Genomic DNA, 121,896 nt, shown 5'->3' on the forward strand with positions numbered 1-121,896 from the left:
CAAAAGTTTGTATTAAATAAACTTTCTTAGTAATTATACAATTTATAATATTAAATATTTTAAGGAAAACAAATAATAAAAAATAGATTAATGATTAATTTTACATAATCAATTGTTTTGGACATATTTTTTATACAGAATAGATCTCTAAAAGAATTAATTGATTGTATTTATATACTTAATTTGCTTCACGTGACGATGTGTATATCCGTGGCATCCCGAATTTCCTGATCTAAATAATCCGCGTGGACACAGCTGAGCTGACATGAATAATCCACGCGGACTCGGATCGATAGCCAATAAATCACAGTTGCTCGATTCTCGATCCAATAGAGAACGCGAATTTCGTCGACCCGCGAAACATCTCGTGTCTTATTGGCGTTTCGGACTTTCCTCTCGCATCCTTCTCTCATTCTCGTCGCATCCTTCTCGCGCTATCTCATCTCTAATATCAAAAAAAGGCACGCTCGAGCGAGCATCGCTCGACTTTGCCGAGATCGGTAAGCAGATAAAAACTGAAGCAAAAAAAGTGCCGACACACTTTTTTTTCACAGCTGTCAGCCGTTTAGGTGTCGCGCATCGCGCCGAAGGTGTGAAAAAACATGTTTGTTTACACGTTCATCTGTCATCGACTTTCTTATCGCGTCCGAGTGATTTATGTGTCGATTTAGTCACCCACACATATCTGTTTCGCACATTTTAGTTACACACACATTCGCGATTGTAATGTCTCGGTGTAGCTCCGAGTGTTTTCTTGAAAGTCAGTTTATTGAAAGAGCGTTTAACACGTATATTGCGATTAAAGCAATCAACATCGTTTATATAAAAGAATAAATGCTCGCACATTATTTATATTCTTTTAATTCTAAATTGTAAAGTAATATTACAATTAATGTATATTAATTCATTGATGATTTTCCTATTCATTTAAAGCGAACATATTATTTAAAACATATTTTATTTAACTATGTCTTGGAACAAAATTTTTTTAATTATTTGAAGATTTTAAAGACATATTTATATCTCTCTTTATATAAATAATTTGCAAATAACGTTACAACATTTGAAATTCAAAACTCTCTTAAATGAAATCAGCGTGTGATCTGAAAATTTGTGTCACTGTTTTAATCAGTGATATTTTCACTGATTTCAATTTAAGACAGCATGTTTTATGTTTAGACATATTTTTTATTCAGGCCATTCTTATCTTTCGGTATACGTTTTATTTTGCGTGCATGTAGGAGTGGAAATAAACTATAAAAAAAAAAGAGTTAACAGCAGTTGTTGCATTAACATCATGTGCACGATGCATATTAGCCCTTGTTGAAGAACATCTTCTTACAATGATATATATTCATAGCATGAGAGCGTGGCTTTACACGTGTATTTTTCTTTCGTTTGCATAAAACTTCTAATTATTTATGCGCGTTGCATTGCATGCATAAAGCAATGCTTGTCGCAAACAGCATTCATGCATATGTAGAAATACATATGTTCACCTGCAGCGAATCGTGTAAGATGCTGCTTCCTTAACGTCATTCTTCCGTTTGAATCTACTTGATGTATTTTCACTTCTAAGATATTCCGTAGCTGTCAATATATATATTTTTTTTTTAATTTTATAATTTTTTTTAAAGCAGAATTGCATAATTGGGGTATCCGAGAAAAAATTTTATTGCATTTGTATCATTAAATGTTTTCTTAAAATATGAAATTTTAACGATAATAGTTATTTCTAATTTGTTTATTTTTGTCAGGAATTTTTTATTTAAAAACCGTCGCCAATTTCGTCGACAGAGGAAACGGAATCATCAGATGCCATAATTCGAGAATACGACGCACGATTTGTTGCGTGTACTTTCACTCAAAGTGACATTTCTGAGAATTGATGAAAGAGACACGTGGAAGACATGAGCGAGAGACCACCCATATTTTTTAATAAATTGTATGCAAGCGTCTCGATGTGAAGTATTAGTAAGATTTATAAAATCAATTTATAATTTTAAAAAAATCCTTTTCTTTAAATAATAAAATTTATCATTAAACTATATTAATTAATTCAATATTAATTATAATAACATAATTATTTAGATATTTCATATATAAAAATTGAAATGATTTTTAATGTGTTTGACACACTTTAATCTATAAAATATTAAAAATATATATCATTCACATATAAAAATCGGAATGTGTATTTGCTATAAATTCTCTCTTGCTTTAAAAATATGTATACATCTATAATATATATGAAAATATTTTTTTTTTAATTTTTACGAGATAAATTTTTGTTAAACCAATTTACATTCTTGCTTCTGGAAGTTGACGTACACAAAATTTCCACACATGAAGCGCATTTCTTCTCCTTAGAATGTAATTTGTACAACTTAATCGGACAAGAGCGGACATATCAGCGTCCTTTCTCCGGAAAGGTCGACGTGACTCAAAAAGACCATTGCAAGCAGAAACAAAAGATTCGTCCCTTAACCTTAACTATAGTTCTCCTCCTCCTCGCTCTCCTTTTCTACAGATTTTTCTCTGTTTCTCCCTCTCTGTTCTTCACTCCGTTCGCCGCGCGCGCGCGCGCGCTCGGAACGGAAATTAAATTAAGGCTTCCGAAAATAAACCCGGGGACATTCAATTGTTTCTCGTGCTCAGGCCGAAACGACGACGACGACGGCGGCGATGTCGAACCTCGTAAAAGATGAGAAACGATCTTAGCAAAATGGGCGCGACCTGACGATGCCTCGAGTACGCAGCCTGATGACGATCGCGTCAAGTAAGGGCAGTTAAGAGAGCCGTTCAGCGCCAAGGATCCGCGTTACGTGAGCGGAAAAAAAAAATAATCGAGAAGAAAGAGGTCCAGCGGGAGGGATTTGACAAGCGAATCTCTTTAACCGACTCGCCTCCCGCTGCAAAAATTTTTTTGAAGGTAGCTGCAGCGAGTGTCATCATTTGTTGCTATTTGGATTTTTTTTATTTTTATTTTTGTTGCGAAAATAAAAAAAATGTGTTTAATTGTTTTTATTATAAATATTATATGACATTATATTTAAATATATTATTATTAATTTTTAAATTTTTATTAATAATATATTAATTTTTTTTTTATTATAACGATTATATTTAAATATATTATAATATTATATATAAATATATTATATTTTCTGTAATAAAAAAAGAAGCAAAAATTGTCATATAGGAGAAAAGAAAAATATATATGAAAATATATCGAGTAAAGACTTTGATTGGGATGAAATGAATTTTATGTGTGATTAATAGATAGAGAAGAAAAAATGTAAATGCGCTTTTGGGAAAGATTGCCGGATACAAGCGGTGGATGAATAATTTCTATACAAACGCGTTACAGTTTTATTTCATTCACGGCATTGCGCCCGTGACACGAAACGCGGTCTCATTGTGCGCGCACACGGCGGCAACTTATGTAATCTCGCGCCCGACAGGAAAAGGCAGCGGGAAACGTGAAAGGGGGATGGGCGCTTACGCCACTGCGGCGATGCTCTTTCCACGTCTTCGTCGCTTATCGCGTGTACAGTCCGATTCGCCTCGCGGTCTCCATGGAAACCCGCGGAAAAACCTATCGATTCTCTCTTTGGAGAGACTCCTCTGAAAGAGAACTCTTTCAAGAATCCCTCGGTCCCTTTTCCGCTCCTCTCTTATCCACAGCCGAATCTCTCCCGCGTCTTCGCCTCGAGGGAGCGAGAGGAGAGGCCTTTTCCACTTCCGCCGGCGCGTCTCTCGCGGCCGGAAGAGAGCGAGGGGAGACGGTGCGGATGAGGGGGGAGAGGAGAGAGGCCGAGCGTGGCGACGTCGTTAAAAGAGGTTTATTTCGCTAATAAGACTGGACCTGTGTGCCGTGCTTATTGAAACAATAAAGAATCACCCTCTCCGCACAGGTGGAGGGTGAGAAAACCCTTCAAGATGGCGCGCCTTCCTGGTCACGCCAAGTGGATATGCCAAGAATACGTGCACTGGCTGCAGAGTGTCGCCTGATCAACTCCCGATGGATTTATCGCTGTGATATTGCGGTCCTCTCTCCCTTAGCTTCTCTCTCTCTCTCTCTCTCTCTCTCTTGTGTAGTTTCCCACAATCTACCTCTAAAATCCCAGATCGACGTCCTCTTGTTATGAACAACCGCTCGAAATTACATATACAGGGATGATGAATACGAGCTTCGAAAAATGTATTACGTTTTAAATTTTTTTATTTTAATGACGTATATATATTTTTATATTTATATAATATAAATTATGTTTATCGGATCGTTTATCATTACTTCTTCATGGAAGGTGGAAATTAAAAAGCTGACGAAAACATTGTGATAATTTATTAATGACACGGATATATTTATATAATGGACGCGATATTCTCCTTAAAAAAAAAATTAAGGAATTAAAAAATAACGGATGGCCAATTTGCGACATTAACTTTGCGGTATTTGAGTGCCTCATGTAGTAGAGAGAAATTTATTGGTTATCGGTTACTCTCGCGGCTCTCCTTCGCGGCTCACCGATAGTTTTATTTCACGTCCACTTCTCCCTCACTCTTTTCCGTCATTTCCGTAGATTATTTGATACGCCGCCTTCTTTCTTTTTGACATTGGATCTATAGTTAAGAAACTTTCTCGTATAAAAATTTTTTCTTTCATAAAAACATTTTCTCACTCCGTGAAATGTCAAATATATCGCAAGATAATGCATCGGAGTCTTCTTACAAAATTTCCACTAAAGACAAAATTTAATAAATTTTCATCGAATTAATCTGGATAATCTGAAGGTTTACAAGATGCCTATAATAGATGCCTGGAAGAGACGTTCCTGTTGTCTATTAAATTTCACATCTTGTCAAGGTTCTAATCATTCTTCCTTCTCTACAGCTTACGTCACGTAATTATTCAGCCCCCGAAAAGCGTGGAAACCCTTCGGCTATGCTACCCGCAACAACGAAAACTTCTCCGTACAGATGAGTTTTATACTCTGGGATCCCGCACGAGATATGCTCGGAGGATGGTGTGTGTCTGGTTGAGAATCGATAGAGCTCCTACCGAGACTACCCCGCGAGACACGAATTCCCGGATTCCATGTCGCCACCCCTAAAAACCCCATCTACTACTGAGCGCAATCCCCTCCTCCCCCTCCCCCCTTCCACCCGATCCACCCCTTCGGTGCTTCTCGAGGCACCGTATTACCTCTGGACGAGAGGACTCCGAGCATGGAAAGAGAGGACGACCGAGAGAGGAGACGGAGAGGAGCGAAGGGTTCATATAAAGAGCCGAGAGAGAGAGAGAGAGAGAAAGAAAATAGATGAAGAAACGAAGGCGAGAGAGAGAAAGAAGGGACGGCAACGAGCCAGGGGGACGAGAGAGGGGAAGGGAAAGGGCTGGAGAGCAGCGGTGAGGGCCGAGCACAATGGACCGCCTCGGAGATTCGGAAATGTCGAGACCCACGACCCTGAATGGGAGACGGATGAGGACCTTGCCCCAGCTGGATCGCAGGACAATGCATCCTGGAAGACGAATGTTAACGCTGGCGATAACGCGGTTTAATGTAGGAATGGATGGTTTCTCGGGGTTTCTTCTGTCAGTATCCAGTGCCTATCGTCAGTCGTCACTCTATCGTCCCTCAACTTTTGTTCATCAACGATAATCTTGCTGAAAAGAAGATTCTGAAAAGACAATTTTTGCATAGAAATGCAGATCGAGTCAAAAATAGATCGAAAATATAGTCTTATAAAAAAAATTTAAACGTGTTAAAATAGTTTCTACAAACGCTAAGAGAAACAATGATGGAAACTGTTAAGCGTCGAACTGTCAAACGATAATCTTCATGTCGGAAGAATACGCTTAATGGAAAGACACAGTAATGATGCAATTTGTCATAAAAGGGATACCACCCTTATTTGTCTTCTTATTTTATCGTCACGGCCAAATGCGACGTGGGAGGCTACTCGGTAATGGTGTTTGAATAAGTATCATCGTTTCGAGCAAGAGCGGATGAGTCTCTTTTGCGGCACGTGTAGACGCCCCTAACACCCTAATAAACTTACCAGACTTGTAACTTACGACATATAATTGTACGTAATAATAGTATACCGTCACACAAACATATATCTATAATTCTATCCACCGTACGGTAAATATGATACACAATCATTACCGATATCGTTATTACCAAATAACTAGTTTCTCGAAATTACGCTTTATATTTGGATTAATTAGATTTTTCAAATTATAAAAAAAATAATTTTATGATATTTGCAATATTTTTATGTGTATAGAAATAAATATATATATATATATATACATTTGCAACATTAAAAATTGAGTTAAAATTAAAATTAAAATTGACTTAAAATTAAAATTAAAATAATTAAAATTGAAATTAAAATTGAATTAAAATTAAAATTAAAATTGACAGAACCTTGTTGATCATCATCGACTAAAAAGGCCATATTAACAATTTAAATACCCCAAGAGAGAGACACGTGAAAAATAATAATATCCTCGTACTTTTATACTCTGTCGTGGTCGAAGGTAATTGGGCTTAAGACGTAACTTATATCTGATCGTCTCTAAGTCATCCGAAATTACCTTCGGCCTCCATCGATCCTTAAATTCACGATTCACGATTCGAGGCGCCTCTCGGCAATCTCGGTGCGGGCATACGCCGCGATATTATAGGGCGAAAACGGTAAATGGCTCTAATAATGCGAAATCTCGACGGCCATAAATACGAGCGGGCGATATCGGGCCGGTGAGATCTCTCGGTGGCATGTCCAGTAGCCGTGCGTTGCCGTGTCTCACGGCGTTGATAACCGTACCTGTGCGGTTGCCCTCTACACGATACCCCGCGTGAGTACCGCGGAGTACTCACGGCAAGTATGTGAACCCCGCTTATCATACCGCTCTCGCGAGTGACCGGTATACGGTCTTCCTGCTCTTTATATAATTATGTGGCGGTATCGATGTATCCCGAATGTGAAACACGAATGGATTCAATCAGACGACATGCCTTTGATATTTATTAACATTTTTTTTTTATTTATTAGCTTTCTATTCATGTATTTTAACTATTTTATTATTTTAGTTATTATTACGTATTATATTATTAATATTCATATATAAATAATTATGTATATTTAGATATAAATAAAATATGAATAATATACTATTCTTTATATCTCATATTTTTATATAATCTTTGTTATCAATTACAATAATATAAGTTTTATTCAAAAACATTTTTATTTAAAAAAATATTGTTTCTAATATTTTTATTTGAACAATACTTACGTATTTACAATAATGTTATAAATATTTCTAAAAATTGAAAATAATTTAAATTATATTTATCAAAGCCGGTACAACAAAAACATCAAGATATCAAAAAATAAGAAATAATTAAAAATAAAATATTAGTTTAGAATTAATAATAATTTCTAGGGATACTTTTTTATTTAAACCTTATTTCTATTTCTTAAGATTTTATTTAACATCATTGCTAAATTTCTATATCCTTTTTGGACTTTCCTAAAACATACATTATAACATATGTGTTCTCTTACATTTGATGAAACATTAAAGGCTTATGTGACACGTTATTTTTTACCGTCACTTTTTATGGTATTATTGCAACTTTTGCCATAGATAAAAAACGCGTGATTACCGCTGAGACCGTGACGAGGTGCACGCGGCTCTCCATTGTCGTGAAGACGATGAGAAACGAATATATTAACTTGTGCTTGAGGGGAGCTGAGGTTGACGAAGAGGCGGAAGGGAAACATGAGGTAGACACACGATGTGAGACAGGAAGAAGTCGCGTGTCCGTCGCGCGTACAATCTCACACGCATCGCACATGCCTGCAGGAACCTTCGACAAGACATTACGACGCGTGAGCGCATGACCCTACGAGGGGTTGGAAAGTAGCCCCGAGATATGCATTTTGTTTTCTCGACGGCGTCTACCTCCGTACAACAAACCTCCGTATCTTCTTAGAAAGCGTGCTAGTTTTCAGAAATGTAATTTTGTAGAAATACATTAAAAGAGTTGTCAAATTAAAAGTGCAATTTTTGTGATAAAAATTTTTCAACATATTCTTGTAAATTTAAGAAAAGTGTATTATAATTTTTTCTATTTTTTTTTTAAGTAATATTAATTTCGCATAAAAAAAAGTTACCCATAATATAATGTAAATATTAATTTCTTTAATATTTTTATAAAATAAGGCTTAACAATTTTTTTTTAATGTAAAGTCAGTAAATGAGATAGCTATTAATAATTAGAGAATATTAGATAGTTTATCGGGGGATTGAAAACAGTGAGATTCTAATAATCTTAATGTTACTCTTCTAATTATTTATTAGAAGATAAAATATGTAAACACTCACCGTAAAGAACTTTTTTATTTTATTTTTATTACTTTAATAGCCAAAACATCACAAGGCATAGTTCAAACCCTTAATTCAAGCCAATTAATATGCCAATCCTCCTTAACGTATCACGATTCTTATTTGGCCTACATGATAATTTGTCAGCTTGTCCGTTTGCTTTGCAAATCGCGTATGTACGCGATGCCGTTAAGCAACATTAAACGCGACGTTATTTACGAGCGGCTGGCCGGTATTCCTCTTCGTGAGGGACTGCGTTTCTTGCGTGTCAAGGCAATTCTTTCCGCGACCCCGTGGTAAAAGTGTATATATACGCGCGCGTACGGTTCTTTCGCGTCCACCCCCTGCTCGAAGACAATCTCGGAAGGCGTCTCGGAAAGCGGCGGGATGGCGTGTCGCGGTGGACATCATTCGGTTGGGGGTTAAAGGGGGGGGGAGGGGGAAGAAAGGAAGAAAGCTGTGTAGCGTGTCCGGTATCTCGTCGTGGGATCGCGAGAGACATTTCGCCCCCTCCCCCTGCCACCTCAAGCCTCTCCATCCCCAACACCCCCCTCCCCTTTGTCCGGGAGCTAAAGGCCTCAGCTCCCACAAATGACCATCGCCGCGACCAGGTCGCTCTGCGAACACGAAGTCAACCCCACCCGCTGTTCCCATCATCCCTTTACTCTCTCCCCTTCCTCTCTCCCGCCCCTCCCGCCCTCCTCCCCTTTCCCCTTTCCCTGGGCCATCAACCACCTCTCCCGTCGCTCTCTGTATCTTACAGCCACGTAATGCCACGTTCACGCAGATGGAACGATAAACGAATTTATTATAGCCGGACGGGGGGAAACAGGGAGGAGGGGGGAGGGGGAGGGGGACGGACTTGTTTTCCTGAATGTTAACTTTAAGCCGTTTTAGATGCGATACACAGCGATTAGCTGATGAAGTTGCCGATGATGCGATATCAAAGTGAAAGGAGGATGACGCGAGTTAAAATCTGGGCAGGGGTTGTGTGTGTGTGATTTTCACTGAGCTGTCTACATGATATTGATGTACGATTTGTTAAATCGGTCATTGCGAAGGACGACCTTCTGGAAATCCGACTGGGACGATCGAGTTTTTTTGTGGAGTGGTGCGGCAAGGAGAGAGGGACGAGAAAACTGAGACGTAAGGGGAAGACTTTAACACAAAGAGCTCTCTCGTGGCGCGAGATGTTATGTCTGAGGGACCCCTGGAGGTTCTCCGGTTCGATTACGTTTCGATACCTAAACAGCATTGACAAACACACCCCGCGTGCTTCATTTCGTCAGCCGAGTCAACCAATACCAAACCGCACTCATAATGCAAAATTAATTCAGCATCTTTAATTTTCACGTGACAGAATATTAATAATATTGATTTACGGTATGATGGTTGTGATGGTTTTTGTCTTATTTCTTAATTTTTCTAAATATTCTTGTGTAGGCATAAACTTTATTGATGTGAACTTTAGTTCAAATCCTTCCAAATTAAATGGTTTTTATTTTAGAGAAATTTTTAATATGATATAATATGCAAAAATATATACATATATATGTATAAATAAAATTATAAAGAATTATAAAAGTTAATATTAATTTGAATGATGCAATTGTACATAAAATACGTTTAATATAATATTTTATATTAAAATCATGTATAAACTCATTTATATACTTTTGCATATTATTTAAAATTTTTTAAATAAAAATTACTTTATTTAAAACAATTTATAGGATAATTTAATTAATAAGGTTTGTCGTAATTACACAAGAATATAAAAAAATTTAACTAATGAAACTGTCAAGACACTAAATAAACTTCGTTTATTTTATTGCGTGGAATATAAGAGTGCAATAAATGTGTGTGTGTGTGCGCTGTTACATAAAATGCACAATTGCAAATGTAAAGAAACTAACAATTGGCGGCATCTGTTAAATGCGATATGTATTAGCAATGAAAATGATAATAATTATTTTTATAATGAACAGAATTTATTAATTATATATCACAGATTCTTGCTGACATATTTTATTTTATTTTATTCATACAATATTTGAAAGATGGAAAAATTAAGTATTGAATTTTCAAAAGTATCAAAAGTCGGTATATTATCCATTGTAATATATTATCCTCTGCAAGAAATTTATCAGAGCAATATATCACTGAAGAATAAAATAAAGAAAATCAGCAAAAGTAAATTTTTATCACGGTCACGTAGACTCAATGAGCGACAATTTAAAAACGAAGGCATTATCAATCTTTCTTAATTGAACCAAATATAAGAAAAACGCAAACATTTTATTATTTCAAAACATTATTTTATTATCAATAATGAAAAATTTTACATATTGATAGTAAAAGCTGTAAAAATATATTAACAAAAAAATAATAAAGCTATAAAAAATAATAAAATAATGATAAAATTATAAATATTACACAAAATAAAATATAAAATGAAAAGATTTAAATTTAATAAAATATATTGTATGTATTATTTATATTTATGCATTGTCATTCTTTAGTTAGATGTATATGTGTATATATTTATAAGTATACTAACTCTCATCTCTCTACATGTAAAATAAAAATTATTTTTTAAACTCAATTTAATTATTAGTTTTCACGATTATCAATATCATAGATATTGAAATCGATCAACGGTTTCACGAAACACACTAGCAATTAAATTTTTATTAATACATGAAAAAAAATTTTAAACGTTTACATATAGAAATTAATGGATAACCATTATTTATGATTTTAAACACAAGCTCATTTGCAAAAATTTCTATGTCAAATTTTAAATCAGCTAATAAAGAAACTTTATTAATCAAATCAATAATCCTGCTTCTATTATGACAAATCGGATTTTGAGATTCAAAATTGAGAAAGATTTTTAATGAAATAAAAATGTAGAAAAGGCGTATATGTGTTCATACGCCAAGAATGTTGCGCTAGTAGTTTATTGTAAATTAAAGATTAATAACACATTAATAAAATAAATTACAAGCTTTAGTCAATTTTTGTAGCATTTAAAGTATTTATAACACATAATAATATAACAACATAATTTGTGTGTAATATTTATAAATATAAATATATATGTACCTATTTAAATTAATAATTATATATATATAGTATTCTTGTATATACAAACATTAATAATAACTTTATATTATAATAAAATTACGAAATATATACTATATAATATGTTATATTAGTATGTATTATTAATACACATTTACTATATATATATATATATATATATATATATATATATATATATGTATTATACATCAATATATATGCATATATTAAAATATGTATATCAACAATTAATAATTAATACAATATTAAAATACATATATTGATCTATATTATTAATAAACTTAATAAAAAATGTTAAAATAAATATATAAATATTAGAAAATAATTATAGTAATATAAATATTACAGATATAAAAAGAATAAAAATCAAAATACGATTTAAAACATGATAATACATTTTGATACATTAATATGATACAGCACGTTACATTCAGCAGACAAATTTGTTTTTATAATATTTAAAAAATATATCTACATATTAAAAAATCAGAATTTGTCATTTACATAATTAATTATATGATTTAAATATCTCAGAATTGCAGAACAATGTAAAAAACACATGCATGAAATATCTTTGTTGTTAATGTAATCGAGTATCATTAATGCACCTAATAAGTGGACAAAACTAAAATATTAAATATGCGACGTACATAAAAAAATATTTACTAAACAGAAATATTTATGCTGAGATAGTTATATATTACTATTATTAGTTTTTGTTAAATTATTAATGTATTAAGATACCTCATCTGAGTTTCGATTTGATGAGAGCGTAGATTTATTTTGATTTGGATTTGTTTATAAACTTGTATCATATAATCCTTTTCTTGCTGTTGTTGTATCGATCTAATAATCTAGAATAAATCGTTTTTATATTAATCACCAAAAAATTGTTAGAGAAAAATATATAATAATAATAATTTTTGCTTGCTTATTTAAGATACTGTAATACAATATCAAAACACATTCTATGCAAATAAAAATTAAATTAAATAAACGATTAATAAGCAATTACATTTTAGTAATTGTATTTTAAATTTACCTCAAGAATTTTCTCTACAGGCTTATCCAAATTTTCCTCTAATCTCTTTGTTAAAGCAGCTTGCAATTTCGTCAAATTTGTAATCGCAAACTCTTTTACCTACAAAACAGATTATTTTGATATTTATCAACTTTAATTTTTTTCTTGGCGCTATAAAAATTATATTTTTAAAAATTATAATTTAAAAATTATAATTTAAAAATTATTATTTAAAAATTATAATTTCAAATTGTATGTAAGCATAAAAAGTTTTTACCTTTTCAAGTTGTTCCTCAGAATATAAATGATTTAATAAAACTGTAAACATTACAGATTCATTGATTTCCCTATAAAAAGTAAAATAGCTTATATATATGTATATATAAAAAAAATATAAATTTATGAATGATATATTTATGAAAAAATTGTCCAATTACTTTGGTTTTATTTCCATAAATTTGTTTATTATAAAGTTTAATACTTTATCTTTCCTCGCGTGCTTCGCAATAGTAGAAAGAAAACAGTTAATACGATCTTGAACGCGCAAATCTTTTAGCGACGATGTTTCATTATCATTTCCTATCATATTTAAATAGTCCGTTATAAAATCTGGATGCTCAAAGCAAGCCAGATATTCTAAAATTTTAAAGTTTTCCTTTCCCATATGATATACTTTCCACCAAGTAGAGTTTTTATCATTAATAATATCAGGATAGGACGATATTTTCAAGCCATTACAATATGTCCATTCTTTCCACCACGGCAAGAGTCTAAGAGATCAAACAAAAAATATTTTGTTATAAGTATTTACATATTTTGTTTTTATATCTTTGCCAAACAATGTATTAAACATAGCATAAAATATTTACAAAAAGATTGGACTTAAAAAGACTAAATATATGAGGAAAAATACTTGAATTTTTCGGGCTCTCTCAGACTTCGTATTAAATTATGATTGGCTACTTTTTTACATTTCTGGTCATCAAAAAAACATAACCATTTTGCAGATTCTTGTTTTAAACGTTTTGCAGAATCGTCTTTTTTAATTTTGTTGTGCGGAAGTTCGTCATACACCTTACTCAAAATATTTTGCATTCTTTGCTAAAAAAGAAACAAAAAAGTAAAATATAAACTTTATAGTTTATAATTAATAAAATATATATTTAAAACTAAATAAAATTAAATAATAAAAAAATTAAATATAAAATTAAATTAAATATAAAATTAAATTTAAAAATAAAATATGTTTTTATTACTATGGAAAAAAATTTATATGGGTAAGATGACGAAGTAAATTAGAGATGGCAAATTCATATTTTTTTTATATCTAAATAGTAATTATAGGCCAATATGAAATTTATTGAAAGTTTTTAAAAATAGTAAATAATTTATTATATATTATACTCTTTTTTCTCCTCTCCTTTCATTATTATAGTTTAATTTTAATATTAACAATAATATTAACTATAATTTTAATGTTAACAATAGATAATATAATAGATAATATAATAAAAATGTATTTTGTATATCCATATGAAATTATATATAATATTTTTTCAAATAGAAATTTCTTTTGCAAGAAATTACATAATTATAATAAATATTTTTACCTTTATATAAAACTATTGTATTATATTGCTAAAAACATATATAAATATAATATACTTTTCATTTTCTCATTGCCCAATCCCTCTTTTATAAAAAAAAAATGAATAGAATAAATGATGGCATAGATTAATTGCAAGATGACAAATATTATGTGCTTGTAAGATGATAAATTATCAGTAATTGTTTCTATTTTTTTTAATTTAATGCATGTAATTATAAATAATTGTTTTTGTTTGCTTTTGTTCTGCATCTTAGATTTTAATATTTAAGATTTTATCATAAATAAAATTATTTTTTCTATCTATTCTATTTATGTTTTATGTTGATCAAACATTAAAATGTTTAAATAAAATTAATGCATATAAAATGTTTATTTTATAGTTTCCTACATTTTATATAAATTATATTAATAATTTTAATTATATTTGTTATAATTCCTAATTCAAAGATATACGCTTCAATTTTTACAAAATTATTTATACATTTAAATTGCAGCAAAGTCTTTAATTATCTGTAGACAAGCTTTTTATTTTCAATCTAAATTCAATAATATAACAAAATATACCTAAACTTTTTAATTACATTTTTCTCTGATCTTTATGTGACAATTGTTAATAGAAAACGATTATTATGTGCAAATATTATGTATGTAAATAAATATAAAATGTTTATTAATATTTACCTTGATTTTATCAGTTTCTTCATCTGAAAGTGGAAAGACACTCGACATGTATTCCAGAGCTTTGAGCATAGGATACCATGCCACAAAATCTAATTCGTGTTTTAGATATTCTGTAATTTTCCAGAACGTAGCAGATTCGAGCTGTCTCGTTATCATAAAGTGAAAAGCGTCATCGATAATTTGAGCACGATTGAGAACGTGTATTTTCGTGTAATTTATAGTGGCAAGATAATGTGCAATTTTTTTCCAATTTTTTAAATCGTAATTGACTCGATAATATCCTGCCAAGAACATATAAATTTAAAAATCAAAGATTTAATCACAATTTTCTTTCAATATATAAAATATATAAATAAAATATATATATATATATATAAAAACAAAATTAATTAATATTTACCAATTTGTTGTATGTTGAATATTACCCAATCATGATTTGTTAATATTTTATTCATTAAATAAGTCTCTTTTTGCTCTGCCCAATAATGAGGTGTTGTATTGTTAAAATCGAGCTCTTTCTGCACAGTATGTGTCAGAGGTATGTAATATTTAGTTGATGAATTTTTGATATAATTTTCTATTAATACTACCATCTTGCCAGGAAAATCATAATCTCGCTTAACACTTATAGTAGGATAATGCTTTTGCTTTGTCCATGGACCTATTATCTGAATCATGTCTAATAATTCTGATTTATTTATATTTGATACACCCATATAGTTTATCTTTTTCTTATTTTCATTGAATGTATTCAAATTGTTGTAATCTAAATAGCTAAATGCATAAAATTGTTAAATTTAACATTAATAAATGTTTTAGAGAAATTATTATTACAATGTTATTAAAATATATAAAACTGCTTTATATGAATTTAAATATACATTTTACATTTCTTGTTTATTAATTATTATCATATTTTGTATAGTATAATTTTAATAAAAATTTAATGCTATCTATTCAAAAATAGCAAAATTTAATTAATACTGTGAAAGATAAATGTATATATAAGTGGACTAAAAAAAAGTTATTAACCTTTTTTAATTAATTAAATTTGTTTAACTAATTACTACTTCTTTTTATATCTTTAATACATCATGTTAGATTTAATATATCGTTTTATTTGACTCTAATATTTAAATATTTTAATTGAAGAAACAATAATTAGTTGGACAAAATTAAGCAAATTAACAACTTTCTTTTCTAACTGAAACACAATTATATTCGAAGTAAGCGAAATTGCGTAAGATTTAAATAATATAACATAAATTAAAATAACAATAATTGTGCATTAAGCTCTCCGAATAAGGCAAGAAATAAAACAAATATTATCTGCAGAATTGTGATAAAATTTGGAATAATAAAAATAAATGCAACAAGCAAAAAAATATTTTACAAAAAATTATTTTGTTTTGTATATAAGCACAAAGATGATCAAGTGTGAGAAAAATAAAGAAAACACTATAAGCACAATATTTTATAAAACTTATAGTTATTATATTTAACAAGTTTAGTTTTTCGTCGTATATTAACTAACTATAATATTACTTACGTCTTTATTATATATGTGCGAACATAATTCCAAAACGTGTTTTCGGAAAGTGTGTTTAGTAACATCCTCAATATAATAGATACTAAAACAATTTATGTGATATATAAAAAGTCAGATTAATTATTATTTATTACACACACACACATATATATATATATATATATATATATATATATATATATATATTAATTAATTATATTTTATACAAATTAATTACTGCATTTATTTGTGAACATATTTGATTTACTGGAAAATTAATTTTATATATATATGAGTTATAAATATATGTATTTAAATATGTGTAAAGAGATACATATTTAAACACATCCATAATATACACATTTTATAATAAGAATAATATATGTATGATTATGATATTTAATTAGGTTTCTTCATTATTAGTTTTTCTCATTTTTTTATAACATTTTTGTTTTACAAAATGAGCAATTGTCAATTATTATTATTGTCATTACCTTTAATGCAACGAGGAAATTCATAAGATTTGTTGAATAAAAAGTATGTATAATAAGAATTGTCGAAATCAAGAACTTCGTGATGAGATTGTACGACAAACAGATCCATTATGTGGAGGTTTGGGACAGCCTATAGAAAAAAGTTTTGCAGTAATTATCAAATGTGAAATCGTAAAGAATGCTCACATTAGCAATATGCAGTAGCACAGCTACTTTCTATAAATAAACTATTATGTTTATGTTTATTTTTTTCAAAATCTATAATAATTATGCTTCTTTAAAATAATGTGTATAATTTTTGTATTCAAAATATTTTTGCAATTATTTTAAAATTATACCACACGCACACACACGTATATATTACAGTGTAATCCACTATAACGATATATACGCATGATTTTTTATGTAATTATTTGAATTAAAATTTTATAATAATATTTTAAAACTTTCTAATAAGATTAGCATAGTGATTTTAGCAAAATAAATAATAAACATAAAAGAAATATTTGATATTATTTTGAAAAGTATGTAGCATATTTACTTGTAAATTTTCTTTCTACGAAAAGATTATATTTTCATCAAACTCTTTTATAGAAAAAATAGTGTTTAAAAGTTTATGTTTTATATAAAAAGATTAAAATTAAATAAGGAGAATGCAATACATATATTTTAAAATATTCCTTTGCACGCGAATGAATAAGCGTTAAAAATATTTTAAAATAACCTTATCAACGGCATATGTTCCTAAAAATCTAATAAGACAATCGTTAAACCAAAATGTTGTTGAATTCCAAATTGCATCGGAAAATTGATAAAACCATTCCTGTGATATTTTATATCCTATTAGATGAGATATCTCGATTTTATGACCAACAGGTTTGAACTTTTCATCATAAATAATGTCATCCTCTCTGAAAATAATAAAAAATAGTTTCTGACAATGTTTCTGTATGTTATTGAAATCTTGCAATTTGATGCTTATATATATATATATATATATATATATATATATATATATATTGTTATATATATATATTAGATATATTAATACACAATATTTTTTCTAAAATATTAAATTCGTACACATAATCAAAAATGTAATTAATAAATATATTTTTTTAATATGTACATGCACTTACCCATAAATAACTAATCCCAAATTCATCATATTTTTATCTGAGAAATTTGGAATCGCAATATGATTCACTTTCGTACCTCTTATTTCGTGTCCACGATACCACTTTCTTTTCAAATACAATGTGGTATATTTAATAACATGGCTTGCAAATTGCATGTTCAAAGCGGAGGAATTTCTATACCATAAATTTGTATTTAGACTTGCAGTAGAATTATGACTGAAATTAGTTACTATTCCTGCTATGAGATAAGTAGACAATAAAGGTGTAGTTTGGAAATGTGTGAGCATCATGTCTTCATCATCTTCTTCCACTTTTTGTACCGGCATATTTGATAAAGCTGCGTAATCACGATGATGCTTTATAATAATGCTGAAGGTGGCTGACAAAAATTCGCTCAAGCAAGGAAACACTTGTCGGGCCCCAAGTATATCGAAATGCATTGGCATTAACCACCTATTATTATACATTACAAGAATCAAATAACAATGAATTTTCAAGTATAAAAAGAAATATTATAATGATTTTAACTGTCAATCACATTTTAATACAATATCTTATGTAACGTTTCATAAATTTTTTTTTTTTACTAAAATAAATTTAATTAGTTTTAATCTTTCAAATTTAATGTAATTAAATTTTTCATAAAATTATATATTTTAGAAAATGAAAGAAGTATTATAAAAAAAGCTTTTCATATTAATTAAAACTTTATATTAATCGATATTATCACATAATATATGATTTATTTCATATTTGCACGCATTTTGTGACAAAACCACTAATTAAAATAAGTTCTAATTTATATAATACATATAGAATTATAATCATACATAATGTTACGTACGCATATATATATATATATATATATATATATATATATATGCATATTAAAAATAATATAGCTTATGTATAATAAAGTATTTGTACGTGTGTGTAATAAATAATATTTATAATTTAATTTAATAACGTACATATATTTTTAGCATTTTCAACAGATACTCACCATTCATATTTTTGTTTTGTACAATGTTGTTACCTTTGTTTCATGATTCATAATACCATGATATTTTATATTCAAAATGTAATTTCCTGATGGTAGAAAATTTCTAAAGTAAATATCGATTCTGTCATTCACCTTGTTATATTCTATCGGATAAACAATCATGTCTTCAACGTTTCCGTAAAATCTTGGCGGATTATTAGTCAAAATTATATCATTTATACATTTAATTTTTGAAAACAATATTAGGGATTGCGTTAGTACACGAACACGAATGCTGATATTGCATTCGCCGTGAAAAATATTTGTTTCCACATCTGGTTCAAGTTGAATATTATAATGCTGTGGTATTACTACGTAAAAGATATCTCGGTGTTTTTCATATAGTTCAATATTGGTATCATTGCGAAAGGCCTTTGCAGTGATAAATGTTAAACAACTAATTAACAATAGCTTTAGAAGTACCATGTTAATTATTACCTCAGATACCTGCTGAAATATAACTTCGTTAAAACAGAACAAATAAGGAACAAAATTTAACACACAACTTTCTTCTTTGCCAAACCTTCTTATCTAATTGAGATAATATTTTTGATTTATATTTTGATATATATTTATAAAATAAAAACATACATTTAATTATAACGAAAACTTGAACAGATTATTAACTTTTGTTAATTTAAAATTTAATAGCACTTTTTAGCTTTAACGGAAGATTGCTTTGAATTCGCAACAAAGAAATTGGAGTTAAATTTCAATATAATATTTTATATACGTTTTGAAAGTTACATGTTGTATATTTTGTTTCGCCTGTCCTATATAATCGAAACAGTTTTGTTTATTTATTCTGTATTGTATACATGGACGGTCGTTACTAGTCTTGACTTATCGAAACTTTATTAAATAGATCTTCTCATAAATAAATCTAATCAAATTAATTATTCCCTACAATTATTCTTTTTATATTTATTATAATATATATTATATTTCATATATATATTATATTTTAACATTTATTATATATTTGTTGTTAATATGTATAGCTTTAAATTTAATGTATTTAAAAACTATATAGTAAATTTTAATTATAATATATGTAAAACATCCAATAGATAGCGGTTTTAATAGATAGTCAATAGATATCTTAACATTATATTTGATATTTGTGACATGAAATAAATGCAATCTAAATATATTCTAATAATATCAGTTTCTGCTGATAGTATCCTCTAATGTATCTCTAAATTAAGCATAAATTTTAAAAGATTTTGCTTAATTTTATATTTTCTAAGCTAAGATATTCAAACACGTACGAGAAAAGAAAAGAAAGATAGAGAAAAATGTTTTATTATTAATAACTCACTTTATATATTGAAATGCGTGTATCAAGCTGTATGTAGAGTATATTGCGTCTCTTTGTAATAATTAATTGTAATAAATTGACGCACTATCACTGAAGCGGCGCACGAAAAACGCGAAAGCGTTTCACGATAAATGCGAAAACGGTTAAACACCTGTTCTGATCGAACGAAGCATTGATGTTGTATGTTGAATATTACCCAATCATGATTTGTTAATATTTTATTCATTAAATAAGTCTCTTTTTGCTCTGCCCAATAATGAGGTGTTGTATTGTTAAAATTGAGCTTCCTTTCTGCACAGTATGTGTCAGAGGTATGTAATATTTAGTTGATGAATTTTTGATATAATTTTCTATTAATACTACCATCTTGCCAGGAAAATCATAATCTCGCTTAACACTTATAGTAGGATAATAGCTTTTGCTTTGTCCATGGATCTATTTATCTGAATCATGTCTAATAATTCTGATTTTATTTATATTTGATACACCCATATAGTTTATCTTTTCTTATTTTCATTGAATGTATTCAAATTGTTGTAATCTAAATAGCTAAATGCATAAAATTGTTAAATTTAACATTAATAAATGTTTTAGAGAAATTATTATTACAATGTTATTAAAATATATAAAAACTGCTTTATATGAATTTAAATATACATTTTACATTTCTTGTTTATTAATTATTATCATATTTTGTATAGTATAATTTTAATAAAAATTTAATGCTATCTATTCAAAAATAGCAAAATTTAATTAATACTGTGAAAGATAAATGTATATATAAGTGGACTAAAAAAAAGTTATTAACCTTTTTTAATTAATTAAATTTGTTTAACTAATTACTACTTCTTTTTATATCTTTAATACATCATGTTAGATTTAATATATCGTTTTATTTGACTCTAATATTTAAATATTTTAATTGAAGAAACAATAATTAGTTGGACAAAATTAAGCAAATTAACAACTTTCTTTTCTAACTGAAACACAATTATATTCGAAGTAAGCGAAATTGCGTAAGATTTAAATAATATAACATAAATTAAAATAACAATACTTGTGCATTAAGCTCTCCGAATAAGGCAAGAAATAAAACAAATATTATCTGCAGAATGTGATAAAATTTGGAATAATAAAAATAAATGCAACAAGCAAAAAAATATTTTACAAAAATTATTTTGTTTTGTATATAAGCACAAAGATGATCAAGTGTGAGGAAAAATAAAAGAAAACACTATAAGCACAATATTTTATAAAACTTATAGTTATTATATTTAACAAGTTTAGTTTTTCGTCAGTATATTAACTAACTATAATATTACTTACGTCTTTATTATATATGTGCGAACATAATTCCAAAACGTGTTTTCGGAAAGTGTGTTTAGTAACATCCTCAATATAATAGATACTAAAACAATTTATGTGATATATAAAAGTCAGATTAATTATTATTTATTACACACATCACACATATATATATATATATATATATATATATATATATATATAATTAATTAATTATATTTTATACAAATTAATTACTGCATTTATTTGTGAACATATTTGATTTACTGGAAAATTAATTTTATATATATATGAGTTATAAATATATGTATTTAAATATGTGTAAAGAGATACATATTTAAACACATCCATAATATACACATTTATAATAAGAATAATATATGTATGATTATGATATTTAATTAGGTTTCTTCATTATTAGTTTTTCTCATTTTTTTATAACATTTTTGTTTACAAAATGAGCAATTGTCAATTATTATTATTGTCATTACCTTTAATGCAACGAGGAAATTCATAAGATTTGTTGAATAAAAAGTATGTATAATAAGAATTGTCGAAATCAAGAACTTCGTGATGATATTGTACGACAAACAGATCCATTATGTGGAGGTTTGGGACAGCCTATAGAAAAAGTTTTGCAGTAATTATCAAATGTGAAATCGTAAAGAATGCTCACATTAGCAATATGCAGTAGCTACAGCTACTTTCTATAAATAAACTATTATGTTTATGTTTATTTTTTTCAAAATCTATAATAATTATGCTTCTTTAAAATAATGTGTATAATTTTTGTATTCAAAATATTTTTGCAATTATTTTAAAATTATACCACACGCACACACACGTATATATTACAGTGTAATCCACTATAACGATATATACGCATGATTTTTTATGTAATTATTTGAATTAAAATTTTATAATAATATTTTAAAACTTTCTAATAAGATTAGCATAGTGATTTTAGCAAAATAAATAATAAACATAAAAGAAATATTTGATATTATTTTGAAAAGTATGTAGCATATTTACTTGTAAATTTTCTTTCTACGAAAAGATTATTTTTTCATCAAACTCTTTTATAGAAAAATAGTGTTTAAAAGTTTATGTTTTATATAAAAGATTAAAATTAAATAAGGAGAATGCAATACATATATTTTAAAATATTCCTTTGCACTCGAATGAATAAGCGTTAAAAATATTTTAAAATAACCTTATCAACGGCATATGTTCCTAAAAATCTAATAAAGACAATCGTTAAACCAAAATGTTGTTGAATTCCAAATTGCATCGGAAAATTGATAAAACCATTCCTGTGATATTTTATATCCTATTAGATGAGATATCTCGATTTTTATGACCAACAGGTTTGAACTTTTCATCATAAATAATGTCATCCTCTCTGAAAATAATAAAAATAGTTTCTGACAATGTTTCTGTATGTTATTGAAATCTTGCAATTTGATGCTTATATATATATATATATATATATATATATATATATATATATATATGTTATATATATATATTAGATATATTAATACACAATATTTTTTCTAAAATATTAAATTCGTACACATAATCATAAATGTAATTAATAAATATATTTTTTAATATGTACATGCACTTACCCATAAATAACTAATCCCAAATTCATCATATTTTTATCTGAGAAATTTGGAATCGCAATATGATTCACTTTCGTACCTCTTATTTCGTGTCCACGATACCACTTTCTTTTCAAATACAATGTGGTATATTTAATAACATGGCTTGCAAATTGCATGTTCAAAGCGGAGGAATTTCTATACCATAAATTTGTATTTAGACTTGCAGTAGAATTATGACTGAAATTAGTTACTATTCCTGCTATGAGATAAGTAGACAATAAAGGTGTAGTTTGGAAATGTGTGAGCATCATGTCTTCATCATCTTCTTCCACTTTTGTACCGGCATATTTGATAAAGCTGCGTAATCACGATGATGCTTTATAATAATGCTGAAGGTGGCTGACAAAAATTCGCTCAAGCAAGGAAACACTTGTCGGGCCCTAAGTATATCGAAATGCATTGGCATTAACCACCTATTATTATACATTACAAGAATCAAATAACAATGAATTTTCAAGTATAAAAAGAAATATTATAATGATTTTAACTTGTCAATCACATTTTAATACAATATCTTATGTAACGTTTCATAAATTTTTTTTTTTTACTAAAATAAATTTAATTAGTTTTAATCTTTCAAATTTAATGTAATTAAATTTTTCATAAAATTATATATTTTAGAAAATGAAAGAAGTATTATAAAAAAGCTTTTCATATTAATTAAAACTTTATATTAATCGATATTATCACATAATATATGATTTATTTCATATTTGCACGCATTTTGTGACAAAACCACTAATTAAAATAAGTTCTAATTTATATAATACATATAGAATTATAATCATACATAATGTTACGTACGCATATATATATATATATATATATATATATATATTATGCATATTAAAAATAATATAGCTTATGTATAATAAAGTATTTGTACGTAGTGTGTAATAAATAATATTTATAATTTAATTTAATAACGTACATATATTTTTAGCATTTTCAACAGATACTCACCATTCATATTTTTGTTTGTACAATGTTGTTACCTTTGTTTCATGATTCATAATACCATGATATTTTATATTCAAAATGTAATTTCCTGATGGTAGAAAATTTCTAAAGTAAATATCGATTCTGTCATTCACCTTGTTATATTCTATCGGATAAACAATCATGTCTTCAACGTTTCCGTAAAATCTTGGCGGATTATTAGTCAAAATTATATCATTTATACATTTAATTTTTGAAAACAATATTAGGGATTGCGTTAGTACACGAACACGAATGCTGATATTGCATTCGCCGTGAAAAATATTTGTTTCCACATCTGGTTCAAGTTGAATATTATAATGCTGTGGTATTACTACGTAAAAGATATCTCGGTGTTTTTCATATAGTTCAATATTGGTATCATTGCGAAAGGCCTTTGCAGTGATAAATGTTAAACAGCTAATTAACAATAGCTTTAGAAGTACCATGTTAATTATTGCCTCAGATACCTGCTGAAATATAACTTCGTTAAAAACAGAACAAATAAGGGAACAAAATTTAACACACAACTTTCTTCTTTGCCAAACCTTCTTATCTAATTGAGATAATATTTTTGATTTATATTTTGATATATATTTATAAAATAAAAACATACATTTAATTATAACGAAAACTTGAACAGATTATTAACTTTTGTTAATTTAAAAATTTAATAGCACTTTTTTTAGCTTTAACGGAAGATTGCTTTGAATTCGCAACAAAGAAATTGGAGTTAAATTTCAATATAATATTTTATATACGTTTTGAAAGTTACATGTTGTATATTTTGTTTCGCCTTGTCCTATATAATCAAGAAACAGTTTTGTTTATTTATTCTGTATTGTATACATGGACGGTCGTTACTAGTCTTGACTTATCGAAACTTTATTAAATAGATCTTCTCATAAATAAATCTAATCAAATTAATTATTCCTACAATTATTCTTTTTTTATATTTATTATAATATATATTATATTTCATATATATATTATATTTTAACATTTATTATATATTTGTTGTTAATATGTATAGCTTTAAATTTAATGTATTTAAAAACTATATAGTAAATTTTAATTATAATTATGTAAAACATCCAATAGATAGCGGTTTTAATAGATAGTCAATAAATATCTTAACATTATATTTGATATTTGTGACATGAAATAAATGCAATCTTAAATATATTCTAATAATATCAGTTTCTGCTGATAGTATCTCTAATGTATCTCTAAATTAAGCATAAATTTTAAAAAGATTTTGCTTAATTTTATATTTTTCTAAGCTAAGATATTCAAACACGTACGAGAAAAAGAAAAGAAAGATAGAGAAAAATGTTTTATTATTAATAACTCACTTTATATATTGAAATGCATGTATCAAGCTGTATGTAAGTATATGCGTCTCTTTGTAATAATTAATTGTAATAAATTGACGCACTATCACTAATATCACACTGTGGTCTCCATGATTTTATCATTCCAAAAGACAATCGAGCACTAACGGTGTTCGGCACATGACATTACAATAAATACGTATGTTATATCAACAACTTCTAAGGTCGTTAATATATATCTACGAGATTAATACCCGTTATTAGCACATAATCAAATTTATATTTAAAATATAAATTTTAAATAATTTATTTCAAAATGCAAGCAAGTTATTAATAAAAATATTTTACAAAGTTTAGTTTTTTAATTTTTACATACTTACACAAATAAATAATTTTTTTTCATTGTTTTTTTTTTTTATTTCCATCATCTTCACTAAATTTGTTTAAACTATAGTTAAGAATTTGTCAAAAGCAAATAATTTTTCTTAATGACAGAAATATTTTTTAAATTTTAACATATATATTTTTATATTAATGTTAACATATGATTAAATATATTTAACGTATAAAATTTTAAACAAAAAAAGTTTATAGATTTGACAGATTTTGACTATACCTATTATAAGGATTTATGTAACAAAAGAACTCTGATATATTTGCTTTAAATATTAAAAAATTTTAATAAGTAAATATTATGATTATTAAATATATAAATAATGTAATTATATATATAATAAAAATATAAAGTTTGAATTGAAATTTTAAGTATTATATATTTGTGCTACTTAAAAAAATAACTAAAGGAAGGATTATATAAACAAGAAATATTGTTGGACATCTCAAAAGTAATATGTATTTACAAACAAAGATAAAATAATAAAATATATTGACAAAAATTAAATAAAAGTTGTAATTACAAGTTTATAGAAATAATAATATAAATTAGCGTCATACATATATTAATAAATTAAAAGCGAGATGTTAATAAAGATAACATATTCTTAATTTTATATTTATAAACATTTTTGATATTAATAATGTATATTAAAATTTAGCATTTTAATACCTATATTAATATATTTATGCTCATACACAATAATGTATTAAAATATTGTCTGTAATTGTTATTTTTTCATAAATATATAACGTCGAATTATAACGTGTAATTATCATTTTAACATTCTTTAACATTTTTGATATTTTTATAGTAATAATATTACATAAATAATTATAAAAGAAATTAATTTATATTAATATCTATACATATTTATATATTTATACAACATACATATACATATATATATATGTATGTATAGATAAGCGTTTTATTAAGACATTTTAATTATAAACTTAAAATAATAAATTTAATTAATAAATTAAAAATGTATGCCTAGTTCACAAACAAGAATTTAATTTAAAATGCATAATCACGCTCTTGAGTGTAATACTACTGATATATATATAATACTGATACATGTTTATTTTCTATAAAGATTTGATTGTAAAATTAAGAAATATTTAAGAATAATTTAAGAAATATAATTCTTTGTGTAAATAGCTGTATGATTTAAATGTTTTTTTGTTTATAAGAAAATTATTTCATTTTGAAAAATGTTCTTGTCAATGCAAGTGCATCATTAATAGGCTTTTTAATTTAATAAAATAATTCTAATGATAAAAATAATATAATAAATAATTAATAATAATAAATAAAAATAAATAAGAGCTATATAGAAAACTTTTATAATACAAATGTGATACGTGCACGCGCATGATATTACACACGTTTGCGCTCTAGTTTTCTTACTTTTTGCTAATTTCATTCATAGAGAAAAGTCTCTAAGAAGGAATGCAGATACTGGATTTGTAAACGACGTTTCTCTATCTTTCTCTGCATTTTTAATATAGTTGCTTCCTAAAACAATTTATATCAAAATTTATTTGTAATAATTAGTAAGATATGATGAAGTAATTATAAAAGTAAAAAACTTTATTATTATTGCACAGCAAATAACGATGTATATTTCCACATGAATATTGATGTAATAAGAAGCTTTTAAATTTATGCTTAAATATGTAATTCTATTGCAGTTTATATTATTATTTAGATTTCTAATATCTATATAATGGAAATTTATATATTCTATTTTATAAAAATACTTGTCAATACCAATTTACAATTTTTTTCTAATGTAGAGCAGAAATTTTGATTTAAGTAAAATCTATGCTGGATAGTGTAAGATAATTGCGAAGAAATGTCGTACTTATGTAGAAATATGAAGTATATTGTTTATATAATTTTTTAAAACCAGAATTAAAATTTATATGAACAGAATTTAATTAACGATGTTTAAACTTCTTATACGACAGAATCAAACATAACGTGTTCTCATTACATTATTTTCTTTTATAAAATTTTTAATCATTTTAAAATTGTAAAAAAATATATATACAGAATGTTTACAAAGTCTGTCCCCACTATATTTCGGAAATGGCTCAAAATTATGAAAAATTGTGAAATAATGAAAAATCGCAAAATTATGAAAATCAATTTGTCAAAAAAATTTTTTTTTTATACCCGTTAAAATCTTATACTTATACAATCTGGGGGATTCTATTTAAAATTTGCGAATTAGAATCCTTCTGGAGCACCATCTTAAGAAAACAATTTCCCTCCTTAAAAGAGCAGCCCCTCGAAATGATCGAACGTATTTCGTTTCTTCATAATTTTGAGCAGTTTTCAATATAACGAGTAAGGAAACTTTATAGACACCTTATATATATACATATATATATATAATATTTTAATTGATAAAATTTACCTCATATATTTGGCACATTGCTGGGCAATGTGGAAACACTAGCCTATCTCTCTTCATATCCTTCTTTACAAAATTTTCTAACTGAAAAAACGATTTTGATTTTTATAATAAGTAATAATTCAATAGTTTTGTTAGAATGATACACAAATAAATTCATAAATCGCTTACCTCGGTAAGTTGTTTATCAGTATATAAATTATTAATAATAACAGTTAATGTTGCAATTGTGTTGACTTGTCTATATACAGAAAAAAAAATATATATGAATATAGAGAGAAATTTTATAACACGTATATTTAAGAGTAATGTACTTTCATAAAAATAATATTATTTCTTACCTGGATATTACTTCTTCGAAATTACTTAATATGAATTCACGTACAATATTGATTTTAATTTGTTTCGTAATAAGAGTAAAATAACTATTAACAGTTTGCAGTCTTAAATTATAAGTTTTCGAACTCGAATCCATAAGTATATTTTTCATGTTTCTTAAATAGTATTTAATGAAATCAATATCTTGAACGCAATTCGAGAATTCAAAATTTATGTTTTGCAAAGTGTAGTTTTCCTTAAACGAACTCAAACCATTACAATACGTCCATTTCTTCCACCATGGCAAAATTCTATAAAATAGCAAAAAAAAAATTAAATAAATAAAATTCTTTTATAAAACTTTAACATATAATTATGTGTGTGTAATTTAATTTAATAATTTTTAATTTCAAACATTGTATGAAATATAAGAAGTTAGGTATAAAAGTACTACAAATGTAAGAAAAATAATTACTTATGATTATTTGGGTGTGCAAGATATAACGATAATTTATTGTTGGCTTCTTTCTTACACTCTTTAACATCTAATAAGCACGCCCATTTTGCAGCTTCTTGCCTTAAACATTTTTTATGTTCATCTTCGTTAGAAACTTCTGTGTAATAAATTTTCTTCAATAATTCATTTAATATAGTTCGCATTAGTACCTAAAAATTATTGTTAAATAAAGTTTTATATTTGTTTTTGTTACCAGGCATTTGTTATTATTCTTATTTTTATTCTATTTTTATAAGTCATTATCAGTCTATTAGATATAAACTATGCAATATGTTTGCAAATTTTTAAATAAGGACAAAGTAGCAGAGAGAAATAAAAATATATATATATATATCTGTGAAGAATATTATACTTTTTCTTTTTTAATTTTCTAATTTTAAAACCTAAAATATTATAGTACAATTTGATGTTTTTGTTATACATTTTCTATTTTTAAAAATTATTTGATAAAACAATTATTTTATAAGAGTAGCAATTATTTTACATGCATATCTATCTAACATCTGAAAATTTTATTGATTATAAATAGAGTGACAATTACCTTCACAGAAAGTTTTCTACCGAAAAGATCCATGCTAAAAATGCGCGACATGTATTCTAGAGCTTTGAACATAGGATACCAGGCCACATAATCTGTTTCTTGCTTTAAATAATCCGCGATATCCCAGAATCTGAAGGCACTTATTTGGTATGCCAGCATTAAGTGAAAAGCATCATCGATAATTTGGGCACGATTGAGAACGTGTATATTTACATAATTCTCAGATTTTAAATAATTTGAAATCCTTTTCCAATTTTCATTATCATAATTTACGCGATAATATCCTATAAAAAATGATAATGTTTTTAATAATTCAAATTGCAAAAGAAAATCATCTGAAATTTTAATTGTATTTTTCTCTAATTTACTATACATATATATAATATATATAATTCTATAATTTCTGTAGTTTAATACATACACATATAAATTGTTTAGCATAGCAATCGCAAATCTGTCAAAAAATATATTTGATACAATATACTTATTGGCAAGATCATGATTGTTCCTTTTAATGATTTATCTATATATTTTTATTATATATTTAACTATATGTAGTATATCTCAAAATACAAGTAAACAAAAGTAAACAAAAACTGAAATGTAAAATTTAATTACTTAGAATAAATATAGGAGAACAATATTTATTGGTCGATATTTACCAGTTTGTTGTAAATTAAATATTATCCATTGATTGCTTTCAAGATTTTTAACCTCCTGAATAAATTGTTTAGTAAATGGTATTTCATGTGATTCTTTATAGATTAGCCAATTGTTAGGTGTAGTATTATAAAAATTTGGTTGCATCTGCGTAGTATAAGTCAAAGGTATACTCAAATTTTTTGTTGCACTGTTAATTTCTATTATTACCCTCTCGACTGTAAGTGTCATTGGTTGATATATTCGCATCACTTTTATAATAGGATAACGTTTATGATTTAGCCAACTTTTCAATTGCTCTGCATTACTACTAATGACATCAAATTGTTCTTGCGTTGGTACGAGTGAATCCCATTTCTGTTCATTAATATAAGCAGTTTGCAAAGTCGACCTGTAATCATTATTATAAAATTTATACGCACACTAAAATTGAAAATTTTAACTCTGTGTTAAATAGAGAATTAAAGAAAATAAAATTATAATATTAAGAGATAAGCAAAGAATGATTGCAAAAAACAAAAAAATATTTTTTTTTAAATTTACATTATTATTGTTAATGTATTTGCTTAATTTTGTTTTATATATAATTATTTTTTATTGTAATACATTACTTATTATAGTACAATTACTTGTTATCACTTATTATTACTTATTATAGTATATTATATATATTACTTACTCAAATATGCATAATTCCATTCCCCAAATTATATGATTCCAAAAAGATTCTTCGGTAAAAGCATGTTGCAGCATACGCAATATAACGGATCCTATGCATCATGAAAAAAAAGAATATTTGATTAAGTATATTTAAAAATATATTTATTCATATTTGAAAAATTTGCGCCCCCTTGATTGAAAAATATGATGGTTAAAATTTTTATGTTACATATATAACACTTTCATATATTAATTTAACAAATTGCTATTGTATTAATTGGAAATAAAATATTAAATTATTGAAACAACTGAAAAAAGGTTTCAAAATAACATAATATGTTGATTTTATTCTATAAGAGAGTGAGAACAGATGACTGTAGATCAATAAATATCAATAACATTATAACAATATAATCCATGTAACATTTTTTTAAGTTAATTTTATTATTAAAAATATGCTACTTTTACATAAAATTTCTTTCAACTCATTAATGTTAAATATAAGAGAACAATAATAAATTTGCTATTAAACATTTTGAGCATTTAATAAATTGAATATCATTATTTTGCCTTTCAATTTTCAATCAATATTTATTAAGTCATTTAACTTATTTAACTTCAAAATTTAAATACAAAATTTAAATAATAACAACTTTCAAAAAAAGAATTTCAGAAAAAAAATTTTTAGACAAAAATTATATGAGTAATAAATTTTTTAAAGTATAATATTTAGTATTAATTAATTAAATTATCAAAAAATATGTTTTTTAAAGAACATTTATGTTTCAAATATTTTTACATGGACTATTCTTAATTCTTTTTTCATTTGTATTATCATACCTTTTAAATAAGAAATTGCTTCAGAAAAGGGGGTTTGTGATTCAAAATAACCATCCCAGAATAAAACTTCATGTTGAATTTGGACGACAAACAAATCCATCATCCGAGTCTCTGGAAAAACCTGGAAAAAAAATTTTCATGTAATTAAATCGATATAGAATTGCAAAAAAAATTTGCATTTACTAGATCGCATTGTTATCTTCTAACGTTAGAAAAAATATTTTTTTGAAAATATAATAAAATATTACTAAAATATTGTCTATTCTGTAATATTACAATAATCATTTTATTCAAAACATTTAGAAAAATTTCTTTTTTATTACAAATTTTATTTCTATATTATTTCAATTTTAGTTTAACATAAATGCCAGTTTTTAATTTACATCTTATATTTAATATATTTAATACTTTTACTTTTATATTTTAAACTTTATAAAAATATAAAAATGTCAAATATACGTAATCAGTTTTGTAATTTCGAAAAATAAATAAGTTTAAAGATAATAAAAATTTTATGTACTTGTCATATGTCAATAAATATTGTCATGTGTCAATAACTATTGAGCATACTGATTAACAATTTTAAAGATACGAAAGTAACCTTATCAACAGCGTACGTTCCCATAAATGTGGCCAAAGTTTTTTGCACCCAAGGACTAAGAGAACAGAACATATGAAAGTGAGGAAGCCATTCCTGTGATATTTTATATCCTATTAAGCGCGCTACTTCGATTTTACGCCCAGCTGGATCTGCATCTTTATTATATAAAATATCTGATTCTCTAAAAATTGTTTTAAATAAAGTACAGTTAGTTGTATTGTGTGTATATGTATAAGTTTTTTTCAGAATGTTTAATGATATTCTCTTTATATAAAATTATTGATTTAATATATACAAATGATTAAATGAATCAAAAAGTTTGAATTGATTTTTAATTAATAATCATGCTAAACTTTTTATATAATGATATTATAGTGACATTATAATGATATATTTACCTATATTAATTCGGGTATTAATAAAAATGTATACTCGCAAAAGATTCATTATCAGAAATCAAATAATTTTCATTTTTAATAAAAATATTAAATAAATTTATTATTTTTAATAAATATTGAGAATAGATTTAATAAGCTTTGCATAAATGAAAAAATACAAATTTTATCAAATAAAAATAAAAGCATTTTCTTATCACGTAATGTAATGCAAACGAATTGTTCTATGAACATGTATAATTAAATCTTGTTACTATTATTTATTGCAACTGATGTAAGTATGCAAATAATTTTAACTTTTTAGATATACTTGATTTTCAATAAAAATATATATTTTTAATTGAATTCATTGTCGGATATAAAACATGTTATTCTATAAATTTTGCTTTATATTAATTATACAAATAATAATTGTGTATTTTTTAACATATTAAGATATCTCTTTATATTTATTTCTTCACTCATATATTTACCTATAAAAAATAAGTCCTGTACTTGACGTGTCATAATCCTGATAATCTGGAATTGCGATATTATCTAGTTTCTGAATTTCTCTTAACCTTTTCCATTTAATATTGTGTATAAACGTCGTGACATTTCCCATGACACTTTGTGCATACCACAAATCAGATAAATAGTTTGGTCTACCCCATAATGTGATATAATCAATTGTATACAGTTCGTGAAATATTGATTTACTAGCCATAACTACAGCGAGCAAATAAATATACATTTCAGGAGTGGTATCAAAATGTGTCCACAACATTCCCTTTTCATTTGCTTCCTCTTCATGCTTTGGCATATTCGACAAAATCTCGTAATTTTTATGGTGCATTATAGAAATTTTAAATTTGCTTGCAAGACGCACATCATCCCAACATGAAAATATTTCTTGCCTGTCAGCTTTCAAAAAACATATTGCAGGCAGCCACTTCTCATATCTTAAGAACAGAAATTATATAAAGATAAATTGTTTTTTACAAGTATAAAAATATTAAGAACTAGAGAAAACATTGTCTTGCAAAAATGTATATGCTTTTATCTTCTATTTTTTGTAATATTATTATTATATTACACATTAACAACAATACATAATAAAAATTGCTTTTTCATATTAAAATTATTCAATGTTTGCTAATATTATTGCATCTTGTAGTTTAATATAAAATAATATTAATGTGTTATATAAAATGTTAAAATAAAATATAATTTTAAAATTAATATATATATATATATATATATATATATATATATATATATATAATTTATTTATTTACATATAATACATATTTAATATTTGATAGAGAGTTACTAACGCTATATTTTTACGTCTTTTGTAGAAAGTTTTAATTCCTCTGTTATCATGTAGAGCACCTGCGAATCTCACATTTATGATACATTCTTTCGGAAATTCTTCCATGGAATAAAGGTCGATAATATGCGAATCTTTATCATATGTATAATTTGATTCAATAATTTTAATTTTTTTATCTTTATCAATTCCTTCTAAAGATTGAATTAAAATTATATCAATTATGCATAATCTTTCTGCATATAAACTTATCTCCTGTGTTGGCTCACGAAAAAACATAGTAATATTGGATTCACCGTAGAACTTATTACTATTAATATATGTTTTAAGCTTGATGTCATAACGGCTTGGGTAATATTTCGGTAATGAATTGGCGGTAACAAAAGTTGTCGTGATGATGAATGCTAAACTGCCACTTAGTAGCATTTTTAAACATGCCATGTTTTTACTTTAGAAATCTGCAAAAATATTTTATTATTAAAAAAAATAAATAAAAAAACAAAAGCAGCGAGATATATTCTCGATCATAAACATATGAAAGAAAAAAGGAATAAGTACAAGTAACATTAAAGTTAACTTTTTTAAAAGAAATTGATTCATAGATAATTATAAAATTTCTGGTTAGAAATAGGAAGAGAGAAAGAAAGAGAGAGAGAAAGATAATAATTTAAAATATAAAAATTTAATGTATATTTAATTGATTTTGTTTTTATTGTGTAAAAAATTATTTATTTTACGCACTTTATTTTACTATATTTCTTACTTTATATTATAATTTTTACATTCAATTTATAAAGGGAGAAAAAATAAGCTTTAAATTCAAAATAAAATTTTTTAATACTTTTTTAATTCTGAAGATAAAACATGTAATATATGTAACATAGTTTAGTCGATTTCAAAGAACAAATATGTAATAAATATAATAATAAATTATGTTTTAACAAAAACGTTTTTATGATGTTACTCTTTATATAATCTAAAAATTTATTTGTTTAATTTACACTTTTTAAATAAAATTTGTGTTGCAGAAAGTATAATTTTGGACAAACATTATATCGTCAAAATTTTTTTCTAAATTAATTAATATTTCCTCATTTATAAAATAAAGCTTTACATTTAATCATAAACAAAACTAAAACTTGGTTATTTATTGTCGATTTAAAAATTTAATAGAACTCGTATATGTGTCTCTTAATTTTAACGGAAAATTGTGTTGAATTTGTAATAAGTCATATATAATAAGTAATTGCCGTTACTATCAATATTTACATATTTTTATAGGCGTTTTGAAAGTTGTACATTGTGTATATTTTGTTCAGCTTATACTTTGTCAATATGATTGATATTATTCTGTTATATATGTGTTTAACTCTCCGTTACTTACAATATTTTTTACTCAAAGTATTAGAATAGATAAATAAAGCTAAAGTGTTGATAACATAACTTAAATAAATAAAAAATAATTTTTATTTCTAAACAATTTTTATTTTAATCTGTCTTTATATTTGTACATACATTAATTGTTTAATGTTGTACTTTAATAACGTTATAAGGTATTGGATGTTACATCTAGAGAGTATTATTCGTTATTATATATAATTATTTATTTGATAAAATTAAAATAAATTAAAATTTATTCAACACTTAAATTAAATTAAATTTAATTTAATTTAATTTAATCAAACTTTATTTCTTGTAGAATTGACTCATTAACTGAATCAAGTATAAATCATGCACGATTAGTCTGTTTATATTTATTATGTTATTTTTAATAAAGTTATTTTAAGATATACATAATATAGACATTTTTATGATACGCGTTTGAATTCACTTCTTTGTTAAAACTATCAAAGTTAACTTTTAGAAAATAAAACTATGGTTGTGTCTTATTTGTATATTAGCATTATTTAAATTTTTCCTTTTATTTTTTTATATTTCGTTAATTTAACGACAGATATATAGATATATTTTATTTTTTAACTCACCCTGTATATTAACGTTGTATGCCACAGGTTTTGTTATTCAAGTATGCAATTCTCACAGAAGTTAAGTATAATAAATCTGATGATTGTTACTCTATTTATTGATTAGTAATATTTTATTAAGTAATATTCAAAATATATATAATTACAACATTTTCGAGATGTTATCATTTCGAGAAACCATCGAAGACTGACGGCACTCGGTATATAACATTTCAATAAGTACGGATGTTATGTCAACACTTTCGATCATCGAAAATATCTCCACTAACCGATAAATGCTAATAGCTTTTAAAATATAATCACATAAGAGATTGCATTAGTTTTTAACTTTAAATAATTTATTTTAAGAAAAATACGCAAAAATAGGCAATAAAGCATATTTTATTTTCATTTTTTAATTTTTTTACTTAGGTTGCCCGTAGTATAAACTGCAATTAATTAGAGCAATTTGAATACGATTCAGAGTGCCAAAAATTATATATAATAATTATTAGTTTTGACAATTATCAATGTTTTTATAAATCTCAAACTGATGAACTATTTCGCGAAACATGGAATTGAATTTTTATAAATACATAAAAATTTTAAACCTTTATATGAAATATAGAAAATAATGGATAACTATTATTTATCATGATTTGAAACACAAGACCATTTTTAAAACTTTTTTGATGGAATTTTGTCAGACATTAAACAAACCATATAAATCAAATTAATAATGGTGCAGCTGTTAGAATATGCAGAATTTTGAAATTCAAAATTAAGAAAGGTTCTTAATAAAATAAAAAGCGTGTGTGATGAAAATTCAATGTGTGCTTTATTAATTTATTAATTATAAATTTATTAATTATAATAAATAAATTAAACATTAATAATACGTTAATTAAATACATTGTAAGCAAAATTTTAATAAAATGCATAAGTAAATACATTGTAAACATTAATAAAGTACATTTCAGTTTTTATAGCATTTAAAATATCTATCACATATATTAATATAACAAAAATTTGTTAAATACGTATATATGTATGTAAATAATAATTATGTACATAGAATTATTATATATATAAACAATAATAATAATTTTATATTATAATAAAATTACAAGAGATATGCTATATAACATGTTACATTAATATGTATTATTAATACGCATTATTATAAATACGCATTATATATAAATATTATACATTATAAATATCAATATATATATATGTTAATATATCAACTAATAATTAATACAATATTAAAATATAAATATATTGATCTACATATATTAATAATAAACTTAATAAAAATGTTAAGATGGATATATAAATATTAGAGAATAATATTACTGATATGAAAAAAGTTCAAAATATAGAAAATATAATTAAAATACAATTTAAAATACGATGGTACATTTCGATACATTAATGATACACCACGTTTGCATTCTGTAGACAAATTTGTTTTTATAATATTTATAAAATATATTAATCTACATATTAAAAAATCAGAATTTGTCATTTACATAATAAAATTTAATATGATTTAAATATCGCAAAACGATAAGAAAAACCCATGCATGAAATATCTTTGATGTTAATGCAATTGAGTATCATATTATTAATGCATCTAAGTGGACATAATTAAAATATTAAATATATGGCGTACAAAAAATATTTTTCAAACAGATAGGTTGAGATTACGCTGAGATAAATATTACTATTATTAGTTTTCATTAAGCAATTAAATTGTTAAGATACTTTACATTAGATTCGATTTGTTCAGAGCATATGTCCAATTTGATTTGAATTTGTTTATGTAATTATTCTTCTTCTTTCCATTGTGTTATCAGTTTCGCAGCAATTTAGAATAAATCATTTTTATATTAATCATTAAAAAATTATTAGGGAAAAATATAAAATAATAATAATTTTTGCTGGTTTATTTAAGATACTGTAACACAATACTAAAACACATTTTATGAAAATAAAAATTAATTTAAATAAATGATTAATAAGCGAATACAGTAGTATTAAATAAAATACAATAGTTTTAGTAATTGTATTTAAAATTTACCTCGAGAATTCCATCTGAAGGCTCTTTCAAATTTTTCCGTATATTCTTTTTTATATAATTTTTCGATTCCAGCAAATGATCATTCAGAAATTCTTTTACCTACAAAACAGATTATTTTAATATTTATCAACTTTAAAAAATAGTTTCTTCACTTGCACTAAGAATCACATTTTAAGTTTATATAAGCATAGAAAATTTTCACCTCTTTGATTTGTTCCATAGAATATAAATGATTTAATAAAACTGTAAACATTACAGCTATTTTGTGTTTCCTATAAAAGAATTAATTAAGTGAGATTTATATAACATAAACATAAATTTATGAGTAATAGATTTATGAAAAAATTACTGTGGTCTTATTTCCATAAATTTGTTGAATATAAAGTTTAATATTTGATCTTTATAGTATAATATTTTATTTCTCGCGTTCGCAATATTCAAAAGAAAAGTATTATTATAATGATCGCTAAAACCTTTTAGCAATATAATCGATGTTTTATTATTAATTTTTAGAAGATTTAGAAAATTTCTTATAAAATCTGAATGCTCAAAGCAAGCCAGAAATTCTGAAACTTTAATTTTAGTTTTCTTTTTTTATATAATGTTTTGACCATTAAATAGAATTTTCATAATTAATAATATTAGAATGGGACATTAATTTTAAACCATTACAATATGTCCATTTTTTCCACCACGGCAACAATCTGCGAGATCAAACAAAAAAATACAATTTTGTTATAAATATTCAACGCATCTTGTTTTTATATCTTGGCCAAGCAATATTAACAAAATATATAAACATATTTATAAAAAAATGAGAAAAAATACTTGTATTTTTCAGACATTTTAATTATAAATTCAAAATAATAAATTTAATTAATAAATTGAAAATGTTTGCCTATTTCATAAACAAAAATTTAATATATATATTTAAAATGGATAATCAGTACGCTCTTGAGTGTAATACTACTGATACATATATAATATTGATACATGTTTGTTTTCGATAAAGATTTGACTGTAAAATTTAAGAAATATAATTCTTTATGTAAATAGCTATATGATTTAAATGTTTTTGTTTATAAGGAAATTATTTTATTTTGAAAAATGTTCTTGTCAATGCGAGAGCATCATTAATACGCTTTCTTAATAATAATAATTTAATAAAATAATTCTAATAATAAAAATAATATAATAAATAATTAATAATAATAAATAAAAATAAATAAGAGCTATGTAGAAAACTTTTATAATACAAATGTGATACATACACGCGCATGATATTATACACGTTTGCGCTCTAGTTTTCTTACTTTTTGCTAATTTCACTAATAGAGAAAAGTCTCTAAGAATAAATGCAGATCGTGGATTTGTAAACGACGTTTCTTTATCTTTTTTTGCATTTTTAATATAGTTGCTTCCTAAAACAATTTATATCAAAATTTATTTGTAATAATTAGTAAGATATGATGAAGTAATTATAAGAGTAAAAAACTTTATTATTATTGCACAGCAAACAAGGATGTATATTTCCACATGAATATTGATGTAATAAGGAACTTTTAAATTTATGCTTAAATATGTAATTCTATTGCAGTTTATATTATTATTTAGATTTCTAATATCTATATAATAGAAATTTATATATTCTCTTTTATAAAAATACTTGTCAATACCAATTTACAATTTTTTTCTAATGTAGAGCAGAAATTTTGATTTAAGTAAAATCTATGCTGGATAGTGTAAGATAATTGCGAAGAAATGTCGTACTTATGTAGAATTATGAAGTATATTGTTTATATAATTTTTTAAAACCAGAATTAAAATTTATTTAAACAGAATTTAATTAACGATGTTTAAACTTCTTGTACGATAGAATCAAACATAACTTGTTCTTATTACATTATTTTCTTTTAAAATTTTTAATCATTTCAAAATTGTAAAAAAATATATATACAGAGTGTATATTTTTACAAAGTCTGTCTCCACTCGCTATATTTAGGAAATGTTTCAAAATTATGAAAAATTTGGAAATAATGAAAAATCGTGAAAATCATTTTGTCAAAAATTTTCTTTTTTTATGCCCATTTAAATCTTATACTTATACAATCTGGGGGATTCCATTTAAAATTTGCGAATTAGAATTCTTTTGGAGCACCATCTTAAGAAAACAATTTCCCCAACCTCCTTAAAAGAGCAGCCCCTCGATCGAACGTATTTCGTGATTCTTCATAATTTTGAACAGTTTCCAATATAACGAGAAAGGAAACTTTATGGACACCTTATATATATATAAATAATTTTAATTGATAAAATTTACCTCATATATTTGGCACATTGCTGGGCAATGTGCAAACACTAGCCTATCTCTCTTCAAATCCTTCTTTACAAAATTTTCTAACTGAAAAAACAATTTTGATTTTTATAATAAGTAATAATTCAATAGTTTTGTTAGAATGATACACAGATAAATTCATAAATCGCTTACCTCGGTAAGATGATCGTCAATATATAAATTATTAATAATAACAGTTAATGTTGCAATTGTGTTGACTTGTCTATATACAGAAAAAAAATATATATAAATATAGAGAGAAATTTTATGACACGTATATTTAAGAGTAATGTACTTTCATAAAAAAGATATTATTTCTTACCTGGGTATTACTTCTTCGAAATAACTTAATATGAATTTACGTATAACATTGATTTTAATATGTTTTGTAATAAGAGTAAAATAACTATTAACAGTTTGCAGTCTTAAATTATAAGTTTTCGAACTCGAATCCATAAGTATATTTTTCATGTTTCTTAAATAGTATTTAATGAAATCAATATCTTGAACGCAAGTCAAGAATTCAAAATTTATGTTTTGGAAAATGTAGTCTTCCTTAAACAAACTCAAACCATTACAATACGTCCATTTCTTCCACCATGGCAAAATTCTATAAAATAGCAAAAAAAAAAAATAAATAAATAAATAAATAAAATTCTTTTATAAAACTTTATATAACATATAATTATGTGTGTGTAATTTAATTTAATAATTTTTAATTTCAAACATTGTATGAAATATAAGAAGTTAGGTATAAAAGTACTACAAATGTAAGAAAAATAATTACTTATATTTATTTGGCTGTGCAAGATGTAACTTTAATTTATTGTGGGCTTTTTTTTTACACTGTTTAACATCTAATAAGCACGCCCATTTTGCAGCTTCTTGTCTTAAACATTTTTTATGTTCATCTTCGTTAGGAACTTCTGTGTAATTAATTTTCTTCAATAATTCATTTAATATAGTTTGCATTTGTACCTAAAAATTATGGTTAAATAAAGTTTTATATTTGTTTTTCTTATCAGGCATTTGTTATTATCCTTATTTTTATTCTATTTTTATAAGTCATTATCAGTCTATTAGATATAAACTATGCAATATGTTTGCAAATTTTTAAATAAGGACAAAGTAGCAGAGAGAAATAAAAATATATATATATATATATATATATATATATATATATATATATCTGTGAAGAATATTATACTTTTTCTTTTTTAATTTTCTAATTTTAAAACCTAAAATATTATAATACAATTTGATGTTTTTGTTATACGTTTTCTACTTTTAGAAATTATTTGATAAAACAATTATTTTATAAGTGCAGCAATTATTTTACATGCATATCTATCTAACATCTGAAAATTTTATTGATTATAAATAGAGTGACAATTACCTTCACAGAAAGTTCTCTACCGAAAACATCCATACTAAAAATGCGCGACATGTATTCTAGAGCTTTGAACATAGGATACCAGGCCACATAATCTGTTTCTTGCTTTAAATAATCCGCGATATCCCAGAATCTGAAGATCCTTATTTGGAATCTCAGCATTAAGTGAAAAGCATCATCGATAATTTGGGCACGATTGAGAACGTGTATATTTATATAATTCTCAGATTTTAAATAATTTGAAATCAGTTTCCAATTTTCAGGATCATAATTTACGCGATAATATCCTATAAAAAATAATAATGTTTTTAATAATGTTTTTAATAATTTAAATTGCAAAAGAAAATCATCTAAAATTTTAATTGTATTTTTCTTTAATTTAATATACATATATATAATATATATAATTCTATAATTCCTGTAGTTTAATATATACACATATAAAACGTTTAGCATGGCAATCTGTCAAAAAATATATTTGATACAATATACTTATTGGCAGGATCATGATTGTTCCTTTTAATGGTTTATCTATATATTTTTATTATATATTTAATTATATATGTAGTATATCTCAAAATACAAGTAAACAAAGGTAAACAAAAACTGATGTAATGAAAAATTTAATTACTTCGAATAAATATAGGAGAATAATATTTATTGAGCGATATTTACCAGTTTGTTGTAAATTAAATATTATCCATTGATCTCTTGTAAGATTTTTAATCTCCTGAATATGGATATTATTGGTTTGATTATCATATGATTCTTGATAGACTAGCCAATTGTTAGGTGTAGTATTATAAAAATTTGGTTGCATCTGCATAGTATAAGTCAAAGGTATACTCAAATTTTTTGTTACACTGTTAATTTCTATTGTTACCCTCTCGACTGTAAATTCCATTGGGTAATATATTCGCATCACTTTTATAATAGGATAACGTTTATGATTTAGCCAACTTTTCAATTGCTCTGTACTACTACTAATGACATCAAATTGTTCTTCTGTTGGTACGAGTGAATCCCATTTCTGTTCATTAATATAAGCAGTTTGCAAAGCCAACCTGTAATCATTATTATAAAATTTATACGCACACTAAAATTGAAAATTTTAACTCTGTGTTAAATAGAGAATTAGAGAAAATAAAATTATAATATTAAGAGATAAGCAAAGAATGGTGACAAAAAACGAAGAAATATTTTTTAAAAAATTTACATTATTATTGTTAATGTATTTGCTTAATTTTGTATTATATATAATTATTTTTTATTATAATACATTACTTATTATAGTACAATTACTTGTTATCACTTATTGTTACTTATTATAGTATATTACTTACTCATACATGCATAATACCATTCCCCAAATTATATGATTCCAAAATGATTCTTCGGTAAAAGCATGTTGCAGCATACGCAATATAACGGATCCTATGCATCATGAAAAAAAAGAATATTTGATTAAGTATATTTAAAAATATATTTATTCATATTTGAAAAATTTGCGCCCCCTTGATTGAAAAATATGATGGTTAAAATTTTTATGTTACATATATAACACTTTCATATATTAATTTAACAAATTGCTATTGTATTAATTGGAAATAAAATATTAAATTATTGAAACAACTGAAAAAAGGTTTCAAAATAACATAATATGTTGATTTTATTCTATAAGAGAGTGAGAACAGATGACTGTAGATCAATAAATATCAATAACATTATAACAATATAATCCATGTAACATTTTTTTAAGTTAATTTTATTATTAAAAATATGCTACTTTTACATAAAATTTCTTTCAACTCATTAATGTTAAATATAAGAGAACAATAATAAATTTACTATTAAACATTTTGAGCATTTAATAAATTGAATATCATTATTTTGCCTTTCAATTTTCAATCAATCTTTATTAAGTCATTTAACTTATTTAACTTCAAAATTTAAATACAAAATTTAAATAATAACAACTTTCAAAAAAAGAATTTCAGAAAAAAAATTTTTAGACAAAATTTATATGAGTAATAAATTATTTAAAGTATAATATTTAGTATTAATTAATTAAATTATCAAAAAATATGTTTTTTAAAGAACATTTATGTTTCAAATATTTTTACATGGACTATTCTTAATTCTTTTTTCATTTGTATTATCATACCTTTTAAATAAGAGATTGCTTCAGAAAAGGGGGTTTGTGATTCAAAATAACCATCCCAGAATAAAACTTCATGTTGAATTTGGACGACAAACAAATCCATCATCCGAATCTCTGGAAAAACCTGGAAAAAAATTTTCATGTAATTAAATCAATATAGAATTGCAAAAAGAATTTGTATTTACTATAGAGAATGCATTGCTACCTTCTAATATTAAAAAAACTAATTTTTTTTTTAAATATAAGATATTAAAATAATGTGTATTATGTAATATTACAATAATTATTCTCTTAAAAATATTAAGAAAAATTTCCTTCGTGTTTACAAATTTTATTTGTTATTACAAATTTTATTTCTATATTATTTCAATTTAAATATAACATAACATTTAATATAACGTAAGTGCCAGTTTTTAATTTATATTTTATATTTTATATATTTAATATTTTTATGTTTATATTTTAAATTTTATAGAAACATAAAAATGTCAAATATATAATCAGTATTCTAGTTTCAAAAAATAAAAAAAGTTTAAAGATAATAAGAATATTTTGTATTATGTCAATAAATGTTGCCATGTGTCAATAACTATTTAGTGATTAACAATTTTAAAGATATAAAAATAACCTTATCAACAGTATTCACTCCCATAAATGTGGCCAAAGCTTTTTGCACCCAAGGACTAAGAGAACAGAACATATGAAAGTGAGGAAGCCATTCCTGTGATATTTTATATCCTATTAAGCGCTACTTCGATTTTACGCCCAGCTGGATCTGCATCTTTATTATATAAAATATCTGATTCTCTAAAAATTGTTTTAAATAAAGTACAGTTAGTTGTATTGTGTGTATATGTATAAGTTTTTTTCAGAATGTTTAATGATATTCTCTTTATATAAAATTATTGATTTAATATATACAAATGATTAAATGAATCAAAAAGTTTGAATTGATTTTTAATTAATAATCATGCTAAACTTTTTATATAATGATATTATAGTGACATTATAATGATATATTTACCTATATTAATTCGGGTATTAATAAAAATGTATACTCGCAAAAGATTCATTATCAGAAATCAAATAATTTTCATTTTTAATAAAAATATTAAATAAATTTATTATTTTTTAATAAATATTGAGAATAGATTTAATAAGCTTTGCATAAATGAAAAAATACAAATTTTATCAAATAAAAATAAAAGCATTTTCTTATCACGTAATGTAATGCAAACGAATTGTTCTATGAACATGTATAATTAAATCTTGTTACTATTATTTATTGCAACTGATGTAAGTATGCAAATAATTTTAACTTTTTAGATATACTTGATTTTCAATAAAAATATATATTTTTAATTGAATCCATTGTCGGATATAAAACATGTCATTCTATAAATTTTGCTTTATATTAATTATACAAATAATAATTGTGTATTTTTTAACATATTAAGATATCTCTTTATATTTATTTCTTCACTCATATATTTACCTATAAAAAATAAGTCCTGTACTTGACGTGTCATAATCCTGATAATCTGGAATTGCGATATTATCTAGTTTCTGAATTTCTCTTAACCTTTTCCATTTAATATTGTGTATAAACGTCGTGACATTTCCCATGACTCTCTGTGCATACCACAAATCAGATAAATAGTTTGGTCTACCCCATAATGTGATATAATCAATTGTATACAGTTCGTGAAATATTGATTTACTAGCCATAACTACAGCGAGCAAATAAATATACATTTCAGGAGTGGTATCAAAATGTGTCCACAACATGCCCTTTTCATTTGCTTCCTCTTCATGCTTTGGCATATTCGACAAAATCTCGTAATTTTTACGGTGCATTATAGAAATTTTAAATTTGCTTGCAAGACGCACATCATCCCAACATGGAAACATTTCTTGCGTGTCAGCTTTCAAAAGACATATTGCAGGTAGCCACTTCTCATATCTTAAGAACAGAAATTATATAAAGATAAATTGTTTTTTACAAGTATAAAAATATTAGAAACTAGAGAATACATCGTCTTGCAAAAATGTATAAAGTATAATTTTAAAATTAATAAATATATATATATATATAATTTATTTATTTACATAATACATATTTAATATTTGATAGAGAGTTACTAACGCTATATTTTTACGTCTTTTGTAGAAAGTTCTAATTCCTCTGTTATCATGTAGAGCACCTGCGAATCTCACATTTATGATACATTCTTTCAGAAGTACTTCCATGGAATAAAGGTCGATAATATGCGTATCTTTATCATATGTATAATTTGATTCAATAATTTTAATTTTTTTAGCATCTTTATCAATTCCTTCTAAAGATTGAATTAAAATTATATCAATTATGCATAATCCTTCTGCATATAAACTTATCTCCTGTGTTGGCTCACGAAAAAACATAGTAATATTGGATTCACCGTAGAACTTATTACTATTAATATATGTTTTAAGCTTGATGTCATAACGATTTGGGTAATATTTCGGTAATGAATTCGTAATGAGTATGGCGGTAACAAGAGTTGTCGTGATGATGAATGTTAAACTGCCACTTAGTAGCATTTTTAAACATGCCATGTTTTTACTTTAGAAATCTGCAAAAATATTTTATGATTAAGAAAAATAAATAAAAAGACAAAATGCAACAAGATATATTCTCGATCATAAACATATGAAAGAAAAAAAGAATAAGTACAAGTAACATTAAAGTTAACTTTTTAAAAAAAAATTGATTCATAGAAAATTATAAAATTTCTGGTTAGAAATAGGGAGACAGAAAGAAAGAGAGAGAGAGAAAGATAATAATTTAAAATATAAAAATTTAATGTATATTTAATTGATTTTGTTTTTATTGTGTAATAAGTTATTTATTTTACGCACTTTATTTTACTACATTTTTTACTTTATATTATAATTTTTATATTCAACTTATAAAGGAAGAAAAAATAAGCTTCAAACTAAAAATAAAATTTTTTAATACTTTTTTGATTCTGAAGATAAAACATGTAATATATGTAACATAGTTTAGACGATTTTAAAGAACAAATATGTAATAAATGTAATAATAAATTATTTTTTAACAAAAACGTTCTTATGATGTTACTCTTTGTATAATCTAAAAATCTATTTGTTTCATTTACACTTTTTTAAATAAAATTTGTGTTGCAGAAAGTATAATTTTGGACAAACATTATATCGTCAAAATTTTTTTCTAAATTAATTAATATTTCCTCATTTATAAAATAAAGCTTTTACATTTAATCATAAACAAAACTAAAATTGGTTATTTATTGTTGCTTTAAAAATTTAATAGAACTCGTATGTGTGTCTCTTAATTTTAACGGAAAATTGTGTTGAATTTGTAATAAGTCATATATAATAAGTAATTGCCGTTACCATGAATATTTACATATTTTTATAGGCGTTTTGAAAGTTGTACATTGTGTATATATTTTGTTCAGCTTATACTTTGTCAATATGATTGATATTATTCTGTTATATATGTGTTTAACTCTCCATTACTTACAATATTTTTTACCCAAAGTATTAGAATAGATAAATAAAGCAAAATTGTTGATAACATAAGTTAAATAAATAAAAAATAATTTTTATTTCTAAACAATTTTTATTTTAATCTGTCTTTACATTTGTACATACATTAATTGTTTAATGTTGTACTTTAATAACGTTATAAAGTATTGAATGTTACATCTAGAGAATATTATTCGTTATTATATATAATTATTTATTTGATAAAATTAAAATAAATTAAAATTTATTCAAAACTTAAATTAAATTTAATTTAATTTAATTTAATTTAATCAAACTTTATTTCTTGTAAAATTGCCTCATTAACTGAAACAAGTATAAATCATGCACGATTAGTCTGTTTATATTTATGTTTATGTTATTTTAAATAAAGTTATTTTAACGTATTCACAATTTAGACATTATTATGATATGCGTTTGAAATCACATCTTTGTTAAAACTATCAAAGTTAACTTTTAGAAAATAAAACTATGCTTGTATCGAATTTGTATATTAGCATTATTTAAATTTTTCCTTTTATTTTTTTATATTTCGTTAATTTAACGACAGATATATAAATGTATTCTATTTTTTAACTCACCCTGTATATTAACGTTGTATGCCACAGGTTTTGTTATTCAAGTATGCAATTCTCATAAAAGTTAAGTATAATAAATTTGATGATTTTTACTCTATTTATTGATTAATAATATTTTATTAAGTAATATTCAAAGTAATATTCAAAGTATATATAATTACAACATTTTCGAGATGTTACCATTTCGAGAAACCATTGAAGACTGACGGCACTCGGTATATAACATTTCAATAAGTACGGATGTTATGTCAACACTTTCGATCATCGAAAAATATCTCCACTAACCGATAAATGCTAATAGCTTTCAAAATAGAATCACATAAAGGATCGCATAGTTTTTAATTTTTAATAATTTATTTAAAAAAAAAATACGTAAAAATAGGTAATAAAGCATATTTTATTTTAATTTTTTAATTTTTTTACTCAGGTTGCCCGTAGTATAAACTGCAATTAATTAGAGCAATTTGAATACGATTTAGAGTGCCAAAAATTATATATAATAATTATTAGTTTTGACAATTATCAATGTTTTTATAAATCTCAAACTGATGAACTATTTCGCGAAACATGGAATTGAATTTTTATAAATACATAAAAATTTTAAACCTTTATATGAAATATAGAAAATAATGGATAACTATTATTTATCATGATTTGAAACACAAGACCATTTTCAAAACTTTTTTGATGGAATTTTGTCAGACATTAAACAAACCATTTAAATCAAATGAATAATGATGCAGCTGTCACAATACCCAGAATTTTGAAATTCAAAATTAAGAAATATTTTTAATAAAATAAAAAGCGTGTGTGCTGAAAATTTATTTGTTTGTGCGTTATTAATTTATTAATTAAATAAACTAAACATTAATAATACGTTAATAAAATACATTGTAAGCAAAACTTTAATAAAATACATAAGTAAATACATTGTAAACATTAATAAAATACATTTCAGTTTTTATAACATTTAAAATATCTATAACATATATTAATATAACAAAAATTTGTTAAATACATATATATGTATGTAAATAATAATTATGTACATAGTATTATTATATATATAAACATTAATAATAATTTTTTATTATAATAAAATTACAAGAGATGTGCTATATAATATGTTACATTAATATGTATTATTAATACGCATTATTATAAATACGCATTATATATAAATATTATACATTATAAATATCAATATATATATATATATGTTAATATATCAATTAATAATTAATACAATATCAAAATATATATATATATTGATCTACATATATTAATAATAAACTTAATAAAAATGTTAAGATGGATATATAAGTATTAGAGAATAATATTACAGATATGAAAAAAGTTAAAAATATAGAAAATATAATTAAAATACAATTTAAAATACGATGGTACATTTCGATACATTAATGATACATCACGTTTGCATTCTGTAGACAAATTTGTTTTTATAATATTTATAAAATATATTAATCTACATATTAAAAAATCAGAATTTGTCATTTACATAATAAAATTTAATATGATTTAAATATCGCAAAGCGATAAGAAAAACGCACGCATGAAATGATCTTTGATGCAAATGAGTATCATATTATTAATGCATCTAAGTGGACATAATTAAAATATTAAATATATGGCGTACAAAAAATATTTTTCAAACAGATATGTTGAGATTACGCTGAGATAAATATTACTATTATTAGTTTTCATTAAGCAATTAAATTGTTAAGATACTTTACATTAGATTCAATTTGTTGAGAACGTATGTCCAGTTTGATTTGAATTTGTTTATATAATTGTTCTTCTTCTTTCCATTCTATTATCATTTTCGTAGCAATCTAGAATAAAGCATTTTTATATTAATCATTAATAAATTATTAGAAAAATATAAAATAATAATTTTTGTTTGTTTATTTAAGATATTGTAACACAATACCAAAATACATTTTATGAAAATAAAAATTAAATAAAATAAACGATTAATAAGCAAATACAGTAGTATTAAATAAAATACAATAGTTTTAGTAATTGTATTTAAAATTTACCTTGAGAAGTCCACCTGAAGATTCTTTCAAATTTTTCTGTATGTTATTTATTACATAATTTTTCGATTCCAGCAAATGATTATCCAGAAATTCTTTTACCTACAAAACAGATTATTTTAATATTTATCAACTTTAAAAAATAGTTTCTTCACTTGCACTAAGAATCACATTTTAAGTTTATATAAGCATAAACAATTTTCACCTCTTTGATTTGTTCCATAGAATATAAATGATTTAATAAAACTGTAAACATTACAGCTATTTTGTGTTTCCTATAAAAGAATTAATTAAGTGAGATTTATATAACATAAACATAAATTTATGAGTAATAGATTTATGAAAAAATTGTCAAATTACTGTGGTCTTAGTTCCATAAATTTGTTGAATATAAAGTTTAACATTTGATCTTTATATTTGATCTTTAATATTTTATTTCTCGCGTAGTTCGCAATATTCAAAAGAAAAGCGTTATCATAATGATCGCTAAAATCTTTTAGCAATATAATCGATGTTTTATTATTAGTTCTTAGAAAATTTAGAAAACTTCTTATAAAAGCTGGATGCTCAAAGCAAGCCAGATATTCTAAAACTTTAATTTTAAAGTTTTCTTTTTTCATATAATGTTTTGACCACCAAGTAGAATTTTCATAATTAATAATATTAGAATGGGACATTAATTTTAAACCATTACAATATGTCCATTTTTTCCACCACGGCAACAATCTGCGAGATCAAACAAAAAATACAATTTTGTTATAAATATTCAACGTATTTTGTTTTTGTATCTTGGCCAAGCAATATTAACAAAATATATAAACATAGCAAAAAAAAAAGATATTTACAAAAAGATTGGACTAAAAAAGATTAAATATATGAAAAAAAATACTTGTATTTTTCAGGATGTTCCAGATGTCGTTTTAAAACACGATTGGCCATTTCTTGGCACTTGTAGTCATCCAAAAAACACGCCCATTTTGCAACCTCATGTATTAAACGTTTTTTAAAATCGTTATCATCAGAATTATCATTAAAAATTTCTTCGGATTTAAGTTCTTCAAATAATTTATTCAAAATAAGTCGCATTCTTTGCTACAATAAAAGAGAAACGATAAATAACTAAATTTTTTTTTTTTTTTTATAATTGATAAAATATATTTAAAATCAAATAAAATTAAATAAAAATAAAATTTAGAAATTAAACATTTTTATCATTATAAAAAAAAAATATATATTTTATGTAAAAATAAGGTGACAAAGTAAGTTAGAAACGGCAAATTGCTAATTTTTTTACATCTAAATAGTGACAACTTTGAATGTATCCATATAAAATTATGTAACCAAAATATGCTTTACACAAAAATTTCTTTTCTAAAAATTACATAATTATAATAAATACTTTTATTGTATAAAATTATTATATGAAAAATAAATTTAAAATATATGTAAATACGTATTAATATACTTTCCATTTTCTCATTGTACCTTTTTTTATAAAAAAAAATAAATAAATAAAGTAAATGATGGCATAAATTAAGATGAATGAAATGATGTCATGTACGTGCAAGATAAATCATGAATAATTATTTCTTTCTGCTTTTAATTTCCAATTTAAGAAATGTAATTATAAATAATTGTTTTTGGTTTGCCTTTTTGATTTTAATATTTAAGATTTTATTATAAATAAAATTGTTTCTTCTATCTATATTTGTATTTTACGTTGATCAAATATTCAAACGTTAATATAAAATTAATGCGTAAAAATGTTTGGTTTACAGTTTCATACAAAATTCATATAAATTATATTAATTTCATTAATTTTGTTTATATTTGTTATAATTCATACTTCACAGATATGTGTTTCAATTTTTATAAAAAGTTTATGAATTTAATTCTTTGTGAATAAATTTTTTATTAAATCCAAATTGAATAATGTAACAAAATATAATTAAACTTTTTAATTACATTTTTCTTTGACATTTGACACGTGACAATTATTAATACGAAATCAATATTATATGTTTAATGCAAATATTATGTACGCAATATATAAAAGTTTATTAATATCTACCTTGAGTCTATCACTTTTTTCTTCTGGAAGTAGAAAGATGCTCGACATGTATTCCAGAGCTTTAAACATAGGATACCATGCCACAAAATCTGTTTCTCGTTTTAGATATGCTGTAATCATCCCGAATACAAGAGGATCGAGTTGTTTCGTTATCGTAAAATGAAAAGCGTCATCGATAATTTGAGCACGATTGAGAACGTGTATATTTGTGTAATTCTCAGAATCAAGATAACGTGCAATTCTTTTCCAATTCCCTAAATCGTAATTAACTCGATAATATCCTGTAAAAAACATATTTGAAGATCAAAAATTTAATTACAATTTTCTGTCAATTTTTATTTGTTTCGAAACACATATGTCATTGCGCAAATATTATTCTATTTTACAAAGAGAGAGAGTTTGTGCCAATAAAAAGTGATTTACATATTTTACTAATAAATAATATATTTGATAATATTTATGTATATTATCAAGAAAATTAAATTGTTAACATAATTAATCATATTGTCGTTTGATATAATGTGCAGAAATAATGAGTTAATTCATGTATATGTGTCGATATAAATTTTCAATTTTACTTTAAAGAATTAAATTAATTTAAAAAAATATTATTTTTTTATGTAAAATATAAAGAAAATTACCTATAATTTTATTTTTTTTTAACGAAATAAATTATCAAATTATAACGTGTGTATTTTATATATTTATACAATATTTATAAGAAACTTTATTAATTTATTTTGATATATATATATATATATATATATATATATATATTAATATATATATATATATATATATATATATATATATATATATATATATATATATATATATATATATATATATATATATTAATAACATAATTATAATAGAATATTTTTAAAACATAATTTACAATTATATTTATATGATGAGTAGACTACTTTAAAAAATTTATCAAATGATATGAATAAAGTAAATAATATAAAATATCAATACAAAATACACAAAAAAAATATATAAAAAATAAATTAGTCAATATTTACCAAGTTGTTGTAGGTTGAATATCACCCAATCCTCTATTCTTAAATTCCAATTACTTAAATGAAATGATCTTTTCCTGTTTAACCAATAAAGACGTACTGAATCGTTAAAACTGAGATCGGACTGTATAGTATATGTCAGAGGTATGCAATAATGATATGATGAATTATAATTTTCTATTAATATTTCCATCTTGCCAGAAAGATCATAATCTCGGTTGACACTTATAGTAGGATAATGCTTTTGCTTTGTCCATGGATCTATTATTTGAACGATGTCGAATATTTCTGTTTTATATTTTCTTGACATACTCACATCTTTGTGGTTCATAACTTCATTCAAAGATCCCATCAAATTGTTGTAATTTAACTTGCTAAATGCACAAAGTTTTTAAATTTTAATAAATGTGTTTTAACATTAATATATGTGTTTTAGAGAAATTATAACGGGATATTATCAGAATATATAAAATTGCTTAATTTAAATATACTTTTTAAATTTTATGTTTATTAATTATTATCATATATCATAAAATATAATTCTTTTTTTAAATTTAATACTTTCTATTTAGAAATAACAAAATCTAATTAATACTGTAAAAGATAAATGTATATAAATGTGCACGGAGAAAAAACGTTATTAATGTTTTTTAATTAATTAAATTTGTTCAACTAATTACTATTTCCTTGTATTTCTTTAAGATAAATATAGTCATGTTAGATTTAATATGTCCTTTCATTTGACTTAAATATTTCAATATTTTAATTAAAGAAAGAAAAAGAAATATTTAGAAACAAAAAGAAGTACTTAGTTGAACAAAGTTAAGCAAATTAACAACCTTTTTTTTCTCAGTGTGCTAAAACAATTATATTTGAAGTAAGCAAAATTGCGTAAGATTTAAATACTATAACATAAATTAAAATAATAATAATTGCATTGATTAAGCTCTCCGATTAGGGCAAAAAATATAGCAAATATTATCTGCAGAATTGTGATAAAATTTGGAATAATAAAAATAAATGCAACAAGTAAAAGAATATTTTACAAAAAATTATTTTGTTTTGTATATAAGCGTGAAGATGATCAATTGTGAGAAAAATAAAATAGCACTATAAGCACTATAAAGCATAAATTATAAAATTATTATATTCAACATATTTAGTTTTCTATTGCATATTAACTATTCTAATATAATATATTACTTACTTGTTTATTATATATGAGCGCATAAATCTCCAAAATATTTGTTCAGAAAGTGCGATTTGTAACAGCCGCAGCATAATAGATACTATAATAATTTATATCATAAAAAATCAGATTAATTATTATTTACTACATATATATATATATATATATATATATATATTTATTATATTTTATATAAATAAATTATTGCATTTATTTGTGAACATATTTAATTTGCTAGAAACTTAATTTTATAAATATCAGATACAAATATATGAATTTAAATATATATAAAGGGATGCATATTTAAACACATCCATAATATAATAACATATTTTATAATAAGAATAATATATATATGATTATGATATTTAATTCGATTTTGTCAGCATTCGTTTTTCTTATTTCTTTATAACATTTATGTTCACAAAGCAAGCAATTCTCAATTATTGCTATATACCTTTAATGCAACGGGGAAATTCATAAGAACTGTTGAACGAAGGTGTATTATAAGAAGTGTCGAAATCAAGAACTTCGTGAAAAGATTGTACCATAAACAGATTCATTAAGTGGATATGTGGGAGTCCCTATTAAAAAAAAAATTTGCAGTAATTATATTAATAAAATCACAAAAAATGTGCACGTTTGCAACACGCACTAACGCTGCTACTTTCTAAACATCTAAGAAAAAATTATTGCGTTTACGTTTATGTTTTTAAAATATATAATAATTATGCTTCTTTTTAGAATAATGTACAGTATATATTTTTCATTAAAGATACTTTTGCAATAATTTTAAAATTATATTACATACATAAACATTACAGTATCTAATGTAAGTATGTATAGGTATAATTTTTTATGTACTCATCTATTCCATTATAAATTTTATAATAATATTTAAAACTTTCTAATAAAATTAGCATAAAATGATTTTAGCAAAATAAATAATCAAAATAAAAGAAATATTTGATATTGTCTCAATATACATATATTCATTGTAAAATTATTTTTTCTAAAGAAAAATTATTTTTTAGAAAATGTCAAATCTTTTTAGAAGAAATAATATGTAATGTAATATGTGATATAATGCGTGATGTTTATGTTTATAAACATGATGTATATAAAAATGTTAAAATTATGTAAAGAATATGCGACACATAAAACAATTTTAAATAAAAATACTTTAAAATAACCTTATCGACGGCATCGATTCCTAAAAATCTAATAAGACACTCGTTAAACCAAAATAATGTCGATGCCGAAATTAAATTATAAACTTTATAAAACCATTCCTGTGACATTTTATATGCTATTAGATGAGCTATCTCGATTTTATGACCAACAGGTTTTAACTTTTTATTATAAAAAATGTCTTCCTCTCTGAAAATAATAAAAAAAAGTTTCTCATAACGTTTCTCTATGTTATTAAAATCTTGCAACTTAATAATTATACATGTATATCAATATATTAGGTATATTAACTACAAAATATTTTATTTAAAATATTAAATTTGCAATCTGTAATTTGTAATAATTAAATTTTGTATAAAAATATAATTAATTAATATATTTTTTTAATCGTGTACTTACCTATAAAGAACTGCTCCCCATAAATGCACCATACCATTATCTGGAAAATTTGGAATCGCAAAATGATTCACTTTCGAAATTAGGTCTATACGTTTCCATTTTTTTTCTAAGTGCAATGCAGCATGATGAATAACTTCTTCAGCAAATGCTATGCCCAAAGCGGAAGAATTTCTATACCACACATTTGCAATTTTATTAGTAGGCTTGTTATAAAAATTAGTCACTATTCCTCCTATGAGATAAGTAGGCAGTGAAGGTGTAGTTCGGAAATGTGTGAATGTCATGCCTTCATCATCATCTTCCACTTTTTGTACCGCCATATTTGATATAGCTACGCATTTACGATAATGCTTTATAGTAATTTTAAAGGTGGCTTCCAAAAGTTCGCTCAAGCAGGGAAACACTTGTCGGGCCGCAAATATATCGGAATGCGTTGGCATTACCCACCTATTATTATACATTACAAGAATCAAATAACAATGAATTTTCAAGTATTAAAAGAAATATTATAATGATTTTAACTGTTAATCACACTTTAATACAATATCTTGTGTTTCTTTGCATAATATAAAATTTTTTTTTTTATATTATTCGAAAATAAATTGAATTATTTTTAATCTTTCAAATTTAATGTAACAAAATTTTTTATAAAATTATATATTTTAGAAAATAGAAGAAATATTATAAAGAAAGCTTTTCATATTAATTAAAACTTTATATTCATCAATATTATCATATAATATGTTAATACATGAATTATTTTATCTACATTTTCATGCATTTTATGATAAAATCAACAATTTGAGTTCTGATTTATATATACATATATACATACAGAATTGGTCATATATAACATATATGGTTACATACGCATATATATATATATATATATATATATATATATATATATATATGCATATTAAAGCTAATATAGCTTATACACAGCGTTTGTATGTGTATATTTGCGTTTATAATAAATAATGTTTACAAGTTAATGACATACATATATTTTTAGCAGTTACTCACCATTTATATTCTTGTTTGTAAAAAGTTGTCAACTTTGTATCTGGATTTATAATATCATCATATTTCATATTCAAAATATAACGTCCTGATGATAAATAATTTCTAAAGAAAATCTGGACAGTTTCATTCGTATTCTTATATAAATAATTTATCGGATAATCAATAATTTCTGTATTGTTCCAGGAAAATCTTGGCGGATTATCAGTCAAAGTTACATCATTTAAACATTTAATTTTTGAATACAGTGTTAGATATTGCGTTGGTACAAGAATCGTAATGCTAATATTACATTCGCCGTAGAAAGTATTTCGTTCCATGTCTGGTTCAAGTTGAATATTATAGTGTTCCGGTATTATTTTGTGAAAGTCACGTAAATTTTTTTCACATAGTTCAATTTGTGTATCAGTGAAAAAGACCTTTGCATTGATAAATGTTAAACAATAGCTAAATAACAATAGCTTCAGAAATATTGTCATGTTAATTGTTGCCTCAGATACCTGCTGAAACATATCTTTGTTAAAAATAGAACAAATAAGGAAACTAAATTTAACAGAACTCTCTTCCTTGCTAAACTTATCTAATTGAGATAACATTTTCGATATATATTTTGATATACATTTAAAAAATAAAAACATACATTTAATTATAACAAAAACTTAAGCAGGCTATTAACTCTTGTTAATTAAAAAATCTAATAGCACATTTTTCAGCTTTAATGGAAAATCGCTTTGAATTTACGCAATAAAGAAACTGGAGCTATGTGGTTTAATGTATTATTTTATAAGCGTTTTTCAAAGTTACACGTTGTATATTTTGTTTTGCCTGAATCTGTCCTTATGATCAATACAATTCTGTTTATTTTTTCTGTATTGTATATGTAGATGTAGGTCTTATCTATGTTTACTTATTTAGAAAGATTAGCGTTATCTAAACTATATTTAATACATCTTCTCATAAATAAATCTAATCAAATTAATTATTCTTTTAATTATTCTTTTTTCCTTTTTTCATATTTATTATAGTACGTATATATTATATTTTATATTTTTTATTTGTTGTTATTATATAACTACTTTTAATTTTAATATATTTTAAAACTATATAGTAGATTTTAATTGTAAAATATAACATTAAGTAAATAGGAGTTTCACATTTTTAATAGATAGTAAATAAATCTTTAACGTTATATTTGATATCTGTGATATAAAATAAATGTAATTTTAAATATATTGTAATAATATAATATGAATTTCTGCTGATTATATTTCTGATAAATTCTTTGATAATATCTTTGATAATCTCTCTGTAAAATAAATATAAATCTGAAAAAAGTTTTGCTTAAGAATTTTGCTAAATTTTATATTTTATTTTTGTAAGCCAAGATATTCGAACACGTACGAAAAAAAGAAAGAGAAAAAAGATAAAGTATTTTAATTTTAGTAACTTACTCTATATGTTGAAATAAGTGTACCAAATGTTTGTAATAATTAATTGTAATAAATTGATGCACTATCATTAATATCACACTGTGGTCTTCATGATTTTATCATTCCAAGAGACTATCGAACACTAATAGTGTTCGGTACATGACATTACAATAAATACGTATGTTATGTCAACAACTTCTAACATTGTCAACATTTATCTTTATGATTAATAACCGTTATTGTTAGAATAAATTTGTCTCTAAAATATAAATTTTATGTAACTTATTTTAAAATGCAAGCAAGATGTTAAAAAAAATTGTTTTACAGAGTTTATTTTTTTTAGTTTTTACATATTTATGCAAATAAATAATTTTTTTTATTGTTTTTCCTATTTTTATTATCTTTATCAAATTTATGTATAGTTAAGAATTTTTCAAAGGCAAATAATTTTTTTTAATAACAGAGATATTTCTTAAAATTTTGGCATGTGTATTTTTATATTACATATGATTGAATATATTTAATATAAAAAATTTTAAATAAAAATGCTTGTAGATATGGCAGATTTTGATTATATTATAAGCATTTATCAAGGAATTTATGTAATAAAAACAAATTCTCATATATTTTTTTAAATATTAAAAAATTGTTTAGCAAATATCATAATTATTAAATATATTAATAATATAATTTGTAACTAAATATGTAATAAAGTATAAATTTTGAATTAAAATTTAAAGTATTATATGTTTGTACTGTTTAAAAAATAACTGAAGGAAGGATTATATTAACAAGAAATATTGTTGGACATCTCAAAAGTAATATATATTTACAAACAAAAACAAAATAATAAAATACATTGACAAAAATAAAATAAAAGTCTCAATTACAAAATTATCGACAAAATAATATAAATTAGCGTTGTACATATTATAAATCAAAAGAGAGATGTTAATAAAGATAATATATTCTAAGTTTTATATTTATAAACATTTTCAATATTAATAATGTATATTAAAATTTAACATTTTATTATTAATCTATATTTATACTCATATTATAATGTATTGAAATATTGTCTGTAATTTTTTTTAATAAATATACAACGTCGAATAAATTGTAATTAACATTTTTTAACATTTTAAATATTTTTGCGTAATAATACTATATTAATAATTATAAAATAAATTAATTTATATAAATATCTGTACATATTTTTATATTTATCCAACATACATATATACATAAAATATATATATATATATATATATATATATATATATATATATATGTTTATGTATACATATGTATAGATAAACATGTTTAATAAAAATTTTAATTATATATTATATTAGTATTAAATACATTTTAATTAAAATAATAAATTTATTTAATAAATTAAAAATGTATATATACTTCAAAAACAAGAATTTAATTTAAAATTCATAATCAATACGTCCTTGAGTGTACTAATGACACATGTTTGTTTTCTGTAAAAATTTTTGACTCTAAAATTTAAGAAATATGATTTTTTGTTTGTGCAAGTAGCTATATGATTTAAATGCTTTTTTGTTTATAAGGAAATGCGTTACATTTTGTAAAGTGTTTTTGTAAATGTAAGTGCATCATTAATACGTTTTCTTAATAATAATAATAATATAATAATAAATAATCAATAACATAAATAAAAATAAATAAAAGCTATGTAGAAAACGTTTATAAATCAGATAGATACGTGCACGCCCATGTTATTACACAAGTGTCTGTGCTCTACTTTTTTAGTTTTTATTAATTTTAAGAAGAAAAGCCTGCACAAAATTATGGTGATTTTTGATTTGTATGCGACGAATTTTTATCTTATTCCGAATTTTTAATATATTTGTTGTGTATTGCTAAAACAAATTATATCAGAATTTATTTGTAATAATTAATAAGCTATAATAAAATAATTACAAGAGTAAAAAAAAAAACTTTATTATTGCGTATGCATTGGGAAAAACGATATATATTTTTACATGATTATTAATGTAATAAGAAGCTTTTAAATGTAAGCTTCAATATAAATATAATTCTATTGCAATTTATATTATTATTTAGATTTTTAATGTATAATAGATATTGTTTTACCTTATTTATATGGGACAATATTTTTGAGCTATATGTAAAATATAGTATCTTCTTCGTTATATCATCCTTCTCTCTGTTCAAATCTTCCAACACGAAATTTTCTAACTGAAAAGAATTTTGATTTTTCCGTTAATAAGTAATAATTTAATAATTTTGTAAGAATCATACATAGATAAATTTATAAAACGTTTACCTCAGTAAGATGTTTGTCTTCATATAAATGATTAATAATAACAGTTAATGTTGCAACTGTGCTGATTCGTCTATGTATAAAAAAAAAAAGAAAACAAAATATAGAGAGAAATTTCATGTTTGTATATTTAAGAGAAATGTACTTTCATAAAAAGTATTACTTCTTACCTGGGTATTATTTCCAGGTAATTCTTGAATACGTATCTACGTATAACATTTTTTCTCATATGTCTTGCAAGCATAGAAAAAAAATCGTTAATAAAGGACAATCTTAAAATATGATTTTCCGAACTCCGAGTCATAATCATATTTCTTAAGTCTTTTAAATGAGATTTGATGATAGGAATATTTTGGATGCAAGTCAAGGAGTTAGAAATTTTATGATCATTGCCTCTCACCCAAATAAGAAACATGTTTTTCCAAAGATCATCTTCATAATAAGGATCTTTCTTAGCCGAATACAAACCATAACAGTACGTCCATGCTTTCCACCATGGCAAAACTCTATGAAATACCAGAAAAAATAAAATTCTTTAATAAAACTTTAGCGTATAATAATGTGTAATTTAATTAAATAACTTTGAAACATTATGGGAAATATAAGAAGTTAAATTTAAAAATATTACAAGTGTAATAAAAATAATTACATATGCTGTCTCCAAGCATAGAGAAAATTTTGCCTTAATTTATTATTGGCATCTTTTATACAATCTCTGTCACCTAATACACATGACCATTTTACAGCTTCTTGTCTTAAACTTTTTTTATGATCATCATCGGCATCGTAAGAAAATTCTGTGTATCTAATTTCTTTCATTGTAAAATGTAATATACTTAGCATCTTTACCTAAAAATTATTGTTAAATAAAGTTTTATATATGTTTTTGTTAACAAACATTTCTTATTATCCTTATTTTTGTTCTACTTTTATAAATCATTATCAGATTATTAGATATAAATTGTGCAATATGTTTGCAAATTTTTAAATAGACAAAATAGCAGAGAAAATGTATATATATGTATGAAAAATATTATACTCTTCCTTTTTTAATTTTTTAATTTTAAAATCTAAAATATTATAATATAATTTAATGTTTGTGTTACATGTATTCTACTTTTAGAAATGATTCGATAAAACAATCATTTTACATGCATATTTATCTAATGTCTGACAATTTTATTGAATATATATAAAGTAATAATTACCCTCACATAAATGTTTTTACCATAGGTATCAATAGTAAAAACGCGCGACATGTATTCTAGAGCTTTGAACATAGGATACCAGGCCACATAATCTGTCTCTTGCTCTAAATAAGTCACGATATCCCAGAATAGGGAAGGTTCGATTTGCTGTGCCAGCATTAAGTGAAAAGCATCATCGATAATTTGAGCACGATTGAGAACGTGTATATTTATGTAATTCTTAGATTTTAAATAACGTGAAATTAATTTCCAATTCTCTTTATCATAATTTACGCGATAATATCCTATAAAAAATAATAAAATTTTTAATAATTTAAAATGTAAAAAGAATCAAATAAAATTTTAATTGAATTTTTTTCTACTTTAATACATATATAAATCGTTTAGCATGGCAATCGCGAATCTGTCAAAAAGTATATTTGATACAATATATGCTTATTGACAGGATCATGGTACTCATTTTTAAAGATTTATCTATATATCTTTTTGTTATATATTTAATTATATATGTAATATCTCAAAAAATAAAAACAAAAATGTGAACTAATTAAACTTATACTCAATTACTTAGAATAAATATGAGAGAATAATATTTATTGGTCGATGTTTACCAGTTTGCTGTAAATTAAATATTATCCATTGATCGTTTGTAAGATTTTTAATCTTCTGAATATGTTGGATATTATTGGATTGGTTATCATATGATTCTTGGTAGACTTGCTTCAACCAAATGTTAGGTGAAGTATTATTAAAATTTAATTGTATCTGCGTAGTGTAAGTCAAAGGTATAATCAAATTTTTTGTTATATTGACAATTTCTATTGTTACATCCTCGATTGTAAACTGCGATTGATCATATTTTCGTGTCACGTTTATAATAGGATAATATTTATGATTTAGCCAACTTTTCAATTGCTCTACACTATCTATGGCATCAAATTTTTCTTGCGTTCGTACGAGTAAATTCCATTTCTGTGTATTAATGTAAGCAGTTTTCAAAGCCTCCCTGTAATCATTTTAATAAAATCTATATGCACACAAAATTGAAAATTTTAATTCTAAATTAAATAAAATTAAAAAAAAATAAAATTATAATATTCAAAGATAAGCAAAGAATAGTGACAAAATACGAAGAAATATTTGTAAAAAAATCTACATTATTGTTATTAATATTTACTTAATTTTGTTTTATATATAATTATTCTATATTATAGTACATTACTTATTATAGTACAATTATTACTTATTGTAGTACATTACTTACTCATATACGCATAATATGTTTTCCTGAATTATATGTTTCCAAAATAATTCTTCGGTAAAAGCATGTAGCAGCATACGCAATATAACGGATCCTATGCATCATGAAAGAAAATAATGTGTAATTAAATATATTTAAAAGTATATTTATTTATAAAATGAAAATTTGTGCTTTTTTATTAAAAGACATACCGGTTAAAATTTTTATGTTAAATATTTAACACTTTTATGTGTAAATTTAATAAGCTATTGTATTAAATGGAATTCAATATTAAATTAAAACAACTGATAAAAAATTTGAAAATAATACAATATGTTAATTTTATTCTATAATAAGAGCGAGAATAGATGATTATAAATCAATAAATATCGATAACATTATAACAATATAATCAATAACATTTTTCCAAGATAATTTTATTTAAAATATGCTACGTTTACATAAAATTTCTTTCAACTCACTACAAAGCTTGCATTTATTTTGCATTAATAATATCTAAACATAAGAAAAAATAATAATTTTGCTATTAAATATTTTTATTTAATAAATTGAACACCATTATATTATTTTGTTTTCTAATTTACAGTAAATTCTTATTAAGTCGTCTAACTCTTTGAAATTTAAACATTTGTTACTTTTAAACAAATGATTTTAAGAAAAATTGTTTTAAACAAAAGTTTCTTCCTTTTTTAATGTAGATTATGAAAATTATTAACTTTATATAAATAATTATTTGAAACCTTTGTCCTCGGTTTTACTTAAAAGAATCGAAGAAGAGTCAATCTTAATATAGATTTAATGGCCCCTAAAATTTCTGAAGATCTTTGAAGATCAGAATGATTAAAATTGATAGCATATATAATTCTTGATATATTAATAACTCTTAACAGTGAGCCACTCTGTATGTTCAAGAATATATATATATATATATATATATATATATATATATATATATATATATATTATATTTATATTTATATGTGTAATATATTTTCTATAGTATTTAATATTAACAATTAATTAAAATACCAAAAAATGTGTTTGTTATATAATATGTTTAAAATGTTTTTACACTATTCTTAATTTTTAATTTACATTATCATACCTTTGTAATAAGAGCTTACTTCAGAAATGGCGGCATGTGACATAGAAAACTGAAAAAAATCCCAGCGTAAAATTTCATGTTGAGTATGAATGACAAATAAATCTATCATTCGAGTTTGTGGAAGAGCCTGGAGAAAAAATTTTAATATAATTAAATCGATATAGAATTGCAAAAAAAATTTGCATTTACTATAGATTGCATTGCTATATTTTAATGCTAAAAAAATATTTTTTTGAAAATATAATAAAATTTTAATAAAATAATGTGTGTTATGTAATATTACAATAATCATTCTGTTAAAAATATTTATTTTTTATTACAAATTTTATTTCTATATTTCTATATTATTTCAATTTAAGTCTAACATAACATTTAACATAAGTGCCAGTAAGCGCCAGTTTTTAATTTACATTTTATATTTAATATTTTAAATTTTATATAGAGAAATATAAAAATGTCAAATATACGTAATCAGTATTATAGTTTCAAAAATAAAAAAACGTTTAAAGATAATAAGAATATCTTGCATTACTTCATATGTCAATAAATGTTGTCATATGACATAATGCAAGATATTCTTATTATCTTTAAATATTTATCAATAACTATTTAGAGTACTAATTAACAATTTTAAAAATAAAAAAAGTAACCTTATCAGCCACATATGCTCCCATAAATGTGGCCAAAGCTTTATGCAACCACGGACTAAGAGAACATATTTGAAAATGAAGAGACATTTCTTCTGTTATTTTATATCCTATTAAGCGCGCTACTTCGACTTTACGCACAACTGAATCAGCATGCATATTATACATAATATCTGATTCTCTAAAAATTGTTTTAAATAATGTAAACAGTTAATTTATTGTGTGTATATGTATAAGTTTTTTTTAAATTTTTCATAATATTCTCTTTATAAAAAGCTATCAATTTAATACATACAAATTATTAAATCAAAAAGTTTGAATTGATTTTGAATTGATAATCATGCCAAACTTTTTATATAGTGTTTATATTATAGTGATATTATAATGATATATTATCTATATTAATTCGGATACAAATGAAAATGTATATTCGCAAAAGATTCATTATCAAAACTCAAATAATTTTTATTTTCAACAAAAACATTAAATAAATTTATTATTTTTTAATAAATATTGAGATTTAATAAACTTTGCATAAATAAAAAATACGAACTGTATTAAATAATTTATAAAAATAAAAACGTCTTCTTATCACGTGATGTAATGCAAATGAATTATTCTATGAATATGTATAATTAAATTACGTTACTATTATTTCTAAGTATACAAATAATTTTAACTTTTTAATTATATTTACTTGATTTTTAAAATATATATTTTTAATTGAATCCATTGTCCGATTTAAAACACGTCATTCTATAAATTTTGCTTAATATTAATTAGACAAATAATTGTGTATTTTCAACATATTAAGATATCTATTTATATTTATTCCTTTACTCATATATTTACCTATACATAATAAGTCCTATATTTACTACGTCATTATCCGCGTAATGTGGAATTACGATATTATCTATTTTCCAAATTTTTCTTAAAATTTTCCATTTTTCGTGTATAAACGGTATGATAATTTTCATGACATCTTGTGCAGTCCACAAATCATACTGATAGATTGCTCTAGACCATAATACGACATTTTGATAATATAATGTCACGTTATCCTCTATCATGTCGTCTTGAACTCTATATAGTAGGTGAAACTGCGGTAGCGGTAGGTGAAACTGTCGTATATGTCTCTCACCTATAACTACCACAACCAAATAAATGTATGTTTTAGGTGTGCTATCAAAATGTGTCCACATCATGCCGTTTTCGTCTGCTTTCTCTTCTTCCCTTGCCATATTCGATAAAGTCTGGAATTTTTTATGGTGCAGTATAGAAATTTTAAATGTGCTTAAAAATTGCATATTATCCCAACATGGAAGTGTTTTTTGCATGTGAGAATTCCATAAGCATACTTCAGGCAGCCACGTCTCATATCTTAAGAGCACATATTATATAAAAATAAATTTTTTTTTTAACAAATATAAAAATATTATACAGTAGAGAATACATAGCCTTGCATGCAATAAAGTATTTTATCTTTTACTTTTTCTTATATTATTATTATATTATATAATATTTAACACCAACACATGACAAATAAAATTTATTTGTTCTTTGATAACATTATTTCATGTGATAATTTATTATAAAATATTATAATAATATTAATGTGTTATATAATGTTAAAAAAAAATAAATACATATATGCTATTTATTTATTTAATGTAATACATATTTAATATTTGATAAAGAGCTACTAACACTGAATTTTTACGGCTTCTACTAAAAGTTTTAATTTCATTGTAATTATGTAGAGCAGCTTTATATTTCACATTTATAATACATTTCTCCTGTAACACTTCCGTGGAATAAATGCTGATAATATGCGTTTCATTATTATATGAATAATTTGATTTAATAATTTTAATTTTTTTATCATCTTTATCAAATCCTTCTAACGGTTGAATTAAATTTATATCAATTATGCATAAATTTTCCGCATATAAATTTATTATCTGTGTCTCCGAATAAATATCCATAGTAATATTGCATTCACTGTAGAATTTAATATTGTTAATATATGCCTTGAGCTTGATATCATAATGACGTGGATAATATTCCAGTATTGAATTGGCAGTAATAAGAGTTGTCGTGATGATGATCATTAAACTGCCACTTAGTAGCATTTTTAGACATGCCATGTTTTTACTTTAGAAATCTGCAAAAATATTTTATGATTAAGTAAAATAAATAAAAAGACAAAATGCAGCAAGGTATGATTTCTCGATCATAAACATATATGAAAGGGAATAAGCACAAGAAATATTAAAACCAACTTTTTTAAAAGAAATTGGCAAGTAGATGATTCGTAGAAGAAAATGTATGTAAAAATATGACATAATATTAATTAATAAATAAATAAATATTCTGTATTGTTAATTATATGCGTACTTTATTCTTGAGTCTAAATTATTTCTTTAGTGAACAATTAATATAATAATATAATAATATAATAATATAATAATATTATAAAATATAATAATTTAAATATAATAATTTAATGTCTATTTAATTGATTTTGTTTTTATTTGTAACAAGTCAATTTCCGTTACTATCAATATTTACATATTTTTATAGGCGTTTTGAAAGTCGTATTTTGTGTATATTTTGTTCAACTTATACCTTGTCAATATAATTGATATTATTCAGTTTTGCATATGTGTTTAACTCTCCGTTACTTACAATATTTTTATCCAAAATATTAGAATAGATAAATCAAGCTGAAGTGTCAGCAATATAGCTTAAATAAATGGAGTAATAAAAATAGTTTTTATTTCTAAACAATTTTTATTTTAATCTATCTTCACATTTGTACATATATGTTAATTGTATGCGTTAATTTAATGTTGTACATCAGTAACGTATATGTATTGGATATTGTATCTAAGGGAGAATTATTCGTTATTATATACAATTTCTTATTTATCAAAATAAAATTTACTCAAACTTTATTTCTTGTAGAATTACTTTATAAATTAAATCAAATATAAATTATACACAATTAATCTTTTTTTTATTTATTATATTATTTTAACGAAAATTATTTTAACGTATACACAATATGTACATTATTATGGTACGCATTTGAAATCGTCTCTCTATTAAAACTGTCAAAGTTAATTTTAAGAAAATAAAACTATGCTTGTATCGTGTTTATATATTAGAATTATTTAAATTCTTAATTTTATTTTTTTATATTTTGTTAATCTAACGACAGATATAGGTGTGTGTTTTATTTCTATTAACTCACCTTGCATATTAAGGTTGTATGCCACAAGTTTTGTTATTCAAGTAAGCAACTTTCATAAAATTAGGTGTAATAAATCTGATTTATCACTATTTATGTAATATTTAAATTTATATATAATCACAGCACTTTCAAGATCTTATCATTTCGAGAAGCTATCAAAGACTGACGGTTCTCGATATATGACATTTCAATAAGTACAGATGTTATGTCAACACTTTTGATCATCGAAAAATATCTCACTAGCCGATAAATAGCTTTCAAAATATAATCACATAAGAAAACGCATTATTTTCTAATTTTAAATAATTTATTTCGAGAAAAATACACAAAACGCATATTTTATTTGTATTTCTTTACCTTTTATTCAAATTTTATTCAAGCTTTTAGTATAAAATGCAATTATTTAGAGCAATTTGAATACAATTCAGAGTGCCATAAATTTAATGGTTTCCTATATTAAATAAATCATTAGTTTCAAGTAATTATAATTTAAATAAAAATCAAGATGTTGAAGGCAATTTTATCGGCATTTTATTGAAAAATAAACTTGACTTACAAGTAATCGACTTACTAAGTAATACTAAGTTTAAAAATTAGAAGCATTTTAGCCATTTCTTTTCTGTAAGGAAGATTTAATATTTTTATTACGAATATAAATCCCACCGAATGTATCGATATAATCGCCTTCTACAAAACTTCATTGTATATAATTTATATATTCAAATACAAAATATAAACTTTATAAATTTTATTTAGTTATTATTTCTAACGATTAACGATTAATTCTAATGATTAATGTTTTTATAAATCTCAAATCGATCAACTGTTTCATGAAACACACTAACAATTTTTATTACTTTCATAAATACATAAAAATTTGAAATATTTACATAAAATTTTTGAAATATTTACATAAAATTAAAAAATATTGGATAACTATTAATTATTACGATTTGGATTACTATTATCTATTACGAAAGCTTATTTTCAATTTTTTTTGATAAAATTTTCTATTAGACAATAAACAAACTATATAAATCAAATCCATAATGGTGCATCTCTTATGATACATAAAATTTTGAAATTTAAAATTATGGAAAGTTTCTAATAGAATAAAAGTATTTAGAAAGCGTGTGTATGTGTGTGTGTGAGTGTGCCGAAAATTGCGCCATTAATTTATTAAACATTATGTAAATTAAACATTAATAATACGTTAATAAAATACATTGTAAGCAAAACATAAATCAAATACATAAGTAAATATATTGTAAAGATTAATAAAATACATTATGAGTAAATACATTAATAAAATTTCAGTCTGCTTTTATAACACTTAAAACATTCATAACATATATCAATATAACAACAATTTGTTGAATATATAAATACATATATATGTATGAATAGTATATGTATTAAGAATAATTATGTACATAATATTATTATATATAATAATAATAATTTTATATTATAATAAAATTACGAGAGATATGCTATATAATGTTATAATGTATTTTTATATATATATATATATATATATATATATATATATATATTACATCAATATACATATATTAATATATCAACAATTAATAATTAATTAAATTGTATTAAAATATTAAATATATATATATATATATATTATATATATTATATATATATATATATATATATATATATATATATATATTGATCTACATATATTATTAATAAATTTAATAAAAAATATTAAGATAAAAAAGTGTTAGAAAAATTTTACAAATATAAAAATGTATAAAATAAAGACATAAAAATTAAATTTTAAAACATTTTAAAATATGATGGTGTATTTTGATATATTAATGATACAACACGTTTATATTCAGCAGACAAATTTGTTTTTATAATATTTTACAAAATATATTAATGTATATATTAAAAATCAAAATGTGTCATTTATATAATAAAATTTAATATAATTTAAATATTAAATATCTCTGATTTGTACAACAATAAGAAAAACGCATGAAATATCTTTGTTGTTAATGAAATCGAGTAATCATTAACGCACCTAAGTAGACATAATTAACATATTAAATATATGGCGTGCAAAAAATATTTATTAAACAGATATATTTATACTGAGATAGTATGTTACCATTAGTTTTAATAAATAACTAAATTGTTAAGATTCTTCATCTGAGATTCGATTTGATGAGAGCGTATGTCTAGCTTAGTTAGAAATTGTTCATGTAATTGTGTCTTATTTTTCCATACGTATATCATTTCCGCAGTAACCTAGAATAAATCATTTTATATTAATCATCAAAAATTGTTAGAGGAAAATATATACTACTAATAATTTTGCTTGTTTATTTAAGATACTGTAACACAATACCAAAACACATTCTACGCAAATAAAAATTAAATTAAATTAACGATTAATAAGCGAATACATTTTGATCATTGTATTTAAAATTTACCTTGAGAACTTTATCTAAAGCTCTTCAAAGCTTTCTTTTATGACATTTAATATATAATTTTCTGATTCCTTCAATTGTCTCGTCAGAAACTTTTTTACCTGCAAAACAAATTATTTTGATACTTATCAACTTTAACTGATAGTTTCTTCTTTTGCACTATAAGAATCACATTTTAAGTTTATATAGGCATAAAAATTTTTACCTTTTCGATTCGTTCCTTAAAATATAAATGATTAATTAAAACTGTATATACTACAGCTATTTTGATTTGCCTGATAAAAAATGAAATAGCTGAGATATATATACAACAATATAAACATAAATTTATTATATACTTATGAAAAAACTGTCAAATTACTTTGGTTTTATGTCTATAAGTGTATGTAATATAAAATTTAATCCTTCATCTTCCCTCGCGTACTTCGCAATAGTAAAAAGGAAACACTTAATATAATCTTGAGTGCTAAAATCTTTTGGCAATATAAGCGATGTTTCATTATTAGTTCCTTTGAGATTTAGATAGTTTGTTATAATATCTGGATGCTCAAAGCAAGCGAAAAATTCTGACATTTTAGTTTTAAAGTTTTCGCTTCCTAGATAATGTGCTATCGACCAAGTAGTGTTTTCATAATTAAAAATAGGAGAATGTGACATTAATTTTAAACCATTATAATATGTCCACTTTTTCCACCATGGCAACAGTCTACGAGATTAAACAAATTAAAAATTAAAAAATATACAATTTTGTTATAAATACATTGTTTTTATAATTTGTCCAAACAAAATATTAAACATAGCAAAAAAATATGCAAAAAAATATTTGCAAAAAGATTGGACTAAAAAGACTAAATATATGAAAAAATACTTGTATTTTGCAGGATGTTCCAGATGTCGTTTTAAAACACGATTGGCCATTTCATGGCTCTTGTAGTCATCAAAAAACACGCCCATTTTGCAGCCTCTTGTCTTAAACGTTTTCTAAAATCGTTTTCATTAGAAATTTCTTCGTATTCAAGTCTTTCAAGCACCTTACGAAAAATAGACCGCATTCTTAACTAAAAAAGACATAAGAAATAATTTAAACTTTTTATTTTATAATTAATAAACTATATTTAAAATCAAATAAATTCAAATATTAATAAAACTTAGAAATTAAACATTCTTATTATTACAAAAAAAGAAAAAGAAAATATTTTGTGTAGAAATTAGATGACAAACTAAGTTAGAAATGGCAAATTGCTACTTTTTTATATCTAAATAGTACTTTGAATGTATCCATATGAAATTATGTTATGGAAATATGTTTTTACACAGAAATTTCTTTTCCAACAAATTACATAATTATAATAAATATTTTTGCTGTATAAAATTATTATATGATATTGTTAAAAACATATGTAAATTCATATTAATATACATCCATTTTCTCATTGCACTTTTTATATAAAAAAAGGATGAATAGAATAAATGGTGGCACGCGTAAGATGATAAATCATAAATAATTATTTCTTTCTGCTTTTAATTTCCAATTTAAGGCATATTATTATAAATAATTGTTTTTGTTTGTTTTTGTTTTGTTTTTTTATCTTAATTTTGAAAATTTTAGCATAAATAAAATTATTTTTTTTATCTATATTTAACTTTTATATTGATCAAACATTCAAACGTTAATATAAAATTAATGCGTACAAAATATTTATTTTATAATTTCATACAAAATTTATATAAATTATATTAATTTAATTAATTTTGTTTATATTTGTTATAATTCATAATTCAAAAACATACGTTTATAAAATGTTTACAAATTTAATTATTTGTAGATAAATCTTTTATTAAATCTAAATACGAATAATATAACAAAGTATAACTAAACTTTTTAATTATGATTTTCTTTGACATTTATGTGATAATTGTTAATACGAAATCATTATTATATGTTATATGCAAATATTATGTACGCAATATATAAAAGTTTATTAATATTTACCTTGATTCCATAACTTTCTTCTCTTGAAAGTGGAAAGACACTCGACATGTATTCCAAAGCTTTAAACATAGGATACCATACTACAAAATCTGTTTCTTGTCCTAAATATTTTGTAATCTTCCAGAACATAAAAGACTCGAGTTGTTTCTGTTATCATAAAGTGAAAAGCGTCATTATGGTACTCATTTCTAAAGATTTATCCATATATCTTTTTGTTATATATTTAATTATATATGTAATATCTCAAAAAATAAAAACAAAAATGTGAACTAATTAAACTTATACTCAATTACTTAGAATAAATATGACAGAATAATATTTATTGGTCGATGTTTACCAGTTTGCTGTAAATTAAATATTATCCATTGATTGCTTGTACGATTTTTCATCATCTGAATATATTCGATATATTTGGATTGGTTATTACATGATTCTTGGTAGACTTGCTTCAACCAAATGGTAGGTGAAGTATTATTAAAATTTAATTGTATCTGCGTAGTGTAAGTCAAAGGTATACTCAAATTTTTTGTTATATTGACAGCTTCTATTGTTACAATTTCCGTTCTAACCAGCGATTGATCATACTTTCGTGTCACTTGTATAATAGGATAATGTTTATGATTTAGCCAACTTTTCAATTGCTCTACACTATATATAGCATCAAATTTTTCTTGCGTTGGTACAAGTGTATCCCATTTCTGTCTATTAATATAAGCAGTTTTCAAAGCCGAGCTGTAATCATTTTAATAAAATCTATATGCACACTAAAATTTAAAATTTTAATTCTGAATTAAATAAAATTTAAAAAAAATAAAATTATAATATTCAAAGATAAGCAAAGAATAGTGACAAAAAACAAAGAAATATTTCTAAAAAATCTATATTGTTATTATTAATATTTACTTAATTATGTTTTATATGTAATTATTCTATATTATAGTACATTATTTATTATAGTACAATTACTTATTATTACTTATTATAGTATATTACTTACTCATATACGCATAATATCACTTCCCGAATTACATGCTTCCAAAATATTTCTTCGGTAAAAGCATGTTGCAACATACGCAATATAACGGATCCTTAGTATCATCAAAGAAAAGAATATGTGATTAAGTATATTTAAAAGTATATTTATTTATAGTTGGAAAATTTGTACCTTTTTATTAAAAAATATGCCGTTAAAATTTTTATGTTAAATGATTAAAGATGATAGCATAGTTTGTGATATATTAATAACTCTTAACAGTGATGCGAGCCATTCTATATGTTCAAATATATATATATATATATATATATATATATATATATATATATATATTTGTATGTGTAATATATTTTTATAATATAATATTTAGTATTATTAATATAACAATTAATTAAAATATAAGAAAATGTGTTTATTATATAACACTTATGTTTAAAATGTTTTTACACAGACTATTCTTAATTCTTAATTTACATTATTTTACCTTTGTAATAAGAGATTACTTCAGAAAAGGCGGCATGTGACGTAGAAGACTGAAGATGCCCATCCCAGTGTAAAACTTCATGTTGAATTTGAACAACGAATAAATCCATCATGCGAATCTCTGGAAGAGCCTGGAGAAAAAAATTTTATGTAATTAAATTGATATAAAATTGCAAAAAGAATTTGCATTTATTATAGATCGCATTGCTATCCTCTAACGCTAATAAAACTATTTTTCTGAAAATAAAATAAAATTTTATTAAAATAATGTGTATTGTAATATGTAATATGTGTTATGTAATATTACAATAGTCATTCTGTTAAAAACATTTTGAAAAAATTCTTTTTTATTACAAATTTTATTTCTATATTTCTATATTATTTCAATTTAAATCTAACGTTTAATCTAACGTAAGTGCAAGTTTTTAATTTACATTTTATATTTTATATATTTAATAGTTTTACTTTTATATTTTAAATTTTATAAAAATATAAAAATGTCAAATATACGTAATCAGTATTGTAATTTTAAAAATAAAAAAATTTGAAGATAAGAATGTTTTGTATTATGTCATATGATAATTAATATTGTAAAAGCTTGTTACTACACATTACTATTATTTATTGCAATTGAGTATAAGTATCAATATATAAATAACAAATAATTTTAAGTTTTTAAACACATTTTTTTCAATAAAAATGTTATATGTCAATAGCTATTTAACTAATTAACAATTTTACAAAAATAACCTTATCAACAGCATACGCTCCCATAAACATGGCCAAAGCTTTTTGCACCCACGGACTAAGAGAACAATATATTTGAAAGTGAGGAGGGAATTCTTGTGCTATTTTATATCCTATTAAGCGCGTTAGCTCGATTCGATGGCTAAATGGATTCTCAGTTCTATTATATATAATATCTGATTCTCTGAAAATTATTTTAAATAATGTGCAGTTAATTGTATTGTGTGTACATGTGTATGTTTTTTTTTAGAATGTTTCATAATATTCTCTTTATAAAAAACTATTAATATATGTTAATTATTAAATAAATCAAGAAGTTTTGATTGATTTTGAATTGAAGATCATGCCAAACTTTTTATATAATGATATTATAGTGACGTTATAATGATATATTATTTATATTAATTCAGATATTATTAAGAAAATATACTCGCAAAAGATTCATTATCAGAAAACAAATGATTTTCATTTTCAACAAAAACATTAAATAAATTTATTATTTTCTAATAAATAAGGGAGCAGATTTAATAAGCTTTGCATAAATGAAAAAATACGAACTGTATCAAATAATTTATAAAAATAAAAGTGTCTTCTTATCATGTGATGTAATGTAAACGAATTATTCTATGAACATGTATAATTAAATTTTGTACACGTTACTATTATTTCTAAGTATACAAATAATTTTAACTTTTTAATTATATTTACTTGATTTTTAAAATATATATTTTTAATTGAATCCATTTTCGAATATAAAACATGTCATTCTATTGCTTTATATTAATTAATGACAAATAATTTTGTGTTTTTTAACATATTAATATCTCTTTATATTTATTCTTTTTCTCATATATTTACCTATAAAAAATAAGTCCCATATTTATTATGTCATTATCCTGGTAATTTGGAATTGCGATGTGATCCATTTTCCAAATGTTTCTTAATTTTTTCCATTTTTGGTTTATAAACAGCGCGACAGTTTTCATGACATCTTGTGCATGCCACAAATGATCGAAATAGGTCGCTCTACCCCATAATGTGATATTATAATATGATGTTATGTTATTCTCTATCAATTCTTTATCAATACTATACAGTTGGCGAAATATTGATTTCTTAGCCATAACTACCGCAACCAAATAAATGTATATTTCAGAAGTGGTATCAAAATGTGTCCACATCAGGCCGTTTTCATCTGCTTTCTCTTCTTGCTTTGGCATATTCGACAAAATCTCGTAATCATCAGGGTGCATTATAGAAATTTTAAATTTGCTTGAAAATCGTACATCGTCCCAACATGGAAATATTTTTTGCGTGCGAGAATTCCAAAAACATATTACAGGCAGCCACCTCTCATATCTTAAGAACACAAATTATGTAATGATAAATTGTTTTTAACAAAAATAAAAATATTAAAAACTAGAGAATAGCCTTACATGCAAAAAAATATTTGCATTTATCTTTTATCTTTTGTTATATTATTATTATATTATATAATATTTAACACCAACACATGAATAAAAATTGTTTTCTTATAATAAAATTATTTAATGTCTGATAACATTATTGCATGTAATAATTTACTATAAAATATTATAATAATATTAATGTATTATATAAATATATAATATTATATAATATTAAAATTAATAGATAAATAAATAAATGTTATTTTTTTATTTAATGTAATGCATATTTAATATTTGATAAAGAGTCACTAACGCTATATTTTTACGTCTTCTGTAGAAAGTTTTAAATCCTCCGTTATCATGTAGAGCACCTTTATATCTCATATTTATAATACCAGTCACCAGTAACACTTCCGTGGAATAAATGCTGATAATATGCGTTTCATTATTATATGTATAATTTGATTTAATAATTTTAATTTTTTTATCATCTTTATCAAATCCTTTTAAAGGTTGAATTAAATTTATATCAATTATGCATAATTTTTCCGCATATAAATTTATCTCCTTTGTCCCTGAAGAAATATCTATAGTAACATTGCATTCACCGTAGAACTTATTATTATTAAAATATGGTTTGAGCTTGATATCATATTGGCGTGGATAATATTCCGGTATTGAATTGGCAGTAATAAGAGTTGTCGTGATGATGAATGTTAAACTGCCACTTAGTAGCATTTTTAGACATGCCATGTTTTTACTTTAGAAATCTGCAAAAATATTTTATGATAAGAAAAATAAATAGAATGACAAAATATACAGGATATGATTTTTCGATCATAAACATATATGAAAGAAAAAGGGAATAAGCACAAGAAATATTAAAACTTTTTTAAAAGAAATTGATTCATAGAAAATTACAAAATTTTTAATTAGAGAGAGAGAGAGAGAGAGAGAGATAATAATTAAAAATATAAAAATTATAATGTTAAACATCAAAGTTGAGTAAAGTGGCAAGTTAATGATTCGAAGAAAAAAAAACGCATGTAAAAATAACATAATATTAATTAATAAATAAATATTCTGTATAGTTAATTATACGCGCACTTTATTTTTGTGTCTAAATTATTTTTTTAGAGAACAATTAAAATAATAATTTAATTGATTATATTTAATTGATTTTGTTTTTATGTATTGTATAACAAATTATCTATTTTAAGCACTTTACTATATTTTGTTACATTTTTACTTTATATTATAATTTTTGTATTTTAAGTTACATGAGAAGAAAAAATAAACTTTAAATTAAAAATAAAATTTTTTATAGTTTTTTGATTCTGAATATGAAACATATAATATGTGTAACATAATTTAGATGTTATCAAAGAACAAATATATAATAAATATAATAATAAATTATTTTTTAATAGAAACGTTATTATAATATTACTCTTATAATCTAAAAATCTAAAAATCTATTTAATTTATCTCTTTTTAAATAAAATTTGTGTCGCAGAAATTATAATTTTGGACAAAGAGTTTACATCACCAATTTTTTTTTTTAATTGATTAATATTTACTCGGTATTTTCTCATTTATAAAATAAAATTTTTATATTTATTCGTAAAAAAAATTAAAATTAATTATTTATTGTTTATTTAAAAATTTAATAGAACTAGTGTATGTAAGTATGTATGTTTCTTATTCTTAGCTTTAACGAAAAATTATATTGAATTTGTAATAAGTCAATTGCCGTTATTCTATATTTACATATTATTTATTGGCGTTTTGAAAGTCATACATTGTATATATTTTGTTCCACTTATACCATTTCAATGTGATTGATATTATTTTGTATTGTATTATATATATTTAATTCTTCGTTATTTACAATATTTTTTACCCAAAGTATTAAGATGGATAAATAAAGCTGAAGTGTTAAAAATATAACTTAAATAAATTAAGTGATAAAAATAATTTTTATTTCTAAACTATTTTTATTTTAATCTATTTCCACATTTGTATATACATTAATTGTTTAATGTTATATTTCAATAACGTTATAATAAATTGGATATTACATCTAGAGAGGATTATTCATTATTATGTATAATTCTTTATTTGATAAAATTAAATTTAATTTAATTCATTCAAACTCTATTTCTTATAGAATTATTGTTTCATAAACTGAATCAAGTATAAATCATGTACATTAGTTTGTCTATATTTATTATGTTAGTTTAATATTATATATAATGTTATTTTAAGTTATTTTAACGTATACACAACACACACATTATTATGATACGCGTTTGAAATCATCTCTGTTAAAATTATCAACGTTAACTTTTAGAAAATAAAACTATGCTTGTATCGTATTTGTATATTAAAATTATTTAAATTCTTAATTTTATTTTTTCATATTTTGTTAATCTAACGACAGATATAGGTGTGTGTTTTATTTCTATTAACTCACCTTGCATATTAAGGTTGTATGCCACAAGTTTTGTTATTCAAATAAACAACTTTTATAAAAATTAGGTGTAATAAATCTGATTTATCACTATTTATGTAATATTTAAATTTATATATAATCACAACACTTTCAAGATCTTATCATTTCGAGAAGCTATCAAAGACTGACGGTTCTCGATATATGACATTTCAATAAGTACAGATGTTATGTCAACACTTTTGATCATCGAAAAATATCTCACTAGCCGATAAATAGCTTTCAAAATATAATCACATAAGAAAACGCATTATTTTCTAATTTTAAATAATTTATTTCGAGAAAAATACACAAAAACGCATATTTTATTTGTATTTCTTTACCTTTTTATTCAAATTTTATTCAAGCTTTTAGTATAAAATGCAATTATTTAGAGCAATTTGAATACAATTCAGAGTGCCATAAATTTAATGGTTTCCTATATTAAATAAATCATTAGTTTCAAGTAATTATAATTTAAATAAAAATCAAGATGTTGAAGGCAATTTTATCGGCATTTTATTGAAAAATAAACTTGACTTACAAGTAATCGACTTACTAAGTAATACTAAGTTTAAAAATTAGAAGCATTTTAGCCATTTCTTTTCCTGTAAGGAAGATTTAATATTTTTATTACGAATATAAATCCCACCGAATGTATCGATATAATCGCCTTCTACAAAACTTCATTGTATATAATTTATATATTCAAATACAAAATATAAACTTTATAAATTTTATTTAGTTATTAGTTCTAACGATTAACGATTAATTCTAACGATTAATGTTTTTATAAATCTCAAATCGATCAACTGTTTCGCGAAACACACTAACAATTTTTAATACTTTCATAAATACATAAAAATTTGAAATATTTACATAAAATTAAAAAAATATTGGATAATTATTAATTATTACGATTTGGATAACTATTATCTATTACGAAAGCTTATTTTCAATTTTTTTTTTTTTTGATAAAATTTTCTATTAGACAATAAACAAACTATATAAATCAAATCCATAATGGTGCATCCCTTATGATACATAAAATTTTGAAATTTAAAATTAAGGAAAGTTTCTAATAGAATAAAAGTATTTAGAAAGCGTGTGTATGTGTGTGTGTGAGTGTGCCGAAAATTGCGCCATTAATTTATTAAACATTATGTAAATTAAACATTAATAATACTTTAATAAAATACATTGTAAGCAAAACATTAATCAAATACATAAGTAAATATATTGTAAAGATTAATAAAATACATTATGAGTAAATACATTAATAAAATTTCAGTCTGCTTTTATAACACTTAAAACATTCATAACATATATTAATATAACAACAATTTGTTGAATATATAAATACATATATATGTATGAATAGTATATGTATTAAGAATAATTATGTACATAATATTATTATATATAATAATAATAATTTTATATTATAATAAAATTGCGAGAGATATGCTATATAATGTTATAATGTATTTTATATATATATATATATATATATATATATATATATATATATATCAATATACATATATTAATATATCAACAATTAATAATTAATTAAATTGTATTAAAATATTAAATATATATATATATATATTAATATATATATATATATATATATATATATATATATATATATATATTGATCTACATATATTATTAATAAATTTAATAAAAAAATATTAAGATAAAAAAGTGTTAGAAAAATTTTACAAATATAAAAAATGTATAAAATAAAGACATAAAAATTAAATTTTAAAACATTTTAAAATATGATGGTGTATTTTGATATATTAATGATACAACACGTTTATATTCAGCAGACAAATTTGTTTTTATAATATTTACAAAATATATTAATGTATATATTAAAAAATCAAAATGTGTCATTTATATAATAAAATTTAATATAATTTAAATATTAAATATCTCTGATTTGTACAACAATAAGAAAAACGCATGAAATATCTTTGTTGTTAATGAAATCGAGTAATCATTAACGCACCTAAGTAGACATAATTAACATATTAAATATATGGCGTGCAAAAAATATTTATTAAACAGATATATTTATACTGAGATAGTATGTTACCATTAGTTTTTAATAAATAACTAAATTGTTAAGATTCTTCATCTGAGATTCGATTTGATGAGAGCGTATGTCTAGCTTAGTTAGAAATTGTTCATGTAATTGTGTCTTATTTTTCCATACGTATATCATTTCCGCAGTAACCTAGAATAAATCATTTTTATATTAATCATCAAAAAATTGTTAGAGGAAAATATATACTACTAATAATTTTTGCTTGTTTATTTAAGATACTGTAACACAATACCAAAACACATTCTACGCAAATAAAAATTAAATTAAATTAACGATTAATAAGCGAATACATTTTGATCATTGTATTTAAAATTTACCTTGAGAACTTTATCTAAAGGCTCTTCAAAGCTTTCTTTTATGACATTTAATATATAATTTTCTGATTCCTTCAATTGTCTCGTCAGAAACTTTTTTACCTGCAAAACAAATTATTTTGATACTTATCAACTTTAACTGATAGTTTCTTCTTTTGCACTATAAGAATCACATTTTAAGTTTATATAGGCATAAAAAATTTTTACCTTTTCGATTCGTTCCTTAAAATATAAATGATTAATTAAAACTGTATATACTACAGCTATTTTGATTTGCCTGATAAAAAAATGAAATAGCTGAGATATATATACAACAATATAAACATAAATTTATTATATACTTATGAAAAAACTGTCAAATTACTTTGGTTTTATGTCTATAAGTGTATGTAATATAAAATTTAATCCTTCATCTTCCCTCGCGTACTTCGCAATAGTAAAAAGGAAACACTTAATATAATCTTGAGTGCTAAAATCTTTTGGCAATATAAGCGATGTTTCATTATTAGTTCCTTTGAGATTTAGATAGTTTGTTATAATATCTGGATGCTCAAAGCAAGCGAAAAATTCTGACATTTTAGTTTTAAAGTTTTCGCTTCCTAGATAATGTGCTATCGACCAAGTAGTGTTTTCATAATTAAAAATAGGAGAATGTGACATTAATTTTAAACCATTATAATATGTCCACTTTTTCCACCATGGCAACAGTCTACGAGATTAAACAAATTAAAAATTAAAAAATATACAATTTTGTTATAAATACATTGTTTTTATAATTTGTCCAAACAAAATATTAAACATAGCAAAAAAAATATGCAAAAAAAAATATTTGCAAAAAGATTGGACTAAAAAAGACTAAATATATGAAAAAAATACTTGTATTTTGCAGGATGTTCCAGATGTCGTTTTAAAACACGATTGGCCATTTCATGGCACTTGTAGTCATCAAAAAAACACGCCCATTTTGCAGCCTCTTGTCTTAAACGTTTTCTAAAATCGTTTTCATTAGAAATTTCTTCGTATTCAAGTCTTTCAAGCACCTTACGAAAAATAGACCGCATTCTTAACTAAAAAAGACATAAGAAATAATTTAAACTTTTTATTTTATAATTAATAAACTATATTTAAAATCAAATAAATTCAAATATTAATAAAACTTAGAAATTAAACATTCTTATTATTACAAAAAAAAAGAAAAAGAAAATATTTTGTGTAGAAATTAGATGACAAACTAAGTTAGAAATGGCAAATTGCTAATTTTTTACATCTAAATAGTACTTTGAATGTATCCATATGAAATTATGTTATGGAAATATGTTTTTACACAGAAATTTCTTTTCCAACAAATTACATAATTATAATAAATATTTTTGCTGTATAAAATTATTATATGATATTGTTAAAAACATATGTAAATTCATATTAATATACATCCATTTTCTCATTGCACTTTTTATATAAAAAAAGGATGAATAGAATAAATGGTGGCACGCGTAAGATGATAAATCATAAATAATTATTTCTTTCTGCTTTTAATTTCCAATTTAAGGCATATTATTATAAATAATTGTTTTTGTTTGTTTTTGTTTTGTTTTTTTATCTTAATTTTGAAAATTTTAGCATAAATAAAATTATTTTTTTTATCTATATTTAACTTTTATATTGATCAAACATTCAAACGTTAATATAAAATTAATGCGTACAAAATATTTATTTTACAATTTCATACAAAATTTATATAAATTATATTAATTTAATTAATTTTGTTTATATTTGTTATAATTCATAATTCAAAAACATACGTTTATAAAATGTTTACAAATTTAATTATTTGTAGATAAATCTTTTATTAAATCTAAATACGAATAATATAACAAAGTATAACTAAACTTTTTAATTATGATTTTCTTTGACATTTATGTGATAATTGTTAATACGAAATCATTATTATATGTTATATGCAAATATTATGTACGCAATATATAAAAGTTTATTAATATTTACCTTGATTCCATAACTTTCTTCTCTTGAAAGTGGAAAGACACTCGACATGTATTCCAAAGCTTTAAACATAGGATACCATACTACAAAATCTGTTTCTTGTCCTAAATATTTTGTAATCTTCCAGAATATAAAAGACTCGAGTTGTTTCGTTATCATAAAGTGAAAAGCGTCATTGATAATGTTACGTCCAGACCCTTAAGAGTCAGAGTCAGCGGGAGGGCGTAACCCACTTAACTCCGCTAGACAAACGCTAGACAACGAGTGTCTCGGAGTCGAACGAATTGACCTGGGCCTGTGACAGGTCAACGACCGGAAGGGTCGCTTTTACTCGGTCAGTAGGCCGTTCGTTCGATGGTCCCCTTTTCGGTAAAGGAACTAAATCCTTATTACCCGGGACGGGACCTTGTGCGATCTCGGGATATGAGAGAGGAAAAGGGATTAAGCAAAGAAAAAGAGTATTATTGTTTACATATCAAATTTTGCATTTATTGCATAATAAAAGAAAAATTAGAGGAAATAAGTGAGCAAAGAATGAGAACAAATTATTAAGTTTATCTTGTTAAACATTTAATATATATATATATATATATATATATATATATATATATATATCGCTTATTAACTATTATTTAATATTTATGTGTCTTTGTGTGTATGTGTGTGTGTTACGAGATCTCCTCTAGGATACAGGGGAATTGTCTCCAGAGGACTTCTATGGGAACAGCGACAGGATAGTGAGACCCCAGGACGAACCACGGGATTGCTGGAAATACTCGGGCTGGAACCTGGGTCTTCTGCTTTTCTGGTCGGGGTCCTAGTGCGGTGGGCTAACTGAAATCTTACAAGAGTGAGAGTTAGATGTGGCATTTAAGCGAAGAGTAGCTCTCTCCGGCCCCGGGGACCGAGCGCTCCGATTGGTTTGTCCTATAGTGGCCGGCTGTTTGATTGGTTCCGACGAGCTGGAAAAACGAGAGAGAAAATAGAGTAGAGAGAGAGAAAGTGGACAAGATGTCCGAGGTGTCAGAAGCCGGTAAAATATCGGCCGCCGAAGACAGCAGAGATGACCCATTGCATTCCCCTCCTCCTCCTCCTCCTCCTTCTCCCCCAGCCCTGTGGAAAATCGAAAAATATCGCATGACATACGGTATCTCTCGCCTTCGAGTGTCCTTACGGAAAAACTTCGAACTGCAGCGAGCGCGTCGCCCGCGTCTCCTTCTGCTGAAAAGAGAAAATCACCTAGTGCGGAATTATCAGTTATCAAATAATTTGAGCACTATTGAGAACGTGCATTTTCATGTAATTCTCAGTGGTAAGATAAAATGCAATTCTTTTCCAATTATCTCTATCGTAATTGACTCGATAATGTCCTATAAACAATATATAAATTTAAAAATGTAATCAGAATTTTCTATTAATTTTTATTCTTGGTAGTGTTTTAAAACATACATGTAACAACACAAATATTCTTCTACAAAGAGAGATTGTTTTATGCCAATAAAAATGATTTACATATTTAATTAATAAATAAAATATTTAATAATATTTGCACATATTATCAAGAAAATTAAATTGTTAATAGCTTAATTATAACATAATTAATCATATTGTCGTTTGATATAATGTGAAATAATGAGTTAATTCATGTATATGTGTCGACATAAATTTTCAATTTTACTTTAAAAAATTAAATTTAAAATAATATTTTTTATAACAGAAACAAAATATAAATAAAATTATCTACAATTTAATTTTTTAAACAAGACAAATTAACAAGACGAATTATTTACTCATAACATGTGCATTTTATATATATATATATATATATATATATATATATATACATATATACATTGATAATAATATATTTATAAAAATCCTTATTAATTTATTTTAATATATTAACAACATAATTATAATAGAATATTTTAAAACATAATTTACAATAAACAATTATATTTATATGATGAGTAGACTATTTTAAGTAATTTATAAAATAATATAGATAAAGTAAATAATATAAAATATCAATACAAAATACACAAAAAAATATATATAAAATAAATTAGTTCAATATTTACCAACTTGTTGTATGTTGAATATCAACCAATCAGTTGTCTTTAATTTCAAATTAAATAAATAAGAGGACGATGTGTTTAACCAATAAGAAGGTAAAGTATCGTTAAAATTAATATCGCTTTGTGTAGTATATGTCAGAGGTACGCAATAATGATATGATGAATTATAATTTACTATTAATACTTCAATCTTGTCATAATGATCATCATAATTTCGCTTGATACTTATAGTAGGATAATGCTTTTGCTTTGTCCATGGATCCATTATAGGAATCATGTCTAATATTTCTGATTTGTATTGTACTTTAAGTGTACTAAGATGTGTGTCAACTATACTTTCATTCAAAGATCTTGCCAAATTTTTGTAATCTAGATCGCTAAATTCACAATGTTTTTAACATCAAAAAATGTATTTTTGAGAAATTATGACGGGATATTATCAAAATATATAAAATTGTTTTATATTAATTTAAATATATATTTTACATTTTGTTTATTAATTATTATCATATATCATGTATTATAATTTTAATAAATGTTTAATAATATCTATTTAAAAATAACAAAATTTGATTAATATTGTGAAAGATAAATGCATATATAAATGCACTGACAATGAAGAAAAGTTATTAACTTCTTTAATTAATTAAATTTGTTCAACTAATTATGATTTCTATTTCTTTAATTGAAATATTTAAGATATAAATATAGTCATGTTACATTTAATATGTTCTTTTATTTGACTTATATATTTAAATATTTCAGTAAAAAAAACAAAAAGATACTATTTAATTAAGACAAAATTAAGCAAATTAAAATTTTTTCAGTGTGCTAATTGAAATATATCTAATTATATTTGAAGTAAGCAAAATTACGTAAGATTTAAATAATATAACATAAGTTAAAATAATAATAATTGTGCATTAACTAAGCTTTTTGAATAAAGCGAGAAATAAAATAAATATTATCTGCAAAATTGTGATAAAATTTGGATTAATAAAAATAAATGCAACAAACAAAAATTTATTTTACGAAAAACTATTTACGTCTGTATATAAGCGCGAAGGTGATTAATTGTGAGAAAAATAAAAAAGCACTATAAACACTATAAGCACTATATTTTATAAAATTATCAAATATAATATGTTTAGATTTCTATTGTATATTAATTATTATAATATAGCATATTACTTACTTGTTTATTATATATGTGCTTATAAACTTCCAAAATATATTTTCAGAAAGTGCGTTTTGTAACATCCGCAACATAATAGATACTACAATGATTTATAACATAAAAAATCAGATTAATGATAATTTAAATATATATATATATATATATATATATATATATATATATATTTATTATATTTTATATAAATAAATTATTGCATTTATTTGTAAACATATTTAATTTGCTAGAAACTTAATTTTATAAATATCAGGTACAAATATATGTATTTAAATATGTATAAAGGGATGCATATTTAAACACATCCATAATATACATATTTCATAATAAAAATAATATATGTATGATTATGATATTTAATTCGATTTTGTCAGCATTCGTTTTTCTTATTTCTTTATAACATTTATGTTCACAAAACAAGCAATTCTCAATTATTGCTATATACCTTTAATGCAACGGGGAAATTCATAAGAACTGTTGAACGAAGATGTATAAGAAGTGTCGAAACCAAGAACTTCGTGAAAAGATTGTACCATAAACAGATTCATTAACTGGATATGTGGGAGTGCCTATTAAAAAAAAATTTGCAGTAATTATATTAATAGAATCACAAAAAATGTGCACTTTTGCAACACGCACTAACGCTGCTACTTTCTAAACATCTAAGAAGAAATTATTGCGTTTACGTTTATGTTTTTAAAATATATAATAATTATGCTTCTTTTTAGAATAATGTACAGTATATATTTTTCATTAAAGATACTTTTGCAATAATTTTAAAATTATATTACATACGTTAACATTACAGTATCTAATGTAAGTATGTATAGGTATAATTTTTTATGTACTCATCTATTCCATTATAAATTTTATAATAATATTTAAAACTTTCTATTAAAATTAGCATAAAATTATTTTAACAAAATAAATAATAAAAATAAAAGAAATATTTAATATTGTCTCAATATATATATATATATATATATATATATATATATATATATATACATATATAAATGTTAAAATTATATAAAGAATATGCGACACATAAAACAATTATAAATAAAAATACTTTAACCTTATCGACGGCATCGATTCCTAAAAATCTAATAAGACAATCGTTAAACCAAAATAATGTCGACGCCGAATTCAAATTATAAACTTTATAAAACCATTCCTGTGACATTTTATATGCTATTAGATGAGATATCTCGATTTTATAAGCAGCAGGTTTTAACTTTGTATCATAAATAATGTCTTCCTCTCTGAAAATAATAAAAAATAGTTTCTGACAATGTTTCTTTATGTTATTAAAATCTTGGAATTTAATAATTATATATATCAATATATTTAAGTATATTAATACCCATACATAATATTTTATCTAAAATATTAAATTTGTACATAATAAAATTTTATGTAAAAATGTAATTAATTAAATTAAAGTAAAATTAACTTAATAATTTAATTAATTAATATATTTTTTAATCGTGTACTTACCTATAAAAAACTAATCCCAATAAATTATCCATATCTTTATCCGGAAAATTTGGAATCGCAAAATGATTCACTTTCGAAATTAGATCTATACGTTTCCATTTTTTTCTAAGTGCAATGCAGCATGATGAATAACTTCTTCAGCAAATGCTATGCCCAAAGCGGAAGAATTTCTATACCACACATTTACAATATTATTAATAGACTTGTTACAAAAATTAGTCACTATTCCTACTATGAGATAAGTAGGCAGTAAAGATGTAGTTTGGATGTGCGTGAGCATCGTGCCTTCATCATCTTCTTCCACTTTTTGTACCTCCATAATTGATAAAGCTACGTATTCACGATCATGCTTTATAATAATGTTAAAGGTGGCTTGCAAAAATTCGCTCAAGCGAGAAAACACTTGTCGGGCCCCAAGTATATCAAAATGCGTTGGCATTACCCACCTATTATTATACATTACAAGAATCAAATAACAATGAATTTTCAAGTATAAAAAGAAATATTATAATGATTTTAACTGTTAATCACACTTTAATACAATATCTTGTGTTACTTTGCATAATATAAAATATTTTTTTTATATTATTCGAAAATAAATTTAATTATTTTTAATCTTTTAAATTTAATGTAACCAAATTTTTCATAAAATTATATATTTTAGAAAATGAAAGAAATGTTATAGAAAAAGCTTTTCATATTAATTAAAACTTTATATTCATCATTATTATCACATATGTTAATATCATTATTATATGTTAATATATGAATTATTTCATATTTCCATGCATTTTATGACAAAATCACTAAATCAAATTTTAATTTATATATATACATATAGAATTAATCATACATAATGTTACGTACGCATATATATGTATATATATACATATATATTTAGCATTTTAATAGTAACTCACCATTTATATTTTTGTTTGGAAAAAGTTGTCAACTTTGTATCATGATTTATAATATCATGATATTTTATAAACAAAATGTAATGTTCTGGTGATGCAAAATTTATGTAAAAATCTGAACACTTTTATTCGTATTCTTATATAAATAATTTATCGGATAAACAATAATTTCTGTATTGTCCCCTTTGTAAAATCTTGGCGGATTATCAGTCATAATTATATTATTTATACATTTAACTTTTGAATACAGTGTTAGGTATTGCTTTGGTACAAGAATCGTAATGTTAATATTACATTCGCCGAAGAAAGTATTTATTTCGATATCGGGCTCAAGTTGGACATTATAATGTACTGATATTATTTTATGAAAGTCATGTAAATGATATTCATATAGTTCAATTTGTGTATCAGTTAAAAGGGTCTTTGCACTGATAAACGTTAAACAATAGCTAAATAACAATAGCTTTAGAAATATTGTCATGTTAATTGTTGCCTCAGATACCTGTTGAAACATAATTTTGTTAAAAATAGAACAAAAAGGAAACTAAATTTTACAGAACTTTCTTTCTTGCCAAATTTATCTAATTGAGATACAATTTTCGATATATATTTCGATATATATTTATAAAATAAAAACATACATTTAATTATAACAAAACTTAAACAGATTATTAACTCTTTTAATTTAAAAATTTAATACCACTTTTTTCAGCTTTAACGGAAGATTGCTTTTAATTTGCAGCAAAGAAAGAGTTATGTGGTTTAATATATTATTTTATACGCGAGTATAAAAGTTACATGTTGTTACATTTTGTTTTGTATCTGTCCTATGATCAATACAGTTCTATTTATTTTTTCTGTATTATATGGTCGTTACTTATTTAGTAAAATTAAAGATATACAAACTTTATTTTGTACATTTTCTCATAAATAAATCAAATTAATTATTCCTTTAATTATTTTTTTTCTTTTTCATACTTATTATAGTATACATATATATATATATATATATATATATATATATATATATATATATATATATATTATATTTTATATCATATTTTTAATTGTTGTTATTATAAAATTATTTTCAATTTATTATATTTAAAAACTCTATAGTAGATTTTAATTATACAATATATAAAACATCAAATTGGGGTTTTACATTTTTAATAGATAGTAAATGAATATCTTGAACATTATATTTGATATCTGTGATATAAAATAAATGTAATCTTAAATATATTCTAATAATATCAATTTCTGCTGATAATATTTCTGATTAAATTTTTGATAATATTTTTCTGATAATTTCTCTGTAAAGTAAATATAAATCTAAAAAAATTTTGCTTAAGAATTTTGCTAAATTTTTGCTAAATTTTATATATTTGTAAACTAAGATATTCAAACATGTACGAAAACAGAAAAAAAAATTAAGAGAAGATATTTTATTTCTAATAACTTACTCTATATGTTGAGATATGTATATCAAATCTTTGTAATAATTAATTGTAATAAATTGACAAAACTATGACTAATATCACACTGTGGTTTACACGATTTTATCATTTCAAAACATCATCAAGCACTAACAGTGTTCGGTACATGACATTACAATAAATACGTATGTTATGTCAACAACTTCTATCGCTACAACTAAGATCGTTAACATATATTTTTATAATCATTATTGTAATAACCGTTATTGTTAGTACATAATCAAATTTGTATATAAAATATAAGTTTTATATAATTTATTTCAAAATGGAAGCAATTTATTAATAAAAATATTTACAGAGTTTAGTTTCTTTCACATATTTATACAAATACATAATTTTTTTTATATATAATTGTTTCTCCTATTTTCATTATCTTTATCAAATTTATATATAGTTAAGAATTTGTCAAAGGCAAATAATTTTCTTTAATGACAGAGATATTTCTTAAAATTTTGGGATGTTTGTATATTTTTATATTAACATATAATTAAATATATTTAACGTATAAATTTTAAATAAAAATGTTTGTAGATATGACAGATTTTGACTATATTATAAGCATTTATCAAGGAATTTATGTAATAAAAACAAATTCTCATATATTTTTTAAATATTAAATAATTTTTATAAGCAAATATCATAATTATTAAATATATAAATAATGTAATTTGTATCTAAATATATAATAAAGTAAATAATATAATAAAGTTAAAGTTTAAATTAAAGTTTAAAGTATTATATATTTGTGCTGCTTAAAGAATAAGTAAAGGAAAGATTATATTAACAAGGAATATTGTTGGACATCTCAAAAGTAATATGTATTTGCAAACAAAAACAAAATAATAAAATATATTGACAAAAATTAAATAAAAGTCTCAATTACAAAATTATAGAAAAAATAATATAAATTAGAGTTGTACATATTATAAATCAGAAAAGACATGTTAATAAAGATAATATATTCTAAGTTTTATATTTATAAATTTTTTAATATTAATAATGTATATTAAAATTTAATATTTTATTATTAATCTTTATTTATACTCATATTACAATGTTTTAAAATATTGTCTGGATTTTTATTTTTTAATAAATATATAACGTCGAATAAATTGTAATTAACATTTTCATATTTTTTAATATTTTTAATATTTTTATAGTAATAATAACTAAATTAATAATTATAAAAATAAATATCTATACATATTTAGATATTTATCCAACATACATTTATATATACATGTACATATATACATATATATATATATATGTATGTATATATATATGTATATATGTTTATGTATATATATATATATATATACATATGTAAATATAAGCGTTTTAAAAAATTTTAATTGTAAGTTATATTATATTATATTAAATAGGTTTTAATTAAAAAAATTAGTTTATTTAATAAATTGTAAATGTATGTATATTTCACAAACAAAAATTTAATTTAAATTTCACAATCTATACGTCCTTGACTGTACTAATAACACATGTTTGTTTTCTGTAAAGATTTGACTGTAAAATTGAAGAAATATAATGCTTTGCTTGTGTAAATAGTTATATGATTTAAGTGTTTTTCGTTTATAAGGAAATATACTGCATTTTGTAAAGTGTTTTTATAAATGCGAGTGCATCATAAATACGCTTTCTTAATAATAATAATAATAATAATAATAATAAAAAATTAATAACATAAATAAAAATAAAGAGCTATGTAGAAAACGTTTATAGAACAGATAGATATGTGCATGTCTACGATATTACACACGTGTGCGCTCTACTTTTTTTTACTTTTACTAATATCAGGAATAGAACTGAAAAGTCTGTACAAATTCGTTCTGATTCTTGATTTGTATGCGACGAATTTTTATCTTTTCTAGAACTTTTATTACATTTGCTTCGTATTCCTAAAACAAATTATATTCAAAATTTATTTGTAATAATTAATAAGGTATGATGAACTAATTATAAAAGTGAAAAAAAAACTTTATTACATTGCATGCAAAAAACATTAATGCATTGGCAAAAAAACGATATATATTTTCACATAAATATTAATGTAATAAGGAGCTTTTAAGTTTATGCTTAAATAAAAATATGTAATTTTATTGCAATTTATATTATTATTTAGATTTCTGTTATATATATAATAGAAATTTATATATTCTCTTTTATAAAAATACATATCAACACAAATTTATAATCTTTTTCTAATCAGTAGAAAATTTAATTCAATGCTATGTCGGATAATATATGATATTTACGAAGAAATATCGTTTTTATGTATTAAATTTTCGAAAGTTATATATATATATATATATATATATATATATATATATACATAAATATATATATATATTTTTTAATTGATAAAATTTACCTCCTTTTGGGACACAGATTTGGATGAAGATAGTTTCGTTCTTTTCAAATCATTCTTCATGAAATCTTCTACCTAAAAAAGACCATTTTGATATGTGTCGTTAATAAGTAATAATTTAATAATTTTGTAAGAATCATACAAATATAAATTTATAAAACGTTTACCTCGTTTAGCTGATAGTCATCGTATAAATGATTAACAACAACAGTTAATGTTGCACATATGTTGATTTGTCTAGATAAAAAAAAACAGGAAATATAAATATAGAGAGAAATTTCATGTTTGTATATTTAAGAGTAATGTAATTTCATAAAAAACATATTATTTCTTACCTGGATATTACTTCTCTAAAATTATTTAATATGAATCTACGTATATTATCAATTTTAACATGTTTTGAAATAATAGTAAGCAAATTGTTAATACGTTGCAATCTTAAAATATAATTATCCGGATTGAAATACATAATCAAGTTTATTATGTAATCTTTGATGAGATCAATATTTTGGATGCAAGTCAAGAATTTAGAATTTTTATTATCATTCAACGATGCATTAAACATGTTACTCTTAACGTCTCTTAAGAAGCCTTCCTCAGGCAAAGACAAACTATTACAGTATGTCCATTCCTTCCACCATGGCAAAATTCTATAAAATGTCAGAAAAAATAAAATTCTCTTATAAAACTTTAACATATAATTATGTGTAATTTAATTTAATAATTTTTAATTTCAAACATTGTATGAAATATAAGACGTTAGACATAAAAGTACTACAAATGTAATGAAAATAATTACTTATGTTCCTCGGGGTGTTCAAAATGTAATATATATTTATTATGGGCTTCTTTTATGCAGTCTGTGTGGCCTAATAAACATAACCATTTTGTAGCTTCTTGTCTCAAACATTTTGTATGTTCATCTTCGTTAGCATATTCTGTGTATCTAATTCTTTTCAACATTTCATGTAACATTTTTTGCATCGTTACCTAAAAATTATTATTAAATACAATTTTATATTTGTTTTTGTTATTATCCTTATTTTTGTTCTATTTTTATAAATCATTATCAGATTATTAGATATAAATTGTGCAATATGTTTGCAAATTTTTAAATAGACAAAATAGCAGAGAAAATGTATATATATGTATGAAAAATATTATACTCTTCCTTTTTTAATTTTTTAATTTAAAAATCTGCAATAATATAATATAATTTAATGCTTTTGTTAAATGTATTCTACTTTTAGAAATTATTCGATAAAACAATTATTTTACATGCATATTTATCTAATATCTGACAATTTTATTGAATATATATAAAGTAACAATTACCCTCACGAAAAGATTTTTACCAAACGAATCAAGAGTAAAAATGCTCGACATGTATTCTAGAGCTTTGAACATAGGATACCAGGCCACATAATCTGTTTCTTGCTCTAAATAAGTCGCGATATCCCAGAATGTGAAAGGAGTGATTTGGTATGCCAGCATTAAGTGAAAAGCATCATCGATAATTTGAGCACGATTGAGAACGTGTATATTTATGTAATTCTCAGATTTTAAATAACGTGAAATTAATTTCCAATTCTTTTTATCATAATTTACGCGATAATATCCTATAAAAAAATAATAAAATTTTTAATAATTTAAAATGTAAAAAGAATCAAATAAAATTTTAATTGAATTTTTTTCTACTTTAATACATATATAAACCGTTTAGCATGGCAATCGCGAATCTGTCAAAAAGTATGTTTGATACAATATATGCTTATTGACAGGATCATGGTACTCATTTCTAAAGATTTATCCATATATCTTTTTGTTATATATTTAATTATATATGTAATATCTCAAAAAATAAAAACAAAAATGTGAACTAATTAAACTTATACTCAATTACTTAGAATAAATATGAGAGAATAATATTTATTGGTCGATGTTTACCAGTTTGTTGTAAATTAAATATTATCCATTGATCGCTTGTAAGATTTTTAATCTCCTCAATATGGATTTGGATATTATTGGTTTGGTTATCAAATGATTCTTCATAGAGTTTCAACCAAATGTTAGGTGAAGTATCATAAAAATTTGATTGTATCTGCGTAGTATAAGTCAAAGGTATGCTCAAATTTTTTGGCATATTGATAATTTCTATTGTTACATTTTCGATTGTAAACTGCGATTCATCATATTTTCGTATCACTTTTATAATAGGATAATATTTATGATTTAGCCAACTTTTCAATTGCTCTACACTATATATGGCATCAAATTCTTCTTGCGTTGGTACGAGTGAATCCGATTTCTGTTTATTAATATAAGAAGTTTTCAAAGCCGCCCTGTAATCATTATTATAAAATCAATACGCACACTAAAATTGAAAATTTTTACCCTGAATTAAATTGAATTTAAAAAAATACAATTATAATATTCAGAGATAAGCAAAGAATAATGACGAAGAACAAAAAAATATTTTAAAAAATCTACATTATTATTATTATTATTATTAATATTTGCTTAATTTTGTTTTATATATAATTATTTTATATTATAGTACATTACTTGTTATAGTACAATTATTACTTATTATAGTATATTACTTACTCATATACGCATAATATCATTTCCTTAACTACATATTTCCAAAATATTTCTTCGATAAAAGTATGTTGCAACATACGCAATATAACGGATCCTATGCATCATGAAAGAAAATAATATGTGATTAAGTATATTTAAAAATATATTTATTTATAGTTGAAAATTTATGCTCTTTTATTAAAAAATATGCCGGTTAAAATTTTTATGTTAAATATTTAACGCTTTTATGTGTTAATTTAACAAATTGCTGTTGTATTAATTAAAAATCAAATATTAAATTAAAATGAAAATATATTTGAAAATAACACAATATGTTGATTTTATTCTATAATGAGAGTGAGAATGAGTGAGATGATTATAGATTAATAAATATTGATAATATTATAACGATATAATCAATAACATTTTATTATTAAACACTTATGTATTTAAAATGTTTTTACACAGATTATTCTTAATTCTTAATTTACATTATCATACCTTTGTAAGAGATTAGTTCAGAAAAGGCGGCATGTGACGTAGGAAACTGAAAATGACTATCCCAATGTAAAACTTCATGTTGAATTTGGACGACAAACAAATCCATCATCCGAGTCTCTGGAAAAACCTGGAAAAAAAATTTTCATGTAATTAAATCGATATAGAATTGCAAAAAGAATTTGCATTTACTAGATCGCATTGTTATCTTCTAACGTTAGAAAAAATATTTTTCTGAAAATATAATAAAATATTACTAAAATATTGTCTATTCTGTAATATTACAATAATCATTTTGTTCAAAACATTTAGAAAAATTTCTTTTTTATTACAAATTTTATTTCTATATTATTTCAATTTAAGTCTAACATAACGTTTAACATAAGTGCCAGTTTTTAATTTACATTTTATATTTAATATATTTAATATTTTTACTTTTATATTTTAAACTTTATAAAAATATAAAAACTGTCAAATATACGTAATCAGTTTTGTAATTTTAAAAAATAAAAAGAATTTGAAGATAATAAGAATATTTTGTATTATGTCATAAATGTTGCCATATGTCAATAACTATTGAGCATACTGTGTAACAATTTTAAAGATACAAAAGTAACCTTATCAACAGCATACGCTCCCATAAATGTGGCCAAAGCTTTTTGCACCCACGGACTAAGAGAACAAAATACATGAAAGTGAGGAAGCCATTCTTGTGTTATTTTATATCCTATTAAGCGCGCTACTTCGATTTTACGACCAGCTGGATCTGCATCTTTATTATATATAATATCTGATTCTCTAAAAATTGTTTTAAATAATTTACAGTTAGTTGTATTGTGTGTATATGTATAAGTTTTTTTCAGAATGTTTAATGATATTCTCTTTATATAAAATTATTGATTTAATATATACAAATGATTAAATAAATCAAAAAGTTTGAATTGATTTTTAATTAATAATCATGCCAAACTTTTTATATAATGATATTATAGTGACATTATAATGATATATTACCTATATTAATTCGGGTATTAATAAGAATGTATACTCGCAAAAGATTCATTATCAGAAATAGAATAATTTTCATTTTCAATAAAAATATTAAATAAATTTATTATTTTTTAATAAATATTGAGAATAGATTTAATAAGCTTTGCATAAATGAAAAAATACAAACTTTATCAAATAAAAATAAAAGCATTTTCTTATCACGTAATGTAATGCAAACGAATTGTTCTATGAACATGTATAATTAAATCTTGTTACTATTATTTATTGCAACTGATGTAAGTATGCAAATAATTTTAACTTTTTAGATATACTTGATTTTCATTAAAAACAAATAAATATATTTTGAATTAAATCCATTGTCAAATATAAAACATGATTATTCTATAAATTTTGCTTTATATTAATTATAGAAATAATTGTGTATTTTTTAACATATTAAGATATCTCTTTATATTTATTCCTTTACTCATATATTTACCTATATAAAATAAGTCCCTTATTTATTATGTCATTATCCTGGTAATCTGGTATTGCGATATTATCCACTTTCAAAACTTCTCTTGAATTTGTCCATTCTTGGTTTATAAACAGCGTGATATTTTTCATAATATTTTGAGCATACCAAAAATCAGATAAACAGTTTGGCCTACCCCTTAATGTGACATTATAATGTGATATTCTGTTATTCTTTATCAATTCTTTATCAATTCTATACAGTTCGTGAAATATTGATTTCTCAACCATAACTATCGCAACTAAATAAATGTATATTTCAGGAGTGGTATCAAAATGTGTCCACATCAGGCCGTTTTCATCTGCTTCCTCTTCTTGCTTTGGCATATTTGACAAAATCTCGTAACTTTCATGGTGCTTTATAGAAATTTTAAATTTGCTTGAAAATTGCATGTTATCCCAACATGGAAGTATTTTTTGCGTGTGAAAATTCCAAAAGCATATTACAGGTAGCCACGTCTCATATCTTAAGAACACAAATTATATAAAGATAAATTATTTTTTTACAAGTATAAAAATATTAAAAGCTAGAGAATACAGCCTTTCATGCAAAAAAGTACTTGCATTTATCTTTTATCTTTTTGTTATATTATTATTATAATATATAATATTTAACATCAACACATGACAAATAAAAATTGCCTTTTATATTAAAATTACTTAATGTCTGATAACATTATTGCATGTGATAATTTACTATAAAATATTATAATAATATTAATGTGTTATATAAAATAATGTTAAAATAAATAAATAAATAAATAAATATATATATATATATATATATATATATTATTTATTTATTTATGTAATACATATTTAATATTTGATAGAGAGTTACTAACTCTGTATTTTTACGTCTTCTGTAGAAAGTTGCAATTCCTCTGTTATCATGTAGATTACCTATAAATCTCATATTTATAATACATTTCTCCGGTAACATTTTCGTGGAATAAATGCTGATAATATGCTTTTCATTATTATATGTATAATTTGATTTAATAATTTTAATTTTTTTATCATTTTTATCAAATCTTTCTAAAGGTTGAATTAAATTTATATCAATTATGGATAAGCTTTCCGCATATAAATTTATCTCCTGTATTGTCTCCGAATAAATATTCATAGTAACATTGCATTCACCATAGAATTTATTCTTGTTTAATTTAATGTTTGTTTTAAGCTTGATGTCATAATGAGATGGATAATATTTCGGTAACTCAGATTCAGCGATAACAAGCGTCGTCGTGACGATGAATGTTAAACTGCCACTTAGTAGCATTTTTAGACATGCCATGTTTTTACTTTAGAAATCTGCAAAATATTTTATAATTAAGCAAATTAAATAAAAAGACAAAATGTAGCAAGGTATGATTTGTCGATCATAAACATATATGAAAGGGAATAAGCACAAGAAATATTAAAACCAACTTTTTTAAAAGAAATTGGCAAGTAGATGATTTGTAGAAAAAATGCATGTAAAAATATGACATAATATTAATTAATAAATAAATAAATATTATGTATAGTTAATTATATGTGTACTTTATTCTTGAGTCTAAATTATTTCTTTAGAGAACAATTAAAATAATAATTTAATGTCTATTTAATTGATTTTATTTCTATTTGTAACAAGTCAATTTCCGTTATCATCAATATTTACATATTTTTATAGGCGTTTTAAAAGTCGTACATTGTGTATATTTTGCTCAGCTTATACCACGTCAATATGATTGATATTATTCTGTGTTGTACATGTGTTTAATTCTCCGTTACAATATTTTTATCCAAAGTATTAGAATAGATAAATAAAGCTGAAGTGTTATCTATATAGCTTAAATAAATGGAGTAACAAAAATAATTTTTATTTCTAAACAATTTTTATTTTAATCTGTCTTCACATTTGTACATATATGTTAATTGTATGCGTTAATTTAATGTTGTACATTAGTAACGTATATGTATTGAATATTGTATCTAAGGGAGAATTATTCATTATTATATACAATTTCTTATTTATCAAAATAAAATTTACTCAAACTTTATTTCTTGTAGAATTACTTTATAAATTAAATCAAATATAAATTATACACAATTAATCTTTTTTTTATTTATTATGTTATTTTAACGAAAGTTATTTTAACGTATACACAATATATACATTATTATGGTACGCATTAGAAATCGTCTCTCTATTAAAACTGTCAAAGTTAATTTAAAAAAAATAAAATTATGCTTGTGTCGTATTTATATATTAGAATTATTTAAATTCTTAATTTTACTTTTTCATATTTTGTTAATTTAACGACAGATATATAGGTGTGTGTTCTATTTCTATTAACTTACCCTGTATATTACGGTTGTATGCTACAAGTTTTGTTATTTAAATATGCAATTTTAAAAATTGAGTGTAATAAATCTGATTTATCACTATTTATGTAATATTTTAAGTATATATAATCACAACACTTTTGAGATGTTATCATTTCGAGAAGCCATCGAAGACTGATGGTACGCGATACATGACATTTCAATAAATACGTGATGTTATGTCAACATACTTTTTCGTCAAGTAATATCTTACTAATCGATAAATGCTAATGTTATCAAAATATCAAATAAGAGACTGCAGAGCATTATTTTTTAATTTTAAATAATTTATATTGAGAAAAATTCATAAGAAGGAATATTTTATTTATATTTCTTTACTTTTTTACTCAGATTACTCTTAGCATAAACCGCAATTAATTAGAGCAATTTACATACAATTCAGAGTGCCACAAATTTAACGGTTTTTTATATTAAATAAATCTTTATTTTCAAGTAATTATAATTTGAATAAAAATCAAGATGTTCTTGCTGATTTATGGATGTAATGTAGACTCGCAAATTTTATCGGCATTTTATTGAAAAATAAATTTGACCTACAACAAGTAATATCAAGTTTTAGAAGTAAAAACATTTTAGCATTTCTTTTTTTGTACGGAACATTTAATATTTCTACTACGGATATAAATTCCACCGAATGTATCGATACGATTGTCTCTTGCAAAACCTCTTTGGTATAATAATTATATATATATATATATATATATATATATATATATATATACATATTCAAATACAAAATATATACTTTATAATATTAATTTAGTTATTAGTTCCAATGATTATCAATATCTTTATAAATCTCAAACCGATCAACTGTTTTGCGAAACACATTAGCAATTGAACTTTTATAAATACATAAAAATTTTAAATATTGACATAAAATATAAAAAATATTGGAGAACTATTAATTATTACAATTTAAAGCTTATTTTCAAATTTTTTTTGATAGAATTTTTTATCAGACAATAAATAAACCATATAAATCAAATCAATGGTGGTGTATCTCTTATGATATACAGGATTTTGAGATTTAAAATTAAGAAAGGTTTCTAATAGAATAAAAATACATATATAGAAAGCGTGTGTGTGTGTGTGTGTGTGTGCCAAACATTGCGCCATTAATTTATTAAACATTATAAATAAATTAAACATTAATAATAAGTTAATAAAATACATTGTAAGCAAAACATTAATAAAATATATTTTAGTCAGTTTTTATAGCACTTAAAACATTCATAACATATATTAATATAAAAACAATTTGTTGAATTTATAAATACATATATATGTATGTAAAGAATAATTATGTATAGTATTATTATATATATATATAAATATTAATAATAATTTTATATTATAATAAAATTACGAGAGATGTGCTATATAATATGTTATATTAATATGTATTATTAATACACTTTTATATATAAATATATGTATATATATTATACACCAATATATATATATTAATATATGTATCAACAATTAATAATCAATACAATATTAAAGTACATATATTGATCTACATATATTATTAATAAACTTAATAAAGAATGTTAAAATGAATATATAAGTATTAAAAAATAAGACTACAAATATGAAAAAAATTGAAAACAAAAATACAATTTAAAAGAGATGATACAATTCGATACATTAATGATCCAGCATATTTATATTCAGTGCAGTCAAATTTTATGACACTTACAAAATACATTAATCTACAAATTGAAAAAAAAATCTTTTCTTATTTAGATAATTAATTAATTGATATAAATTATCCCAGATTTGCAGAGTGATAATAAAACCTCTAAAACGTACGCTATCTAATATGTAATCTATAAATATTACGTATCTAATATATAATATTTATAAATATAACATCTTTGTTAATGCAAGCACATTGAGTATCATTAATGCATCTAAGCATACAAAATAAAAATATTAAGTTAGAGACGTACGAAGAAATATTTACCGAACAGGCAGATAAATAAATTTATATACAGAGAGAGATATATAATACTATAATTATTTTTTATTAAATAATTAGTATTAACTTGCCAGATGCTTAGATAGATATTTCTGAGATTCGATTTGATGAGAACGTATGTCTATCTTGTCTTGAACTACTTTATATTCTTGTTCCTCTTTTTTCAAATTCGTTATCATTTTTGTATTAATCTAAAATAAATCATATTTATACTAAAAAAAATAAATGTGTTAAAAGAAAATATATAATAATAATAATCTTTGCTTGTTCATTTGAGCCACTGAAACACAATACTGTCACACTAAAAAATTAAATAAATGATTAATAATACCTCGAGAATTGTATCTAAAGGCTCTAGCAAATTTTCTTGTATTTTTTTCACTGTATAATTTTGTAATTTCTTTAAATTTTCAACCAAAAACTCTTTTACCTACAAAACAGATTATTTTGATATTTATCAATTTTAAATAATAGTCTCTTCTCTCGCACTATAAAAATCGCATTTTATAAGTTTATATAAGTATAAAAAAGTTTTACCTTTTGAAGATGCTCTTCAGAATATAAATGATTTACAAGAACTGTTAATGTTACAAGAATACTGATTTTTCTATAAAAAACAAAATAGCTGTTATACATATCATACATGTAAGTTTATGAATAATATGAGAAGCAGTCAAATATAAACCAACTTTTTACCAAAACTGTTTAGAGTAGAAAAATGATGGGTGTACGTTGAAAATATTAAGATTGAAAAAAGAATTTTTTGGAAAATGTTCGGTTTATATTTGACTGCTCCTCGTATATATTTATGAAAAAACTGTCAAATTACTTTGGTTTTATTTTCTCAAATTTGTCAATTATAAAATGAAATACGTTATTTTTATTTGCATGCCTTGCAATTGCAAAAAGAAAAAAGGCAATATAATTTTTATTGTGCAAATTATAATTCAGTTTCATATGATCAGCTACAAAATTTAAATGATTTATGATAAAATCTTGATCTTCAGAGCAAACTAGATATTCTATAAATTTATTTTTAAATCTTTTATTTTCGATACGATATACATTTCTTATTCCCAACAAAGTAGATTTTTCATAGTAAAGAGAATTGGTTATTAATTTGAAACCATTACAATATGTCCATTCTTTCCACCATGGCAGGAGTCTATGAGATAAAAAATAAAAATGTTTGTTATAAATGTTTAGTGTATCTTAATTTTATTTTTTGATCAAATAATGTATTAAACATCGCACGAGATATATAAGAAAATTAAATTAAAGAAGACTAAATGTATAAGAAAAATTACTTGTCCTTTTCGGGATTTTCGAGATGTTGATTTAATTTATGATGGGCTGTTCTTACGCATATCTGATCATTAAGAGAACATGTCCATTTTGCAGCTTCTTGTCTTAAACGTTTTCTAAAATCATCCTCATTATGAATTTCGTTGTACTCAAGTTTTTCAAGCACTGTATTTAAGAGATGCAGTATTTTATTCTGAGGAAAAAAAAACAATAACTATAATGTACATTTTATATTGATAAAAAATATATTTTGTGTAGATGTAAGGTGACAATATAGTTTAATGATGACAAATTGCTAATTTTTTAAATCTAAATAATAATAATGAACTAATATGTGTAATAAAAGTTTTTGAAAATAATCCTGGACAGAGTAAAATGACGAATGTCATGTACGTTCAAGATAATAGGTTATAAATAATTATTTCTATTTTGCTGTAATTTCTAATTTAATATCTGTAATTATAAATAATTGTTTTTGTTTGCCCTGGTTCTGCCATATTAATTTTAATAAGTGAAATTTCATCATAAATAAATTTGCTTTTTTCTATCTTTCTTTACGCTTTATGTCGCTCAAACATTTAAATGCTGATAATAAACTTAATTAATATTGAAGCATTGCATATAAAACGTTTATATTTTACATTAGTATATAAAATTTTTATAAATTATATAAGCAATTTTGATTATATTTGATATAATTTATGATTCAAAGATATATGCTTCAATTTTTTTAAGAAATGCTTTTTAAGAAATTTAAATAACATCAAAGTTTTTAATTATTTGTAGATAAACTTTTTATTTTTAATCAAACTTGAATTATAACAAAATGTAACTAAACTTTCTAATTAAATTTTTTTTGGACGTTTATATGACAATTGTTAAGCCATTATTATATGTTATATGCAAATATTATGTACATAACATATAAATTAAAAAAAAAACTCTAATAATATCTACCTTAATTTTATCCGTTTTTTCTCCTGAAAATGGAAAGACACTCGACATGTATTCCAGAGCTTTAAACATAGGATACCATGCCACAAAATCTGTTTCTTGTTTTAGATATTTTGTAATATTCCAGAATGTGGCAGGATTGAGTTGTTTCGTTATCATAAAGTGAAAAACGTCATCGATAATTTGAGCACGATTAAGAACGTGTATTTTCATGTAATTCTCAGAGGCAAGATAACATGCAATTTTTTTCCAATTCTCTAAATCGTAATTGACTCGATAATATCCTGTAAAGAACATGTAAATTCATTTAAACCAAAAATTTAATCACAATTTTCTATCAATTTTTATTTGTTTAATCTTTCTAAATACACATGTAACAGAGCAAATATTCTAGAAAAAGAGATTGTGCCAACAAATAATTATTTATATAATTTTTCAATAAACAAATTTTTATATATATATTTGTAAATTAAGAAGAAATTAAAATGTTTAAATATTTTAAACAAAATAAATTATCTGTTCATAACTTGATACAGAAAATATAATTTAATTAAGAATTATTTACGCGTGTGTGTGTGTGTGTGTGTGTGTGTGTGTGTGTGTGTGTGTGTGTATAAACAAATAAATGTAGAAATAAAATAGAAACAAAAAAATAATCAAAAATAAATCAATATTTACCAATTTGTTGTAGGTTGAATATAATCCATCCATTTTCTTTGAATTTTATATCGATTAAATGAGGCTCCATTTGGTTTAACCAATAACGAGGTAAAGTATTGTTAAAATCGAGATCTGTTTGTGTAGTATAGGTCAGAGGTATGCAATAATGATGTGATGGATGATAATTTTCTATTAACACCATCCTGCTGTAAGGATGATCATAATCTCGCTTCACAATTATAGTAGGATAATGTTTTTGCTTTGTCCATGAATTTGTTATATTGACCATGTTTAATAATTCTGATTTGTATACATTAATTATACTTGGATATGTGTCATCAATACTTTCACTCATAGCTCTTTCCAAATTTTTGTAATCTAGATCGCTATATTCACAAAGTTTTTAACATCAATAAATGTATTTTGGAGAAATTAAGGGATTATATAAGATAATAAAGGGATATTATCAGAATATATAAATTGTTTTATATTAATTTAAATATATATTCGATACTTTTTACTTATTAATTATTATTAAATTTTATATAATTTAATTTTAATAAAAATTTATTGCTCTTAAAATAAAATTAATTTAGAAATAACAAAATTAACATTGTGAAAGATAGATGGATGTACAAGTAGTAAATAAAACTCAATTATATTGGAAGTAAACGGAAATGTGCATAAGATGTAAATAATATAATATAAAATATATATATATATATATATATATATATATATATATATATGTATAATCAACATAAGTTAAAATAACAATAATTGTGCACTAATGAAGTTCTCTGAATAAAGCGAAAAATAAAACAAATATTTGCAGAATAGAGATGAAATATGAAATAATAAAAATAAAAGCAAAAAAAAAAAATATTTTACAAAAAATTCTTTATTTGTAAGTTAACACAAAGATTATCAATTATGGAAAAAATAAAAAAAAGCTCTATAAACAAAGCACAATATTTTATAAAACTTATATTCATTAGACTTGATATGTTTAGTTGTCTCTGTTATACAGTAATTATTATAGTATAATATAATACTCACTCGTTAAATATGTATGTATGTATACCCTTCCAAAATATTTTTTCAGGAAATATGTTTTGTAACATCCGCATCATAATAGATACTATATTAAACCAGAAAAGTCAGATCAATTATTATTTACTACATATATATTTTTTATTTATTATTTAACATAAATTAATTACCGCATTCATTTGTGACTCTATCTGATTCGCTAACAAATTAATTTTATAATATAAGCTATAAATATATATTTATCTAAATATAAATAAAAGGATATATATATAAAATGTAAATACATTCATAATATACATATTTTATAATAAAAGTAATTTTTCGTGTTATTAAAATTTAATTAGATTTTTTTGTCATCAGTTTTTCTTAATTTTTTATAACATTTATGTTCACAATATGGGCAATTCTCAATTATTGTCACATACCTTTAATACAACGAAAAAATTTAAAAATACTGTTGAATGCAGACGTTTTATAAGAAGTATCAAAATTAAGTAAGTCGTGATGAAATTGTACCACAAACATATCCATTATCCGGAATGTTGGAAAAATCTATAGGACAAAAATTTACAGAAATTATATCAATATGGAATCGCAAAAAGACTCACATTTTTTAAAATAATGTGTGTATAATTTTTTTATTAAAGATATTTTTAAAATTATTTTAAAATTATATTTATATTAAAATATTTACTATAAGGATATGTACATATCATTTTTAAGTAATAATTTAAATTTAAATTTTATAATAATATTAAAAATTTTTTACTAACAATAATATAAGATTTGCATAGCAATTTTTTAAAAAATTGTAATAAGATAAAATATTTTTTAATATTGTCTCTATATATATGTCGCATATTTATTTGTAAAATTAATTTTTCTACAATTTTTTTTTTTTTTTTTAGAAGACGTTAATCTTTTATAGAAAAAAATGATGCATAAAAGTTTATGTTACATATAAAAAGATTAAAATTATATAAAGAGCATGCGATTCATATATTTTAAAAATACTGCTTTTCTTGGGAAGCAACCAATTAGTGCATAAAATATTTTACTAACCTTATGGACGGTATATGTTCCCAAAAATCTAATAAGACAATCATTAAAAAAATATGATGTCCATGATCCCGAATTTACTTTATAAACATTATAAACATTATAAAACCATTCTTGTAACACTTTATATCCTATTATGCGAACTACATCAATTTTGCGCGCAGCGGAATCTAACATGTTATTGTAGATAATATCTTCCTCTCTGAAAATAATAAAAACAGTTTTTAAGTATATTTCTTTATATAAAAAATTTGCAATTTAATGATTATATATTAATATAGTAGGTATATTAATACATATACAAAGTATATTATTCAAGATATTAAATTTACATAATATTTTGTACATAAATGTAATATTAAAATCTAAATTGAAATTTGCTGAAATAAATACACTTAGCTGCTTAATTGTTTGTAAATTATTGAAACAAAAATGTTTCTTTATTATGGACTAAATAAAGAGATATAATATATAAGCTATTTAAATAAACTCGCAGATAAATTCAGCATATTTGTCTTAACACTGTATTTTTAAATACTAATAATTATTTTAATTAATTAATATATTTTTTAATCATTTTATGCTTACCTGTAAAGAACTAATCCAAAATTTGGTTTATTTTTGTCTGGGAAATTCGGAATCGCACCATGATTCACTTTCAAAATTTCCCTTAAATATTTCCATTCGCTTTCCAAAGACAATGTGATGTGTTCAATAGCTTCCTGAGCAAATACCATGTGGCTTGAGGAGCAATTTCTATAGCACACATTTGTGCTTTTAGTGGAATGGCAATAGAAATTAGTTACTATCCCTCCTATGAAATAAATGGGCATTCTAGGTGTGGTTTGGAATTGTGCGATCGCCATGTCTACATTATTTATTTCCACTTTTTCTATCGGCATATTTGATAAAGCCACGTAGTCACGATGATACTTTAAAGTAATGTTAAAGGTGGTTTGTGAAAATTCGCTCCAGCATGGAAAGATTTGTCGAGCCCCAAGTATATCGAAATACGTTGTCATTAACCACCTATTATTGTATTATATTTCATTATTATATTTCAAAAAACGAAAAGAAAAATACAATACTATGAATAATTTATTTACTATTAATTAATTTACCAATATATTGATTTATAATATGATAACATATATTTTTAGCATTTTGACAGTTACTCACCAATCATGTTTCTCTTTGTAAATAGTTGTTAACTGTGTATTATCATCAACAATACCAACATATTTTATATTCAAAATGTAACGTTCCGGTAATATCAGATTATTTATAAAAATAATCTTGATATTTTCATTCGTATCACTATAGAAATATTTCATGGGATAAACAATCATTTCCTTGTATACCCCGTCCCCGCGAAATCTTGGTGGATTATCAGTCATAATTATATCAGTTAGACATTTAATTTTTGAATGCAATACTAGATATTGCATTGGTACGAGAACCTTAATGCTAATATTGCATTCACTGTAGAAAGTATTTAATTCGACATCTGGTACAAGATGAACATTATAATGCTCTGATATTATGTTGTGAACATTGTTTAAATGTTTTTTATACATCGTAATGTGAGTATGGGTGAAAAAGGCCTTTGCAATGATAAACGTTAAACAGCTATTTAACAATAATTTTAGAAACACCATGTTAATTTTTGCCTCAGATGCCTGTTGAAAAATTACTTTGTTAGAAAGAGAATTGCCAAATCTAATTAAGATATTATTTTCGATATATACGTCATTTATAAAATAAAAACTTACATTTAATTATAACAAAAATTTAAATAAATTATTAATTTAAAAATCTAATAAAACCTTTCAGTTTTAACGGAAAACTGCTTTGAACTCACAACAAAGAAACTGGAGCTCATGTAATTCAATATATTATTTTATACGCATTTTGAAAGTTACACATTGTATATTTTGTTCCGCTTATATCTGTCCTATATGACCGATACAGTTCTTATTTTATTTATTCGTTTATTTTTTGTGTATACTCATTTGGTCGTTATTGATTTAATTAAAGATATCTAACATTATTTAATATTATTTCATAAATAAATCGAATCAGAGTAATTATTTTTTCAATCATGTTCTTTATATTCTTTAATTTCTCTATTATATTCTTATATATTCTTATATTAATTTCTCTATTATATTCTTTAATTATCTTTTCCTCTTTTACATTTATGCTAACATATGTATTATATTTAAATATATATTTTAACATTTATTATTTGTTGTAATTATTTTAAATTTAATGTTTTTAAAAATTATATTATAGATTTTAATTATAAAATATGTAGAATATCGAATAAATAGCGGTTTTAATACATCATTAGATAGCAAATAAACATCTTAAATGTTATATTTGGTATCTGCGATGTAAAATAAATGTAATTTTGAATATATGCTAATAATCAATTTGCTAGCTATCAATTTCTATTAATAGTATCTCTAATGTAAAATAAATATAAATCCTAAAAAGATTTTGCTTAAACATATTGCTTAATTTTTATATTTTTGTAAGCCAAGATATTTAAACACGTACGAGAAAGAGAAATAGAGAGAAGATAAAAGTGTTTTATTTCTAATAACTCACTCTGTATATTGAAATATGTGTATCGAGCTGTAAGTATGTACGTCTATTTGTAATAATTAATTGTAATAAATTCGCGCACTATCACTAATATCACACTGCGGTCTCCATGATTTTATCATCCCAAAAGATCATCAAAGATTAACAGTATTCGGTACAAGACATTACAATAAATACGAATGTTATGTCAACAACTTTTAAGATCGTTAATATATATCTTTATGATCAATAACCGTTATTAGCACGTAATCAAATTTGTATTTAAAATATAAATTTTAAATAATTTATTTTAAAATGCAAATGTTTAAAATTTTAACCGATTTTCCCCGTCTCAATTCCCTATAATCACCATAATTAATCATATTAGACCATAATTAATTAAAAAATATTCATTTCTCCATTTATCAATGTAAAAGAATTTTAACTTATAACTGTTAAATAATAATTTTATATTGTCTAAATATACAATATTTTTGAAATGTTATATATTCATGCTGCTTAAAAAAATATTCAAAGGGAGGATTGCATTAACAAGAAATATTGTTGGACATCTCAAGAGTAATATATATTTAAAAACAAAAATAAAATAATAAAATTTTATGTTACAAAAATTAAATTTTATATTACAAAAATTAAATAAAAGTTTTAATTACAAGTTTATCAAAAATATAATATAAACTAGCGCCATACATTGTAAATCGTAGGATGCTAATAAAGATGACATATTTTAAATTTTATATTTATAAATAATTTTGATATTAATAAAAGCGTATTAAAATTTAACATTATATTATTAATATCTATACTAATACATATACGCACATACAAAATAATATATTAAAATATTGTCTGTAAATTTTATTATTTAATAAATATATATAATGTCGAATAAATTATAATTATTTCACATTCTTATTTTATTATTATTATTTTTATAGTAATAATACTATATTAATAATTATAAAAATAAATAAATTTATATTAATATCTATACATATTCATATATTTATACAACATGCTTATATATATACATATATACATATGTACATATATACATATATATGTATAAATATGCGTTCTTAATAAAAACATATAAAAACATTTTAATTAAATTTAAAATATTAAATTTGATAAATTAAAGATGTATATTTATTTCGCAAACAAAGAATCTAATTTAAAATAGGTAAACAGTCTTGAATGTATTAATGATTTTTGAATACTTGATTCACATACTTATTCTTTATAAAGATTTAACTGTAAAATTTGGGAAGCTTGTATTTTTATTTGCGTAAATAGCTATGTAGTTTCATTGTTTCTTGTTTATGTAAAAAATGCATTGAATCTTATAAAATGTTCTTGTAAATGCTTCTACGTCATTAATACACTTTGTTGATTACAATCATAATAATATTATAAATAATCAATAACATAATTGCAAATAAATAAGAGCTATGTAGAAAACATTTTTATACTAAAAATAGGTAAACACGTGCATATGCGTACATTCACATGATATGATACACGCCTGCGCTCTAGATTTCTTACTTATCAATTTCGTTAATACATAAATATGTCTGCAAATTTGTGCAGATCCTTGATTTGGGAGCGACGATTTTTTATCTTATCGAGAATTTTTAACAGAATTGGATCTGCTTTGCGTTCCTAAAATAAATTGTATCAAAATTAATTTGTAATATTTAGTGAGATTATGATAAAGTAAAATAAAATAAATAAAAAAAAAATAATTAATTTAATTTAATTAAAAAAAAAAGTAAAATAAATAAAATTTACCTTCTGTCTTTCATACAATATTTTTTCACTAAATTCAAAATACAATTCTTGTTTCCCCAGATCATTCTTCGCGAAATTTTCCAACTAAAAAAGAACATTTTAATATTTAATAAGTATTAATTTAATAAGTTAATAAGTAATAATTTGACTGTAAAAATTATAACTTAGATAAATTAATAAAATGTTTACCTCGATAAGTTGTTTTTCATCAAATAAATGATTAATAATAACAGTTAATGTTACTATTCTAATTTTTCTATATAAAAAGTAAATAGAAAATATAAATATAGAGAGAAATTTCATGTTTATATATTTAAGAATAATATTTATTTATAAAAAAAATATTACTTCTTACCTGGGTATTAATTTTTTAAAATTACTTAATATGTGTGTATGTATATGTTCGATTGTTATATATTTTGTAATAATAGTAAGAAAATTGTTAATAGCTTGCAATCTTAAAATATCTTTCAGACTCGATTTCTCAATCACATATCCTGTTTTGCTTAAAAAGTTTTCGATGATATCCATATCGTGAATGCAACTTAGAATTTTAGTGTCAATACTGTTCGCCCACATATTATACAAATCTTCCCAAAGGAGTATAGCCTGCCACGAGGAGTTTACCGCGCACAAACCATTGCGATATGTCCAGTCTTTCCACCATGGCAAAATTCTATAAAATGTCAGAAAAAATAAAATTCTGTTATAAAACTTTAGCATATAATTTTGTGTGTAATTTAATTGAATAACTTTTAATCTCAAACGTTGTATGAAATATAAGAAAGCAGACGTAAAAAAAACTATAAATAAAATATAAAAAAAATATTACTTATGCTTTTCAGGATCCTTAATATGTTGCATTAATTTCTTGTTGGCTACTTCTAAACACTTTTTTTCATTTAATAAACATGCCCATTTTGCAGCCTCTTGCCTTAAAGATTTTCTATGCTCATCTTCATTAAAAACTTCTGTGTAATTAATTACCTCCAATATATCATATAATGTATTTTGCATCATCATCTAAGAATTATTGTTAAATATTATAAAGTTTTGTTTCGTTTATTATAAATTTTTTAACTACATCTTTCTTTTGTTCTATTCTTATAAATCATTATCATACTACTAGATATAGATTCTACATTTTATATTTGTAAATTTTTAAATAGCAATAAATTAGTGGAGAAAAAAATATGTATATTTATGGAAAATATGAAACTTTTCCTTTTAAAAATTTTTAATTTTAATCTAAATATTATTGTATAATTTAATTTTTGTGTTATATGTGTTCTACTTTTAGAAATTATTCTTTATAACTGTAGCAATTATTTTACATACATATCTATCTAATATCCGACAATTTTATTGAATATAAATCAAGTAACAATTACCCTCGCAAAATAAAGTTTTTCGCTTTTACCGAGAAGCTCTCCGATAGGAATACTAAAGATGCTTGACATATATTCTAGAGCTTTGAACATAGGATACCAGGCTACATAATCTGTCTCGTGATGTAGATATTTCGTGATATCCCAGAATATGGAGGAGTGAATTTGATGTGATAACAATAAGTGAAAAGCATCATCGACAAGTTGGGCACGATTGAGAACGTGTATATTTGTGTATTTATCCGAATATAAATACATTGTTATTAATTCCCAATTTTGAGAATCATAATTCACGCGATAATATCCTATCAAAAAATATATAATAAAATATATAATAAAAAATAATAATAAAAAATAATAAAATTTATTTTATTGTTTTTAGATTGGATTAAATTTATTTAAAGGCTATCTGTATGTTCAATATATCTGTATTTTCTTATTTTTATTAAGAAGCACATTAGAAAAATAAAAATTATGCAAATTATTAATAGAACTATATATTAATAATTCAAAGTTTTTTACCTTATAATATATGTTATATATAATATTGTTCTTTTCAAAAAATTAAATTGCAATAAATTTTGTAAATTCTTATTAGTTATAACATTATTGTGTTATGTGCATTAATAACATAGGTTTGCATGAAAATATAAACTGATGTGAAATTTAATTATTTAGACTTAATTATTAAAAATAAAAGAATAATAATTAGTATTTATTAGTCAATATTTACCAGTTTGTTGTAAATTAAATATTATCCATTGATCGTTTGTGAGATCTGGGATCTTCAGAAAATGTTTATTTGATTGGTCAACACCTTTTTCGTAAAATAAAAAAGTAGGAGACGATGTATTAAAATTTAATTGTCTCTGCGTAGTATAAGTCAAAGGTATACTCAAATTATTTGTTACATTGATACTATTTATTATTATATTATACGTTGAAATCTGTGATTGATCATATTTTCGTATCATATATATTACAGGATAATGCTTTTGGTTCATCCAAGTTTTCAATTCTTGTATGTTAATTAGAGCATTATTTTCTTCTTGTGTTCCGTAATAATAATTCTGAAGATAGACATTTTTCAAAGCTGTCCAGTAATCGTGAGGATAAACAAATTCATAATCACTAAAATTGAAAATTTTAACATTAAATTAAATAAGAGAATAAAATTATAATATTGGAAGATAGCAAAGCAAGAATAATGACAAAAAAAACAAAGAAATATTTTACAAAATCTACATTATTATTTTTAATATTTACTTAATTTCATTTTATATAATTAATTTATTTTATATTACTTACTGATCATATATACATAAGCGCATACTGTCCCAAAATAACTGTTCAACAGCATGTTTCACCATACGCAACATAATGGATGCTATATGTAAAAAAGAAATACATGATTAAATTTGTTTAAAAGTATATATAATATATTTAAAAAAATTATTCGCTTTCTGTAGATTATGGAAATGATTAATTTTACGTAGATAACAATTTAAAATTTTTTTTCTGTTACTCTTTAAAAAGATCAGAAGAGGATCATGATATAGATTTAATGAAAATCTTGATATAAATTTAAAGCTAGCATCTTTGAAGTTTGAAATCAGAACGATTAAATTGATTACATTGTTCTTAAAATATTAATAATTTTTAACAATGATATGAGCCACCCTGTATGTTCAAGTATATACATATACATATTTATATGTGTAATATATTTTTTATAGTACATATATAATATTTATTAATATATATAATATTTATTAACATATATAATATTTATTAATATTAAATAATTAATTAAAATATCAAGAAAAATATGTTTTTTATATATAACTTATGTTTAAAATTTTACACGGACAATTCTTAATTCTTAGTTGATATTATTATACCTTTGAAATAAGAGATTATTTCAGAAAAGATGGCTTGTGACGTAGAAGACTGAAAATCAACATCCCAGTGCAAAACTTCATGTTGAATTTGAACGACAAACAAATCCATCATCCGAGCCTCTGGAAAAGCCTGGAATTTTTGTGTAATAAAATTCAGATAAAATTACAAAAAGAATTTGCATTTACAATAGAAATAAATCGCGTTGCTGCATTTTAATATAAAAAAGTTTATTTTTTTTGAAAATATAATAAAATAATGCTAGAATAATGTGTATTATGCAATATTATAATGATTATTCTCTTAAACGTATCTAAAAAAAAAAAAATGTTTCTTATTACAAACTTTATTTCTATATTATTTTAAGCTTCAGCCCATAATTTTCTTATACATTAAATTTTATAAAAATATAAGAATGTCGAGTAATATATGCAATCAGCATTCTAGTTTCATGGAATAAAAAAAATTTTTTAATACTAAGAACGTTGCCATATGACAACAAGCATTTAGCGTATTGATTAACTATTTTGAAAACATAAAAATAACCTTATCCATAGCATATGCTCCCATGAATGTAATGAAAGCTTCATGCAACCATGGAGTAGAACACCAAGAGGTTTGGAATATATTATGAAACCATTCTTGCATTACTTTATATCCTATTACACGCTCCACTTTGACTTTCACCCCAATTGGATCTATATTTTCATCATATATCATATCTGATTCTCTAAAAATTATTTTTAAATAATGTGCAGTTAATTGTATTATGTGTTTATATGTAAGGCTTATGTAGTGTGTTCAATGAGATTCTCTCTTTATATAAAACTATTTTATATATATGAGAGGCAGTCAAATATAAAGCAGTTAAACAATAATATTTATTAAATTAAAGCGTTTTTTTTATGTAACGCAATTAATATAAATGAACATTGTTCTACAAACATATAATCAAGTACTGCAAATGTTAATATTATTTATTATAACTGACATAAATAATATATAAATATTTTTAATTTTTAAAATATACTTGATTTTCAATAAAAATATATATTTTTAATTAAACAAACTCAGATATAAAACACGACATCCTATAGATTTTGCTTTATATTAACTGTACGAATAATAATTGTGTGTTTTTTAATAAATTAATATATATCTTTTTACATTATTCCTTTGCTCATGAATTTACCTATAAAAAATAAGTCCCAGATTTGTCACGCCATTATCCTTGTAATTCGGAATTGCAACATTATTTACCTCCGAGATTATTTTTACATTTTTCCATTCACGGTTTAAAAACAGCATGATATCTTCTATGATACTCTGTGCATACCACAAACCAAAACTGTCTGATCTATATTGTGCTATGATATCATCAATTCCAAGTTTCTGTTTAGAAAATTCTGATTTATTAGTCATAATTGCCGCAACCAGATAAGTCGGCATTGGAGGTGTGGTATCAAAATGTGTCCACACCATGCCGTGCTCTTCATCTGCATCCACTTTAAGCTGTGGCATATTCGACGAAACATCGTAATCTTTATGGTGCATTATAGAAATATTATAGGTGGATTTAAGTGTCAAATCGTCCAAGCATGGAAATATTTGTTGCACATAAGATGTCTTGGAATGTATTGCAGGCCACCATCTATCATATTTTAACAACAGAAATTACATAAAAATAAATTGCATTTTATAAGAAAAAAAAAACATTAAAGATTAAAAATAATATTAGAAATTAAAGAATATATTTTATTATATTATTATTATATTATATTTTGTTTAACACACTATACACGACAAGTAAAAATTGTTTTTATATTAAAATTATTTAATGTGTAATATTTTGGCGTGTGATGAATTTACATTTAAAATATTATAATAATATTAATGTATTATATATAATAATGTAAAAATAAATAAATAAAAAAAATATATATATATAGTATATTTATTCATTTAATATAGATAATGAAACATATGTTTAACACTTGATAGAGAGTTACTAACGTTGCATTTTCACGTCCTTTGTAGAATGTTTTAATTCCTCTATTATCAGCTAGAGTACCTATAAATCTCATATTTAAGATATAATTTCCCCGTAATGCTTCCGTAAAATCAAGGCTGGCATGCGTTTTATCAATACAGAAATATGTTGGTTTAAGAATTTTAATTTCTCCCTCGTCTTTATCATATACTTCAAAATATTTAATTAGGATTATGTCAATTATGCATAGTCCTCCCACATACAAATTTATGTTCTGCGTTATTAGATGAATATTGATACTAACATTGCATTCGCCGTAGAATTTATTATCGTCGATATATGTTTTAAGCTTGATGTTATAATGTTCTGGTATTATACTCGGTAAATTGATTTCAGCGGTAACAAAAGCTGTCATGACTATGAATGTTAAACTGCCACTTAGTAGCAATTTTCGAAATGCCATATTAGTTTTTACTTTAGATACCTGCAAAAATTTTGTTATTAAAAAAAATAAATAAAGGGATAAAATGCAGCAAGGTGTGCTTTCCATATCATATACATACATAAAAAAAAAAGGAGTAAACATAAAAAATATTAACGCCATTATAATTATGTTAAAAAAAATTGACTTTAATTGTATAAAAAGTTACTAAAATTTTGATTAAAAAAAAAGTAAAAAAGAAACAGAGAAGAAGACAGAGAGAGAGAGAGAGAGAGAGAGAGAGAGAGAGAGAGAAAATGAGATAAATAAAAATAATTTAAAATTTAAAATTACAATGTAAAATATCAAAAAACAAACAGTTTATTTTATCAAATTTTTTCTAAATATTGTAATATTTTTTTATTTATATAATAAAGCATTTACATTTAACCGTAAACAAAGCTCAAATTGCTTATTTATTATTGATTTAAAAAATATAATTTTCTTAGCTTTAACGACAAAATCACGTTGAATTTGTAACAACTGCCATTGTATTTGTGGACGTTACATTTGTGCTACGTATTAATATTTACAAATTCTTATACGCATTTTCAAAGTCATACATTGTATATATTTTGTTTTGCGTACATCTTTCCTATATGATCGATATTATTCTCTGTTGTATATGTGTTTAACTTTCTATTAGCAAGTCTATTTATTTTTATTTTATTTTAACTTTCAATTAGTTTATTAGCAATATTTTTCACCCGAAATATTAAATGGATAGAAAAAGGCTGAATTGTTAGCAATATAGCATAATAAATGTGGTGGCAAAATTAATTTTTATTTTTAACAATTTTTGTTTTACTTTCTTCTCACATTTTTGTACACTAATTGTTTAATATTATATACTTTAGTATTTATATATATCTAATTCCTTATTTGACAAAATTAAATTTATTCAAACTTTACTTCTTGTAATATTGCCTCATAAATTGAATCAAGTATAAATCATACATTATTCTGTTTATATTTATTAAACAGAATAACTCTAACTAATACTAAACTCATACTAAATGTACTCTAATTAATGTTATTTTAAGGTATACACATTATTATGATAAGCATTTGAAATCATCTCTCTGTTAAAATCTGTCAAAACTTTGACAATAAATCTTGACAAATAAACTTTGACAAAATAAAACTGTGCTCGTATTTGTATTGTAGAATTATTTAAATTCTTCATTTTATTTTTTCACATTTCGTTAATTTGACGATACATACGTATTTGTGTGTCCCATTTCTATATTAGCTCACCTTGTTGTTAATTAAAGTTGTCTGCCACAAGTTTTGTTACTCAAATATGCAATTCTTGTAAAAATTAATTGTAGTAAATCTGATGATGTATTATCACTATTGATGTAATATTCAAAGTGTATTCAAGCCACAACATTCACGAGATCTTATCATTTCGAGAAGCCATCGAAGACTAAGGCTCGGTGTATGACATTACAATAAGTACGTAATGTTATGTCAACACTTTCGATCGTCCCTAAATATTTTACTGGTCGATAAATGTATATAATCACAGAGATAGCATAATTTTAATTTTTAATTTTTGATAATATGTTTTGAGAAAAATACGCAAAAATAAGAAAAAAATATCTCATTTATATTTTGTTTGTTCAGATGAGTTTTATGACATGTGCTGTAATTAATTAGAACAATTTGACGACAATTAAAAATGCCATAAATTTAACGATTTTTCATATTGAATAAATTGTTATTTTTAAGTAATTATAATTTGATTTTAAATCAAGATGTTTCTGATGATTTATAGATGTAATATAGACTCTCATGAAAAAGCAATATTATTGACAGTATCAAAAAATAAATTTGACCTACAAGTAATATTAACTTTTAAAAAAGTAAGAGAAGCAATGACACTTCTATCTCTTATTTAATATTCCAACACGAATAAATTCCACCAAAAGCACCATGACAGCATGGTCGTCTCCCGCAAAAGATTTTCTTCTCTCTGATATACACGTACATGTATATATTTTATTTGTTATTGATTATATATAATAGAGTAAAATGTTGCGATATAGAAAAGAATAAAATTATAAAGATTATATATAAAGATTGCGACATACAAGATTGCAATACAATATATATATATATATATATATATATATATATATATATATATATATATATATACACTGTATTTAATTAATTTTATAATGTATATAATTATTAAAATATAACTTTTTTTTATCTGCTTTGGGTAAATTTTTGTAACTAATGTTAAATACTTTGTATAATAACTATATCTATAGCAAATGAGCTTGGTGGGCTCGGAGGTAATTAAAGAATGTTAACATCACCGGTCATTTACATTTAAGATAATTACACAAATTATTTAATTTATACGATTATTATTATTTTTTTTTTTAGTTTATCTAGTTATTGTTTTATTGTTGAAAACATCGACAAGATATCATTAAAACTCGTATGAGATTTTGCATATGTTATCTGGAAAGAAAATTCGCTACTGTAGGTAACTTAATCTTTGCATCGTCAAAAATAAAACAATAATTTTAAGATAAAATGTTTATTTTGCTATATTTGAGGCAGTTATATAAAAAATCTATACATTTTTGATAATGAAACAATAACGTATTTTGATTATGTGCAAGAGTTCTCTATATCAAATTTTTCAACGTTGGGATGAGACAAAACAATCGCATGCGTGTGCTCGATACGTCGGTCACGTGCTTTCATGGACGCTACATGCATACGCAATGAAAGAGAGACGAAGACGGCGCAATCATCTCTCTTCGTCTAACGATCAGTGTACTACCACTATCGACAATATCGAAAAGTGCATGTAGCGCAGACACGAACCAAAATTGAAAAGTGGACGTAGCACGGAAGTGAAGCAGCTGGCTGTTTTATCCTGCCTGAAAATGGACGCGGGCTTGTAGTTCCAAGCGGCCGTAAAATGAACGTGAGAGGCGCTGCTGTACGGGACCGCTCTCAGGCTTCTCTCCGGTGTGACGCGACCCCGCCGCTATCTGACGACCGAGCCGGGAACTAGCTCGCGTTCCCTCCTCGTCAGTTAGCTGCATTCACAGTGATGCCAACGGGATGCAGGGTCAATTGCAGAACGTACGCGGTGCCGCGTCGTAAACAACGTCTCGCGCTTCCTCTCCCGAATTCGGCGTGGACTCGGCCCTTCGTCAGTGCGCGATCGTTGCAACGCGATCCCCTACCCCTCTCCCCCGACCGCCGGAAGTGAGGTCCGATCGCATCGCGAGTCGTTCCAAGACATCCGCGGCTACGTTATTCCCGCGGTCGTCCCCGGGGTCCGTGTCAGTGCGCGAGTTGGCAAGCGTTGGCCTGCCCGCGAGAGTACAGTAGGGCTGCCATTTTCCGTGTGTACGGTGATAAAGAAAGGTAGAGGGAGAGAGAGAAAGAGAGAGAGAGAGAGAGAGAGTGGAAGTCGCGATAGAAGAGTGGGATACGGAGAGAAAGATTCGTGGAATTTCGCGAGACACACGGATCAGTTCCCTTACACAAGGGTCGCGGAAAGAAAGGGCCAGGCAGCCCCTTTCCTCGAGATCTGTCATCGCGATAAGTCCTCGAGCAGTCCCGACGACAACGTCATTCACAGCTGCGTCTACGCCCGCTCGCAGGTGAAGGAGCGCAAGGTGGAGAAGGTGAAAGAGAAGGAGGAGGAGGAGGAGGAGGGAGAGGGAGAGGAGGAGGCCCACGGAGACGCGGGGGTGCTCGTTCGAAACTGGACCGACGATCAAGGTCAGTGCATCATCGTATCGGTCTCTGGCGAACCGAATTTTTTTCTTTCTTCCTCTCTTTATCAAACGCGAGCGCGCGGAATTCGAGTCGCGCGCGCGAGATGACGTCAAGATTCTTCCTCTCGTGTATTTCAAATTTAATTTCGTTTTGTTCGGTGCTTCACTGTCGTTACTAGCTTGATGAAAATCGTCGCAAGATTCAGGTATCGTGTTTAATCATCCTGACGTAATTCTATCTTGTTCCTCTTTATCTATTCGATTCAGACTCTCGAGAGATTTATGAATATTAAATGTCGTATGTATTTAACTTGTGAGATGTATTATTAATCTTGTTGTAAACGACAGTGGATCAGTATAAAGTAATTTTTTTATTTATTTATTGTTATTTATTTATATTTGTTATATTATGTCAAAATTTTTTATGTAAAATTATTTTAAAATTTATTTTCCTTTATTTATATTTATATAAATATATATCAAGATATTAATAGATAAATATAGATATTAATTTGTCAATTTTACAAATTTGAAATATCTTTTATTTATCTTTATAAATTCACTGATAATGCATCGACTTTATATAATATTTAAAATTTTTTTATTTTGACTAAAATAATTCATATAAAAGAGAGAAAAAAGGGGAAAGAGAAAGAAAGAAATAGAGATAGATGGAGAGAGAGAGAGAATCTATATAATTTTTATATCTATAAAATAAAACATATGTATGTGTGTGTGTAAATGGACTAATCTTTTTCTCTCTCTCTCTTTCTCTCTTTATCTCGAACTTAATTACAATGAATTATGCGAATAT

General features: G+C 23.6%; 8 protein-coding genes across 21 annotated transcripts; all 8 read right to left on the reverse strand.

The window, feature by feature from the left end:
• Positions 1–11,917: 11,917 nt before the first annotated feature.
• On the reverse strand, positions 11,918–25,806 carry LOC126855569 (aminopeptidase N-like). 3 transcript variants are annotated; one of them, XM_050603360.1, is made up of 13 exons: positions 25,659–25,800; positions 24,289–24,776; positions 17,988–18,440; positions 17,573–17,759; positions 16,849–16,978; positions 16,376–16,457; positions 15,227–15,600; positions 14,827–15,107; positions 13,450–13,637; positions 12,974–13,306; positions 12,814–12,883; positions 12,558–12,656; positions 11,918–12,369 (listed from the first exon to the last, which is right to left on the reverse strand). In XM_050603360.1, the coding sequence occupies exons 2-13, from the start codon at positions 24,750–24,752 to the stop codon at positions 12,235–12,237; spliced, it is 2,796 nt and encodes a 931-aa protein (XP_050459317.1). In that variant the 5' UTR covers positions 24,753–24,776; positions 25,659–25,800; the 3' UTR covers positions 11,918–12,234. The 3 variants fall into 3 exon arrangements, with proteins under 3 accessions (XP_050459317.1, XP_050459318.1, XP_050459316.1); XM_050603359.1 differs by having other exon boundaries at positions 11,919–12,369; positions 24,289–24,773; positions 25,659–25,806; XM_050603361.1 differs by lacking the exons at positions 17,988–18,440; positions 24,289–24,776; positions 25,659–25,800 and adding an exon at positions 23,287–23,595.
• A 1,159-nt stretch (positions 25,807–26,965) lies between these two features.
• On the reverse strand, positions 26,966–48,579 carry LOC126855572 (aminopeptidase N-like). 6 transcript variants are annotated; one of them, XM_050603368.1, is made up of 13 exons: positions 48,391–48,579; positions 34,305–34,758; positions 33,462–33,929; positions 32,594–32,774; positions 31,993–32,113; positions 31,172–31,262; positions 30,495–30,883; positions 29,833–30,116; positions 29,250–29,440; positions 28,798–29,085; positions 28,628–28,697; positions 28,460–28,540; positions 26,966–27,552 (listed from the first exon to the last, which is right to left on the reverse strand). In XM_050603368.1, exons 2-13 carry the CDS (start codon positions 34,739–34,741, stop codon positions 27,457–27,459), a joined length of 2,697 nt encoding a protein of 898 aa, XP_050459325.1. In that variant the 5' UTR covers positions 34,742–34,758; positions 48,391–48,579; the 3' UTR covers positions 26,966–27,456. The 6 variants fall into 6 exon arrangements, with proteins under 6 accessions (XP_050459325.1, XP_050459322.1, XP_050459321.1 ...); XM_050603365.1 differs by lacking the exon at positions 34,305–34,758 and adding an exon at positions 46,386–46,854; XM_050603364.1 differs by lacking the exons at positions 33,462–33,929; positions 34,305–34,758 and adding exons at positions 45,735–46,202; positions 46,386–46,854.
• On the reverse strand, positions 37,617–58,913 carry LOC126855567 (thyrotropin-releasing hormone-degrading ectoenzyme-like). Of its 4 annotated transcripts, none has more exons than XM_050603355.1 (13): positions 58,794–58,913; positions 57,346–57,842; positions 56,320–56,766; positions 55,923–56,109; positions 55,187–55,313; positions 54,748–54,829; positions 53,544–53,914; positions 52,516–52,796; positions 51,334–51,536; positions 50,805–51,170; positions 38,553–38,622; positions 38,351–38,449; positions 37,617–38,240 (listed from the first exon to the last, which is right to left on the reverse strand). In XM_050603355.1, the coding sequence occupies exons 2-13, from the start codon at positions 57,819–57,821 to the stop codon at positions 38,220–38,222; spliced, it is 2,730 nt and encodes a 909-aa protein (XP_050459312.1). In that variant the 5' UTR covers positions 57,822–57,842; positions 58,794–58,913; the 3' UTR covers positions 37,617–38,219. The 4 variants fall into 4 exon arrangements, with proteins under 4 accessions (XP_050459312.1, XP_050459313.1, XP_050459310.1 ...); XM_050603356.1 differs by lacking the exon at positions 38,553–38,622 and adding an exon at positions 50,650–50,719; XM_050603353.1 differs by lacking the exons at positions 37,617–38,240; positions 38,351–38,449; positions 38,553–38,622 and adding exons at positions 49,707–50,240; positions 50,448–50,546; positions 50,650–50,719.
• A 1,296-nt stretch (positions 58,914–60,209) lies between these two features.
• On the reverse strand, positions 60,210–79,299 carry LOC126855564 (aminopeptidase N-like). 4 transcript variants are annotated; one of them, XR_007688256.1, is made up of 13 exons: positions 79,131–79,299; positions 67,021–67,477; positions 66,163–66,693; positions 65,314–65,491; positions 64,664–64,790; positions 63,562–63,652; positions 62,909–63,303; positions 62,298–62,581; positions 61,739–61,938; positions 61,260–61,595; positions 61,093–61,162; positions 60,900–61,000; positions 60,210–60,664 (listed from the first exon to the last, which is right to left on the reverse strand). XR_007688256.1 is itself a non-coding variant. In XM_050603349.1 (13 exons), the coding sequence occupies exons 2-13, from the start codon at positions 67,458–67,460 to the stop codon at positions 60,551–60,553; spliced, it is 2,871 nt and encodes a 956-aa protein (XP_050459306.1). In that variant the 5' UTR covers positions 67,461–67,477; positions 79,131–79,299; the 3' UTR covers positions 60,211–60,550. The 4 variants fall into 4 exon arrangements, 3 of the variants coding, with proteins under 3 accessions (XP_050459306.1, XP_050459307.1, XP_050459308.1); XM_050603349.1 differs by having other exon boundaries at positions 60,211–60,664; positions 60,900–61,004; XM_050603350.1 differs by lacking the exon at positions 79,131–79,299 and adding an exon at positions 68,570–68,708 and having other exon boundaries at positions 60,211–60,664; positions 60,900–61,004.
• A 1,651-nt stretch (positions 79,300–80,950) lies between these two features.
• Positions 80,951–90,867, reverse strand: LOC126855712 (aminopeptidase N-like). Its single transcript, XM_050603577.1, has 14 exons — positions 90,733–90,867; positions 89,270–89,768; positions 88,350–88,795; positions 87,928–88,114; positions 87,295–87,418; positions 86,853–86,934; positions 85,661–86,034; positions 84,845–84,949; positions 83,583–83,776; positions 82,455–82,645; positions 81,943–82,287; positions 81,786–81,855; positions 81,582–81,680; positions 80,951–81,393 (listed from the first exon to the last, which is right to left on the reverse strand). The coding sequence occupies exons 3-14, from the start codon at positions 88,379–88,381 to the stop codon at positions 81,262–81,264; spliced, it is 1,935 nt and encodes a 644-aa protein (XP_050459534.1). The 5' UTR covers positions 88,382–88,795; positions 89,270–89,768; positions 90,733–90,867; the 3' UTR covers positions 80,951–81,261.
• Positions 90,868–92,114: 1,247 nt separating this feature from the next.
• LOC126855570 (aminopeptidase N-like) lies at positions 92,115–100,254 on the reverse strand. The gene is made up of 13 exons (XM_050603362.1): positions 100,103–100,254; positions 98,602–99,070; positions 97,722–98,222; positions 96,850–97,030; positions 96,236–96,362; positions 95,759–95,849; positions 95,099–95,493; positions 94,487–94,770; positions 93,951–94,141; positions 93,487–93,801; positions 93,319–93,388; positions 93,155–93,226; positions 92,115–92,681 (listed from the first exon to the last, which is right to left on the reverse strand). Exons 2-13 carry the CDS (start codon positions 99,051–99,053, stop codon positions 92,577–92,579), a joined length of 2,784 nt encoding a protein of 927 aa, XP_050459319.1. The 5' UTR covers positions 99,054–99,070; positions 100,103–100,254; the 3' UTR covers positions 92,115–92,576.
• Positions 100,255–101,558: 1,304 nt separating this feature from the next.
• Positions 101,559–109,940, reverse strand: LOC126855568 (aminopeptidase N-like). The gene is made up of 13 exons (XM_050603358.1): positions 109,779–109,940; positions 108,345–108,844; positions 107,754–108,194; positions 107,169–107,367; positions 106,532–106,658; positions 106,113–106,194; positions 105,072–105,439; positions 104,397–104,677; positions 103,442–103,632; positions 102,964–103,299; positions 102,672–102,741; positions 102,466–102,564; positions 101,559–102,325 (listed from the first exon to the last, which is right to left on the reverse strand). Exons 2-13 carry the CDS (start codon positions 108,821–108,823, stop codon positions 102,197–102,199), a joined length of 2,802 nt encoding a protein of 933 aa, XP_050459315.1. The 5' UTR covers positions 108,824–108,844; positions 109,779–109,940; the 3' UTR covers positions 101,559–102,196.
• Positions 109,941–110,856: 916 nt separating this feature from the next.
• Positions 110,857–118,740, reverse strand: LOC126855571 (aminopeptidase Q-like). Its single transcript, XM_050603363.1, has 13 exons — positions 118,582–118,740; positions 116,867–117,327; positions 116,046–116,504; positions 115,400–115,583; positions 114,856–114,985; positions 114,263–114,341; positions 113,688–114,085; positions 112,958–113,259; positions 112,399–112,589; positions 111,922–112,242; positions 111,756–111,822; positions 111,567–111,650; positions 110,857–111,437 (listed from the first exon to the last, which is right to left on the reverse strand). The coding sequence occupies exons 2-13, from the start codon at positions 117,304–117,306 to the stop codon at positions 111,333–111,335; spliced, it is 2,760 nt and encodes a 919-aa protein (XP_050459320.1). The 5' UTR covers positions 117,307–117,327; positions 118,582–118,740; the 3' UTR covers positions 110,857–111,332.
• Positions 118,741–121,896: the final 3,156 nt, after the last annotated feature.

This window comes from Cataglyphis hispanica, chromosome 16, assembly GCF_021464435.1.
Source record: "Cataglyphis hispanica isolate Lineage 1 chromosome 16, ULB_Chis1_1.0, whole genome shotgun sequence".
In the NCBI taxonomy this organism is placed as follows: domain Eukaryota; kingdom Metazoa; phylum Arthropoda; class Insecta; order Hymenoptera; family Formicidae; genus Cataglyphis; species Cataglyphis hispanica.

Bases quoted from the DNA above. Each gene is read 5' to 3' on its own strand.
- LOC126855569 (XM_050603360.1), bottom strand. From the start codon at position 24,752: ATGGTACTTCTAAAGCTATTGTTAATTAGCTGTTTAACATTTATCACT. The intron at 15,601-16,375 runs GTAAGTAATATT...TTATGCATTTAG, and splicing joins CGCACATATATAATAAAGAC to CTATTTAGATTACAACAATT. The intron at 13,307-13,449 runs GTATTTTTCCTC...TTGATCTCTTAG, and splicing joins AGAGAGCCCGAAAAATTCAA to ACTCTTGCCGTGGTGGAAAG.
- LOC126855572 (XM_050603365.1), bottom strand. From the start codon at position 46,837: ATGGCATGTTTAAAAATGCTACTAAGTGGCAGTTTAACATTCATCATC. The intron at 29,441-29,832 runs GTAATTGTCACT...AATAATTTTTAG, and splicing joins GTAGAAAACTTTCTGTGAAG to GTACTAATGCGAACTATATT. The intron at 28,541-28,627 runs GTAAGCGATTTA...TCGTTTTTTCAG, and splicing joins CTGATAAACAACTTACCGAG to TTAGAAAATTTTGTAAAGAA.
- LOC126855567 (XM_050603353.1), bottom strand. From the start codon at position 57,821: ATGACAATATTTCTGAAGCTATTGTTATTTAGCTATTGTTTAACATTT. The intron at 53,915-54,747 runs GTAAGTAATATA...TTGTGCATTTAG, and splicing joins CGCTCATATATAATAAACAA to CAAGTTAAATTACAACAATT. The intron at 51,171-51,333 runs GTATTTTTTTTC...TTGATCTCGCAG, and splicing joins GAACATCCTGAAAAATACAA to ATTGTTGCCGTGGTGGAAAA.
- LOC126855564 (XM_050603349.1), bottom strand. From the start codon at position 67,460: ATGGCATGTCTAAAAATGCTACTAAGTGGCAGTTTAATGATCATCATC. The intron at 65,492-66,162 runs GTAAATATATGA...AACAATTTTTAG, and splicing joins ATAGGACTTATTATGTATAG to AGAATCAGATATTATGTATA. The intron at 61,005-61,092 runs GTAAACGTTTTA...AATTCTTTTCAG, and splicing joins AAGACAAACATCTTACTGAG to TTAGAAAATTTCGTGTTGGA.
- LOC126855712 (XM_050603577.1), bottom strand. From the start codon at position 88,381: ATGGATAATTTATTGGGATTAGTTTTTTATAG. The intron at 86,935-87,294 runs GTATATAGCAAT...AAATCATTGTAG, and splicing joins ATTTCCCCGTTGCATTAAAG to TATCTATTATGTTGCGGATG. The intron at 81,856-81,942 runs GTAATTTGACAG...TTTTTTTATCAG, and splicing joins CTTATAGACATAAAACCAAA to GCAAATCAAAATAGCTGTAG.
- LOC126855570 (XM_050603362.1), bottom strand. From the start codon at position 99,053: ATGGCATGTCTAAAAATGCTACTAAGTGGCAGTTTAACATTCATCGTC. The intron at 98,223-98,601 runs GTTAGTAACTCT...TGTGTTCTTAAG, and splicing joins AGAAGACGTAAAAATACAGA to ATATGAGACGTGGCTACCTG. The intron at 96,363-96,849 runs GTTACTTTTGTA...TTTTTTTTCCAG, and splicing joins GAGCGTATGCTGTTGATAAG to GTTTTTCCAGAGACTCGGAT.
- LOC126855568 (XM_050603358.1), bottom strand. From the start codon at position 108,823: ATGGTGTTTCTAAAATTATTGTTAAATAGCTGTTTAACGTTTATCATT. The intron at 103,633-104,396 runs GTAGATATTATT...TTTTTTCCTCAG, and splicing joins AAAAAACGGATAAAATTAAG to AATAAAATACTGCATCTCTT. The intron at 102,565-102,671 runs GTAAAACTTTTT...TCTGTTTTGTAG, and splicing joins CTGAAGAGCATCTTCAAAAG to GTAAAAGAGTTTTTGGTTGA.
- LOC126855571 (XM_050603363.1), bottom strand. From the start codon at position 117,306: ATGGCATTTCGAAAATTGCTACTAAGTGGCAGTTTAACATTCATAGTC. The intron at 114,342-114,855 runs GTATAATAATAT...TTTTACATATAG, and splicing joins AATAATCTCTTATTTCAAAG to CATCCATTATGTTGCGTATG. The intron at 114,086-114,262 runs GTAAGTAATATA...TTTCAATTTTAG, and splicing joins CGCTTATGTATATATGATCA to TGATTATGAATTTGTTTATC.